General features: G+C 43.1%; 2 protein-coding genes and 1 long non-coding RNA gene across 3 annotated transcripts; 2 read left to right on the forward strand and 1 right to left on the reverse strand.

The window, feature by feature from the left end:
• The first annotated feature begins 261 nt into the window (after positions 1-261).
• On the forward strand, positions 262-16,408 carry CLEC3B (C-type lectin domain family 3 member B). The gene is made up of 3 exons (XM_006276144.3): positions 262-517; positions 12,600-12,698; positions 14,140-16,408. Exons 1-3 carry the CDS (start codon positions 415-417, stop codon positions 14,538-14,540), a joined length of 603 nt encoding a protein of 200 aa, XP_006276206.1. The 5' UTR covers positions 262-414; the 3' UTR covers positions 14,541-16,408.
• A 27,624-nt stretch (positions 16,409-44,032) lies between these two features.
• Positions 44,033-90,925, reverse strand: CDCP1 (CUB domain containing protein 1). Its single transcript, XM_014602612.3, has 9 exons — positions 90,767-90,925; positions 71,950-72,156; positions 67,594-67,950; positions 63,103-63,471; positions 53,923-54,150; positions 53,267-53,647; positions 52,505-52,870; positions 49,172-49,253; positions 44,033-47,582 (listed from the first exon to the last, which is right to left on the reverse strand). The coding sequence occupies exons 1-9, from the start codon at positions 90,828-90,830 to the stop codon at positions 47,096-47,098; spliced, it is 2,541 nt and encodes an 846-aa protein (XP_014458098.2). The 5' UTR covers positions 90,831-90,925; the 3' UTR covers positions 44,033-47,095.
• LOC132250887 (uncharacterized) lies at positions 82,326-97,084 on the forward strand. The gene is made up of 5 exons (XR_009462564.1): positions 82,326-82,492; positions 83,688-85,790; positions 87,152-87,225; positions 95,331-95,525; positions 96,663-97,084. It is a non-coding gene; the product is annotated as an uncharacterized LOC132250887 (long non-coding RNA).
• The last annotated feature ends 47,095 nt before the right edge of the window (positions 97,085-144,179 follow it).

A 144,179-nucleotide genomic window follows, 5' to 3' on the forward strand; every position in this document is an offset into this window, starting at 1 on the left:
CCCATTTATGTCTTGTATCCACAACTTGTTCTGCACCCTAATCTTGCATTAGCATCAGTGGAAGGCAGGATCATTCCCTTGACTTTTCCACAGTAAAGTATTAAGGAAGCAATGCACATCTGTATGTTTAATGAGGTTAATCTGCCTTGCAATAGGATATATTTTGAAAAAATCCTAAGAAATAAAAGCATTGCCCTGTTTTTCTTTATTCATTTGAGCTTTTGCCAAGCCCCGGGTACTGAATCTGTCCCAGCATTCAGTGAAATTCCTTCTCCCTCTCACTGCTGGAATGCTAAGGACCAAGGCTGGAAGGATTCCTTGGACAGACATTTCTGATTAAAGGCTACATTAAGAAGTCTGAGTCAGGGCAGCTCAACGCCACTGCAACTCCACTCCGTGGTGAGCAGCAGCAGAATGGTGCTCCGTGGAGCCTGCCTGCTCCTATGCCTCTTTTGCCTCACACAGGTTACCATCCAGCAGACCCCCAAAGTCAAGCAAAAGCCAACAGCCAAGAAAGGTAAGAAGCCACATCCTATCCAGCTGGAAACACTGTAAGCGGTGATCTGCTCACTCCTAAAGGAAAAATCCTACAGGATTTTATAGGGGTGAAGTTGATGGGGTTCTATACATGCTGAATTGCATTTTATGGAACTTATTTTAAATTCGGGTAAAATTTAATAGACCATTTCCTTGCTGTAGGATTCCTTTGAATCATCCCCTAGAGAATGATGCAGCATATAATAAAGGCAATTGCTTGTTAAAAAAAAATCCACCCAAAAGATTATTATCTTCTATTAAATTCTATAGAACCATTTATTCCAAAATTCATGTAGCAAATGATTACAACCTCTCTCGAATCCTCTTCCAAAATATTTCCTCCATTAAAATATCAATTTTGATGACCTTCAGTCTACCCAGTTCCAAATTAGGAGGAAAATGAATGCCAGATAATGGAGAGTTTATACAGATTTGTAGGCAGAGAGGCAGAGATTTATCCTGGGAAATGAATACAGAATGCATTAAATAGCAGCAGGTATCTCCACATTTTTAAACCAGTTGCCTCAAGCGTGTGCTATGATATGCTATGCTATACATGTTAGATAGATCTACATTGTAAAAGTTATTAGAAAATAACATATAGCAAAAATAAATGTGTTGCTTTTTTCTTCCTGTTCAGTCTCTTTTTCTGCATAATACAATAATTTAGGGACTAATTCAGGCGAGTAACTGATGATGGTTGTAATGGGCTCATTCTCCAACACATATAAACTGTGATCCTTTCAGAATAGCTATCTGACTGAATTCTTTTTTAACTCTGGGATTTCTATTTTGGAACAAACTTAAGGACAGCATTTAAAGAATTCACCTAGCCAGTCTTCTTCCTCCCCCCACTCGTTCTTTTTTTGCAGATAGCTGTGTTAAAATGAGAATTTTCTCAGCTTTTGGTACTGCTTAACCTTTCAGTGAAGTCCCTTTAGATGTGTTTATTTAAAACAAAAAACTGTATACTGCAGCAAGGATCGTTAGTACTATACACTCTATTCTCCACCACTGGTGTACCCACACCTTGTACCAACAGGGGCGTGTGTGCTTCTTGGAGGCATTTGTTTTACTCATAGCACTTGAATCCCTTTCCTTGTAACTGTTCAGTGACAATTGGGCTGGAGGAAAAAATAGAAAGCCTCAAGGCTCCTGTTGATAGAAAAGTGGATTTTCAACTGAATTAAAACCTAACTGAATGAAAAGCCTAATTGTCCCCTATGTGCCTCACAAGCATCCCTGTACCAGTAAGCAAAGGGTGGAGGCAGGACTCCTTCAGCTCTCTGCCCTTCTCCAGACAATCCCTGTTCAGTTGATTGCAAAAGTCCACTGGCCTCTCTTACCACAACTAGCAACAGATCCAGCAAAACCAAGCAGAGGAGTCCTAGGTAGTGATGGGCAAAGAGCAGGGCAGGGGGGAGTTAGGTTGGTGGCTGAACAAAAAAAAAAAAAAAAAAGGTTTGGGTCAAACTGAACACATTTGTTTCTCTCTCTGCTTTATTTAACCCTTGCTTAATTGTAGATCCATTGCTAAATGAAAAAAAATTCAAAACTTTTTTTTTTAAAAATGTCAACGTTTTAATTTTTTTAATTGTTTTTCTCATTTATTCCAGACAAAACCATTAACTGAGTTTGACTGGAATTTGTGAACAGTTTCAGTCTCCTTGAAATGGCATATTGTGGGAAACTTACTTTTTGGCCAAAAAAGTCCACCTCTGGTGTCAGGAGCACTGTGCCTTTTCATTCCTCTGTGATTGTCTAGCACTGCGATGTTCTTGCATTCACGTTACAGCCACAGGAATTGCTGACATTCAAGAATTTGGGTCTTTCCTGTCAAAGTTTCATGTCCAGTGTAGTGCCATTGGACAGAGGAAACATTGTCCATCTGTTTAATTACAGAACTGATTACATGAAGATCTGGTTTCTCCTCCGGACTACACCACAAACTTTTTGCATAACCCTAGGCAAATCTCTCAACCTCTTCAGCTAGGTACAGACATTTGAAAAGCCTGAGGTGGAATCGATCTAGGTTACGCAGTTTTCTTAAGCGGCGTAGTTTAGATTGGTTGTAAACAGTACACACATTTGCCCTCTGTTGGGGTAGGAGGGTGGGAGGTGGGAAGCAAATAGACTGGGTTCCACCATTCTTAAACCAGTCTGTGAGCACCAAACTTCTCTTCTGTTTCAGATATAGACTGGTTTCTGATCACTTATACCAGCAAAAGTGGAATGTCTGTGTCTCACCTTCTTGCTCTGAGTCCCCATCTAAAACATAAAAATAATGCTGCTTACCTACCCCAACAGGGATTACATTTGACTAAGTAATTAACATTTAGAAAGTGCTTTTTTAAGAGTGAGAGGCCTTGAATCATGAGAGAAGGTGGGCTCTTGAAGTGCAAGGTTTGCATCCAGCTGCAAGCGTCTCTCTAATTCTGTACATGCATATTTTGCTTACACATTATCCCTGGTCTATAAATGAAAAGGTTTCTCCCCATCAGTTGTGTAGCTGAGGAGAGTGGTTCACTAAATGCCTCAAAAAGTTCACAGATATTTATGCAAATGTGTTAAGTTTCCTTCTCTCATCTAGTGAGTATTCCTGGGATAATTTTCTTGGTAGGAATATTTACAAAAATAGCTCCTTTCAAGGGAAACATTGATACAAAGTGTTTTTTTTAATTTAAATAATAGAGCAGTCCTACCACAAATCTGCAGAATAAAAGCATATCATGCCCAATCAAAGATAAGCAACACACATCAACCATCAAATATCATAGCTCATAAATAAGATACATATTACAAATTTAGTAAATATATCTGAATAAATAAATTAGAGAAAGCAATGGGATGATTGTGGTAAATTTGTAGACACCAAGTACAATATCTGCAAATCTGTAATGACTACGTACAAGACCTGTGAAATTGCTAAGTTATGACCCAGTTTTTTTTTTCTCCGATTTCTTTTTCATCTTGTTTGTGATAGAGTTTGATATGGATCCTTGTGGCTTGCTACAAAGAAGGACCTAATTCCAGCTCCCACAGAAAGCACTGGCAACATTCCCATTGAGGGAACAAAAGCAGGCTGTAATAGATTTGGTCATAGGCTAAGGAAATGAGACTTCACTAAACAACAGCATGGACAAAAAAAATATCACAGCAAAAAGGGGAAAAATCATTTCAGTTAATATAAATGAAATGCATTTTTATGTTGAGATGCAACATAAGTACTGCATTGAAAATAAGCTAAATGAGAGGAAAAAATACATCCATTGTTGTTTTTAGGGAGTGTTATTCATTTGCTATTGGTGTAGCAGCTGTCATCTCCAAGCTGCCAGAAAGTATGCACACCCATGAGTTTTTGGCTGCTGCATGTGGCTCCACCAGTGCAGATACACTGCCACAGTGTGAAGTCTGTTTTGGGAGGGAATCAGCTGCTGAATGGTCCATGACAGCTGGGTGAAGATGTAGGAGTCTCTATACACGCCTTCAGCCAGCCAGCAGCAGCAATCTTACTCTACTGGGGAGAGGTAGAGTAACTCTGCCTGCAAAAAGGAGGGTTCTGCAACTGCAGTAGAGCTTTGGTTGCAATCTTTGTAGTACAGAATAGGCCTAAATTATGTTGGTAACCCCATGTATTCCAGAAAGACTAACTAACTGTCTGAAGACGGATTGCCCACACTGGGTTGTATTAACAGGGAAACTGAGGGAAGGGATTCTACTGCTTTGTGTGGCACCTAGAGTCCGGTGTCCAGTTTTGAGCCCCAGACTTCAAGAAGAACATGGACAGATTTGGAAAGAGTCCAGTGCAGAGCCACAAAACTGTTTAGAGGTTAGGGAAGTGTGACTTATGTGAAAATCCTGGAAGAACTAGAGTTACTTAGCCTGGAGAAGAAAAGACTGAGGGGGGATTTGATAACAGTCTTCTAATACCTGAAGGCTGATTATAAAAAAAAAAATGGGGTTACCCTTTTTTTCCTGTAGTGGTAGGGGACAGGACTAGAGCAATGGCCTCAAACTTCAGCAAAGGAAATTTAGGTTGGAGATTAGGAATAATTATCTGACTAAGAGTAGTAAAGCATTGGAATAGGCTACCTGGAGAAATTGTGAAATATCCATCCCTGGAATTTTTCAAGAGCCAGTTAGATAGGCACTTGGCTAGGGATGCTTTAGTCAGGGTTGCCTTGAGAAGGAAGCTAGACTAGGGCTGAAAAGCACCGTACAAGATTATCTACTTTCCTATGATCCTAAATAAGGAAGAGAGTGTCATATCAATGCTTGTTCTTCCTAGACTCAATTATTGAAGCCCTCACAGTATATTTCTTTGTCTTAAGAAAATTTGTACAACTTTTAGAATTACGATACTGGGTTTTTGTGATCAATTTTGTGACAATGATCCTGGATTTCATTATTAACATGATCTATTTCTGACATATTTGGACTCCTGTAATAGAGTGGGCATAACATTTTTTCCAGACAATATATAATTCAACAGTGGAACTCATTGTCATAGGAAGTCATGGTGGTTAAGTTCTTACCAAGAGGCTAAACAGAGATGGTACATTTACATGGATATTAAGACACCAGTTTTTATCATTGTTATTAAAAGATAGGGAATATTAAAAATCATTCTTCAGAGGCTATGTAAGCTCCTAACTAATAGCCATCAGGATGACAACTTGTGAGGGTGAGGAAATATGCCACACCTGGTGACCATAAGTTTCTTTTATCAACTTTTGGTGCTTCTGGTTTTGATGCAGTATGGTAACTCACATGTGGCTACAACAGGGCTGATTTAAGAAAGTCAGGGTTGGACATTTCTGAACATGAGACATCCTAGGGGGTTATAAGATTACTCCTGGCCAGAGGCAAGCTATAAAAATACAGAAGACAGAGCAGCACACAATCAGGGAAAACATTTATTTTCCAACGTGTATAAAGTTTTCTCTGCTTCCAGGTAAGAAAAAAGACTCTTTCCTGTGAGATGGAGAGTCCTGGTTTCCAATCCCTGCTTTAACAACTAATTAATGATCATGTAATGTAAAATGCATAAGTAGTCCTTGGTGCAGGGTCTGGAACCCAGGACTACCTTTTCCCAGATGACTGACTGCCCTACTCACTAGACTACAGAGCCATGGTAATGCTTGTGCACCATGTCTGTGGACCAACACAATTATTCCCTGCAAAATGGAATGCTTCAACATGAGACACTGTGGCGGGACACTGTGTGTGCCTGCCACTTTAAGGGCAAGAAGACAGCAGCCAGCAGGTGCCTGATGAGGGCAGCCATTTTAGATTCAGGGCTGCCCATATAAACAGGGCATTTTGCTGTTAGGAGCTGAGGCAACAACACTGCCTGGCTACAAGGCTGCTGGTAACATCTGGAGATAAGAGAGGAGCTGTAGGGGATGGTTTGGAGGCTCCTGGTCCTGGGCATGACCTAAAACTGCACCCTGCTGGGAGTGGGTGGCCTGGTGGGGCTCTCAGTGGCATGGGAGCCCCCAGGAAATGCCAGGCCAGTTACCACCCAGGTGAAAGGCGGGTCAAGGCACCTTAACCCCTAGCCCCCACAACCGGGTGGGTTACCCCCTTTGTAGGGTCTGGAAGGTGGACCCCCAGAGAAAGAGAGAGAGTCGGGCCATAGACTCACGCCTGTCTGGACATCCCCTGACTGGCCCATGTTGGGGCCAGGACCGGAAGGGTCAAAGGGCCGGGGGCCACCGTGAGGGATGCCCAGAGCCGAGGGCCTGGGGTTCCAACTGGCCTGGAGGTGGGCCAGGGCTAGTAGCCGAAGGTCCTGGGGGGACTGTGCCTGTAAGGGGAAAGCAGTTCAGGGAGCTATTCTGCCCGGGATGAAGGCAGAATAGGCTGCCTGAAGAGAGGAATCCAGGCGGGGTTCAACTAGTAGGATTCTGGGGCCCAGTGTGGGGCCGGTGATATTGAGAACATCTGGATGCCATCTGTGAGGCTCGGGCTGCGGTGTAGGGGAGGAACGGAGCCGCAGATAGTGCCCCCTGGCATTGGGGCAGGAAGTGAGCAGCTTTCCCCTTAATTCACATCAATGAATTAATTGCCAACAAGGCATGATGGGTGAGAAGGCCCAGAAACAGGTGGGGAGGCCACAGGGAAATCGGCCCGAGAAAGGCCCCCTGTTACAGAGACCAATGCAAGAAATATCAACGGACAAATTCACAGATGGTACACATCAGCTCTGCCTAACAGGGCACATCTACACGAGCCATTTATTGTATAAGCCAATTAACTGCGCAGTAAATGCCTTGGTGTCTACATGTGTGGCCCTATTAGGGCACACAAAACTAAACTCGGCAGCAGGGTAGTCTTGTAAAATATAAGTACTACACTGTTGTGGACAGTTTTTGTGTGCAGCAGCGCATGTGTAGATGCTGCCCTGGTTGGCTGGGGCACAGGGTGCCTCAGTGCAGGACCCCCACGCTAAAGGCACATTGTGCCCCAGCCAACTGCTCCACAACACATGGAGGCTGGCTGCTCCCTGCGTCTCCATGTGCCCCAGCGGTGGCTTACGTGGAGATGGGGGAGCAGCCCTTGACTGGCTGCTTCCCCATCTCCCTGTGCCACTCTGCAGCTGGCTGGGGCTCGGTGTGCCTCAGCCAGCCCCCCCCCCCCCCGCAGCACATGGAGCCCAGTCAGAGCAGCCCTGGGCTGGCAAGTTGCCCCGCTGGATCCCCTGCCAACCTGGACTGCTCTGACTGGGCTCCACGTGGTGCACACCAGTAAACTCTGGAGCAATATTGTACTGAGCCACAGAACTGCCAGCAGGAATGCCAGCTATATTTATGGCAGGCTTTGGGTGGTATACACTCAGAATGTCAGGTATCTAGGTTGTAGCCATATTGATCTAGAGGAAAAGGCAATCGGGACTCAGAGAGATGATGTCTTTTGTTAGATCAACAAGATTTTTGCAAAAAACCAAAATTCTTTAATTGCAAGCTTTCAGGCACCAACACCCTTCGCCAGGCATTGGAGAAAAGATTGTAAAAGCTCTCCTGGATAGACATGAAAGTTCATATTTCATAGGATTTCACAGAGGAGTCAATAGATGGAAAACTCCTCTGGGCAGTGTGATGGCTGTATGTGTTGTAGGGCTTGCTACCATTGCCCTGAGCTTGTCTGCCTACAGGCGGCAACAGGGTGGACCTCGGCTTTGGATCACCTGGTCTGCCAGGAAGTTGGTCTTATGTTTTCTCTCCTGCCATAACTTTGATGAAATATATTCCCAGGAGGCACTGCCTGTGGTGATCCTGCCTGGTCTCGATCCCTGTTTCCTCTGTGGGGCTCCAAACCTCCCCTTTACCCCAGCCTAGCCTCTCCAGATGGTACTCACAAACTCCTTCTGCAGCCAAGTCGCAGTGCTGCCTGTTGTGGTCTTATTTGGCCCTCTACCCCAGGGTGACCTTTTGTCTCAATTAGGTACACCCTTCCAGGGCTGGTACTCAAATATCAAAAGAAAAGGCAAAAAAAACCCAAAGAAAACCCCAGCTGCACTCGGCCTTCTTGTCAGTCTCAATCCATGTCCCCTTTACCTGGGATCAGGTTCTCAAAATCCAAATTGCAATGATTGAGAAAATCCCTTAGTCCAGTCTTTGTTATGCGCCAGCCTGCCCTGCACCCCTATGAACATTCAGTTTCCTTGGGGTCTCCCCCATGTGCAGGACGCCTCTACCTGTAAGTGTAGTTTTCCCAGAGGCCCTCCTCTGGATCCTCTGTTGAAAACTCTGCTCCGGAGATTATCACATGCCTTGTGAATTCCCTCGCTCTGGATCCTCAACTGCAGAGATTATCACCAGCCATGTGTGTTCAGGCCTCCGCCTGCCTCTGGCTCAGGCTCTCGCAGTGTTCCTCAGGCACATCCACAGCACTTGCCTGCCAAGATGCTCAGCCGCTCTTCTCTCCCTGTGGCCTGCAGGGACTGACCCCTCTCTGCCCCTCTCCAGGGCCGGAGATACCTCTGGGCAGCCTCCCTCCTCCAATCCTGAGTGATGCTGTGAGTTTTGTCTCACTCCTTCACAGGCAGTCAGTTCATAGCTGGTCTGAAGCCTCTCACCTCCTGTGAGGCTCTGTGATGATGCAAATTACCTGAGCTGTATACTCAGAATAACACCTCAATGTAGAGGATAAAACATCTCAATAGCTGCACACTTACTGAATGAAGCAGAGATCCTGAGGAAAGGATCCTGAAGACGGTTTTCCTAACGCATGTGCATCAAGGGACAGTGTTATGGTTGAACCGGCATGCCGACATTTCCTGATTTTTGAAAGCTTGACTTTGAAACCACAATATTTTTCCCACATTGTTTTAGGGGTGGCATAACAATACAGTGCACTTTCACAGTACTTTTCCATTCAAGGATCTCCAAACTCTTTGCAACCTTAATGAATGAATCCTCACCACACTCTTTGAGCAGGGTTTCCGTCCCATTTTCTGGGATGGTCGGAACTGAGGCATAGTGGATTAAATAATTTGCCAAAAGACCACACCCAAAATTTGAGGCAAAACCACAAATAGGAGACAGAAGTCTTGGACAAGGCCATCTTTCCTCTCTTTATGTTGGCTTTAAGTGAATGGACCTTGCATTGCAAAGGAGGCTTACTTGTAAAAGTAGCTGTTTTAATTAGACATTTCATCACAAAGTGTTTTCATCAAAGGTACAAATTAATAACTAGTGCTTCAGTGTTAATGGAATCCATTAAAGTTAATTGAACAATGATTAAAGATTCTTAGTACTTTCCTCCTGACAGGCTGCTTTTCTTTCCTCTTTATAACATAATTTTCATGATTCACGTTATGGGGCTTCTCAGGCTGCTTTCCCACTAATCTCATTTGGTAACTCAGCTTACTTAAATCACCGTATCTTGCATGTCTCAGACCTGGCTGATTGCTTCCATGTATAGTTTGTCACACCACAGATCCCCATGAAAACAATACATTTATGGGTAAAGAGATATTTTCTTGGGAGAAGCTGGGTACTTACTGTGAATACTAAATCCCTTATTTACATGCAACGTCAATGAGATATAAAGACTCCATTATTCCTAAATAAGAGTAACCATGGTACCAACTAGTAGCTGGTTAAAACAACTGGTTGCTCTAACTCATGGATTGGTGACATTAGTGGTAATGGCACATTTAATTATATACATGTAGCTTCAGTAAAGTGATAGGTGGCTACTGAAATCCCATTAGATAATAGTGACAAAATTATATAAAACTAAAGGCCAAATTGTCTCCACACATGAAACTTCCTGCAGGAAACCATGTAGGAAACCTCATGGAATACCCACCCTGTGGCTTTTTTCATAGATCCATAGATGTTTGGGTCAGAAGGGACCTCAGCAGATCAAGTCTGACCCCCTGCCCTCGGCAGGAAAGAGTGCTAGGGTTAAATGACCCCAGCCAGGTGCATGTTTAGCCTCCTCTTAAAGACCCTCAAGGGAGCAGAGAGCACCACCTTCCTTGGAAGCTCATTCCAGATTCTGGCAACCCTTACCATGAAGAAGTTCTTCCTGATGTCTAACCTAAATCTTTTGTTTGCCAGTTTGTGGTCATTGCTCCTAGTTACTCTGAGGGGTGCCCTGGTAAACATAGCAAGGTAAAATATGCCCTGGTAAACAGAGCAAAGTGAAAAAGAGCAAGGTAAAATATCCTTGCACGGAAAGAGCAGACGCTTGGTTCCCCAAACAGACATCCATTTTTAACAATAAGAGTAACTGCCCATTGGAAGAGACTTCCCAGGCACAGGTTCTCCATTCCTTAAAGCAGGACTCAGTATCCCCCGTAAGGTATGCTGTAGCACAGCTACATGTTTTTGGGTTCAAGACAGGAGGTACTGGGTAAATTCCAGTCTGCAGGTGGTTGCTGATCGCCACTGGCCGCCACTGCTGGCGGCATCTGCGGGTGGTCGCCCACCCGGGTCGGTGCTCACCCCCCCCCCACCCCCAACAGTGCTGCGGTCACCTGCGGGAGCCTCCCCGCTCGCTGCTGCCACGCTGCCGCTGCTGCCTGCAGGAGGTTGCCATGCCTCCCCATCCTCTGGAGGCATGTGTCGTTCATGGTAAATTCTATGGCCCAGGTTATACACAAGTCCTGGTTACTTCTGCGCTTAAAATCTTTTAAACTCCCTGGATCTTCAGGGAGCTGATGAAGTCAAGAGTCACCCAGATAGTTTCACAAAACTATGGCAATCATGCTCTGTAGAGCCAACGCTGCAAAAAAAGCTGCCCCCTCATCTCAGCCACAGGCGCTGCTGGCTTCCAAGTCCCCTCTCAGTAAGATTCACAAAGGAAGGGAATCCTAGTAGGGCTCAAGGGCAAAAAACACATCATGAAAAGCAGCTAATCCTATTCACAAATGTGGCACTCAAGTACTATACAGTTCCCTCAAAGAAGTATTCATTCATGCAATATCACAAATGTGACATTGCTTCCTTCAGCATCCCCCAGCCTCTATTTTCATGCTCTGTCTTTTCAACCAACAAAGATAGAAAGACTGAATTTGGCCTAACATTTCAATTGGGAACAGATGTTAGCAGGTTATAATTCAGAGTAGGGGCAGTTGTGTGGTTTTTTTTCTGGATCCATGTGGTTTCTTCCTGTTCCTTACAAGCATGTTGTCACATTGTGCTGAGTGGGAATTTCAGGGCTCAATATGTCTGTGTTGAAACACAGCACCAGAAAAGTGCTTCATCTGATGCGCGTATCAAATGCAATGGGAAGCAGACCACAAAAGGAAATGCCTGATTTAGTCCATTGGGTACAGGTTTCCCTCACTTTATGCAGGTTCTGTATATGCAAATTTGCATACAACGACCCTTCACACCTACACAATGACTTAGGCATCTCACCCTGTTGTGTTAGACATCTGACCACAGTGAAGCAAGAGTTCAGGACCCCCTGGTTTGATTACTGCTAGCATTATCCTTAGGAAAAAATGCTACTACCCCAGCAGTCTGTCTTTGTCCACTTAGCAACTCAAATCACCAAGAACACATATCCACTCTCTGCACTGCTCACTGATAAGAGAGCCCAGTTAAAGTTCTCATTCTATCATTCAGAGCCCTCCAGGACACTGGTCCTAGTTACCAGTGAGTTCCTTTCTCCACATATAAGCCTGCCCTGTTCACAATGGCTGCACAAATAAAAAACCCAGTCATGACATATTTTAGTAACAGAAATAGCAGCAAATGTTAACTTGCATCAATTGCAATGATTATGTTCTCCAAAATAAAGATTCAGGGCCCAGATCCACAACCAGGGTAAATTGCTATTGCTTTACTTAAATTCAGTAGTGCTATTACTGATTAATACAGCACCTTCTGAGGATCTGACCGTAAATGTTTTTGCTTAGGTTGCCAGTGGTTTCAATGCTACTTTCTTGGTTTGATCTAGGACTTTCACTGAACATTTTAAAGAAGAAGAGTTGGGTCAGCCCTTGGATCTTGTCAAGTTTCTTTTGATAATGCTGTCTTTTGTATTATTCAGATGGAGGTCTAATCCAAAGCTCATTAAAATCAATAGGAAGACATCTTCCATTCTAATGCCAGTGAGCTTTAAAACTCAGTACAAAGCAGACTCCAATTATTTTCCTAATCTGCTTTACTGATACCTTTCACTTTGCCATAAGTAAACAGAGCAGACCTCTGTTCCCTGCCAATACACACCCCCCACCCCCGTGGCCAATAGTCCAGTGGCTAGGGCAGTCACCTGAAAAATGGGACTCCAGGTTCAAGTCTCCCGTTTGTTCAGTTCAAAGAGGCAACATGAACTTGAGTCTTCCACCTCCCAGGTGAATGATCTAACCACTGGGATATTGAGTTAGCTTCTTTTTCTAGCCTAATGAACATATAATTACCTAGAGGGAATGGAACATTTCCAACAGTGGTGTTAGCTGTCTGTAGAATATCTTACAAAACAGGCGTCTCTGAAAGTGTTTTTTGGAAGAGCAGAGAGTTTGATCACACTAATAATCCCAATTGCATTCATTCGATAAATATGAGCTGTTTGTGTTCATCTCTTGGTTTGTTTAACAGATGGTGTGACCCTCAAAATGATTGAAGATCTTAGGGCTCTGATTGACAATCTCTCTCAGGAGGTGGCTTTACTGAAGGAAAAGCAAGCACTTCAGACAGGTAAAAGGCTCATGGATGAAGGCACCGTTATTGCCGTGAGACTAGTGTTGTTTATAATGCGTACAATCTCCCTCTACGAGTTGACAAGTGTTTTCAGAGAGATCCTTGTGCATATGGACTAGAAATTAATCTCTAATGAGCCATTGGTAATTAGATTAGTGGTATCAATGCTACTTTTACAACCCTTCTAGTTAGATGCATTACCTCAGGCTTTTAATGATATTAATTGAACACTATCTGCCTTAATTCTTTATGTCCAACATTGTCTCATTAGATATTTCAATAGCTTTCTAATGACACTAAACCAGACACTCATTTTTCCTTCATGAATCAGTTGGGGAATTGGGGATTTTATTCTACTATTTCCCACGGGTTGTTTTTTTCCTTTTCTCTGTCCTCTCAGACCCATAATGCAGTCATATCCCTGTTGCACATTCTACTGTTATTTATACTGCAGTACTGTCTGGGGACCCTAATCAGGGATTTAAGTACCAATGCGATCAGCATTACGCAGATATCATAGCAAGCTTGGAGATCAGGACTTTCTAAGTATCGTATACTTTTTGTGCAACTTCCACCTGCATTAAGAGAAACTACTTTTTCAGAATATGCAATAGGAATCAAAGAGATTATAATACAATTAAAGAGAATTTTGTCTCTAAAAAAGGATATGGGTTAAATCTATGATTGCTACTATCAGCAATACCACCAGAAAGCAGAATGCTTCAAAATTCTTAACAAGCAGGCAGGGAAGAATTTCCTCTGAAGACCTGAAGTTATGCCAGTGCAAGATTTCTGATCAAAACCTAAGGAAAAGGGAGTCTCCTTTTTATTCTTAGATAACTCAAACAACCAAATTGACTTTGCACTTGTTTTTCAAACCCTTCAGCAGTGAGCACAGGCCAATCATGGAAAATTTCAACTCAAGATGAATTTCTTTGAGAAAGTTTAGGAACATCTTTTAAAAAACGGGACATGCATACTTTTGCTCTCTCCACTAATTTAAGACTAGGAAATGACAAGGGCATGGTTAAATTTCAAAGAGCTATTTTTACTAAATATATGTAGTCAACAGTCTGGGTATACAGGATCAGGCCCCTGAAGCCCTGGGAATAGGGAGAGAGTGTGGGTAGCCCTGGGCTGCCCACACTCTCCCACTGTAAGTGAACAGATGTTGGCTATGAAAAGGTGGCACAAATCATAATTAGGAATCATCACACTCACAAATGTAGGCATTTGTGGCATGACAAAGGGCTAAGATGTCTGTTCACTTGAGTTTTCTGCTGACAGAAATTTGTATCGGGGCATAAAGGCAATGTCTGTTTTCAACCTGAGAGTCTCATAAGAGAATGTGGAATTCAACTGTAGTGTTTGCTCATGATCTCTTCTAGGAATGATTCCTTTTCCGCTCATACCTTTTCCTTTTTTTTTATTCTTTCAGTTTGTTTGAAAGGCACTAAAATTCACCTAAAGTGCTTTCTTGCATTTATTGAGCCCAAGACATATCATGAGGCCAGCGAACACTGCATCTCCCAGGGTGGCACTCTCAGCTCTCCTGAAAATGGGGATGAAAATGATGCACTCTACGAATACATGAGAAAGAGCATCGGGTCGGAAGAGGAAGTCTGGCTTGGCATCAATGACTTAGCAGCTGAGGGCAAATGGGTGGACATGACAGGCAACAGTATTGGCTACAAAAACTGGGAGACCGAGATCACCACCCAGCCAGATGGCGGGAAGTCGGAAAACTGTGCAGCTTTGTCAGCAGTTGCCATTGGCAAGTGGTTTGACAAGAGATGCAAGGATAATTTGCCTTATGTGTGTCAGTTCATGATTGTGTAATAACAGGGCTCCTACTGCTGCCATGTAAATCTGGTTATTCTTTGGCATCAGGAACTTAAAGTTATGTATAGATATGTTCAAATAGATTAACTATTTGCAAACCCCCCCCCCCCCCAAAACCCAAACTCATCATGCATTGGTGATAGATAAGAGAGAGTTAGATCTATGTTACATTTTAAATTGGCTGAAAGCTGTATCCAACTCCATAGCAGCTGCATTGCTCTTCCTAAGGCACAGTTTATAGATATTTTTTTTGCACCAGAAACTTATTAGGGTGGCTTAATTGACTTAATAAAGAATAAATGCAACACTCCTGTTTTGCAAACCATACAACAGATCACTTAAGTCTCATTAAGTTGTTGCTCCAGTTACTTTGCCTGCAATTCCCTTTCCATTATTGCTGATTTTATTAAGCCATCCATAAAACTGGTCAGTTCTTTCTCATTCTGCTCTATGGCTTGATCTTGAGCATGTGCATGAAGTAAGAAGACCCATTAAATCACAAGCCAGTGTACACAAGATCAGGTTTAGTTTCATGATAACGAATGTGGTGTCTGAAACAGTAGGGCCAGTTTTCCTGTTTTACTTTGAGAGTTAAAATTGTGAATACTAGCAGATTACAGGAGTGCTCAAAGGTGGACAGAATGGGACCCTCTTATAGTGTGACATCACTGAATGACTTAGAAAGGAACACGCTGATCTGTTGAAGGGAGGGTGAAATTGTCAGAAGTATCAGGTAGTGGTTGGGGTTCTTTCTTCATTGAAGTCAGTAGTAAAATAGCCATTGATTCCAATAGGAGCAATTTGACCAAAGGCATGTGCTTCTGAAAAATCCAACCCAGGAGCCTAATTTACGCTTAAGCATCTTCTGGGAAGTACTGACTTGTATTTACTAACTCCTTCAATAACAAGTTGCTTGTTTCTACAGACAATTCCAAAGATTCTTGGGAATCGTGGAAAACACTTAAAAATAATAAGAAATATGTAAGATAAATCATAGTATGCTATTATGAAAGCTTGAATAGATAACATAAAAGTTTATTAAATCCCAACAAAATTAGATTCCGCTTCTCTCCAAATAATATGTTTCAGTAATGGATTGTGTTACCCCAGCTGAGAGCTTTTCAGTTGTGTGCTAGTATTTGTTGCTTTGGATTAATAAAGTCTCTGCTTGAGGCCAGGTCCTTAACTTTCCTTTCCTGTGTCCTTGTGGAAAGGTATTTAGCACAATTTGCAGATTTGTTGGAATCTGTCAGGCCACTCTGTGAGTGTTTCTGCTTTGGCCTCAAACTTGCAACCTCTGGGCTGTCAATTGCGTGCCTCAGCACTCATATCACCCCAGCCCCCTCAACTTCTGTAACTCAATATAGATCTGTTTGCTCTGCTGGCTTCACTGAAGTTATGAGTTATACCATACAAGGAGCTGGCCACAGTATTTGTTTGGTGGGAAGAGGATTAAAGAAAGTGCTCAATAAAACCTATTTTTCCTAATTAGCAGCAATGATGGAAAATAATTACAAACATGTCTGACAATTTAACAAGGCTTTGTTTTTCTTAAAGTTTGCTGAATTGTATCAATGTTGTTTTTAAGTTCAGTATGCTAGATAACACACCCAGTTTAGGTTAAGTATTCTCTGCACTATCACATGTCCTTCTTAAGCCTGTGGGAGAAATATTTCAATTCACTGCTTGTTTAAAACCAGTACGATATATGCTTCTTTCAAAATTTATAGCAGGAAGACCAAACTAGAAGAATTTACATACATACACACATACAGAGTGCATACTTCTGAGGCTATTACTATTGCCAAACTCTCTGCTGTTCAAATGACTATAAAATAAAAAAAAAATACAGCTTGCTGAAATAATGATGTCCAATTGATTTTAATGGAATGCTTTCTTCTCCAGCTATTAACATTCCCCTCCAGAGCAGTTCTGAGGACCAGAGGATCAACCACAAAGTGGAGGGGTGTAGGAACTCTGTTACTGTACATGACATATTTTGCAGGATTTTTCCTTACATTTACATACTTTGAACAGAGACAGGCACACATAGAGAAGTCTTTTATGGTTGAATGAATTCCCTTCTTCATAAACTCTTCATAAGAGTTTCATGGTAATAGAAAGGCCAATCAAAAGCAAAATCCATGCCCCCCTGGCCACCCAGGAGTAGTGACAGGGCATCTATTTGCGGCTGCAGTGCCAAGGAAGGAGCACTGGTAGATCTGGGTGGAAGGACTCCTGGAAAGTTGTATTTTCATTCCCACTTGGCAATAATTGTATGCAGACCAGCTTCTCCTCCTTCCACATGGCAAGCAAGTGCAGCAGCAGCTGGAACCAAGAATTCCTCCTCTCACTTCCCCATATAGAAAAGGAACTGCTTCCTTCTCCTCCTGCTCTTCCTCAAGATGAGTTTAATAAAATCAATAATCCACCTAAAAATACTGGTCTGAACACCCATCTAGTAGGTCACACTTGCTGCATTGCTGAAGTACCTCCCAGTACACATTTTGATTGCCTTAGTAAAGGGTTTGCTCCATTGATATTGGGACTCCCACCTTTTTTAAATTCCATATTTACTCAAGTCCAAGATGAGATGTTTTCCCCCATTCAACATGGGGAGAAAGAGCCCCTTGTTTTTTATTTGAGCATCAGCAGAGGAAGGGAGGGGGGAGGATAAGCAGCTGCTGCAGCTCAGACTCTGGCCCTGACTTGGGTTTGAGGTCAAAGTCAGCCTCAGCTGCTATTCCTTCCTCCCCCACCGCCCCTGCCGCCTCTGCTCCCCCTGCCACTACCTCTGCTCCACATCCTGCCACCATTTAGCCTGTGGCTCAGAGCACAAAGCACATGTTGACTTCAGCCCTGCTCAGCAACACAGCAGTGGTGGCTGCTCTGGCCCCAGCCCCAGTTCTGTCACTGGAGCTACTGCAACCACAACCTCTGCTGTATGGCTGAGCAGAGGTCGGAGCCAGCATGTGGTCTGTACCCCAGGCTGGAGCCAGAGCCAGAACAATGACGAAGGGTAAATGGCGGGGGCACGGGGGGCACATGCAGCAGGGGAGAGAGGCATCTGGGTGGGACACAGGTGCTTCCCATCCTTCCTACCCCCCAGCAGGAAGTGGTGGGGGAGCAGGTGCCAGGGGGCACAGGCATTAGTGGGCCAGGCAGTAGGAAAAGCAAGAGGTTGGGAGAGACAGGGCCAAGAGGCAGGGGCCAGGCCACTGACAGGCTGGCAAGAGGCAGTTTCTCCCCACTGCCTGTCCCTCTACTGCTGCCTGCCCTGCTGCAGCAGTGGGGGGGGTAAAGTTAAGATGATCATCCAATAATTAGATTCTGTACATGAAAAATTATAACAAATGTATAATTTTGATACAGAATCTAAAAATTGGGGGTCATCTTGGATTTGGATAAATATAGTACATGTGTTCAATAGGTGGGATGATATTGCACTGATTAGTTTAACTGATATTAATCCTCAAACATCTACATACATGCCTATTCTATCCTGCTTGAGTCCTTGCAAAACTATTGCAAAAGATGGATGGGTCTTCTTCACTATTTTTGCAATTTCAGATTAAGTCTAAGACTAACGCACATTAGAAATGTAGAGGCATTAATAGTTTCTCAGGGACTTTCTGGATGGAATGGGATCACACTTTGGGATTTCAGTTGTTGAGTGCCATTAGATATCTAATAAGCGGGATAGGATCTGGCCTGATTGGTTAGCTTGCTTTATCCCTGGCTAAATGTGTATTATAATAAGTTTTAGTATTTACACTGAAGAACAGATAAGTTAACATACATCTTTTAAAAGGAGCCTGGGAAACTAAACATGGGCAAAAACAGAGATCCAAACAACTTAGAACTTTGGGAATATCTCAACTTTGCTTGAAGCATCTCTGCTGGGAATGCAAAGTTTAAAATCTGCCTTGGGAGAGGATGCCAAAAGAAACTCCCAGTGTGAGGCATAAGGGTTCTAGCTAAAAAAAAAAAAAAATTAAAAAAAAATCTAGAGGCTAACAAGCTGCTCCCAATGGATTTGTAATGACTCACACTAAGACTCATACAGATATAAAGAAGCTATACTTAAGAGAGGTATTGCTGTCTGAAAAAAAAAAAAAGACTTAAAGATATTTTTTCCTCGAGGGTAAATTTACATATTATACTTAGCAGGGGCAACATGTAGGGGGTACATGCGGGTGTATGTGCACCCCCTGTGTGGTGGTGCACCCCCTGCAAAAAGGCGCCGACACCACTGTCAGCAGTGCCTGTGGGCAGTTGCCGCTCACCACCCTGCTGCTGACACCGCCGGCAGCATCTGTGGGCAGTCCACGATTGCTACTCGCCACTGCCGGCGGTGCCTGTGGGTGGTCGCTGACCCCTGGTCGGCATTCACCACCCCACCACCAACAATGCTGGTTGTGTCTACGGAAGCTCCACGCTTGCAGCTGCCAGGCTCCTGCGGCTGCCACCGTGCTGCTGCCACCGTCGCCAGTGCAGCCATGCCCCTGTAGCCACCAGGGTCATGCACCATTCATGATACTGAGACCATACTAAGGGCAATTAAACCAAGAGTGTCTGCATGTTGAAGCTTGTAAACTCATGCTAAGTACCCTCTGTCTCAAAGTTATGCTAGGGTTACCACACTACCTAGCTCTTCTTTGGATAACCTCAATTTGCTCCACTAAGATCAAATCAGCAATTTGTAGTCCTCCAGCAACCCAGGATGCACCACTCCCAGCAACCTCCTGTCCCTCAAGCAGGGACAGAGCCTAAGACTGTGTCCACACAAGCGCGGCCATGTGGTATGCGGACCACAAATATGTCTATGGTGCCACATACTGCCTATTCAGTTGTTCTCCGCGCTGCAAGGGAGCAGCATGGATCATTTTTTTTTTTACTCCTGGCTATCCAGGGGTAAAAAAAAAATCCATGGAAAAAGGACTAGAGTAGTGCACCACCCAAAGCTGGAGCCACACTCCACTGCCAGCCAGGCTCTGTGCAGCAGGATCACCATTGCTGCAGACCTGGGAGAGCCCCAGGACCCCAGGTGAGGCAGCTGCTAGTTGTCTCTGGGGAACCAGATGTTCATGCATGTCAGGGCGCAAGCTAGGTGTCCTGGCTCCTAGCCATACCCCTGCTCACCAGCCCTCTAGAGGAAAGTCAGAGCTGTGCAGGCAAGAATGTTAACATGTGACTGCTCACAGCATGTGCTAATTTTAACTCCACTTAATATCCCACAGATTTAGTATGAGCTACATGTGACATGTAACTTTACCTTGGGTCTAAAGTACCAGACCTGGCTTTGGGTTTTAAAAGCTCTGTTTTCAGCTTTATCATTTTTCTAACCTCTACTTCTTATTGAAAGCACTAAACTTCAAGCTTTCTTTAAAAAAATGCACAGAAGCCCTTTCTGTAGCAGATGGAAAAGCTGGCAGTCTCTGTCACTGGTCTCATGAAAGCAGGAGTGTGGAAATTATTAAAGGCTCCTACCGTTTATTTTGTTGTGCTCCTCCTTTCCCATACTTCCAAGCTTTCCTTTCTCCTTCCCTTCTTTTGAAGGTTCTCATTAGCACAGTCTAGCAAACTTCCACCAGCTTCTCCAAAAGCAACAAAAGGAAAAAGGCACGGTGAAGAAAAACGATAGATGGAAAGTGAGAGAGGATGAGAAGCTGTGATGCATGGCTGGCACTTTCTAACTAAATTTTTTATGGCCAGCCCAGAAATCTGTGCATACAGCAAATACCTCAAGATCACTTAAATAAAGAACCCTGCCTGCATTCACAATTGTTTAATGGGAACTGTCCCAACCATACATGAATTCCATAAGCTAACAGTGGTGACACATCCCCTTTGGGTCTTCCCTAAACTGTGTGCTGGTACTAAGGTAGGAATAGAGCAAATATATGCTAGCTGTCCACCTCAGTTTTAACCAAAGGCATGGTAGCTAACAGAAACAAACTTCTGCTCTTTCCCAGGCCTTGTCTACGCTAAAAAATTTTGAATTTGATGAAAAGATGAAGTGTCTGTGTATAGGATAGGAAAAAGTAACAGGCATGTGTGGATCTAGGATTTTGAAAAGAGAGGTGCAGGTGGTATGGCATAGCATCACACAACACAACATATATTTTTATCCAGAAACTTTACTAATATTGCAAGGCCCAGGGCTATGTTATTCAGTTTAAGACTGAAGCAACGTTTTTTTTTTAATTGCATTATGTATAAAAAACCCCAAATTTATGTTGTTCATTAGTCCTGCAGTCATTAGAATCAAATGGATCTCTCTTTTTTTCAACTTCATAAAACAAACTCAAGCCTTCTTGAGCATCCAGGACTTCACTGAAAGTTATTTACACACTCAAGTTAATGGTTTTGGCTAGTTAAAAACAGGCTGCAGGGCTGTGAAATAGGAGCTACATTACCAGGAGTAGCTAGCAGACAGCAGAACTGCAGAAGAAAGGCTAGCCTGATTAATGGCATGTCAAGACCATTAAAAAGGAGAGAGGGTTGTTAACATCTTCACGATGAAGAGTTTAGAAGGAATCGGGTAGATTCTAATGAACCATGAAGTCAATTGATTTCCTTCTTGATGCCTGAATAGAAATGCTGCTGCCACTGTCAGGCAGCTGATTTTAAAGTTTGGGTACACCAGGAATCAAAGGGGGATGCAAGGGTATCGCTGCAACCCCCTGGATCTGCCTCTGGTTATATAGCTAGATCTTCAAGTGGGTGTGGCTGCATTGACTTCAGGCTTCAACAGAGCTATGCTGATTTACATAAAACTGACCCTCAGAGCCATAAAACACCGCTTCAGCAAGCAATTTAAGCATGTGACTAGCACTGCATAATCCCATGAGTTTAAAGTTACTCAGGTACCTATCTCAGTGAACCCAAGACAAAAATCAATAGCACAATGAAGTCCAGCAGTAGCAAAACTCTTATTGCCTTCAAATGGCCTCCACAAAGTATAGGGAAGCACAAGATAAAGGGGTCTGTATTCAGAAGTTTGAACCATCTCTCTACTCTGAGACTATGAAAATGGTGTTGTGGGACTGCAGTGATTCTGGATCAAATCTGTTGAGCTGAAAAAGGATAGATACCATTTACTTTAAGAGACAATTGTTGCCAATATCTCTCTCGTGCACAATTTCATAGATTCATAGATGTTTGGGGATGGAAGGGACCTCTTGAGATCATCAGGTTCAGCCCCTCTGTGTTTGGGCAGGAAAGACTGCTGGGTCAGATGATCCCAGCAAGGTGAGCACCCAGACGTTTTTTGAAGATATCCAGAGTATATGATTGTACCACCTCGGCAGGGAGGTGGGAATTTATTCCAGACTCTACACACTGAAATTGTAAAGACGTTTTTCCTTATGTTTAATCTAAACAATCTTTATGGCCATTACTCCTAGTCTTCCCCTGGGCAGCCCTGGTGAACAGACTCTCTCCCAGTCCCTGACGTACACCCCTTATATACTTATAGGCTGCCACCAAGTCCCTTCTGAGTCTTCTCTTCTTCAGGCTGAACAGACCCAAGTCTCTTAGCTCAGGAGGAAGGTCTCACTTGACCTTACCCAATGTTTTGAACAACACATGCCGCCTCTGTCTGTACTGGAAAAAGTGAACTAAAACAGGCAACTGAAGAAACAGGGAAAGGAATATTTTCTAAGGATAAAGAGTAGATGGAGAAATTGGGCCAACTGGGGTCTAATGTCTGCTCTGATAGCCTTCAGCAAGGCACAACTTCTGGATACCTCACTTCTCCATCTGTGACATGAAAAGAGAACTTCCCTACTACTAAGATACTATAAAGATTGCTAGTAAAAATCTTGTGAGGGCCTTCAAATGGAAGGCACTTTTGAAATGCCGAGTGTTGTTATGATTCTAAGATTTGCTTCTGCTCCAAATCCTCTACAAGTTACAATAGCTGAGCTCCCTGCAGGATTTCCTCCTTTTGTACATAAAATTACACAGAAATTCTGGGTTTACAGCTCAGCAATGAGCCTTTGTGCATCAAGTTCTAGGCAAGAAGCAACTCTCATGCCTGGTTCACTTTGGTTTGCTAATCCTCCCAAAGGAAATTAACATCTGACACGGATATTGAGAAGAGAAGTACATTAAGGATTGTGAGAGATTCAGATGCTGCAGTAAGGTAGACCTGCTTAAACACCATTCCCTTGATAGGAGGTGTGGAAGGGGCACTGTAGGAAGCAGCATTTTGTGAAAATAAAAAAAACCTCCCTTTGAGAGATGAAAGGAAGGAAAGGCATGCAGAAAACAGCTGTGGATAATTGTTATTCTTGTTTAAAAGAACAATCACAATCCCCTTCCTAATTATAGCTCCTTATCTTAGGCATTCCTTTCTAGCATTTAACAGCAGGATCCAAACAATGTGGCAATAGCTCTGTCAAACCTAAACATAAATAAACTGTAGATACTTGCAGTAAAGGTCTGAGACATCAGAGTTAGGGGCCATTGTGACACATCCAGTTTCCCAGTGTACCTTCAGTTCTAATATATGTTTCATTAGGACTTCATCCACGTTAGCAGTGGACAAGAGGACTAATTTTGATTCTGCCATTTGAAGCATAATAGGACCATAGAGAATTAGTGTTCGAAAGAACCTCAGGAAATCATCTAGTCCAACCCCCTGCTCAAAGCAGGACCATCCCCAACTAGATCATCCCAGCCAAGGCTTTATCTAGCCAGCTCTTAAAAACCTCCAAGGATAGAGATTTCACAGCCTGTCTGGGTAACTAGTTCTACTGTTTTACTACCCTTCTTGCAAGAAAGCTTTTCCTAATATCCAACCTAAACTTTTCTTGTTCTCTTGTAAAACCACTGCTCCTTGTTCTGTCACCTGCCACCACTAGAAACAGTCTAGCTTCATCCTCTTTGGAACCACTCTTCAGGCAGTTGAAAGGCTGCTACTTAATAGGGTGTCCACCTGTCCTTAATTGGGTGGGACAGTCCCACAATGAGACTGTCAAGTCTCAGTCTTGGGCTGCATGACTCCAGGACAGCATTTGTCTATAGGGATTCATAGTGTCTATAGGGATTGGGAAACAGTGGGTTTCCCCTTGCAGGCTGGCAGCATTCCAGCCTGCAAGGAGCTCCCAGGAGCAGGACACAGGGCACATGCACACCCATACACATGGACATGATTGGGGAACACAGCTGAGAAGTGTTGAAAGCAGCTCCCTGCAGGTAAGTCTACGGGGAGGAAGGGGTAGTGGGGGGAGGGAAGGTGGTGCAGATCGAGGGAGGGAGTGGGGAAGGGGCTGGGGGCATTTCCCAGCCAGGGCGGTACATGGGGCTGGGGTAGATAGTGGGATGGAGCCATGGGTGGTGAATCCAGGGGACACGTGCCCCTCCCTCCCCCCAGATTTGTGCATGGGGGGTGGATGCAGACTGCCTGCTGCAAGCTGGGGGCTCCCTGCCCTGTTGTCCTGACCCTGAGGGACCCCCCTGCTGGCCGTACTGCTATGGCAAGGTGCCCCCCAACCTGTTTGGCAGCAGCAGGGGTAGTGGCAGCTTGGAGTTGCACCCCCTGCTGCTTCTGGGCAGGCAGAGGTTACATAGCCAGTGTGGGGCTCCTGGGGGAAAGGCACAAGGTAGCAGGGCAAAGAGCCCTGAGCCCAAGGTGGGTAGCCTGCATCCGCCCTCACTCTACTCTGCTTAACTCTGGTCTGACCATGGCAGCAGCAGGGGCAGTGGGCAAGGAGGGGGAAGAATATGGGCATGTGTCCTACCTTCCCCTTTTGAAAAGGTGGTCACCCAACTATTAAATCACCTCTCCGTCTTCTCTTCACCAGACTCAATGAACCCAGTTCCTTCAGCCTCTTTTCAGAAGTCATGTTCCTCAAATCCCTAACCATTTTCCTTGCCTTCCACTGGACTTTCTCCAATATGTCTATATCCTTTCTGTAGTGGGGGGCCCAAAACTGAACACAGTACTCTAGATGTAGTAATGGGTGGCAACTTGGGCAGCAGTGACTATGAGATGACTGAGTTCAAGATCCTGAAGAAAGGAAAGATGGAAAGCAGCAGAGTAAGGACCCTGGGACTTCAGAAAACCAGACTTTGACTCACTCAGGGAATTCATGGGCAGGATCCCCTGGGAAGCCAGACAGCAGGGTAGAGCAGTCCAGGAGAGCTGGCTATACTTTAAAGAAGCCTTACCGAGAGTGCAGGAACAAACCACCGATGCACAGGAAGACTAGCAAGTATGGCAGAAGACCAGCTTGGCTTAGCATGGAACTCTTCAGTAAACCAAATCACAAAAAGTATGCTTATAAGAAGTGGAAACTTGGACAAATAACTAGGGAAGAATATAAAAGCATGTCTTGGGCATGCAGGGATGAAGTCAGGAAGGCCAAGTGCAATTGGAGTTGCAGCTAGCAAGGGATGTGAAGGGTAACAAGAAGGGTTTCTACAAGTACGGTAAGTCGGTAGCAAGAGGAGGATCAGGGAAAGTGTAGGTGCCTTACTGAATGGGGGAGGCAACTTTGTGACAGAGAATGCAAGAAAGGCTGAAGTGTTCAATACCTTTTTCACCTCAGTCTTCATAGGCAAGGTCAGCACCCAGACTATTGCACTAGGCAGCACAGTTTGAAAAGGAAGTGAGCAGCCCTCAGTGGTGAAAGAGGGGGAAAGCTGGATGTGTACAAGTCCATGGGGCTGGACGGGATGCACCTGAGGGTGCTGAGGGAGTTGGCTGGTGTAATCGCAGAGCCATTGGCCATCATTTGGGGCAAAGCATCCACACTTGAAGACAGGAGGGCGATCCAGGCTGATCTGGACAGGCTCAGCAAATGGGTGGACGAGAACCTGATGGTGTTTAACACTGAAAAATGCAAGGTTCTCCACCTTGGGAGGAAAAACCTGCAGCATCCTTATAGGCTCGGCAGTGCCATGTTGGCTAGCACTATGGAAGAAAGAGACTTGGGGGTCATCATTGACCACAAGATGAACATGACCCTGCAATGCGATGCTGCGGCTAGTAAAGCAACCAAAACGCTGGATTGCATCCATAGATGCTTCTCAAGCAAATCCTGAGACATCATTCTCCCATTGTACTCAGCCTTGGTGAGGCCGCAGCTGGAGTACTGCGTCCAGTTTTGGGCTCCACAATTCAAAAAGGATGTGGAGAAGCTTGAGAGAGTCCAGAGAAGAGCCCACGCGCATGATCAGAGGTCACGAAAACAGACCTTACGATGACAGGCCAAGAGCTATGGGGCTCTTTAGCCTGGAAAAGCACAGTCTCAGGGGTGATCCGATTGCCACCTATAAGTTTATCAGGGGTGACCATCAGTATCTGGGGGAACGTTTGTTCACCAGAGAGCCCCAAGGGATGACGAGGTCTAACGGTTATAAACTACTGCAAGACCGTTTCAGGCTGGACATAAGGAAGAATTTCTTTACTGTCTGAGCCCCGAAGGTCTGGAACAGCCTGCCACCGGAAGTGGTTCAAGCACCTTGTCGCAGGGCACATCAGTGCCTGGCTCCTAAGGAGTGAAAACTGCCAGGGAGAGAGCCCTGGCAGAACATAATGGGCACTGCTGCAGGTTGCTGGGGCAACTAATGGGAGTCAGCTGGCCAGAAGGGGGCAGGGCCGGGCCCTTATAAAGCCCAGGGCTGAGGCCAGGCTGGGAGTTCCCTGCCAACAGCCAGAGAGGCAGGAGCTCCTGGGGGAGAGATGTGAGAAGCAACCGCAGGTACTGCTTGAGCGTCAGCTCCAAGATGTTGGAGCAGTGTGGTTGTAGCCAGACGTCTTATAGTTATGTTTCAGCCTAGGAGCTTGTGCTTTGTTTTGTTCATTGAACCGGTGGTTTGGGTGAGGCTATTAGGGGTTGGAGGAGGCCTCATAGGGGGGCTCACGATAGAGTGAGGACCCCGGCGCCAGCGAGGGCGCAACCTACTTATAGGGACCCATAGCAGTGTGCGGGGACCCCGGCGCCCAGGAGGGCACAGCGTACAGGGTGTATAGACCCCAGCCCTAGGGAAGGGCATTCCTGAAGCCCCAGCATGGGCGGGGCAAGCTCCCAAGAAGGGGGCCATTTTGTAAGCCCAAGCGGGGCACAGCCAGACGCCAGTGAGGGCGCAGTTTATAGGGGCATAGACCCTGGCCCCAGAGAGGGGCGATTGAGCCCAAGTGTGGGCATAGGGAGCCCCAGAAAGGGGGCAGCATAGTGAGTCCCCGAAAGGGGGCAGAAGAGAGATGACAGCAATTACATCTGCGAGGCTTGGGCTGTGGTATTAGGGGAGGTTGGAGCCGCAGAGTGCCCCCCGGCATTGGAGCATTATAATGGGCAGCCTCCCGCTAATTAATTAATTAACATCAAAGACGTGGCAGGCAAGAAAGTGGGCAGTCACCGCAGGAGCAGGTGAGCAGGCCGCAACTTGGCTCGGAAGCGATGCCTGTTACACACCTACATTGAACACCTTCAAGAGTAAATTGGATGCTTATCTTGCTGGGATCCTATGACCCCAGCTGACTTCCTGCCTTTTGGGCCGGGGGCTGGACTTGATGATCTTCCGAGGTCCCTTCCGGCCCTAAAGTCTATGAAATCTATGAAATCATCTTTGAAAACTCATGGTTATCAGGAGAGGTCCCATATGATTGGACAAGGGCAAACATAGTGCCCATATTTAAGAAAGAGGAAAAGGAGGATCTAGGGAACTACAGACCAGTCAGTCTCACATCAGTCTCTGGAAAAATCATGAAGCAGATCCTCAGGGAATCTATTTCTAAGCACTTGGAGGAGAAAAAGGTGATTAGGAACAGTCAGCATGGATTCACCAAGGGCAAATCATGCCTGACCAACATTATTGCCTTCTATGATGAGATGATTGGCTCTGTGGATGCGGGGAGACCAGTGTGTGTGGAGTACCTTGATTTTTTCAAGGCTTTTGATACGGTCTCCCGCAACATTCTCTCAGGCAAGCTAAGGAAGTACAGGATGGATGAATGGACTGTAAAATGGATAGAAAACTGGCTGGAGCATTGGGATCAGAAAGTAGTGATCAATGGCTCAATGTCTAGTTGGCAGCTGGTATCAAGTGGAATGCACCAGGGGTCAGTCCTGGGGCTGGTTTTGTTCAATGTCTTCGTCAATGATCTGAATGATGGCATAGAGTGCAACCTCAGCAAGTTTGCAGATGACACCAAGCTGGGGGGAATAGTAGATATGCTGGAGGGTAGGGCTAGGATTCAGAATGACTTAGACAAATTGGAGGATTGGGCCAAAAAGAATCTTATGAGGTTCAACAAGGATAAATGCAAAATCCTATCTTAAGACAAAACAATCTCATGCACCAGTACGGGCTGGGGGCTTACTAACTGGGCAGCAACTCTGCAGAAAAGGACCTGGGGGTTGCATGGGACAAAAAGCTGAAGATGAGCCAGCAGTGTGCCCTTGTTGCCAAGGTTTACGGTATCCTGGGCTGCATTGGTAGGTGTGTTGCGAGTAGGTCAAGGGAAGTGATTATTCCCCTCTACTCAGCACTGAGGCCACTTCTGGAGTACTGTGTCCAGTTTTGGGCCCCCCAACTACAGAAGGGAAGTGGACAAATTGGAGTCCAGCAGAGGCTGAAAAAAATGGTGAGGAGGCTGGTGGACATGACTTATGAGGAAAGACTGAGGGAACTGGGCTTATTTAGCCTAGAGAAGAGGAGACTGAAAAAGGGATTTAATAACAACCTTCAGCTACCTGAAGGGGGTTCAAAAGAGGATGGAGCTAGACTGCTCTTAGTGGTGGCAGATGACAGAACAAGGAGCAATGGTCTCAAGTTGAAGCAAGGAAAATTTAGGTTAGATATTAGAAAGAATTTTCTCACTACGGAGGGTACTAAAAAACTGGAAGAGGTTACTCAGAGAGGTGGTGGAAGCTCCACTCTTGGAGGTTTTCAAAACCCAGCTAGACAAAGCTTTGGCTGGGATGATCTAGTTGGGGCTGGTCCTGCTTTGAGCAGGGGGTTGGACTAGATGACCTCCTGAGAACCCTTCCAAACCTAGTTTTCTATGATTCTATGTAGGCTTACAAGTGGTGAATAGAGGGGAATAATCACTTTGCTCGACATGCTGGCAATACACCTAATAATGCAGCTCAGTAGCCTTTAGTTCTCTTTAGAACAAGGGCACACTGTTGGATCATCTTCAGCTTATTGTGCACTGTAACCCCCAGGTCCTTTTCTGCAGAGCTGCTATTTAGCTAGTCACTAGGGCTGTGTGAAATTTCATTGGACGTTTCATTTCAATGCTGTTTTGACTTGTTTCGAGTTCATAACAGAGAGCTTTGAAACAGCCTCAAAATGAAACAAGGCTGGTTCACTTCTGCGCCCTTAGTACGGTTTCTTTTAAGTACAACCAGATCTCCTGAACTCCTTTCCCCCCTCAGACTGGCCTCCTAGGGGCAAGGTTCCCTCTAAGGTGCATGCGTGTGCGACCATGCACAAGTGAAAGTCTGGCCACGCACAAACTTTTTTAGGCCACACACCTGCTGGGATAGGAGCTCAGCTGTGGCATGGGACAGTTACAGAAGGTAAGCTCCTCCCTGAGGTGAGGCGGAGGTGGGGGCCTGGCGCGGGCTAAGCCAGCTCCAGGGAACTGCTTTGCTCCCCCGCTTCACCTCGGGGAGTGAGGAAGCACATGGTGTCAGGGCTGGGGAGCGGAGCAGTTCCCCGGAGCCAGCGGAGCCTCACTCGGGGCAGGCTCCTCCCTGAGGTGAGGCAAGGCAGGGATGGAGGCTGGGGCTCGGGGCTGGTACAGGCTCCACCGGCTCCGGAGAACTGCTCCGCTCCCCAGCCCTGACAGAGCCCGCGGAGCAGTTCCCCAGGCTCTATAAATTATCTGTCTTTGCATCTCAGCCAGGAGCTGACATCACCTTTTTAAAAGCCCAACTACTTGGCAACACACCACACTAGTAGCTAATAATAGGTGAAAAGAAGTTGTCTTCAAAGGCTTGCATCTCCTATAAGTTTTAATAGAAAAAATGTAACCTAAGCAACATATGACTGTTCAAATATATTTGGGGAGCCATCTTAGCTTGAGACTGAAATAATAAAATACAAAAATTTCTGAAAAAGTTGCTAGTTGCAGATTTTAAAAGCTGCAACAAGGTGAGGCCTGAGCCATTGACTATTGAACAAATCTCTAACTTCCTAGACAAGAAGTCTAATAATGAGGTTATTATATTAAAGGTGCCTATCACTCATTTTCTCCTTCTCCCATGTTTTGAAAGAAAAGAGTGAGCCAGTTACCCATGCAGGAGGGGATGAATTAGGTGTCTAAGCCAAAACTGGGCTGCAAATCCCAGTCTCACATAGGTGTCTAAAGTCAGAGCTTCAAGAAGACCTCTAAAAGCATCCTATTTTGAGGAGAGAAGTGGGATTTCTGACACTATCTTCATGATTTCTTACTGGCTAATTTAGTAATTTAGATTTCTTCCTGCATATAATGTTGTTTGTTGCAAGTCCTAGGTACCTAACTCTCCCCACTTAAAGTACATGGCATCTAGGCACGTAGTTTGGATTTGTGAATTCCACTTCTGGAGACACGCATTTAGTGTTAAGATGCTGCAAAGCTCAGCATCACCCTGCCGAAGTTCCTTTGTGAACTTTGTTCAACAGAGTGAGACTCATACCATAAGGAAAACCCAGGTCTCAGCTTTTCCACTCCAGTGCTTTAACTTCTAGACAGTGCTTCCTTTAATGCTTCCTTTCAAGTGTGAACATAAGACAAAATGACAAGCTCAGTTCCTCAGTTCAGCCCAAAAAAGGGGGTTGATTTCTGAACTATAGAAATTGTGCTTAGTCAAAATAATAAAAGGATAAAGGTAAGAATGAAAGTTCAAGTATTATAAGCAGAGTTGATGAATTAAGTACCTTCTATCCATAAAACAAAATCAGAATGACTGCACAGTCAGGATGATGTTGCTCAGACATTACCTAAGTGTGGCTGAGTATTTTGAGTCTAGGTTTGGTTCAGGGGCTAAAGAGGACAATTCTCACCTTTGGGCATGAACAGGTACAAATACAACCTTTTGGCTGCTCTTAATTCAACATGGGACAAAGCATATAATGCCTGGTTGGAACAGTGCTCAAGGCTGGAGAATTTCAGATGCAGATGAGCCAGGCTCTGTGGCTTAGCTCTGCCTATAAGTTTAAAAAATGTTATTGAGCTGATCAACAGCTGTGGCAGGCAGCACCATTGAGACCCACCCAAACTGGTTTGGGCTGTTGCACTTGATTCTATAATATGTCTGTCCAGAAAGCCAAAACCCAAGGATATACTTAAAGCACTGTCAGCTTTTAGGAAATATTCCAGTAATAATACTGCTGCTTATAAAACACAGTTAAACAATTAATTTGTTTCAATAGCTAGACTTGGAATGGCTTTTGTGGGTGGGGGACACCGCCTCCAATATGTAACTGGCACAGTGTTTTCTTAATGGCTTATAAACAGAATCCTTTTGGAAAAGCTATACTTAATGCAGCAAACAACACTTGTAAAAATTAAAGACTGAAGTAGGCAAAAAAAAGGATCAATTGTAGTACGTAAATGGAGTACTGAGCGTACCAAAGTAAGGAAGCATACTTGAAAGCATGAACTAGAAAATTTAAAAAAGGTATCCAAAAAGCAGAGGGTGGATTAGACAGGGAGCATAGGGCAGGAAGCAGAAAGGAGATCAGCAGAATGGGCAGGGGAAGGGGATCAGAGTGGCACTCAGGGAGGATGCAAGGCTAATTTATAGTATGCTTCCCAAAAACATTGGCCCCTACTTGCCCCGGCTCAAGTTCTGGTTGTGAAAAGTCAGCCCAGGTGTGTACGTTCATGGATCCAGGATGATGCTTTCTGAACAGCCTCCGACTGTTTCTCTCCCACTCTGCTTCTGCATTAACACTTTCTTATTCTATTAGCTCCTCATCATTAGGGGATGAGCTAATGAAATCTCTTCTGGGTGGCTGGAGGCCTGAGCCCCTCACCCACAGCTTTCTTGAAACAAGATGGCCTTCTTCCAATCTTTGGAAATATAGGTAGCAGCTGCATGCACAGAATAGAGTGGTATTCTGTGTCTGGAAGGGCAGGAAACACTCCCACTCATGTAGGCATATCCTTCCTTAACCACATGGACACTAATACCCCATGGGTCCCTGTTAGGTAATTACAAGATGCTCTTGGTGTCCTTCCTTCCTCTCTCTCGTTCCTCATTACTGAAGGCCTGAAAGACCAGGTCCTTTTAGCTTACAAGACCTAAAATAAAATTTCTTTACTCTTTGTCCCTCTCAGTACATAAGCATCTCCAATACGAAATTCAGTAGATTTAGGCAGCGTGACAAAGTTCTGTAGAAACTTTCCTGGTGTACATTATCCTTTTGTGGGAACTGTGTCATCATGAGCCCTGTTTATGTGGTCAATTTGTAGCTGTTCTTCAGCTGCATTTCTATGCACAAAGTGAGTTGAAATGTTTATTTCAACTTTGAGCATATGGATGCAGCACTGGTCTTTAAGGTAAGAGAAAAAAGGCATTATGAATTGCAAAGCTCAAGTTACCCTTTGTAAAGAAGTTTAACTTCCCTTAAAATGAATCCTCCCAGAGGCAAAAGAAAAAGTAAAACAAAAAGGTAAGCAATTTGTTTTCCTCGCTGTCCCTCTACCTGTTTCGTACTTCAGCTCCCGAATGAGTCAGGGCTGCTTGTATACCAACTATTCTTACCAAAGTTGCAGAGAAGTCCAGCTTGTTTTAGCCATTTCTGGTGTCAGCTCCTATGAAAAGACATTTAAGACAAGTCCCACATATGTGGAAAACGTCCTAACCAGCCACCACAAGTCACCACTGGACGTCGCTGTTGCCTCATACAGCCAGATCTCTACAACATAGCAAGTGGAGAGAAATGAATTTCAGTTACCTCTGGAGCCATAGGGAGGATCTGTTTCAGCTTCATTCCTGAGCAATCTGCTGATCTGATTTCCTTCTTCTTTTTTTTGATGATATGACCACTCTCATGCCCTGTGGACACAAGAAGCAGCCATATCAACCCAGCATGAACATTCAGACAGCCCAGCTACAAAACCTACTCACCAGTCTTCTACCATGGCAGCAACCAAATGACACTAATGACACTGTACACATCTGCCAGAAATATTACACACCCAGTAACATTTAGAAATGCCAGTTTAAAGGCAGATGCTCAGGTAAGGACAGGACACTGAGCAGGGAAGCACTGGGATACAAGCCCTCAGTAATGGAGTTCAATGTGTGTGCAGTTAACAGGTCAGAAGGCTGGCAGTACAGCTTGTGTATTCTCTCCCCCAGTACATAAGGTTGGAGTATTAACTGATACAGTTGTGCGTCTTTAGGTCTGAAACCTTCACAGGTTAAAAAAATCATAAGTAATTAAATAAAAAATATACAGTAAAAGACCAAAGGCAAACTTGAGCACTCAAAAGTCAGGAAATGAAAAAATTAAGGTTGCCCAGTAACATTAATTTGAACCCCTGTGCATATGCATTGTGCTGTTAGGTTAGCAGCACTGCTAACTTCATGGCTGTCTTAGTGTGCCTGCTGTAAGTACAATATAGATAGTATTATTGTTACCCTACTGTCACAAGAAGAGACAGGTTGAATATCAACAGCACATACCTTTATCCATCACATGAAAAATTCACCCTCCACCAGTCAACCTTTTCTGAACAATTGCTTAACTGAAAAGATGTGCTCTGTGCTGCCCTCTGAATGTCACAAACTGTGGTGGGTTAAGTTGCAGAAGGGAACTCACTGGTCAGCAAGGAGCTCCCTCTGGATAATAGGGCTACAGCCCTCAGAGATCAGCTCAAGGGCCTGTCACAATAGCAACAGCTTATCTCAGACAAAGGGCCCCCTGCACTAAGGACAAAAGCGGGGCTATACATCTTATGGATGTAGCTGTCCAAATGCCAGTCCTTAACACACAGAAAGATACTCATTAAAAAAACAGCTCATTTAAATCCAATCATTGGGGTTCATTGTAAAGATGTGATATGATGGAAAGCAGGTGGCAACTGAGGTCCACGGACCACAAACTTCAGAACAGATGCTACCCCAAACAGCCAGTGGTTCTCCCACCCACATTTACAGACGTTTTGCCAAGCAAGGATACTTAGGGAAGGTGCTTATATCACAATTAAAGGCTGCTTTGCAGAGGTGCCAAGCACCCTGAACTCCAGGAGAAGACAGTGAGATCCATGAGTGTGAGCGCCATCTGGAAGTGATGCAAACAGAGGTCCCCCTCTCTCCTCTTTACACAAGATTACTGGATTATTTTCAGGAAGCATAACCTCTACTTCATGAGGCTACAAAAATCTCCTTAGAGAGCATGAGCATGAGGGCTCTCTGATGGTCTGCATTGAAGCACTCAAAGTGGCTGCTCGTTGGACTTCTCTCCATGTCAAGATGAAGCACCATGAAAACAACTCATAGCAGAGACAGGCAGACTACACACTGCAGAGACATTCCAGTTACATGAGCTATCCAGGGGCTGCCCTGATCCAGCTAGCACACACAGTGCTGATCATCACTGAAAGGTACAGCATATACTCACCCTTGTGCCTATTCATGAGCATCAGCAAGCAAGAAAAAATGACTGGGAAGCAGGCAAGACTTCAAGCTAATTGGCCTCCACCTCTTCCACTAAAGCAAAGCAGAGGCACATTAGAATTAGATTACTATTCTGCCTACTTCCTGTTTGGGAGAGCAGTGAGCAGGGGCTGGGTCAGAAACAGCTCAGTGGTGTCTGACCTGTGCATAGGACACTCGCATGAAAAAAGGCAGACTTCTGCTGAGATTTAGAATACTGGGGCATGTGGGTGGGGCAAAAAATTATTTCTATGAAAAGAGAAATGATCTGAATTTTAAAAGAAATCTGCATTGGATTTGAGCCACAGCTATTGGGCTCCAATTTGAAAAAAAAAAAAAAAAGAAAATAAATCACACCCCAAACCATGACCACTTGTCACATTCAGTTGCTGATCTCAGATGGCCCTTTCTTTTTGAAATATCCCTTTTTGGAAGTTGGCTCTGGAAATGTAGTGATTAGGCAGTAGAGATAGCACAATCAGAATTGCGTGGGAAAAAAAAAATCAGCCCTGGCAGTGCCTTGTCTTTCAAAGCGGTGTGTTTTCAAAATTTGAACTCCATTCGGTCATTTCACACTAGTCAGCTGCATCCATCTAAAGAATGAACAAGCTCACACTTAGTTTATCCCTTAAAAGTAAACCAATATAATAGTCTATATAGTATACAACTTTCTTAATGTTATATAGATACAATCTGATGGGCTAGGACCCATCTAACATCCTCTGAAATCCATGCAATTCTTTTCATTGACCTGTGGGAACTGGACTGTGCTTTCAGGGAAAAATTCCCCCCAGGCAGAGTGCCAGTACAAATCCCCATAAAATAGGAATTAAGTAGGATTTCAGAGAATTTGAACCAGTCTTTTGCAGGAGGACAAATTCTGTCCATAATAAATTGATGTTAAAAGTGATATCCTGTCCACAATTTATAATACGGGGACCACTAGAATCATCCTCTTCCAAACCTGGGTGGAGCAAGCCGGAAACAGTATCATGGGTTTGTCCTTGGGTGGCAGTAAGCCTAGAGATCTGAGTGGGTATGATAAGTGGTTTACAGCTGGTCTGTTAATTTGACCAGGCTCTTCCCAACCTTCAATTAGAGTCTGATAAGGGATTGCATGGTGATCTTCTAGAAACTTTGAGGGTCAATACTGGCCCATTGGTCTAAAAAGTTAGGGAACTACTGCCTTCATCCATCACCATTGGATCTCCTTCCCCAGGTTTGAAATGAGAGGATATTTTTTCCTATTATAAAATGCCAATGAAGCAATGACAGAGTTTGTGAAGTTGCTCTTGGAGAGAAAGAGGCTACAGGTAAAAGCATGATTCAGACAGCCATTCATGAGCTTGCACTATTGTTCTTCGCATCTCCATCTGATTTAGCGTCTAATTGGGTATTACTCATATACAGGTCACTCAATAAAAAAAGGTTAGCATTTCTGGAAGAATGCAAGTATGTCAGAGCTACACTAATGCCTCCATAAAGAATTCTGCAGGCAGTTGAAATCGGTGTCAAGTTATTACTTAAAGTATCATCATCTTATTTGAGTTCTGAGTTACATTTGCCTCAACAATTTCATCCCTAGTTCTCTAGTAAACCTACTGTCGAATGTGTCAGCTGACTCCCTTGTCTAACCCTTCAAATAGGAAGAGGAAATTGAATCAGAGAAGAAATTTTAAGTCAAGTTTCCAGTAAAGCAAGCAGATACAAGCATGACTGTGGTAAGAAGCATGTCATAGTCAGAACGTAAAAGAATTAGCTTGTACAAAAGGTAAGATTTTACCTCACTATAGCTTGTCAAGCTGGGTAAGACTAGCAGAGAATTGTTTATATACTTAAAAATGTGGTTTTAGGCTGACCCCAAATTATTTGAATATTCAGGTAGAATTCACTGAACAGGTTTGGCTGAAATTTTCTCTTTAGGACTAGACACAAAATACTAAGACAAAGGAGGTAGAGATTGCTGTTTTACCCAGTAGCCCAGTAAAAGCAGCCACCTGGGGTGTGGGAAATCCATGTGGACTATCACTTCCCACCTGAGAGGATTTGAACACATATCATGCAGCTCCAAGGCAATTACCTGTAGCCTGATCATTACCTTTTCTAGGGTGGACTGCTTTCAATATCTTCTATTGATTCTGTTTCACTTTCTATCAAAAACATTACTATTACTGACATTGACCAGGACAGACCCTTCCTGCTATTTTGACATGGACCCATTTATAATTACCCTTTGCTTGTGGTTATTGAGGTAGCTGTCTATCTACCTTATAGTAGCTTTGTCTAGCCCACATTTCTCCAGTTATTTTATGAGAAGGTCGTGTGGGACTTTGTCAAAACCCTAATGATTCACTGAATATGAAAATATTTTTAAAACTGGAACAAATGCAACAGGAAAGACTGAGGAAGACATACTCCAATATAACCTATAGTTCAGTTATTAAGACTAGGATGTTGGAGACCATGAGTGTCTTTATACCTCCTCTGGGAATGGAAGCAGGGGTTTAATTAGAGTGGCTCTCAGGAGCCTCTTTACGGAGCAGCCGTAAAGCACGTGTATAGGTGCCCCATGTCCAGATCCATCTGCTTCCTGATTCAGAGCAGATTTTACCAACATATCCCTTACCTCTTATATTCTATGGGTACTTCCCTTTTATAAGCATTTATGTTTTCTCTACATACTTTCACCTGAGAATTTGAAGACTTGTTACCAACTTGGAGCCTTAGGCCAGTGCAGGAAGATACACAGCCATGAGATAAAGACAGGCCCACTACTACTGCCATTTCTGCCAGACTATCCCACTGATAACTTGGTTAGGCCTCTGGTCTTTCCTCAGTTTCTCTACAGGCCAAAAATCCATGCAGGCTAGAGTAGAGAACGTCTTAACATGCCTTCTCACCTTTTCTCCAGTGTGAGATGGGGTCACTACTGTGCTTGATAAATGTGATTGTGTGTTTTGTCCAAATGGGGCAACAAAAAATCCAAGGGCAGTTTTGCCACCCAATAGTATGTGAGGGAAGATGCTATTCCCCCTATTTAGTGCTGAGGGACTGGCCAGCTGTATGAAAGCATGCCCTCATATATCCACTTAAGGTCTTCCTTAATCCCATCCATCTGGCTCCAACTGCACTAAGAACAAAGGGAACACTTGGGATCCTCTATGCACTGATTCATTAAAGCTGCACAGTCTTGTTACAGAGGCTCACCTCCCCCTGTCTAGTTATTTATATTTCAGCAAGAACTCCGTAGCCTTCTCTTCTCATATCCACTTATACTCAGTGACCTCCATATTGGTCTGGTATATACTCTGCCACAGCAATTTAGATGGATGCAGTGATGATCACTGGCTGATATTCAATAAACAGTCCAGTAATTTTCTTTGCAAGCTTCTTGTGCACAAAAAAGACTTTCCAGCAGTGAGATGGATACAGCTTCGCTACTAACTCTTCAATGCAATTAATGTTTATCCTGCATCCTCAGAAATCACTGCCTGTACAGAAAACGAGTCATCAAGTATCAACAGCTTCAAAGCTAGAGGGTTGTGGATTTTCAGTGAGAGGAAATGCCAACTGTCCAAACTCAGATTGTGAAGTATAACACAAAGAGAAGAGAATAAACATATCCCTGAGTTATCATACCAGGTTGAACCACCAGAACCCAACAAAGGAGACATTGCAGTAAATAAAACCCAATCCCATTATACCATCCCTCAACCAAAGAGCTGTTGGCATCAGAAGGACCCTCCTGAGGCCGAGAGTGAAAGCCGATACGTTCAAATAGGTTAGAAGATGCAGGAGAAACTTTATTCACTTAAGCAGACCCTGCAGGATTCAGAATTGGAGCATGGTAAGTGGAAAGTCCCAAGGAGGTATTATTCATATGGAACATGAGTCAACCAAGTTACAACTCTTCTGATTCCAAGCTGTCTGCATGAATAGACTGTGGACTCCATTATACATAAAGTCCAGTCCAGGGGACCCACTAAGACTGGGAGAGTAAATAGAACCTTAGGCATGCTCCATAAATGCACTGAAATCTTGAATGAATCTACATTACCTAGCGTAATCATGGTGACAAGTCCTCCTACTACTACTGCATCTCTAGTAGGCCTAAATGAATCAGATACAGAATCAACCAGTTTTACAAGGCACCCCAGTTAGGTTTATGGGTAGATCTAGGATTTTGAAAAAGGAGGTGCATCGTCATAGATAAAACAACACATTTTTATCCAGGAAAAAATAAACTAGAAGCTTTACTAATATGCTTGGGGCATACAGCTGTATTATTCCATTTGAGATTGAATCAAAAACAAATATAATTTCATTGGAATTAGTTTAAAAAAGACAAAATCTTCAGGGCTGTGAAATGGGAGCTTCATTGGCAGGAGCAGCTAACAGAGCAGAATCAGAGCAAAGGATGGCTTGATTGGTGGAACATCAAGACCATTACGAAGAACAGAGGGTTATTAACACCTGTGGAATGAAGGGTTTAGAAGGGATCAGGTAGCGTATAATGAGACATGAGGTCAAGTGACTCCCTTAGCAACGCCCGACTAGTAATGCTGCTGCTACTGCCAGGCAGATGGTTTTAAACTTTGGTTGGACCAGGAATGAAGTGGGGGTGGGAGGGAAGGATGCAAGTGCACCAGTGTACCCACCTTGGATCTGCCCCTGGTTAGATTACTCACTTCTGTCTGGGGTAAATTGGTATTTTTATCTACATGAAAGGCTCACCAACATTTTCATATGTCATAGCTGTTTATTTATGTCACTACAATCTCAGGTGATAAGCAATACCCAATTTCCAACAATGCTTTATTTCAAACCATAACCCATGAAAACCTAAATTAAATATGCACAACTTTGGGGTGGAAAATATATTTGATCACGTTAGACACCAAAAATAAACCTTGCAAAAAATTCTCCTGCCTACTTCCCTTCATGCTTTTGATGGACAAGGAAAAAAAATCATTAGATTTTATCATCAATGCTTGGAAAATAAGTATGTGACTGGGTGGATAACTTTGTGACAGTTTTGCTAGGTTGATTTAAGGCATTTCAAATTTTGCCTTCCATTAACTTGAAGAATAGAAAATTGAAGATGAAATGCAATGGTTTTTGCCTTCTTAATTTTTGAAGTTCTTTCAAGAGGATAAATTAGATACAAAATGCTCACTAATGGAGCAATCGCACTAACAGATTTCATTGTATCTTGCATATTTTAAAAGCAGTTTGCCACTTTTTAAAAGAAAAACAAATCTCATTAGTTTGAGAAAATGAATGAAAGGGAAAAGAACAAATCTTTTCAAGCTCTTGAATAGGTAAAAGCAGTAAGCTGAAAAAGTAATTACCAAATATCTAAACAGGTTTGATTTGACAGACAGTGGAGCTAAATTGCCTCTCAATTTACATCAGAAATGAAAACCTATCAAGATTCAAGCTCCTAGGTTTGCAATAAACTTAATGAGGTGATTATTTCTATATAAAAAAGATGGAACTTTTCTCCCCCAACTTTTTATTTTTCAAACTATCAGAGGTTGGTTAATTTTTTTTTAAGAAGCAGAAAACTTCAAAGTTTCTAACTATCCACAGCTATTTTACATGATCATGCACTAATGGAAACAGCAACTCTTTAAAGTTTAAAAGTAATATGCATTCAAACCCAGAAGAACAAGTGTACATTTTGTTTGGAACGAAATTGTGTTCATCATCTTGAGCTGTTTAGCAATCGTTTTTCTCCAGAAAGAAATTGAGTATTTGACTTGCACTAAACTGCAGATTACAGAAGAAGGTATATGCATAATTGTTTTAAAATGTGATCCAACAAACATATATAACAGTGTTTTAAAAGTCTGTGCACATTACTTTAGTTGTCCTCTTAAAGAAATTGTTTGTTAACATAAAACATTATGTGGTGATAAACCAAAATCTCTGAAACAACTTGGGTATAGGTTTGTAATTCATAATCCAAGACTTTAAGTGTTTGTAATTCAGGTCTTGGGACACCATTAGGCTCTAACGTTCTAAAAGCAATTTGACCACATCCATGCCATATCCTACTGCCTTAAATTAGTCAGGAATCTATCTGTATAGGATGAAGGTCTCCAACCTTAAAGATGATAAAAGTATGGATCCCTCCCAGTGCTGCTGAACCCATCATGTCAGTTATTTGGCAGTATGGAAAGTTTCAGGTGATGGTACATCCATAGTCCCCTGGGAAACAGTATTAACAGTGAACCCAAACTTGCACTCACTAAAGTCAGAGAGATACCTGAAATACAATGGCACAAAGCTACCATATATTCCTTCCTGCCTAGGAAACACTTACCCAAAAATGAACAGGACCCAGCTGAATAATTCCATGGTCTCCAGCTCCACAAGCAATTGGGACTGTGTCACCTATGATCTAGAATTAAAGGAATCCAGAGATCAGCAACCCTCTCAAAAAATAAAAATAAAAACAAAATACATCTGTCGGGACCCAGGGCAGCCGGCCAGCAGCTCTCCCTGACTCCCACCCGGGCAGATAAGGGTCCGGGGCCTTAGAAGGCCGTCAGGCAGGTACTTGTGACGCTTGGAGTGGAATTAATTAGGCAGACGCTTATTGGTTGCAAAGCAAGATTATTTACTCACGCCGTCAAGGTGGCGAATAGCGAAGGTCAGAGATACTTGGTTAGTTACAGCTTAAGGTTCGTAGGTCATAGGTCGGTCTGCATAAGAGTTCGTCAGTCGGGCAGATAAATAGAGAAAAAAGTCGGGCCAGCAGGTCGTTGATTTACGTCTGATTAGGTCGAGACGGAGGAGACTGACAAGTGATCAATTTGTCAGTTATTCTCACGCATACGTTGAGAGGTTTTTCAGGTGTACGCGTGGAGGTCTCCCGTTCTTCGCTGAGGTGAAGACGGGTTTTATTTGTGTAATAGCCAATTGCTTTTCGCCACATCATAAATTTAATTAGAATCGCCAATTATCTAGCGGTCTTCGCTAGGGTGTTATCTCACAGGGTTACTCCCTGTTTTCTCTGACCAGTTATAATGATTTATGTACAGCACAGAAGGCTAAGTTTCATTTCTAGTAGTGTCGCAGTTATAAATTTCTTTTTGACATGCGCAGCAAAAAAGTGGTTACTATCATTATTGTTAACCCTGAGTTAACCTAGTGTAGAAAAAAACTGTTTTGAATGGTTTTACTTGTTTGTGACATGGACACTACTTAATTTGGTTGTGACAACATCAAAAACAACAGTAACAAGTGTGATAGTCCAGCTGTTATTATAAACGTAATGAAGAGTGCATTTGTCTGGAGCCCTGGTTCTTCACACCAGCTGGGACTGTAGCAAAATCCCTGCCTGAAACAAAGGAAAATTCTCATCTAATATCGAGTGGACCAAGGGTTGAGCGACTAAGGGCTTTGCAGCTCGGATTTGCCCACACTACAAAACCTAGTTGAGGTTAGCTAATAAACCCTGACCTAAACTTAGACTGGTGCCACCATTGTCTTCCTTAGGTGCGGATGCATTGCTTTGCTACCTGTTTAAGGCTCCCTCTACATGTTACAGGTATTGCACAATTAATTGGTTATAATTGCACAATTACCTTGAGACCAGCTATAAAGTATAGAGCAAAGTATCTATCATGCCATAAAAAGCTTCAACCAGCTATAAAGTTAGACCTTGAAAATGTGTACCTTTATAGTTGGTTGCTATCCAGTTTTTATTTGCACGTATAGCAGGGTCTCCCCTGTGGCTGGGAGCTCCATCAGCTGAGGGGCTCTAGCCGCAGGGGTGCACCATGCCCACAGCCAGGGCTGGGAGTCCCACAAGTGAGGGGACTCTGTCTCAGAGGCTGCAGATGCTGGGTCCACCCAGAATTTCTCCCTGCTGGCATGTCACTCCCACGTGCCACAAGCTCCCACTTGTGGCATGGCAGGAAGCATGATTAGGTGGATTACATATTAGATCCCACTGCACCTTTCTCTGCATGTCTAGAGGGGCCCTAAGTTGCAGTAAGACACCCAGTAGGAGAAAACTTTTGGCCCAACCATAACCACCTATTCCATATACTGTTTGACCTATTCCATACTTTTGAACCATTTTTCTACTGCAAGATGCTACTATAGTTGTACCCTCTACCAGTTTCCCAATTCTTTATTTTTAAAAATTAGAGACAGCAACAAGAAGATTCCAAACACATCTGGTGCGACACAGGCAGGCTGGGAAATGTAGGAAGCAGAATTGTGCTGTGGCAACTGGAGTTTCAGGAGCAACTATTCGTGTGGAACAGCCCTACAGCTCCCTTCACCAATCCACAATTGGGATGACTCATGGTAGTGCCATCAATTCCATTCAGAATTAGGCATTTCCTATACTTCACTATTCACCTCTCTGTTCCACTCTTCCAGATCATGCTGGCCACAGGCACCTGAGAGAGCAGATATGTTTGAAGGATAGAAACGGTTTTGTACAGGATTTCAGAGTTTGGCTTTATTCTCCATCGCAGCAAAAACAGAAAGTTTAGTTTTCTTCCATGTAAAAATTTCAAAACAGATAAGTCGTTGTTTCAAGTAAAATCAAAACATTTAATCTAGATTGACTTCACAGGTTTTGCATAATACAGATTATGTTTTGAAACAAATAATTACAAATAAAAACTAAATAAAAATGCTTGGTTCCCAAGATGTACAAGTGGGATATTTTGATATTGCTAGAACTCTTCCCACCCCCATATGGGAATGTTATTTGGGGGGGGGGAACAAAACAAAACTTACCCCAATTTTGTAAAACATTTTGAATTTAGCAGAATGGTACCTAATGACAGACAATGTTTCTATTTAAGCTTCTCTGCCCAGATGCATCATGGAATATTCTCTCCGCTGCTAACACTGGTTGCTGGTGTTCTGATGGCAGGAGCAGCCTGACATTCCTCTTTCCTTCAGTTCTTCTTTCAACTCCATGTGTAAAACTTGAATTGCATAGGGCTTACTAACTGAATGGAGGACTGAAGTGTTGCAAATCCAGGGAAAGAGGCTTCCTTGTTGGAATAGGGGAACTTCTGTTGACTGACAAGCCAATAGAATGAGGCTCACTTTGATAGGATCTTGTGACCCCAAGCAACTCAAGGGATCACCAAATGTATCCCAGGCTCTCCTGTGTTCTGAGCAAAATTGAATGCTGCACCCCCCCCCCCCCAACTCCCTTCCCTCAACCCACCACTGTATCTTTGGAAGTCAGCATAGAGGAATCATAGGGCTGAAGCTGTTTACATTGAAGGAAGGAATCTTACAGCCACACAACCATCCTGGTGCATTTTCTTTGCAAAAATGAGGAACAATTGCATATCTGCCCAGAAATCAACATTTTCTTTTTTGATAGACACCACAGGTTCAGAAGCATCACAGGCTGGTAGTAACCAGGGCCTGTGAGGTACAGCAATTTTACTCCAGCTCCAGAATCTACATTTTAATTCATAAGAAATGTAACATTTCAGAGGAGATCTATCCAGTCAGCCCTTACCAATTCAGCATCTCTCATATACTTGGAGTGTGTCTCATTATCAGTTGAGGCCCATCATCGGAGTGATGTGGGAAGCTTTGATTGCCACTGCTCATCCACAGCAGAACTGCAGCTTATTTCCAGGGATTTTTAACTGTTTTTTTCCTCATGTGCATGACATTTACTTCAAACTAAAACAAGAAAGCAGCTATGAATACAAATATCATGCACTTTATTTTTTTTAAAGTTGCATATGTATTTTAATAAGGACCAGTTTGGGATCAAATATGTGAAGTGAGGTGTATTTTTGTGCTATTCTCACAAAAGCAGCTGCATTGTAACTCAGGGCCTCTGTCAATTTGGGCTAAATAATTACAAACACCCCGCCAAGAAAATGGATCATTTATTCAGTCGCATATAAAAATTAAAAAACATAATACAGAAGAATATAGACTATGAACACATATCGAAACACTTTTTTTTACAAAAGGAATTTAATGGGGTACAAGGGTAAAAGAAAAATGTGATATGTACAGTCAACAAATAAGTTAGCAGGGTTCCAAAGCAATACACTCTTATTCTATGAGAGTCTCTCTTTGCTATATGGCTGTCAAATATAAAAATACTCAGAGCTGATCTAATCTTGTCTCTGTAAAGAATGCTCCCAACAACAGTAGTTTTGCCAGCATGAAGTATGAAGACTGGACTTATGTGCTAGCTGATGTGATATTTTTTTCCCCTTAGGAAAGGGAACTTGTCCCAGAAATCAACATCTATTATCTTGCAGGAAACCGCTGTTGAGTGCAACTTATATGCACTATTAGCTGTGTTAGTGTACTCTGAAGTGTCAAATTCATTCCTGTGTGATTTGCTGATGTGAAGACAGCTGATGCCAGAAATTAGCAGAACTGCAGCTGTATGCTAAGTTCTGAAGTACCCAGATGATCATTCAAGAATGATCAAAGACATTCTGAAGTTTTCATCATTTAGCTCCACCCTAGCTACTTTGCAAATTAAATTTACCAAAGGAAAAAAAAAAAATGCACTGGTAACTCATCCAGGCTCAAAATGTAATTCTCTTTATTATATTTTTTAACTGAAATTTAAACCTACCAAATAATAAAAAAATCAGGGCAATGTTTTTATTCCCAGTCTTTATATGCAGCAAAATAAATTAAGTGAAAATAAATAAACCTCAGTTTAAGAAAGAAGTTTAAACACATTTCAACATTAATTTTGTACCAAAAATTTAGTTAAAATGTTAAATAAAAACCAGATGGCTCACTGGCAAAAAGCTGGAAAGAAAAAATTGGCCTATACTGCATACTTTGCAGTTTGTTACCCAAAGTACAAACTACAGGATCTTGCCTAATAAATTGCAAAGATTTACAGGCAGGTGATGATATGGCTTTGCATATTTGTATATTAAAAAAAAAATCATTCAACATTTCCCCCCAGCAAAAAAGGAGACAGATCAAGTAATGTTGTCCAGGTGGAGACAGAATTATTAAACTGCACTGATAAAAAAAGATGGTAGAAATCCAGTTGTCTGACAAAAATAACCATAGCTATTTTGGGAATTAAAGACCAAAGAGGAAATTTTCAAATGGCATTAAAATACCCTGGTGTCTCAATATACAAGTAGAGAGGGATATAAACAAGCACATTTCTCCATTGACAGTGCTAAAGATGAGCAGAACATCTTTAGTACATAAATAAAGACACACTCAGCTGACGTTTCTCACAATCTGTTACTTGCAATTTTGCAGGGAAATTACTTCATGTATGGCATTTGTATGAAAGTGCTACTGGTTCAAGTAGAATGAATGGCTACTGGTAATTAGGATGCAAAAACATTTAAAACAAATGGTGGAATCTTTGTCTAATTAAAGTCCTCATCCAATGAGACCAGGACTTCAGCCTGAGACTATTATGATTGCTTATTGCATAAAAGTTACTGTCAGCAAGTTATAACATTTATTCTATTAATTATGCCATACTTCTAATATTGCTATACCAGTGATAGCTCATGGCAGACATGTAGAACTAGATCTTCAAATTGTCAAGTCCAGAGCCATGTGCAAAAGGGCACAAGCAACCAAAGTAACTGTATAGGCAGACAAGTTAGGCACTTTTATGTGTTAATGGGTAAACTTCTGACTGTGTGAAAATACCTGACTCTCGCGTGGAATTTTGAAAGCTGCATATGTAAATTAAGAAGGCAGTTGCAGGTTTGTTTTGTGAATCCTTAATTCTATAAATCTGGCTATGGTTTTAAATTGTATATCCACTAAAGTGCAGGCTGACCAAGGTTTTTCAAATTCAATTCTATTAATTTTGTAGTGTGAGGCTGTCAAAAGCAACACCTAAAATGGCTTTTGAACACAAGTTCCATTGGAAGTTAACAAGAGCTATGCTCCTATGCCACTTAAACGCTTTTGAAAATCCCAACCTAAAGTTGTAATAAATATCTAGATAATCTCTGCAGGTTCACCTATACCTGTGCACCCAACATGACTACATGTTCTAAGTGGAACACATTTTTTCACTTTATCTACGGAAGTCAAAAAAGTAAACAACTCTTGCAAGTCAAACACAAAGACTTGCCCCATGATTATTTCTTCATAGCATCCTCTGTTAGTAGTAGGACTAAGAACATGACAGATAGGAAGATAAAAATTCCATTGACTTCTGAGTGGGAGTTTTTATGCTCTCAAAAATTACTGGTTTTGCAAAAAGTAAGGCAAATAGGTGATCTCCACTGTTGACGTACACAATATTACCAAAATGGTTTACCACTTACTGGAAGATGAGAAAATTATACCCCTGGTTCTGGACCACAAGAGCAGAAACCCACAATAATGTCCATGGGCAAACCACAGGGTAGCTGCATATGCTGCTTTTCAGTTACTTATACAAATAAGCTGCTTTGGCTAATTTGGGAGACAGAGGTGAAGGAAATGCCATACATTATGCCCTCCTAGGCTCAGACATTAGGGAAATGAGCCAACTTTCAATAAGAACATCCCAATACTTCAGAGCTGCTTGAGTCAGTGGTGTGGGCCACAATCTTCCAACATCAAAGACATTCAGGAAGCATTTTTTGTCTCCTAGTTCCATTTCTCAGCAAAAATCATTTCCTGTGCTTCTAATAATCCATCTCTTATAATAATCCATGGCTTTACAGGAAAAGAAAAGGTATATCTTTGCTGTTTCCAAAAGAGGAGCACCTACATTCATGAATAGCATACACTATTGCTAGGTTTGCTAAACGTTCATTCAAAATTGAAAACAATCAGTTGAGGTTTTAAAATATATATATCCCATGTCAAAACATGCTGAAAAGTCTCCTCTTCTGTTTTTCCTCCCTCTATAGCATACAAGAGAGCACTTCCTTTCATAGAGTTTTCTTCTCCCATTTCCACACTAGTCGCATGTTTTTGTACATGTTATTCCATAGACCCTTCCTGTTCCTTATTTTCCAGCAAGGACATGCTCATGTCTCCATTACTCTTTGAATTTGTGTCTCCATTACTTTGGGAGTCCTCTGGCTTATGGTGTGCAAAAGTGTAGATTTCAGTGTCTGTCAGTGTCAAGGACGGAAGGTCCTGTGCATCAGACACCTTAGCCTCTTTCCTGAAAGACAGAGGAGGTGGGGTAGGTGGTACATCACCAATGGGTCCATCAAAAGGCCGGTACACATCTACTTCTGGATCAACTGATCCCTTGGATTCCTTCAGCAAGTGTCCATAGACCATGGCTTCATCAATGACTGCGTAAACATGGGAGTTGTTGTCTTCCCTCCTCTTTCTGAAAAAGGCCTGTTTTCCAGGCATTCGAGTATTAATGTTGGCATTGTACACCCCCACATTGGCAGTGTACACCCCCACATTGGCATTGTACACCCCCACTGCAGGATTCTGGTTTTTCTTCTTCCTGATATAAAGGCAAGATTAGTGCATGAGAAACACTACGAATAGTACACTGCTTGTGCATTTAAACTCTACATTGGGAATCATTTGTTGCTAGCCAAATCATATAGATTGTAGGCTCTGTACTCTCAATATTAAATACTAGAAGTACCATAACTCAGCCTCTCTTAGAAGTCACTGTATACACAGCAGCAGAGAACAATATCTTGTGTATAACAGAGCATCAAATAGCATTAGACATGATATTTAGTTCTATTAGAGTTTTAGTAATCCCAATGGCATCCATCTTGAGGTTTGTAATGGAAATGCTAGTAGTCCACAGTGAATTTGATCCTACAGCATGTGAGGCCCATTTCACTCAGACATCAATGGCAGTTAAAGACTTATCAAGCCATTACAAAATCTGGCCTAATGTTTGAGATAAGCAAACAGCAGGGATCTAGTTGACAAGTTAAAAAAATTATTTTCCTTGCAAATGCGGGTAGACCCCTAGGCACAAAGTTTCCTTGGGGAGGGTTTTTTGAAGTTGTGTGTCCTTCAAGCCTAAAATTCCAAGTATTTTCTCAACAGGGCAGAGGAGCATTTGCAGGTAGCAAGGGAGTTTAGAGGAATAAAACTTTGCTATAAAAAGGTAAAATGCCCTGAACTTTATGCCCAAGGTCAAACTAATGAAGAAGCCCACAAATTATCTAGTTTTGCTTCAAGTGAAAAGCTTTTGCACAACTGTAGTCATTGTGCAGCACAACTTCTTGACAGTTTCACCAAATTTAGGACACGCATCTCTGAACACTGAATGTGCATGTGCTACTTCCCTGACTCTAATAAGAATGCTCGTTTGAATGAAGTTATGAGTATTTTCGCTACCCAAAGAGCTCAAATTTTAGCTAAAAATGCTCAGCCGGGTTCTGCCAAACCAAAGAGAATTTGCTATGGAGCTGGCATAGAAGCTAGCTGGATGTTGCTGAATCTGGCTCCTGTACATTCCACCTTCTTCTCACTGCATATTGAAGATGCCTCCAGTTTGTTTTGCCTGTAGGCAACAGCCCTCTATAACTATGCAGTAACCTAACAGTACTGACTCATCAGAATGTAACTTCCTTAAATCCAGGATTAGGAAATCAATTCTGTTCTTGCACGCTATTCAAAGTAGTGATGCACAAACCAATCCAATTATTTCATAATTTATATGATGTATCAGAAGCAAAACAGGGAAGCTTGTTTGAAAAATGACTGTATAGAATTTTCAGAGAGAACAGCTAAATTAACTTGACCACTTCTAATGAAATTCAGCTGATACTTATTTTTGGTGAAATCGCACAAAAAACTGAGACCAATGCTACTGAAAAAGCACCTTGTAAGAAGTTATTTACAACGATACATTGCAACAGCATTAGTACAGGAGTCTCTCTCCATCTCCCTCTGTTTTTTTGTTTGACAATCTGTTGTACTTGCCTGCCCTCCATGTCCCACTGTTTATCCCAGACCCCCCTCATGGATCAACTATCTATCTAATGCAAGAAATAAGGATTGGACCCATACAAAAAACTCTTTTTTAAAATGTGTCTAACACAGTATCTCAAGTAAGGAACATACTTCTTCCTAATGCAGCAGATGATGAATCCAATGGCTATGAGTAGTCCAGCCCCCACCACTGCAGCAATTATCACCACCAAATCTATAAAAAGAAAGGAGAGAGAGAAATAAAACAAATCAGTGAGGTGAGACAGTCTCCTTCTCCTGAAAACCAGCTGCCAGATGGAGTCATTTCACTGCTACCCAATGTGCTAGCTCTGGGTAGAGAAGTGATAGCTCCTTTGCTGCTAAACTTGCCTTGTACATGTCACATACTTCCCCCATCCAATCATCCAGAGGCATGAAGAAGGGGCAAGAGTTAAGGTGGAAAGGAGCTAAGTTGCCACCTAAAATGGAAGCAGCATAGCAATGGCTGTGTGGGTAGGCTAATTACCTTCTGGGTAAGCTGAGTGGCACTGATGTTTAGCTGTGCAAATTAGTCCATCACTGGTGTGGGGTAGGCAAGAGTGTTTGGTGAAAGCTGTACCACCAGAAACAGCAAGCTTACCAGATGGACATAGCTTAAGGTTAGCAGTCTGTGAGAATAGTCTATTTTAATTAAAAACAAGCAAGCAAATTAAAGACTCTTAAATGAGTCTCTTCTAGAGTGAAGGACAATGTATTACCTGAACAATGTGGCAACTAGCTGTAAAAGTAAGAGGACACTAATTTTTTTTTCACAATGTATTTAAAGATATATTTAAAAGCCAGCATGCCCAGAAGGCACAAGAAAGTTAAGCAGCATTTTCTACTCCTAAGGTCACAGACCTGTTTAATGACCGAGGACCTGATCAAGCAACGTTGTTATCGCAGCAGCCCTTACTTACATGATAATCTATTAAGTACAGTAGAACAGCTCACAGGACTATGATCTAGCTTGGCTATTCTGCTTGAGCATACTGCTTTGGACACTTCAAGCTCTGCCCATCCTAATGTCTCCTTAAAATATGTAGAAAACTTTTTTATTCAATATGTTGAAAACCTCATTTCTAGCTTGGAGAGTATTTTAACAGTAACAGTTATAGTACCTTGCATGTCTTTCATCTAGAACAGGGGTTTTAAACCTTTTTTAATGTGTACCCCCAGCAGTCAGACATGTGGGGGTGCATGCACAGCTGGACACGAGTGGAGCAGGGAAAGGGGTTTGGTGCGTTGCCGGATGTGGAACGGGGGAGGGTGGCAGTAGCCACACACAGAGCAGCGACAGCATAGGGTGGTGGGTGGCAGCAGCAGCTTCCACATGCTGTCATGTGACAGTGACCACAAAATGATAGAGTGCAAGATCCTATGGGGAAGAAGGAAGGAAAGCAGCAGAATAAAGGCACTGGACTTTAGGAAAGCAGACTTCAGCAAACTCAGGAAACTGGTGGGTAGGACCCCCTAGGAGGCAAGTCTGAGAGGATAAAGACTCAAGGAAAGTTGGCTGTACTTTAAGGAAGCCCTCTTATGGGCACAGGAACGAATTATCCCAGGCAATGGAAGAATGGGAAATGCAGTAGGAGACCACCCCTGCCTAGGTAGCAGCATCGTCAAAGAAAAAATTGGTCACAGTATTATAGAAGAGTATAAGAATATTGCACAGGCATGGTAGGAGCAAACTAGGAAGGCAAATTTGAGATACAGCTGGCAAGGAACATAAAAGGCAATAAAAAGGGATCCTAAAAGAATGTCAAAAGTAGAAGGCAGACAAGAGATACTAGAAGTTCCTTACAGAAAGGAGGCAGCAATCTAGTTACGGATGATGCATAGAAGGTTGAAGTATTTAATGCCTTTTTTTTACATCAGGCTTCACAGATAGAGGCAGCTACCAGAAGTTAGTAGCAAAGGCAGGGAAGAAGACAAACAGCCTAAAGTAATGGCAGAACAGGTTAGGGATTACTTAGAGGACTAGATGCTTTCAAGTCATTTCCTGATCTGGCTGTACAAGAAATTGTCCCCTGGCTCACAAACATGGTGAACATCTTATTTTAATTTATGAAGAATTAAGTTAAAGGGAAAATTAGGGTACCCAGAACAAAAAAAATCTAGACAATTTTTGATGGATTAAGAGACAAGCAAACAAAAAAAGAACCCCCTTCAGAATTATTTGTCTATGGTTATCAAGGGTTTCTGAGATACCTGTGGTTCAGAGTGCAGGGATCTTATGACTAATATTACTTCCAATTTGTAAATTTGTATCGGTTAACACTAAACAACAACTTCCTCACTCTTTACACCGATGTTCCTTAAAAAGACAGCTCACACATTATGTACAATTAAAAATGTGCCCTTGTTATTTATAAGGTACTAAGGCTCACAGTTGTAAAAGACCTAGCATAAGAAGGTAAGTTTACATCTAAAATAGTAAAGTCCCACTCCTGTAACCAGATGCATGTATAGGTAAGAATCTATCTTCTGAATCGGGGCTTAAGCAGACAGCCTACAGCTAAACTGGAGTTGGGGCGGAGGTAGGCAGGATGGATGGGAATACCAATAAAATGAGGGATACAATGAAATTTTAAACCATTCCTAAGCAATTGTTTATGTTATTCTTTTTTAAACCTTTGCTAACTTTGCTTAACACATTTAGTAATTATGTACCAAGCGTAAGTAGTGAAAGTTTAAACAGCTGTAAGATGCAGAAGATTTAACACATCTGCATGGTGGATTCTGTACTTTAGGCCTGAATCTCTGATGTCCCATAGCAAAGACCTGTATAGAGACCCAAAGCTAGTGCATTCAAATTGCAAGGTTCAGACTTTGAGTCCAATACTTCAAATATCTTTCTGCAACTCTGCTATGGACAGACCTTTTACCCATCTTCCCCTAAGAGAACAACCTCTTTTGTTTTCCTAAGAGAACAAAAGCTCTTTTGCTTTTAAATGTCTAATATCAACTAATATTTTGCTTTTAAATATCTAATATCAACTACATATCTAATAATTGTAAAATGCAGTCATAAATTCTGTCCAATATAATGTCAGAAATACAGATTAGTCTGTAAACATGTTGGAACTTATTCATCAGGTAAATTCTCCAATTCAGTTAATGTACAAACATTGTCTTATAATTCTTCTGCTTCATTTGACCATTACACCCCAAGACCATATACCTACTCAACATACAAGCAAGAATGTAAAAAGATGAAGGGAACCTTGGACTGAGTTAAGGGAGCTGAGGCCATATGCTGCAAATCGGAAGATCTGCAGTGTTGTGGAGCTGCTGGAAAGCAGTAGAGTATAAAATCTTGGTAAACCAAAAATAGCATATGAGTACTTCAATGTAATATCTCTGTATTCAGACTGAAGTGTGTTATTGCTTCCTGGTACAGAAGGAGGAGAGGGGAAGAAATCAAACCAACCTGTAGGAACTCACCTGTCTTCCTCTGCATAAAAGTCACCCTAAACTGCAGGCTTAACAGCTTCTTATCCACTGGTTTACAGTTAGAGATGTTTACCCAGAAGTGATGGTACATGTCTAGGGGCTCAGGCAGTGGCTCATCTTCACGGCGCACAATTTCTTCAGCCCTTGGTTTCTGCTCCTTTATGTTCACATAGGCACGCCCTGTCTCACAAGCAATACCCATTCGGTCCTTGGAGAATGTGAGGTGGGCAGCTTGCTTTCTGGGGACCGTAATATTCCAGGAGACAGTGACATGAGGAGGTAGACCATCATACCAGTTAGGGGTCTGTAAGTAGACCTTATCTTCTGGGTCTGGGGTCACAGTGAAAATGCATTCCTCTGTAGTAAAGCAAAAGATAGAGAACATATACAGCGTGGCTAGTGCTCTCAGCTTTCTCTTTATGCATATTACATGACTTGGCCGCTCTTTGCTAAAATGAAACATGTGTCACTAACAGCCAGCAACTAACAACGGGAAGTGAGACTGCTTTTTACCAATAAATGCATATCAGTTATTGTATCTGTATATTTCATTCACCACATCTTCCCAGGAGCTCCCTAACCACAACCCTGAGACCAAAGTTTTCATTCAGACTTACAGAGGGAAAAGTTCCTCAGTGATTCAAAAGCTCTACCCAAGTAATGATTATCAGGATCAGGGCCTGGGAATTTTAACTCATTACTACTTATTAAAGGATGTGGGAAATGAGGTGAGAGAATAGATTACTTTCTTACCTTTAATAAATGGCACAAAAGACATTTTCAGATCCTGATTAACAGACTCATTGAGGAATCTTTTGCCAAATGTTCTGAAGGTGATGGTGATATTGTCTCTCATCTGAATCTTTTCAATCGCTCCCCCAGGACAGAAAACCCCAAGGTTTAACTCCTTCCTCTGAGTTGTACTGACGATACCATAACTATAGCTTGCATTGCACTTCAGCTCTGAGACATGTTGCTGTAGCTTCAAGGATGGAGATACTATTTCCACATTGATCTCTTCTGGAGCCAACAGCTTCCAAACAAACTTATCAAGTCGGATTGGCAGCTGGGCAATGGATGTAGGAACAGTGAGGGCGTACGATTTCCTATGGCAGAATCTGATATCCCAACAGGCTGTAGTCAAAGACACAAATTACAGATAAATTCTTTACAGAGAATAAGAAACTATGGAAACGAAGTTTCCCCATGAAGCACAGTAGTTAATTTTGCATACACACACACACCTCTCTTGTTTTCAAGGCAATCTGCATTTAAAGTACAAATAAAAAATAGGATTTAAAAGTGTGAGTCTTTAGTTGAACACTGGGGGAGATGAGATTACATAAAACTCTTCTTAAGGTATGCTAATCCTGTTCTTCAAGTAACAAGACAAGACAATTTTGTCATACCTATGGTTTTTTCAGCTGTGATCTTCAGACGCTGCAAGTCATTGCACAGGAAGGAAATTCTGTGTACAGTGCCAGACGTTAAAGTCAGATTATGGTCACAGGTTCTAGGATCTTTACAAATCAAGCATACGGGCTCAAAAGCCAAACGGCCCTCACTGGGCATTAAATTTGGAAGGATAGTCATAGTGAGATTCCTCTCTTTGCTTAAGTCAATGAAGTAGGTTACATCTGAAATGAAAAAATGATACAAAATAAATCAAAACACAGCTGTGATAGATGTGGCTATCTTAAAACTTCCTTTTGCTTATCTCCCTCCAAGTAAAACAACTATTGGAATTACCTTTACATCAGCTAAAAAAAACAAAACCCTTTATTTATTTTACTCTATTTTACGAAATACAAATCTAGACATTAGATACTAAATTGCTAAATCCAGATAACACATTGCTGTTCTAGTTTATGGAGTAAACAAGCCTATTTGAACAGAGTTCAAGTCCATTTACATCTTTTCAATCCCACAGGGTTAAAATTATGTTAGCTCCTTCTGATCAGGTTAGATAGTAATATAAACAGCTCACTAACAATATACAGGGCCTAGTGAATTTAAATCTATCAAAGTGGCCTAATAAATTTTCTACAAAGCAGTGTGAATGTCACCACAAAGAACAGTGGACAGAATACTAGACTGAGGCAGGTAATCCTGGTTCTGTGGTCAATTCCGAGAGATTTCTTGCATGATCTGTCTCTCTCTGCATTCCTTTGGGTAAAATGGGGATCCTGATTTCTCACTTATATACAGAGGGCTGACATCTGTGGATGAAAGCTGCTAACTACAGAGTACCATTACTGTATAGCCAATTAGATAAATTGAGTTCTCTCTGTCACTCAGCATAAATGATAATCATACTGTTAGAGGCAAGGATGTTTTAGGGTGATCTCTTTTACTGGATGTACGGTATGGGTGGGATAGAGTTAAATAAGCTTTTGAAAGCAAGACACATTGTTCCAATTTTTACAAAGGACTGGAAGCTCTTTTCTGTGATTAACTGTTTGGGATGTGCTTTTATTTTAACCTCTAAAAAAGACAAGCACAAATCCAGAATAATAAGAACATGGGAGACAGCTGCAGTATTTTATTACACTTATCAGACCCTCTGTTTAATCCATAGTTAGTATGTTGCTTGCTAACTGATAACTAGGGTCAAACCAGTCTGGAGTGGTTTTGCACCTGGCCAGGAACCAGACAGAGTTAATGGCTTCAGATAAGCAGTTAACTTAAAAAAAGGAATAGAGACTTTTATTGTTTATCCCAGCTATTCTCTGATCACCAGACTGGTTGGTAAAAAGGTGGGTGGGGAGGAACCAAACAGGGAAAATGAAACAAAATTTAGAGGAGTTCAAAAGTCTAAGCCCTGAAATGGAGGGGAAGCAGAACTGCAGAAAACACAGACAGAACTTGAGCCCCAGAACCAGCTGGAAGGGTTCACCTGGAATAAGTGAGTTCTACTTGAGTAACAAGGAACTCAAGGAAATGCTAAATTTTAGGCAAGCAGAGTATCTAGCCCTTCTATGACTTAGCCATTTTTATTTCCTGCTTTCTCTGTTCCTATAGATAACTGAATGATGTTTTGTTTTGAAAAAGCGGTCTGTTTGGTAATCACTGCATTTGCCTACTTGATCCCAGCTCCTGAAGGAAAGACCCTCAGGCAGATGTTAGAATTAACCTGTTAACTGTGTCACAAATATTAACTCTTCCACATGTTCAAGGAACTAATGGTGCAACAAAACATGAACCCAGCCACATATTCTACAGAAGATGAGCAACATTTTTGTGGCTGGTTTCCATCTTGTCATAAATTGAACATGTAGCAAGGTAACCAGAGCCAGCTCATAACTTCAGTGTGGTCCTGGGCTGGGAACAACAATCAAATAAATGACTGTCAGCCCCAGCCCTGTGCAGTCCCAAGGCTGGGGGCTATAATGGCTGGTCCCAGCCCTGGGACCACATGGGAGTCTTGAATGTCCCAGGGGCCGTGTCACCAAAACAACTTGTGCCTTTTCGAAAGCATGGTTAGTAAACAGACCACTGCAGCTTGGGAACCCAGTCTGAAAGTGTGGCAACTCATAGGATGCATTTGCCAAATCTGACAAATAACAAGGATGCCCAAAGAGGATAAAAAAGTTGTTTTAAAGTACAGCTAATTTAGAAAAGTCATAGTAAATGGCCATCCATTAAAAATGGAAAGCTTTTCCTTTCCCCAACAACACTCCTTAAAATATTCCGTTTTTTGTGGGGTTTTTTATCAGCTCTATCAGTCCCATACCAGCCATCTGATATGGTAAAAAATCTGAGAACTAAGGACTTTTCATCTACTGTAAGGCTGCCTTCACTTCAGACTCACAAGTAATTTCTAAGTTTGTTGAAAAATGAGCCGAAAAAAGTTGTCTGGCTTCCCAGAGTCCATCAAGCTCAGCTAAATAAATACCCAAGAAGGTCCCAAAGGGGGCAAAACAGCCATATATGGTAAATTTGCAAGCCTATTTAAAGGTCATCACAATTGTGTAGTTTAAAAAAGGGCTTCTATTTTTCTAATCCACTTCTTTACATCTGACATTTAAAAAACACACAACGCTGTGAGTGACTAGCCATAATTAGAGACTTACAATTATCACTCACTTCTATAAACCTTAGAGATCTGAAAGAACTGGAATTTCTACTCTGCACAAACTTTTGCATTACTGAGTACTTTTGTTCCAAATTAAAACAAAAAAACTGGCAATTCAAAGTTTTGCCACAATGCAGAATTTTTAGAAGTGTTCTCTTTTGAAAGAGCTGAAATGGTATTTTTTTGCGGAATTCCAGACAGAGCAGATAGAAAGCCTGCCTGCCAGCCTCCTGGGAGCCTGGGAACCAAGCAACAGGAAAGTGGCCCAGCCCAGCCTGCTTACTTGCTTTCCACAGATAGTTTTGAAGGAACCAACGCATTCCCGTGAAACACTGCCATTGTGTAGATCAGCATTTTCAAGCTGAAAATTGTTCTATCAGAATGTTTTCAACAAATGGTAGTAAAACCCATTAGCTTCACCAGTCTTCAATCAATCAAAAAGTGTGCAAATGAAAAAAAAAAGGTGGCTACAAAATAAATTTCTTTCCATCTCCTCCAAATCATAACCAGAATTCCCCCCCTACCCCCCACCACTTCTTCCCCTAAAATCTCTGCTGCGTGCGTACAGAAAGGCTGAATCTGCGGCCTATTTGGACAATTTTGGATCCAGAGTAGATAGCAGTCCTAGAATCTGTGGGCCCTCTCAGAGAACGTCCTGCTTGCAATTTCTGTCTCAATGTAGTACCAAATCGGGGGATATTGCTTCAGTTGGAAATGGCTATTTTTCCCTGGGATACAACAGTAAGCACAAAAGATAACAGAAGAACTTATCTAAGGGCTTGGGGCCACTTCAGTGTGCAGATACCACTGTATTTTTAACTGCATTTGAAGTCTACAAATCAGTCCCATACAAATAGAATTTTATGTTAACAAAGCAATTTCCATATGGCTTAAGTGGTGGGAGAAAAATGTAGTTGGAGCCTTTGAAGGAGGTTTTATATATCTGTGATGGGGTCCATGGATCTCATTCAAGACTGGGAAAGAAAAGGGTAATTGGACAACTGGCCACTACGCAGTCAAAATATGGATTTAAAAAAATATATCCAGGAGCACTCAGGGGTCATTTTGGCTGGCAGCTACTCTGGTGGAAGCAGGCCAGCTCAAGATCCAGAGAGACTAATGGCAGTGAAGGCCACATACCATAGGACTGCAGGAGAAACCTAATGAAGTTACAGGACAGCCAAAGAGCTTAGTCCTAGAGAGACTGCTAAAGGACTATATTTGGTAAGGCATTTTTAAGCTAAATGCCGAGCAGGAGAGCATGTCTCTGGCCTGAGGGGGGAAGTGGGTGGGGAGAAAAAGGAGCAAATCCCTGACAAAACTACATGCATATAAAACTAAAGATCACTTGTGAAATCTATGAAGATCCACTAATCTTATTTAACTTGTATCTGAATTTAAATAAAGTAAATATAAGCAGGTTTTCTAGGTTATCTTGTCTGCTGGACAATAAATATATTAAAATTCCACTTTGCAGTCCAGTAAAAGATGGATAGAGACAAAGTTGATTAACTAAGTATAATGCTTTTACTCTGTCTGGATTCCAAGATGCATTGTACATTAAATGTAAGCAAATGTGATTTGTTAAATACAAATTTCCTCTGGGGCCTTAGTAGAATTCACCACTCATAAGTGGAGCCAGACCAGACAGTAAAACAACATCTACAAATAGACAAGACACTTTTGACCTGCTGCAGTCTCTACCCTGATGCGTCACTTCTAGGTACAGCTCCCTGCTGAGATGGCTCTCTGGGACTCTAATTAGCTCCAAAGTGACAATTTTTAAATCTGGACTCTTATTCACTAGGAATTGTTCTTAACTCACCGATTCACTTCAGACAGAAAAATGTCATGTTATTTTCCCAATTTCTGCCAACACAAAGTTGAAACCCTATCAAGGTTGCATAACTTTATAGCCTCTAATCACCTAATTCTGAGTTGCTGTAGGTTATGAGTAAATTGTCAGCTCTTTACAAAAGAGACATTTGCATACCTTTCCAATTCATATCCTTCCCATGCACTCCCAGTTGCACACTGCAAGCCCAGTGAAAGCCAATGAGATGGCCTTGACAGCAGCTAAACAGAGATGCCCCATAAAAAGGTCTAAGTCTAGTCCAGGGGTGGGCAAAATGTGGCCCGCCAGGCTATTCTATCCAGCCCGCAAGGCCCCTAAAAATTTTAGAAAATTAATATTTATCTGCCCCCGGCTGCCTGTCATGTGGCCCTCAATGACTTGCTAAAATGCAGTAAGCGGCCCTCCGCCCAAAATAATTGCTCGCCCCTGGTCTAGCCCCTCAATGTTTTCTTCAAGCTATCTAATATCACTTCTGCCTTGTCTAGATTGAGCTTCACTGCCAACTTTTTCTCAACCCTATTCCTACCTTGACAAACCATCATGTAAATCAGAAGCCCTGTGCAAACTGGATCAGGTAAAAAGCCAATGTATTAGTGGAGGAGAACCTACTGCTAAAACTACAGGTAACACTCTTCATTATCTCCAAAAGGGACTTTACATACACAATGAGCAACCTAGATAATGACAGAGCTCTGCTACCCTGCTTGGAAAATTTGGAAATAACTACTGTCTAGAAGTTTTCCAAGTAAGCATCAAGCATTTGGGGGATAGTGACCTCTCTCAATATCCAACCCTATACTTTATATCTACACAAAGCTACAAAAAGTTAAAATGAGACTAGGGACCTAGTTTGGAGATCATGAAGTGCAGCTCTCCAAAAGCCAATGCCCATTTCCATAAACACATTCTGCTATCACAAAGGCAGCTTTCGCATCACATGAAAGAAATAGAAAATTCTTCACAGTAACTACAATCTCTGTTAAGTACGTGCAAAGTTTCATGGACCCACTCCTCACAGCAAAGAACTGTATCTTATTGTCTGAGCTGTACTCTACATGATCAAGCTGTATTCTGCCTGACCAGGAAAATTTGTTGAAGGGGAATGACCACCACAACTTCATGGATGCTACAATGAAAACTTAACAAGGTTTATCAATCTTCACCATAGTATAGGTCTTCAAAAATTTTTCTACTACAATCATTTGGACTTCAGACACAAAATTCACACCAAAAACTGTCTTCTCTACAAGCTTCAGCTATCATAGGTCATCCTAAGGATACATGAGAATGTCAGGGAAGGACATGTAGGAGACACATAGGTAATCCAGTAAAACAGATTAGTGTCCTACAAGGCCTAAAAGAATGGTCCATGGTCAATATTTTCCCTCCTAGACCTCTGAAACTTCACGAGGAATGGCCAGTGAAGTACCTTTGCCTCATAAGTAAGAATAAAAACTAGACATAGGCTCAGTCTGAAAAAGGTTCAAAGACCATGATGAAAATTTCCTCTAAGTGAAACTGGAGAACTGAATTATGTTAATTTCTACCGATAAAGACTAAGCCATCAGGAGAGTACTGCTGCTTTCATGAAATCTTGAGGCAATCAAACAGTCATCTACATGACTACTTAAATCATTCAGGGTAAAGCATGCAGATTTTCACACCCACAGACACAAGAACTTCAGCCAGTTGAAAAAGAAACAGAGAGCAAAAAAACAACAGGTAGTTGATATACTACCACATGGATACTGCTAATTTGAGACTTCCAAACAAGACCACCATATTCCATATTCACAAAGGAGGAAAGCTTCTATTGTCCAAGGTTGAACAAAACAGAATGACTAATTCACCTCTCCAGCTCCCCCTTGACTCATGCTGAGCCAGTCAACATCTGAAGGCAAACATACAGGCAAATACACACCCCTCCAACACCTTGTCAGGCCTCAAAAGTGTGTGTCAAGTCAGAGGCCTCAGATATTTACAAACGTTGACAAGGTTTATCAGCTTCAGTTCTTGCATTCATTCATTGATGGATTAAACCACACAGAGCTGCTTGTAACTTATTCTAAAAGAGAGGTCAAGGTTACTAATCCAAAAAAGCCTCCTGATTCTTAATATGCCTCTGCCATTTTCAGAAACAAATAGTTATAATGCAACAATAACAATTAAAATTCCATTCAATTAAGTGCCAGTCACAAAATTACAAAAGCAAGAAACTAAGTACCATATATTTCCAATGGACTGCAGTGTCAGCTTATTACATTTTATTTTAGGCAATATAATATGTTGTCTGTAATTAACTATACAGAAATTTGGTCAAGATAGAATTGTCAGTGTACCTACAAATTTAACTAAATGTTCTGTGTTAAATTTTCAAAACTGTTTTAATATTTGGACAGAGTCCAAAACTCAGTGCTTTAGAAAATCCCACCTGGTGGTCCCTCCAAAAGCACTACATTTCACAAACCAAACCTTCTTTGCCAAAAAGTTTGACAAGCTTGTCCCTTCTTGCACGGTTGCCTATGAAGTCAGTTTTCCCCTCTGAAGTCAGTCACTGTGAAAAAGCCATGGGCCACATGCTCCTTTGTGATAAGGTTCAATTAATGGTGTACTTGGAGTTCAGAATATTGACTATAAAAAGTAAAGCCCATTGAAAATATTGCCTGTATAACAAATATATAGGCAACATATGATGACTCAAAGCCCAGATTGTAGCAACACTAGATTAAAACATTTTGATCTTTTGGACACTGAAAAGAGATGACTATTAACTCCAGTCAGGGCTTGGGGGTGAGGGATATAAAACCTAGTGCCTAACCACCTCTCTCAATTGAGTGACAAATGACAAGGAACAGCAAGATCCCTACATGTTCAAATACTTCTATTAGGGTTAGAGAACAAGGTTCATGTAGAAGTCATATGGTTTTTTCCACTAATGGAAGGTACTCTGACGGCACAGTGATGGGAATAGCAAAGATCTGAACCGTAGCGGGGAGGGGAAGGGGAACAACACCCCCACTCTCCCCAACATAAAAACCAAAAACCTGTAATAATACTGAATATTACTAAAAAAAGAAATGCAAAAGGCAAGGATTCATTGGGGTGATCTCTTATCATCCCAACTATGCAGTTGATGCAGAGTTAGACAAGCTTTTAAACGCAAGACATTCTACTTGCACTTGAAAGCTTATCTAACTCTATCCCAACTATGAAGTTGGTTCAATAAAAGATGTCACCCTAAGAAGCCCTTACCTCTCTCATAATTACAGGGCCATCATGGCTACAACATCACTCTTACACTACTAAAAAAGAAATAATGCTTAAATCACACATTTACTTTCCCACCATTCTTACTAATGATTTGCATATGAACAGACCTTGATCTGTGAGGCCAAAGTGAAATTAATAATGTAGTAGTGAGTTCCAATTTCTGGCTCCCATCTATTACCAACATGCAGCAGGAAAAGAAAGCCCACTAAGCGTCAGATTCCATTCCACCTATTAGGCATCCAGTCATCCTATTCTACCCAAGACTCTGAAAAACCATTAAAGCACCTACTTTGTAACCTCCTTTCTCTCAGCCTTAAGACTAAATCACCAAATAGCAGTGAGTAGAAAGACAGCCCCTCCACCTTCCCCTACTACCACTCTTTATGCTAGCCATTTTACGGGGACTTGAAAAAACGAGAAATAAGAACATACTTAGGGCTCAGTCTATACTGACAGCAACGTGCCATGACTGGGATGTTCCCAACACACAGTCTATGTATTCCCCATTGTGCACTCCAAGCCCAGTGGAAATCAGTAAGGCGTGCTTGACAGCAGCTACACAGAGATGCTCCAAAGCCTTTTCACCAGTGTATTTCCAAGTTTGGAATATGCAAGCAAGAACTGGTTGGTGGGAGGTACACAGGGCCATCCCAGTTGCAGTACATGGCTGCCATTGTGCAGTCATGCCCTTAGGTGCCCAAACTGGTGGGAAAAGGATCTGACCCCTAAATGTTTGACTCATACGCATGAAAATAAAACTCTAGGTATATACCTAACCTTGATTACTATACTGAAACATACAAAGCATAGTGAGTGGCCTGAACCAAACCTCAGTCAAAGAAAAACCTTCTACTGGCTTTAGTGACAACTGAATCAGAACCCTTGAGAGAGGATGTTCTGTTTGAAAAGTTGCTTACTTATCACAGAGTGCAAGATGTGACACTCTAAATTTAAAAAATTTTAAAACACGGATTTGAAAACACACGCTGAAATGTGGCACACATGTGCGTGCATGTGCGTGTATATATAAAGACAGAATGATCTCTGTTAGCTTCAGTTCCAATTTTCCATGAGAGACGGTATACTACCCTTTACCCCTTCTTGCAGGTTATGGAATATGGTTCACCTTGCTGCAATGAAACCTCCTGACACCTAGCACAGAAACAGAAACCTCGCAAGGTTGCTAAGCAACCTGCTTACTGAAACTCAGAAAGGGTCCAAAGTTCAAAGATTCCTACAGCAGCCAGTCAAAAAACAGTATTCGCCTCTAAATGTGCTGGTTGCGACTCAGGGCTGATATTTTTAAACCAAAAGCAGGAAAGAGTTTATGTAAGAAACAGGGGGTGGAAATCAGCATAGAGAGAGGAAAATGGTCAAATAGCTACTTACTCTCTTCATTTTGAGGATGTTGAACAATGACCTGAAACAGCAAACGGAGGATCCCAGGGTTCTGTGCATCTTGATCGCAGCCCTGTAGCGACAGGTGGAAATCACCAGCAATATTGGCGGGCTGTGTGTCACTCAGTTTAAACACCTCTGGGTTACTGATCGAACCAGGTAAGTAATACTCCACCCTTTCCTCTTTCCTCTCACAGTTGGAGAGGCTATAGTTGTGGAAGAAAACACTTGCTCTGAGGTTAGACGGGACAACAAACTGCCATGTCATCAGTTCATCTTCTGGGAATCCCAGAGGGTAGTTTGGAGACATCAGAGTTGCAGAAGACGCTCCTTTAAAAGTAGATTCAATAATGCACAATCCTGTTATGGGAAAAGGACAGATAGGCAGCAGGTTGAAGAAAACAGAGTAACATGTAAAGTAATAGACAACAATATTTTTATTTGAAAGTACTATTTAACATCTCAGCAACAGGCTAAACTATAAAAGAAAACAAAAAGTGCATATTTAAGTTGGTAACATTGCCCTCTGTTGGCTGATCCAAAGAACAAGGATAAAGAATCAATGCTTTCCAGCTGGAAGCAGGTTCTTAGCCTCTTTAGACCCCAGGTGCCCCTTGGAAAATACCAGCTTGTTGTTTTCCCTCATCTTTTCACAATAGAAAAAATAAAAGCGCAATTCTTCTGTTGCTAAGAATTCAGATACACCAATCAGTCAGACTGTTTTTAACACTATGAATTCCTATTTGAAATCTCTCTGGGTTCATTTTGTGACTCATGTTTCAACCCCTAGCCAAGGCACTTCACAATACCCTTGAAAGGATCACCCTGGTTGAGAATCATCATCAATGCCTGTAATAAACAGGCTAGCATTTTTTGGAGACGAAGGATTCCAGTTCTTGTCTTGGCTCTTTTTGGGAGGAAGTGCATGATTTGTACAGCATGTGCTGCTTAACAAGGTGAGAGGAGAGTCAAAATAGTTGAAGAACTTAAGTATAGCTTTTAAAGCAGTATGGATGTCTTAAATCTCAGAATTTAAGATATTTAACAAGGGTATCCAAGGCAAAAGTCTCAAATATGTGTTTGGTAAATGTGATATATTTTATTAGACCAACTGAGTAGTTGGAAAAAAGTTCTTAGCAAGCTTTCAGGCACAGTGACCCTTCATCAGGCATAGGGAGTCACTGCTGGTCTGAGACTCTGACCAATACGGCTACAACCAAAAACCCAGCAAATGTGTTTGTGCATTTGTATTGTGTTCATGCAAGCCTCAAATACAGGATGGTGTTTGAATCTTGGCTATGGGGGTCATATAACACCCTTTACATATGGATTAAATCACCTCCTGGATAACAGGTATAGAAAGCCTGCCAGAGAATGGTGATATTCTAGGCCACAGGTTCTCAAACTGTGGTACTCATGCCCCTGGGGGTATGCAAGACACCTCTGGGGGGGAGGGAAGGGGGTACATGGGAGAAATTATGTAATGGTGGATTTAGTTTTCATAATAATAGTAATAATAATAATAGACATTTAAAGGATTCAGATATAAAACATATACTGGCAGGGGGACGCAGGCAGCTGGTAAATCTGGAAGGAAGTATGCAATAAGAACAAGTTTGGGAACCTCTGTTCTAGACTCATTGAGGATGTTCTCCTTGTCCTGGATGTCAACACCTTGTCCTTTCTACAGCTTCCATGTGTAGTGCTGCACCAGTGATTCTAGCCAGTGTAGATGCACACACAAGGTGTGCTTTTGAAGAACTGACAAAGACCATGACATTCAGAGAAAGAGTGGGAACTCCCCCTTGAAAATAGTGGTCAGGAGCTGGATGAGTAACACACAAAGTGTGTCATGCTTTGTTTGTACAAGTTTTACATTACTGAACAGGATAAAGCAAGATACTGTACAATGTTTGTGGAAACAAGACCAGGCAGACTTGTGCGCCTCCCAGGCATTCTTCTCCCAATTTCCTGAACTGAAATTTAAACCCAAGGAATTTAGCAACTTAGGATATTTTTTAAACACCGCAAACCACAGCCAATGAACAACTGCCCATTCTGATTAGCTTGCTATTCATGGATCATTATTCTTAATAAATACTTCTTTTTTTTAAGCCTCAGAAAGGTTGGCCTAAAGAACAGATTGGATAATATTGTTAATATTCAAAATGGAGACTTGTAAAGTTTTACAAATGATAAAGTGAATGGAAGTCAATGAAATGAAGAGAACAATTCATCTTACAAAAATAAAATAAAAGGATAGCTAGGAGAGGGGGAAGGGAGGATGTTAGGGGTATAATTGCAAAACTACAAGTTGAAAACAATGGTCAATGGAGAAAAGGAGTACAGCTGAAATGTTCTAGAAACATTTAGATGGTTGTATGGCAGCATGGATAAAAATCAGCAATTTTTTTAAATAAAAAAAATCAGATTTTGTTTATTTAAATCAGATTTTTTTATTTAATCGTATTATTTGAATTTTTGTTAAGATGCTTGTCACAACCCGAGGGTGTGATTTTTGTTTGTGTGCGCTTTGGCACTGCTAAATTATTTCCCACCACTCGTAGCTTTCTTTGCAGGGTGCATTTCTTAGTTGCAAAAAGAGAAATGCACGGTGCAAGGAGTTCCCGCCATTCATATTCAAATTTGTGTCCCATTATTGGCCAGTTCTAAATTATTTCCACGTGGTGGCTAGTGATTGGCTTGCTAGCCGTATAAGAGGCTTGAGTGGTTTCCGCCCAAGTTGGAGAACTCCGAGGAGAACCCCGCAAGGGAGGACTCCACAACCACCAGAAGGAGGAGGAGAACTTCACATCTCATGAAGATCTCTAAGCCCTGCGGAGCCTATCGAACCCAGCATGTATATCAAGAAGGCTATAGGGGTCTGATCAGCCTCTTGCCTCTCCCCGTCGCTGCCTGATCCCTCGACGTACTCTTCCCTGCGCGCAAGTTCCACGGAGCCTAGCAAACTTCGTGTGAGTGTATTCAGAGCTCTTTGCTTCGAGTTACTTTCTTCGGTTGACACGACGGGCTCGTGGTTTAGAGCTCTCAACCAGATTGGGCTAGATGGTTCACGGGAAGGAACTCTAGTCCGCCTCTCTTCTTTTCTGTCTGTAACTGCAACTCAAGCAAGTTTTCCTGCCTGCACCGCGACCATCTTCAGTGTAAGTAAAATAATCTTAAATCAACCACTAAGCTTCCGTGCCTAATTCTAGCGTGCCGCCTGCCTTCCCCGACCCGGCGTGTCTGGGCTGCTGGCCACAGCCCGCTGCGCGAAAACCCCCCGAGGGCCTCGGACCGCTCCCGGCCCGCACAATGCTTTTAAACAAAATTAACCTATATAAAGATAGTTTTATATTTAAGGTATGTTAAAACATATTCCATATCATCACGGAATAGGGATTATCACTTCTAATTATATACTATTTGAGGCAATATATTCATGTAACCTTTTTAGAAAAGTTTTATAAATAGGTCACAACAGGCCATGGACTGTATTAGGGGCCCAGTCTTAGGGAGTTCCCAGGGGCTCCTCCATAGATTACTAAAGAGTAAAGAAAAACATTCTACCAAATGGGACTCAGTGTGCAGTCTAAGCCTCTCCGTGATGCTTAGTTTCAGTTCTCAAACTAGATTTGTGTCTCTAGAGATAACATCCTTGTTAACAGCAGTATATAGAGATGAGAGACAGCAGACTTGATTACTTACTCATCAGCCCTATTGTCTCTGCAAGTTTGTGTACACAGAGTCAAGCCCTCACTTCTCTCTAAGCAAAGTTTCAAGAAGTTAAGTGAATAGAGGATTGTTGGGGGTAGAGTAGATCTGGACAAAGAGGAGGAGTCTGGAGATAAATGCAAGGACGGAAGGGCAGTAGAAACAAAAGAGAAACATTTTGAGCAGAGTATTCCAGAAGTCTTGAGGGATAAGCCTCTGAGTATAGCCTCCCCATTGATTTAAGATCTAGTGAGAGAATGGTATGGTAGAAGGGAAAACCTATCATGGCAGCAGGCTTGCCAGGCTGTAAAAGAGATCCTGCTTGGGAATATTTTAATAAAGTTCCTCCATCTGTGGGTAAGACAGGCCTGCATGCAAAATGCAAACAGTGCAACAAAGAAATGCGAGGCCTGGTTGCCTGAATGGAACAACATCATGAGAAGTGCTCCTTCTCAGGACGAAGTTGCTTTGAAGATGATGAATGGAACAATGATTAAATTAAATTAAGATTTCCTGACCAGTGATTTAAATCCATTCGATTTAAATCAAACCCACCCTGTTGTACGATGGCCTAGGATGTGGGAATGTAGATAAAACAGGAAACTGCAACTGATAAAACCAAAAAGGTAATGTAGATTTAGTGACTTTTTCCTATTTCAGGTTACACAAGAACAAAAAAATAAAGTAAAAACACGCATGCATCTCTCTCAAGCTTCAATACAATTGCTGATTACAACTGGAATTATGTAAACAGTATACTGTACCTACTTTTTATGGAAGACCTGTTTGCTATGTTGAAGCCAGAGGTGGTGAGACTTGCATCCCATGGTATCTGTAAAGACATGACAATTCCTCCCTGCACCTTGACCCGAGACACTGAGCCATTTCTGCAAAAGGTTCCAATGTTGACAGTGGTGGTGTCAATACAATTACTGATATTGTAAGTGACTAAATCTGGACAAGTCTCTGTTGGTCCAATTTGCCTTAACCATGGAGTAGAGAATTTCAGCTGCAGTCCAACCTTTTTACTGGCTTTCACATTCCAAATGAAGGTCTTGTTAAGGCGAGGAAGCCCCGATGGCGAAAGGTGAACATCTCCAAAGGGGCATGAGCCCGTTATGCAATCTAAAGTACATAAGCAGAAAACAGCTAATACATACAAGGTTGATCAGTAGGGATCTTGCTGTTTTTCCTTTCTTTTCCTTTTTATCTAGTTATCTGTAATGCACTTCCACACCAAAATTAAAGTATGCAAGATCCTGTCTCTAATTTAACAGCTAGCAAATGCGAACCAGAAACCTTTTTAAGACAAGAAACTATATGTTTAATATGCTGCTTTTCAGTCCTTCAGAAAGAGCTGAAACAGAATCAACAATCTTGAGTGTTCAAAAAACTCCAAGAGTCAAGCTGCATCTCTCCTTTCCTCCCTTCTTTTCCCCCTTACCCCCCAAACGTCTGCATAGATTTAAACCAAGAAATTTTGAAAACCGAATATACTTGGGATTCTTTTTATTGGCCTTCCAGTTTTGAAGTTTTTTAAGGTTCATATTTTCAAGCATCTCACAACTTTGAGTGCTAGGAAAACTCTCTGAATGAACGTGAAGAATGGTGACTCCTACAACTGAGGCTTTTAACACCAAGCACAGCAAGACTCACATAAAAGCTATGAGAGTCAATACAATTGCTAGTGCTAGAAGCATTGGCCTCTAAACTCACAGATTACACAGATAGATGTATGTGGTCCCTGGCACAGGTTACATTTACTGAAAAATTAAAATGTTAATTATGCTATAAAAAGCAATATACCACATGCTCATTAAATTTAAGATGCCAATAAACTGGCTAACCAGCCAAAAAGATATTCAACAAAATCTGTGGGACATCTTTGTGGCTGGTTTATACCATCAATTGAATGCGTGGAATACCCCATCATTCCAATGCTGACAATCCACTGATTGTCAATAAGGACCTGGGCAGCTTCCAGTATTGGAACCTGCCTGGGGGGCTGCCCTAGTCTTGATCTCCTAATCTCGGATTGTTGGCACTGGGATGCAGGCTCATCAGGAGGCAGATTTTCTGCCTTGGTCTGTAGTTCCTGCAGGATTACAGGGCAAAGTGTTTTAAGGTGCTGGGCCCCTGTAAACTTCATGGGTTTACAAGGGCTTAGCTGCAGGGCTGGGCAAAATGTGGCCCTGGAGCCAGATGCAGCCCGCCAGGCCATTGTATCTGGCCCGCGCTCCCCCCCCCCCAAAATTAAGAAAATTAAAATTTGTCTGCCCCTGGCTACTTGTCATGTGGCCCTCGATGGCTTGCCAAAACTCAGTAAGTGGCCCTTGGTCTGAAATAATTGCCCGTTCCTGGCTTAGCAGGATTGCCACCTTACCTTGCAGCCTCCTTCAGCAGTACACACTGGTTTTAAAGGGCCCAGGGCACTGAGAGTCTGGGATTGAGGAGAGGCTCCCTAATTCCATGTTCGTACCATGTTGGGACCTTTAAAACCCACCACATGCAACCCAGATGCATATGCAGGTTTCAGACCTCCTGGCACACGGGAACCCTACAATTGGGGAGCCCTACACAGCAGCACTTGCAGTACACTGGGGCCTTTGAAAACCAAAGATGCAGTTGTACTGCAGTACAACTGCATCTTTAGTTTTCAGATGTCCAGGCATACCAGGACTTCAGGACTGGGGTGAGGCTCCCCAATTCCAGGGTTCCATTGTGCAAGCCCATGGGTTTGCAGCCAATTGATCCCCAATGCTAATAATCATGTCTCTTGCAATTGTTGGGATTTGGAAACAGATACCATAGCACCATTAAATGAACACCTGCCAATACCCTAGAAGGGCACTGCATTTCAGAAAGTCCCCAATATGGGCTGGTGTCAAGCCACAGCTTCAAAACTGGGGCCTTGGACAGACAAGCACACCTGCTCATCCTGGCCTACCACCCTACAGCTGATCACCCAGGCTGGTCAAGGCTGCCCTGAAGCCTCCAGCAGGGCCTAGCCCTTTGCGCACACACTGGCACTAGAATCAGCTGATCCTCCAGCTTCCCCTTATAAACCCCTGACCCAGAACAAGAAGTATCTGAGCAACAGGCCTCAACGTGTTCCCTTTGGCTTGTGTTCCAACTCTACTCTCTACTTGATCTCCTGGCTTCTTGACCCAACTTGCTCTCTGACTGCCCAATCTCTTGGCTCCCTGTCTTGGCCTGTTCCTAGACCCTGTTCTGGCTCTCCTGGCTCCCTGACTCAGCTCTTCCCTGGAATCTGCTCATTCTTTCTGACTCCAGTTGGCACCTCAATTCCCAAGTGGCCCCAAACCTGGGCACCCAGGACCTGGTGTGACAGTTGTTTATGCTACTTGCACTACACTGAAGTAATGTAATGTAATGGCTCAAAAATCCATTTGTCCGCTATCAGAAAACACCTGGGAAACCCATGACAGAGCATGTGTGTCAGTCCTCCTAAGTGCTGGTCCCCACAGAAGTTGGTAGCCTATTAGTCCAAACAATAACCCTAGTTTTTGAAGTGGAAGAAGTCTGTATTTTTTTTCTTTTTAGTATGCTTTTCCAAAAGCCTAAGAAATAACCCACAAAAATGATGTTAAAATCATTAAAGTTGTGAAGTCTAGCACACAAAAGAATTAAAAGTTACCTGTACACCCTTAATTCATCTGCTTTTTGCCCATACACTGTGATACACTTTGTAATTATATAATCACATGTAAAACAGTAGTCATCTTTGATCTTTCTGTGCCTTGACTTACCACACCCATAACAAAGGTGCTCTTAAAATAAATTCATTAACACTTGTGAACCACTTGGCTAATAATTCCAATGAACAGAACAGAAAAAAGCTGGTGAAGAAATTAATAATTCTGTCTTCTGAGAAGACAGTTTGAATATCATTTTAGCATAGAACAAAGATAAATAAAAAAGTTTTAAGAGTTTCTCATTAAATTGAACACAATTTACCTTCTCTGAAATGAGGCAGGGATACTAGAAAATAAATAATATGTGATCAGATCATTTGAGACTGTAGAAACAGTACATGTTTGCAAGGTGATAAATTAAGAGTTGTACTGGCAACCTGAAACATGCCTCTTCTTATCTCCCAAATCCTCAACTTTACAACCATAATAATGTATTATATGTACATTACCCCAAGGACTGAAAGAGCAATATTTAATACTAGACTGGTAGCAGTGTTGAATACTGCTAACAGTTTAGGATTAGTTATGATTTGCCAGTGCTAGAAACTGCCATGTACTTTTGGACCATGAGGGAAAGAATCCTGCCCCCCTTTGTCACTACAAGGTTCTGAGAAGCTCATGTATGCTCCATAGATAGCTACAAGTCTGTTGCAATAAGAATTACTATTGTATATGATGCTATTTCAATAGCTGAATTAAGTGTGTGCACATCAAGTAGCAGGCTAATGAGGTAGTTAGCAGTGTTAGACTGAAATTAGGCAGAAGGCAGGGCAGGGTGACATCTTGGAGACTGGTTGAGAGAGGTATAAGCTTTCATAGGTGACAGCCCAATTTGTCAATTGCTATACCTAGTTATAGGGTATTAACTGAAATTGCTGCAGTCTTAATAGCACTGGCCTTTATTTATTCAAGGGTACAAGCCAACATATCCTTATGAAAGTTAAACATTATAAACAAACGTCAGAGTGATTGCTCCCAAATAATTCCACATTGTATAGTCACACAGTGCAACCTATACTAAACCAGAGCTGTTACTGCAGACCCCAGCTGAAATCAAAAGATGATTTCCAGATGCATCATTTCCCATGATGGACTTTTAAAATTGTTTAAATAAAAAAAAGAAATTGTGCATAATTTATCTTAACTCTTTCTGAAATGCTTTTAAACTTTAGAAGTGAACTATTATTTTACACTGTGGGCTAGAATTATACAGAACTCTGTGTACGCATTCTGTAGTTTCTACACTTCTAGTTTTCAATTCCAAAGGTTTTCTCCCCAACTCAGTCCTTGGTAGATAGTTCAACAGTATTAAAGCAGAGATATACTTATGCACCATTAGGAACTGGACACTTGTGAACTATCAGAAGACTAAAAATTGTAAAATGTCAAAATTTAAAGCAAGTCTTACCTATATTCCTCTGGATTTCCATGACAAAATATTTTTCTGGTGTTGAACAGTCAAAACGAAATTGTTTTTTTTGCCCAGACATTATCTTGAGTTCAGTTACACAGGAAGTATGTAAGATACACATTTTACAAGGTTGTAGAGTAGAAGACCTGGGTTTAATTGTAATAGTGATGTTGTCCATAGAAGGAATGGAGATTTCAAGAGACCCTAAAGAGAAAAGTAAAACATGCTTCATATTATTAAGCTGTATGAATACCAACTAAAGGTCGGCATGTCCCCAAGGATACTAAATTTTTAAATAGTAAAAATGTTCTTTAAAATTTGAAATGTAGAGTCAACATATAAACAGACAGACAAATGAACAAAACAGGTGCAGGAAATCTGCCCAAAACAGTGGTCAAATTTGTTGGCAAGAAGAGAAACGGACCAAGTGAAGCATATCCCGCATTATCCTGCTTCTGTTCACTTTTACTGCTGTCATATTATTCTGTGTACAGTGAAGACACAGATGTTGGCCACCGATTGGACAATCGCTATTGTCCGTATTTTGGCTTTGGATCTATTATCTCTACCACACAATACACTACCAGTTTCCATGTTTGCAGGCAAACCTGAAGTTATGACTGAAATCAAGTATCACATTAGGCTGACAAATGAGAAAGTGAGCCTTAATTTGAATAACTGCACATAGCAGTCTTGCTAAGAGGCATATCTTCTGCAGCATGAGTACCTTCATAACCCAGAACCTCCACTTTTATTGACTAGACATGTTTCAAGGGTACTTGCTCAGTGCTAAAAAAAAAACTTAATGGGAAAGAGTATCATAACCTAATATACATTCATTAAGTCTTAGAATCCAGGGTATTCTTAAGGGAAACTTTACCCACAATGCAATTTAAATTTACTTAAGGAAATGCATCCTCTCCTATGCCCTCCTACAAAGTAGATGTGTGGATAGGGAATATCCCCTTACTTCCTCCAAGCAAGATGGCTGGCTGATGGATTTACAGAAAGGCAGCTTTCTCCTCTCCCACCCTTTACCAATTTTGCACTACATTGCTTGGGGACTGGGGCAGAACTAGCCCTGCCACGAGGTTATAACACTAAGTGGTCAGCTAGCCTGTTCCCACTCTAGCTCTGCTGAACCACTGCCCTGCATCTTGCTGGCTGCTATACCTTGATGCTTTGGTGGAACCACCAAGTACAAAGGAGGTGTCCTGAGCCTTAGAGCAGGGTTCCCTTGGGTCATTTGGCTCCACCCTTTTTATACTTGTCTGGGCCCTGACCCTCTTGGTCCAAGCTTACTTCATCTAGCTGCTACCTTCAGCCTTAGGTTCTCTTAGTCAGGCCTTGGTTTCCTGGTGCCCACGGCATGGCTGGGAATTAAGCTTCATGCCTGGGGGTCTGAGCCCTCACACCACTCCCAGTCCTCCAGTCAAACAGAAACAAAATGCAAGCAACCACTTCAAACTAAAATACCCCCGCTCCAGGCAGTTACAAACAAACCCAACATGAACTGATATCCTTTATCCCTTCTGGATCCTGTGGCTTTGTCAAAAGAGAAAGGGGGGGGAAAAAAAACCCTTTTGGTCCTTACCAAACAGGGTCCCCCTTACTAGTTTTGGGCACTACTACGGTGCACCTGGGAGTCCTGCCTCCTCCCTAGTCAGGGTTAGAGGGCCCCTCCAACCTGAGGACAAGTCTACTCCCCTAATCCCATCACCTTCCGGTCAGCATAGCCCAGGGGCGGGCAAAATGCGGCCTGCTGGCTGGATACAGCCTGCCAGGCCATTCTATCCAGCCCATGGGGTACCTAAAAAATTTAGAAAATTAATATGCATCTGCCCCTCACTGCCTGGCATATGGCCCTCGATGGCTTGCCAAAACTCAATAAACAGCCCTCCGCCCAAAATAATTGCCCGCCACTGGCATAGCTTATTATCTGGTCTAAGCACAGGGACTGCTCATTAGTCTCAGCTCTGCCATATGCCTGCCCTTTGGCTCCAAACCCCTCAACATGCAGCCACTCCCCTGGGCAGAGGAGCAGCTGTTGCATGGACTTTACCCCTTCCCCTCTCCCTCTGCTACTTGGGGCTTCTCCTTGAAGGCCCTTGCCACTGCCTTTTCCCTGGGCAACAGAGACCCTGTTCTTAAAAGGCCCTTGTCAGTCCTGCTAGCCCTGAAGCATTCCTTCAGTACCAGGGCAAGGGTTCACTGTTTTAGGGATCCATTCAGGGAGCCCCCATATTCTTAGTCCCTTCTCTCTCTTCTGCTGAATCTTACTCATCTCTTAGGGAATATAACAGAAGAATGAACAGTCTGCCAGAAGAAACTGGGACTATCAGCAAAGGTTCAATCTCTAAGCATTGTAAGAGGCTGGGCACAGTTCTAGTGCCGCAACACTGAGTCCTACGAGATCTGAGGCTACGTGAGCCAGTGTCAACCAATAAGCCAAAACAAACCCCTAGACGAACTACAAACACATTCCAGTTCAAAAGATTAAAAAAAGCTAGTGTGGTAGTTAACATTTGCACAGCACAGCAGGAATGACTGATAAAAACAGATAGTGCATGTACAATGTTATTCATGAATGCAGGAAAGGCATGTCCAATGCATGGTGCAAAAGAAAAGGTGTTGATAACATTTTCCGTTAAGAGCTGGATTTGATAAGAACCACTTGTGACTCAGAAGCCATGGTCCAAGTAACACTGCCCTACTACATGGCTATCTGATTTCTAAGCAGCTGGGGGCCATGCAGCATGCACCCCATGCCACAACTGGGCCAGACTAGCAAGGGCAATGGGTTACAGGGGCCGCACACCACTTGCCTCCCTCCCCCACTGCACTGTGTGCTTTGGTGACTGTTCCCCGCTGCACCAGGTTTCCCCACTGCACTGAATGCCTCTGCCCCTCAAAGAAGTCCTTTCAAATCAATATGATTGCTATTTACAATATAAATACATTAATGTAGCTATATTACTCATCTATAATTGATTGAGTACAAAATTCTGGGTTATTTTTAGAGAAAATAGGGTATCAGGCCTTGGTTCAGGAACCAATCCCCAATTTATAACATTGTTTCCTATGGGAAAATTGGTTCCAAGTTGCAACGTTTCAACTTAAGACCTGGTTTTCAAGAACCAATTGTGTCCCAAGTCTGAGGACTGCCTGTACATAAATACAAAATGGGGAAGTGCTGACTAGGCTGCAGTACCACAGAAAAGAATCTGGGGATTGTATTGGGTTACCAGCTGAATAAAGCAACAATGTAACATTACAAAAAAGTAATATTGAGATTTACTAATAGAAGTGTTGTATTCTATAGCTATGTTCACAGGATGTGATTCTTCCTGTGTTCAGCACAGGCAATGCCTCCGCTGAAGTACTTAATCCAAGTTTTGGGCATTGCACTTCAAGACAGACAAATTGGAGCAAATTCAGAACAGCAACAAAAATGACAAGTCTAAAAAAACATGACATATGGAGAAGGGTTGGAAGAACCGAGTTTCTGTAATCTCGAGAAAAGCACACTTAAGATATTTAATAACAGGCTACAAATACATAAAGGGCCCTTATAAAGATGATGGTGATCAATTGTTCTCCATTGAAGACAAATGTCCACTGAAGATAAAACAAGTAGTAACGAGCTTAAATTGCAACAAGGAAGCTTTAGGTTAGCTATTAGGTTGGATCACCTAATTATGAAGGTGATCAAGCATTAGAGCACATTAGCTTGAGAGGTTATAGCTTTAAGGGGTAGATTCGAAACATTTGTCTGGGGTGGTCTGGACGATGACGATCCTCCCCTAAGCAGGACTAGATGGTCTATCACATTTTTTTTTGGTCGTATTTTTCCCATGAGAGCATAACCGATGTGGGTATAAGAGGCAGAACATTGCAATTTTTCAGTGATCTCCCATTCAGAATAACTTAGCATATGGCAATAACTTGTATGAATTTAGCATTCAGTAAAGCACTATTTATACTGTTACCTGAGCAAGTGACTATTTATACCGTTACCTGAGCAAGTGAAACTTGCATGGATGTCCATGAGGATTAAGCTAGGACTGAATATTGCCCCTGGCATGTTGGGTTGGATGCAGTCTCCTGTTATTTGTTCCCATTGCTCCCGTTTACCACATCTCCTTGCTCCATTTAATCAGTGGGGAAACCACATGGACAGCGTTGCCAACTCTGAAACTGTTATTATGGTTTTAGTGCCATACAGAGTCTTTCTTAAAGCTCTAGGTCCTGGAGTTATATGAACGCACTAGAATCTCAGTTTTCATTAAAAAATTAGCTTGCAGAAATGAGCCTGAAAACATGAAATCTAAAAGCCCAAAAGCCCCTATCAGGAATTCCAAGTATATTATTTTTAAAGACTCCTGAGTTTTAAGCCAATCTCATGGTTTTATGGGGCTTGACGTTCACTGAATTCCTTCTGCACAAACTCCAAAAGCTAAATGAGCACCATTTTGTTTCTTGTAGCACTGCTAGCCCTAAGCTTAAGGATAATGAATCTAGCCCCCTAACAAATAAGAATTTCCTTGTTTTCTTAAAAAAGAAAGAAGAGATTTTTAAAAATGGTTTATTTTTTAGTGGAATGTTTCTGAGCCTTTAGGTCATATTTCCAAGCTTTCCTTTACAGCCAAAGGTATGAAGACTCTCATTTTTAAAATAGCAAATTAAGCTGAGACTACTTAATCCCTCCAGAATCTGGGAAATTAATGGAAACACAATACTGCAAAACTTCATATAAAATGTTCGAAGTGAGGAATAAGTGCCCCTACAGAGCAGTTCCCAGAATGGAATGGTGAGAAGTCATCCCTAGGCCAATCTATAATTTAGTTATCCATGTTGTTTTGGATATGCCATTCACTTGATGCACAAAATATATTTTTGCAATGACAGCCATTTTTCTTTACATGGCAGTCACGCACAGAGGGCATTAACAAGGCCCAGTACTTACGAATTATGCTTATAAAAAACTTCTCCCTTGCTTGGAGAAATTTCTCCCTTTATGCTGACCATTTACATAAATAAAAGAGCCTCTTCTCATTCTTTCTTCTTATTACCTCCTCGTGACACTGGTCCACACAAATAGCTTTTAGCTCTCCTTTGATCGGCTCTAGAAATCTTGAAGTAGGATGCTTATATTTCTAACAAACAAGGGCTGAACACAGGTAGTCTTCATAGCCATCAAATCTAAGATGATTAGTACTGGCTGTTTATGTATAGCAAAGTCTATCCCTATTCACCCATTGCCACATAATTTAAAATGCTCTCCTGAATTGAGGTACAAGGTACAAGCCTCCATTACCTTGGATACAAATCTATTAAAATAACAGTCTCAGAAACAGAGGCAGACTAGTACCCAAACCATCCTAGGACTTGAGACCTGGGTGTAAATCCCTACACCCTGCCACAGACTTCCTTTCTGACCTGGAGCAAGTCACTTATGCTACATCAATTTGAATTTCACTTTCAAATTTGGGTTCACCACTGACACTAAGGATCGTAGGAGAGTAGGGCTGAAAGTGACCTCATGAGGTGATTTAGTTCAGCCTGCTGCTCATGGCAGGAGCATCCCTGGCTAAAACCATCCACACCAGGTATCAGTCTAATCTGCTCTTGTGGAATCTTCTTTCCTGGAAATTTTCAACTTCTCTAGGTAGCCTATCCCAACGCTTGCTCACCCTCGAAGTAAAAAAGTTCCTCCTAATTTCCAACATAAATTTCCTCTACTGTAGCTTGAGGCCATTGCTTCTAGTCCTGTCCCCTACCACCTCAGAGAACAGTCTACCTCCATCCTCTCTATAATTGCCTTTCAGGTATTCAAAGACTGTTATCAGATCCCACATAACAGATCCCACCCTTCACTCTCTAATCTCAATCAGACTAGTTCCTTCAGCCTTTTCTCAGAAGTCTTGCTTCCCAGGCCTCTATACTGGTGGGAACCAAATAAATAGTGCAGAAACAGCTGTCTTATTTTTGCTATGGTCAGTTACTTAGTAATTCATACAGACATACACTAAGCCAGGTCATACCATAAACATGCAACTTGCCAAGACAAAAATCCTGTAAAGAAAATCATTTTAGACATGAAATAAGATAATAGGAAATTAACAGAATGCCTTTAGTTGCAGAAGTTAGTATAATTTTATGTATCAAAGAAAAATCGTCCTTAGAATAGTTAACATCTCTAAAAAGAAACACACACAAGTACATCTAGTGATCCCAAATTCAGACAATTGACTGAATGGCTTGGAAAATATACCAGAGTAGACAGACAAAAGTCTTCAAAATAATCTCTACTGTGGCATTTTGTAAGCACCACAGCTTCTTCATGACTCAGACTGATCTGGCCTTGCCTGCATTTCTCCCCGATTGCCTCCTTATTAGGATTACAAATAATTGTACACATTTCTTGTAAGGAAGAGATTTCAACATATAACTGCTGCTATGCTGCTCAGTATGATGACACACAGGATATTCAACAAAGCAAAAAATAGTATTACTGAAACAGAAGTCTGGATGACAGACAAATCTGCATCTGCCCAATACATAAAATCTTTTGCTGGAAGACATCTGTTGGTGGAATCATGCAATCCTGACCTTGTGCTGTGGCAAGACTGACTTCAAATATTTACTAAACAATCTGACAAAAATGTTCAATCTAGTCTTTTTTTAAGTGATAACAATTCTGTAACCTTTCCTCCACTGTCCTAGTTAATTCTAAAGTTTCTTTGCTGACACTGGCTCATGTTCTTATTCTGACCTGGGCTCCTCGATAGTAACTGATGGCTGAAATATCCCTCTCTCTCTCAGTAATATCCTCCTTCAGTACAAGCACACTCAGCCAGCCAGGTAAGTCTTTTCTCAATGGTCTTATTTCCCCAAACCTATTAATTGCTCTCACTCCACAATTTATCTTCTTATACTATGTAATTAGTTTTCAGCCTACTACAGTAACACCGTAACTACAAGCAACTGTAAACACACTGGGATTATCTCCCAATAACACCTCCATTTGACAATTTTTTGCAGCAAACAAAAAAATTAAACTTCAGTTTGGAACATCCACAAATTATTCTTTTCTTTGAGAAAAGGAAGACTTGCAATATTTTTGTTTTAGATAAATGAAACACTTCATTTTCAGTTCAAAACTGTTTAATAAAAGCAAAGCAATAGACATGAAGGGAAAGATGGGCATTATTCACAAAAACGGGGAGAAAAGATAAGGGAAATGCAGCAACAGAGAGGGTGGTTTTCCTAATTCATCCACCTCAGCCTTTGCTCAACAGTTCTGGATTTATGCACTCTCTATTTGAGACCCAGGTTCAAGTCTCTGGTCCGTCCAATGGAATTTGAAACGACATTTCCCTGCAGAGCACTCTATCTCCCATAGGGATTTTGTGGCAAGTTGTTCATCATAACTCCTGGTGAGGCTCTTTTAAAGCAGAAGGTAGGACAGGATGGCACATTAAAGACTAACTCTCTGAATGAGTTAGTCTATAAGGTGCCACTCCGCCCTCCCGTCTGCCTAACTTCGGACAACTAACTACCTCTCTCTAGTTGTGAAAACTCTTTTAGTTTGCATATAGTTTAAATATTCACATGGCCAGAGGGGTAAGAGATAAGCATGCATGATACTAAACCCTAATGATGTGTGAAGTTATGAAGAAACATCTGGGTTACAGCCTCTTCTCCAAAGTACAGGTACTTTACACAAAGTGAATCAACATCAACAGACCAAGAGCGACTTCCCTGAGAAGTGAGAAATGTGTTTTCAAATTCTTTCAAACAAAGCAGGAATTTAAACTTGGGTCTCCCACGACCTGGATAAGTGAACTAGCCACTAGGCCAGTTTCTCAATTTTTTTAGGCACCCTGCAGCACCTTTAGAAAAATCTCAAGGCACCCTAGGGTGCCACAGCATCCTGGGTGAGAATCACTGCACTAGGTTATTAGATAAAGAGAAGGAAGCAGAACTCCCTCCTTGCTTCATCTGTCGCAGGGGTGGGCAAGATATGGCCCACGAGGCCATTCTATCCGGCCCGTGGGGCCCCTAAGAAATTTAGAAAATTAATATTGATCTGTCCTTGGTTCACGGGGCGGGTGAGGGGCCACTTTTTCCGCACTCAGCACCAGCTTGTAACCCACCCCCGCTGTCAGTCTGTGCCCCACGCCAGCTCTGGGCTTGCCTGTTGGAGCTGTGCTGCTGTGGCAGCAGCTGCAGCCCCACCACCCCACTTGCTGCACCAGGCAGTGGTTGCTGCTGCTGCTGCCGCCCACCTGGAGCTCGCGTGGTGGGCAGCCCAGAGGTGGTGGTGGCAAAACACTGGCTGGCTGCCTGTGCCTGCTCAGGACAGCTCTGCACAGGCTGCGAGCAGCTGCAGCAGGGAACGCTGGCCACGGGGCGGGCGAGGGGTTGCTTTTCCCCCTGAGCTCAGCACCAACTCATTACCTGCCGGTGAACATGGGCCAGGGCAGTGCACTGCCCCCTGCCTGTACCGTGGGACTGGGGGGCACTGGGAGTGAGCGGGAGCATGGGGCCTGCGCTGGTGTCCTGGGGCCAGTGCCAGCAGGGCCCAGAGCAGGGCGGCAGGAGTACAGGGGTCCCAGCCAGCAGGGGCTCTGTGGAGCCAGGCCAACTCCCACCTCTCCCTGCTGGTGCAGCCCAGCCCAGCTCCACAGACCCCTGCCAGCCTGCACCCTGCTCTGGGCCCCACCAGTGCTGGCCCTGGGACATTGGTCCCAAGACATTGGGACATTGACAAGGCGGTGACCAGGGGCAGGGCACCTGTCAAGGGATGCGGCCCTTGACAGCTTGCCAAAACTGGGTAAGTGGCTCTCCGCCTGAAATAATTGCCCGCCCCTGACCTATCGCCTCAAAATTTAATTTTTTTTGGACAAGATTATTTGACAAACTCCACCTGAATGTATATATAACTTCAGTTAAACCAGTCATATTTTTTGCAAAAACAAACAAACAAACAAAAAAACCAAACCAAAATCCAGTCCTCCCTTCCCCAACCCAAATACTAGCCTTACTAAATAGCCCACATTCTCTTAAAAGGACTTTTTCATTTGACCTTATTTAATTAACTTCACATTTGCCTTGCTGAAGTTCATTTTAATCAAGTTCTCCAATTTAGCAGTACCATAATCCCATCTCCAAAGAAGCTACACTACGTCCTAAATTTCACCTGCAAACTGTAATTTTCATTACATCCTTCCAGCCATTGGCAAAGTTAGCCAGGTAACCACTTTGCTCTGCTTACACTCCATTTCACCTGCAAAGCATGGTATTAGCAGCTATTTGAACCTAATAGGTCATGAGAAAGTTTAAATTTAGACTCAGAACTGAACTAGACCTCAAATTAAGGAAGCACTACACAGGGCTTCAAACACCTTTGGCCCAGTCGTTAGTAGTTAAAACAATTTTTTTTTTGCCAAGAAACAAAGTACTTATTCCTATCACTTTTTCAAAGCCTGCTGCCTGTTGTTTACACTTAACATCTAAGCTCTGCCTTTATTTCTGGCGGGGTGTCAATTCCTGTTCTTTTGGTTGGCCTTTTATAGTTCCCGTCTGATCTTCACAATGCATTTGCTATAGCTATTCATCCTTCAGGATAGAAAGGCAGCTGGCTGCCTTAAGAAGGTCATTCTGAGAATTAAGGCCTACATTCTGCAAAGTTTTGGTTCAGCCAGACTAGTCATACTTAAAACTTAAGCAGGCTTTGCAGGACTGAGATCTAGAGTAGTTACGTTTTGTAAAGCGCTTTAAAAAGTAAAGAACACTACAAGTTTTCATTTTAATTACATATTTTTCAGACCTTGTTTTGAAATACATTTTTAATAAACCTCCTGAAAAAAGTATTTTAAGGCACAACTGGGCAATTAAGCTTGACAAATCCATTAGAGAATAGAGTGCAAAAGCAGCCAATGTTCTCCTTTTACTCCAAGCAAACACTAACTGTTGTTACATGCATGTACAACGGTGGTTCTCAACCTTTTTGGACTTGAGGCACCCTTGATACACTCAAAGCACCCCGTGGACAAAATGTCAGCTCTCAGCTGTTCCTTTTTTTGATTACAGAAAAAATTAGAGCAGTTTTCCTGTTGCAAAGAACCCAGAAGGCCCACTACTAGGGATCTCTATTTGAAATATTTGGATTTATCTTGTGAATCATATTTGTAAACAGTGAAAGGGCCTGGGGTGCCATTTGGAAAGAACATGTGGCACCCTGGTTGAGAATCACTGGAGTAAAGGTAAAAAGTGGCAATTTATACAACATGCTAGCTCCATGCTGCCTGCTAGCTGGGCACAGCAGGCAGAACATGAAGAGAAGCAGCAAGCAAGCTGTGGCAGGACACTGTTTGTGCCTGCCACTTTAAGGGCCTGGAGCTGGCAGCCTCCAGGGGCCTGATGAGGGCAGCCATTTTGGAGTCAAGGGCTGTCTATATAAACAGGGCAGTTTGGCTGCTGGAGGCCAGGTAACAGCATTGCCTGGCCGGAGGGCTGCTGAGATCATCTAGAGGTAAGGGAGGAGCTGGAGGGGATGGTAAAGAGGCTCCTGGTCATGGGCATGACCTAAAACTGCACCCTGCCGGGAGTGGGTGGCCTGGTGGGGCTCTCAGTGGCATGGGAGCCCCCAGGAAATGCCAGGCCAGTTACCACCCCGGTGAAAGGTGGGTCGGGGCACCTTAACCCCTAGGCCCCAACACCGGGTGGGTAACCCCTGTGTTTGTATAAAGGGTCCAAAGGGCAGACCCTGGGAGAGAGTGAGGGGCTAGAGACCTGACCCGAACGAGAGAGTCCCCTCGACTGGCCCATGCTGGGGACAGGACCAGGATGGTCAAAAGGGCCAGGGGTCCACCGTGAGGGACACCCAAGAGCCGGGGGCCTGGGGTCCTGACTGGCCTGGAGGTGGGCCAGGGCTGGTAGCCGAAGGTCCCGAGGGGACCACACCCGAGAGGGGAAAATAGTTTCGGGGGGGGGCTAGGTAGCCTGAATGAAGGCGGAGAGGCCATCTGAGTGGAGGGATCATGGAAGGGTCCTGTTAGGACAATTCTGGGGCCCAGCATAGGGGCCGGTGATTATGTGAACACCAAGATGCCATCTGTGAGGCTTGGGCTGCGGTATAGGGAAAGAAAGGAGCTGCAGAGAACACCCCCTGGCATCGGGGCACCAAAATGGCTAGCCTCCCGCTTAACTGACATCAATTAATGAATCAATTAACATCAAGGTGTGGCGGGTGAGAAGGCAGGCGGTTGGCCCAAGAACAGGTGGGCAGGCCACAGAGATCAGCTGAGTAGGCCCCCTGTTACACAAGCATAGCAACAGAAAAGGAAATGCCAAACTGACTCAAAGAAAGAAAAGCTAAACTTGTTTACTCTGCTATGTATCACCTGTACAAACATCACAACCACTACCATATCACTCTGTCTCACAGTACTCCTGACCAAACAAGCACTTTCTTCTCACTCAATATATCCCTCACCCAGAGTCTGATAAGGAACAGTTGGCATCTCACAGGCAACTCAGATCTGGGATATCAATGTTAGTAACCAGGTTCTTCTTTTCCATGCACAATCCTGCTACCCTGTCCTGCTATTTGCTTGTGAAATTAAGTATTTTATCATATCTGCCAGAGCCTTGACCTTTCTAGCTGGTGAAAGTCAATAAAGAAATGCTGAGTCTTTCATTGGCTAATTATCATCATTTGTTTACAGGGATGTGGAAAGGGCCCAAGCGATTTTCAAAGAAGCTATTGTGATTCTGTTGCTCAAGAAGCCCCCTTATCTACTGATGATTCCCTGAGATTGGTCAGCAACTTCTGATAACAGCAGTTCTTTGACTTGCTTGCAGATCCTAGTAGAAGTAGATAAAGCATCTCAAGTGACCCTGTTATCTGGCTGTACTCTCAAAAGGGAGTCACTGTGGGGAAGTGTCCCTCTTGTCCAAGAGTGCTCTTCTACAGTGTAACACAGGAGTCAGTATTGTCACCTCTCCCATTCCACGTGTACAGGGGTCACTACCAGCAGAGAGATCAGTGGAAGTGCTCCAGTAGAAGTTCTCAAGACTGAAGGAGCTGTTGGTCAGGATCAGTCATTGGCTTTACAACATTGGGTTACACATTCATCACACCCAAGATTAATTATTTCAGGCCTGCTGCTTGTACTGTCATTCCCCTCCACCCTTGTTTTCTGGATAGATTTTATTTGCTTAGTTCCTATTCACTGGTGGCTTCAAAATGAGATAAACAGCCCTTTATATCATATTATTTGTTCTATTAAACTAAACATCGGAGATATCCAGGGGTCAAACAAAACTGCGCCAAAAAAGGCAGAACAGTACACACAGGGGCAGTGCACACTGCCCAAAACCGGAGTCTCACCATCCAGAGCCACACTCGAGCTGCCAGCCATGTTGAGCGGCAGGATTGCCACTACTGCAGCCCCAGGAGGCCCCCAGGTAAGATGGCTGGGGCCAGCACAGTTTCCCCAATTTCCCCTACCCCACCTGAAGTAACTTGCCACTCACCAAAGACGTACTGCATAGGCGTTCCCAGAGGACAACTAGCAGTGGCACAAGGTGTCTCACTGTTACTTGTCCTCAGGGAACCAAATGTCTGCATGGATGCAACCCAGGAGAACAATTAAGATAACTCTGGTCTCCACAGGCATTCTTGAAATTATCAGGAGATTGTATATAAGTTTCTGAACCCTTCTTCGATAGCTGGAACCCTCTTGTTGCATCCAATTTCCAACTGCTCCAACAGAAGAGTCCAAATTTCCCTTTTATTCATCATAATCTCATGTTACAAAAATCAAGAAATTGCCCAATATTATTCTGCTACGTCATCTTAGAAAACATACAGCTAAAAGAATGTACATCTATAGCTGCAGAAAATCTAAAATGTAGGGCAAGATTCTTACCTACTGACCCTACCCCCTTACACAGACAGACCTGGGAATGGGAAGAGGTGTTACAATTTTAGTGCTGCTGAGATTCCAGAAAGACCAAGGAAGCTGCTGTAATATAGGCTCTTCCTACACTTGAAAGGGTTAGCCATTATAACTGTACCAGCAAACCTCCCCTAATGGAGACTGCTTATGCCAGCAAAAGGATTCCTTTTGCTAGTATAACTGCTATGCCAGCAAAAGTGCTGGACAGTCACAATGTTACCCAAAAGGAGAAAAAAAACCACCCTATCATATCCACTTACTCACCACTGCTAAGATTGGCAGAGGGGGGAAGAGTACTTGAGCATTAGATCAAGTTTTAGGCAAGTCTCTGGGGCTATCTAGGTCATGCCAGGGACATCTCTGACAGCAGACAGGATTGCAGTAGTTTTAAAACTACCTTCCTCACACCCCATTCCCAGGCTGAAAAGTCTGTGTCATTCTTCGTTTTCCACTGATTTGTCAGTCTCCAGTAGAGACGGATAGGCAGCAATACAAGCTACAGTGTACAAGTCAGAACATGAACATGTGCAATTCCAGGCATGCTGGTTCCTTTCAAACTTAAGTTGTCTCATTTCCCAGTAACCTGCGGAAGTAAGGTTGATAGCTGGCATTTTGCTGTTTGCTGAAATGCACGGCCATTTCCAGAAGCAGTTGTTTACTTTTTTATATTCCTTCTTTAATTCACTCTCCCCTTCAGCATTATTTTTATAGATATTGCAGTAATTTAAATCATTAACATTCAAACATACACCCAACAGGTATTCTGGTTGTGACCTACATCTGCCAGCAACCAAGTGAAAGATTTTCCATCAGATGCAAAATTTCTTCTAACAAACCACCGTGCAGATTCAAGTTTGACACTGACCTGTATGTATTCATCTTAGCTGTCATGTAATAGCAATCACTTACCCCTTATAGACTAGTTCAATTCCACACCAGTGTTGCTGAACCTCTTCAGCCCCACAGACTGACCATGCACCAGTGCGATCTGGTGCATGGGGCTAAATCATCCAGACCATGGGGCTTCCCATGGGTGCAAAAATTTGGTGGCAGAAAAGCAGTGGCAGTATTAACTGCCAAGGCTCTTGGAGCAATTAATACTACTACCAGTCCCTGACAGCCACATGTCTGGACTTTTGGGGAGCTCCACTGGCCAGATGACACAGCTCTATTGGCCAAATGACTCTGTGGGCTGATTTGGTTCACAGGCTAGAGGTTGAACAGGATTGCCATAGACAAAAAATAATTTTAGTACTGTTCGAAGCATCTGATTTTTCTAGTCTAACATGACTACACATGAATGAGAATAGAGGAATCAGACACTTCAGAAACTCCTCTTTTAAAGTCAAGCCAGGAAGTAGGAAGGGGAGAATTTATTTCCCGATAGTATCTTTATCATTTTGTTTGTATTAAAAAAGTTACCATTCTTACCCCCTGATGGAAAGCAGCCTATATTTACTAGGCTAACAGATCTTACTTTGTGCTATAGCTTTATAAAGTATAGGATAATTTGACAGTTAGTGAAATTAAATTGGTGAACCAAACATAATTTAGCTCACTGTGATTCTCAGCAAAACATGGTCCCTCTCACTACTTCCAAACAGAAACATTTCCTTCACAAACCAATGTAAAACTGTTTAATGGCTAACACTTGGGTTTCTTACAACTACAATTCTAAAGTCAAAAAACAAGACATTAGATAAGAGCCAGTCTTGATACATTACTTTTAAATGCTGCCTTACTACTATTATACTGTACACATAAGTTTACATAAGAAGTGCCCAACTTGGACTCAGTAGCCTGTCTCCAATAGTGGCTAGCAGTAGATGCTTTAAAAGACGAGTATATGAATAGGACAGGTCTAGAGTAATCTATCCCTTATCATACCTTCCCTGGTATCACCATCATTGTTTAGTAATATCAGAAAAAACATCCCCAATTGTTCTATCTAATAGCTCTCAATGGACTTGTCCTTCATATAATTCTTACTCTATTGTAAATTGTAAGAATAAGGAATTCTCCAGCTTTAAGCTGCATAGACCCACTGCCTCCTTCAATAATTTGACCATTTGAAACTAGAATTGTGAATGCAATACCTCTTATATGAAGTTAAAGGACAAGAATATATTATTTAGCAACCATTCCAAGCATGGGAATATCATGGCTATAGAAAATGGTTATTGCTTCAGTCATGACGTGAAGGAATTAAATCATGTTCATGATTTCAGGTATGGTCACACAAATTGAAGTTTACTTCTGCTGTCACAGGCAAAATACTACTAGAGACCTACATATATAAAAGGTTAGTGCATTACTGCTTGTGCGCTTTCATAAAAGTTCCTCCTGCCTTCACTTCCCCTTTTTATCTTCCAAATCACTTCCACATTTTTGCAACCGCTACATTTTTGGTAAGAAATAATAAAGCAAGGGGAAAAATTCCTGGTGATGTGTTAATATCAGTAGAGAGAAAAAGAAAAGGATTAAGGCATGTAATAACTAAACTATTTGCTCAACACACCCTAAATTCAGCGTATGAAGAACCTAAAAAGAACCTCACACAGCATATACCCTATTTGTGCTCTTAAAAAGGAAGAGTTCAACCAAGCAAAGAAAATGATCATTCAAACTAAAAACAGTTCAGTTCCCTGTGACTTTAAGACAAGCAAAACTAAAACTGTTTGTATATGCTGTCACTGATAAGCAAGGACAACAGTGAAAAGCAGCCTCCTAGCTAACAGCTTCCTTTCTGAAGGAAAATGCTCTATATAAATGTCTTATATCAGATTCAAAGATACAACTCAAATCAGTTAACTTCTTTTTCTGAAGTTTAATTGGGCCAGGGGGAAAATAATGTCAATGTTATTTTTAAAATTTCACTTCTATGAAGTGAACTTGAGCTCTAGAAGTATTAATACAAGAGTCACAGAGCAGTGTTTGACTGTTTTAATCTCATTTTCTATGCTTTTGAATGACACAAAAATATGCTTAAATTTATTATTAGTGTTTCACAATAGATGCTACTGAGTTTGGACTCAAGAAGTTAGGGCACTAAGTCACAATACAGGCTTATATGCATACCTACAGTAGTAGGTACTTGTAACTGTAGGTTTCTACCTGTAATTCATTCATTCATACTTTTCCCTGGTATTTATTCTGGATGTAAAATTGCATCTGCAAAACACCAATGCTGGTTTGAAAACAAATTAGACCATGTTTACAAACAAGCAGTAGAGGATCCTAATAGTAAAACAAAGACATGATGAATAGGGAGGCCTTTCTGCATGTTATATATTGGAGAACAGGAGAGTTTTCTGAAGGTGATAAAGAAGTAGTAATTCTAAATAATGGCAGCATCCAGATCTGCGGGTTCCAAAGGGACCTCCTTAAAAACCAAGAAGTTTTCTGTGATCCTTGCTTCAACTTTCAGTTTAGGTTTATAGAACAATCTTGCTAATGGAAACAGTCAGACTGCAACACGGTTTGGGTATTCCCAGAATATTAAATGCAAAAACTGGCAATTCCCTTGGCAACTCCCCTCCCTCCTCAATGAGTAAGTCTTAGATCCTCTTCTCACTGCAGCTTGAAGTGCATGGAGGAGTGAACATCCATGGCAGAGGAGAGATGCTAAAGTGGAGGGGATGCTTAGTGGGGTGTTCTAATGGAATAGTACAAAGCATTTTTGAGATATGCAGTTCTTTGTATGAACAGTACCACACAAAGTGTTCTTTTGGATAGTCACACATAAGGAAATTTTATTTAAGTGGCACTCACATGAAGCAAAGGAAAGAACCGACCAGAATAGTCTTTATACTTTCTATCCAGGGATCTTTCTAGTCAGGAACCAATTGTATTTTAAGTCCAAGGACTGCCTGTAGTCAACAAGCTTAATCACACTTCTAGCTGGTTATTTAGTCAATATTTAGCTATGCTTTTATGTGGCTCAAAGCCATGATGATTCTGAATAATACAGCCTATCCCAATTCATAATAAAAAAGTGTTTCCTTTAAGAAAAAAAAAAGTTTGAGTTTCCAGTCATCCTGTACAGACACAGTGTTTTTTTCATGTTCAGACTTTACCACTGTCTTGCAGAGAAGACTCACTTCTAAAGAACCCTTATCAAACCAGATTGACTGAAAACTGCTTAGGCTTCTGGATGTGCCTTCTCACATTTCATGCTATGCCTGTGCTCTGCTTACTCCACTCTTAGCAGCAGACAGGCTGTGCTTCTGAACTACATGAAAATCCCACTCTTACCCACTGCATCAGAAACCTGATTTTTTTTCTGTGGTGTAGGAGAGAAACGAATAAAGCCTGTGGATACAGATTTGCGCTAGGTATATGTCAGAAACAGCATAACAGATGCATAATACTTTAGGGCACAAGACTGCAACCCTTATTCATGTGAGCAATTCCATTTCTTGTCCTGCTTCCGGGCCACAAGGACTTCTATGAGACTACCTAGGAAAGTAATCCTAGCTCTACAGAGTAATGGTTGCATACTCAGATAATTTCTTTCTTCTGATATGCTTTAAAAATTGTAAGTGCCAGAAATTTTTAGATGATAACAATAATCGTAGTATCAGAGAGAAGTAGGGCTGGAAGGGACCTCCAGAGGCCACCTAGTACTGAGGCAGGATCATCCCTATCCAAACCATCCTGTACAAATCATAATCTAAATTCTATGTAAGACTACCTTCAACCCGGATATAAACATAGACCTAGCACCTCGACCTGCCACAGGTAAAGCAGAGGAACAGTGACAATAGTAACACTGCTTAATCTCGTCTTTTTCCAATACAATATTGTTGAAACCACACCCAAGAATCCCAGACCTGAATCTGAAGAGTACAAAGAGCTGCCCTTGCTCCCCATAAAACCAGGAATCACTTTAAACAGAAATAAGCTACCGTCACTCAGCTGGCTACATGCCAGCATTCACGTATTGTGCTTGCAGTGGGGCCTTGCACAAGTTTACACACTCAAGGGAAACACGCTTCTTCCTTTCGGGGGGCTTACAAAAGCTATAAGGAGGAATACAAACATTAGTGTAAACCTGGAAGTGGTAAAAGATGACCACTTTAGCACACAGCAACCCTTCTTTTTAAAAAAAATAAGTACATTTTTATATCGATTATATTTTAAATTTATACCCATCTCTCTAGAGAGAGAGATCTATATCGAGAGAGAGAAAGAGAGACTGGGCAGTATTACTATACATACACACACGCGCGTGCGCGCGCACGCACATACACGCACACTGGGCAGTATTACTATAGACACGAATACACGTGCACAATATATATAAGATGTGTGTGTGTATACACACACTCATATTTGAATTATATTTTAAGTTCTATAGAATTTAATTCTATATTTTATATAGAATTTAAAGTGTAGTTAAAATATAATGAATGTATAAATACAAATTATACATATGTATAAACACACACACAAATAAGAAGATACATATGTAGGCATTAGAGAGAGAGCGAGAGAGCGAGCATTATATATGTATATATATAGAGAGAGAGTAGGGGCTTCCACGTGGAGTGGTCCCGTTGGGTTCAGTATCGCAGGTGTCCCGAGAAGCAGGGGAAGCTGCAGAGGACCCCGGACGGGAGTCTCCGTCGCATCCCGCGCTCCTGGCCGACACGACCGGCGCGAGGCGGGCGCAAGGGGCCGCCGGGGAAGGGACGCCGGGCAAGAGCCGGGCCGGGGGGGGGTCGGCTCTCGGCTCCCCCCGCATCTCGCCGGCTTCCCTGCCCCGGGGCTCCCGGAGCCGCCCCCGGCACGGGCGAGAAGAGCCGCAGGCGGTGCCCCCTACCCCGCCCACCCGCCCTTACCTGCGGTCCGGAGCAGCTGCGCGGCGGCCAGCAGGAGCGCGGTCAGGCGGGTGGCTGCAGCCATCGCCCCGGCCCCAGCCCCAGCCCGAGGGGCTGCTCTTCCTGCTTCCTGCTCCTGCCTCGCACCTGGGTCGGGCCGGGCGCCAGGCGGCTCCTCCCTGCGGGCAGCTCCTCCCCCCGCGCCGCCCGGCCCCGGCCCCCACTCTCACCTACGGGGCGGTGCTGGTGCTGGGCCTGGGGCCTCTCCCAGGGTCTGCCCCGGCCCCAGCTCTGTCCCGCCCGGGGGAGTGCTGAGGGGAGAGGTGTGGGAGCCTGGGCTGCCTCAGGCGGGCAGAGGAGGTTGCCCTTGGTTCCTTCGTCCCAGTTCCTCACACAATATCGTTTTCCGTTTTGGTTAGTAAAGAGACATTTCTGAATGAAATGCACACTTTGGCGCATTTGCTTCGTTAGACATTGTGTAAAGATTAGCTTGGAAATAGGAACCAGGATCTGGGAGTAAGGCACCAACTTCAGCCTCATGGTCGCAAGTTGTGGAAGACCTCACTGAAGCTCTGCTTTCACATAGTCTCCCACTCTCAAAAAGTGATTCCATAAAGTGTCCAATTCCCTCCTTTTTACACAGAGTTCAATATTGAACAATATAGAACAAAAAGAGTTTGATATTGTACAGGCTGATTACTTCTGGGAGTCCCTTCCAGCCCCCTTCTCTGGGACAGTAGATGCCATGAGGATGTTTCATGGCCCTGTAACCTCCTCCCACCCAGCTTTGTGGTGAGGGGGGATTAAAGTCCCTCCCCCCTTCTCCCCATGGGGTGCAGACAGTGTGGTGCACCATGACACCTAACACACCACAGGCTTTTCCTCCACTTAAAGAAACTTTATTAATAGCGCAGGGCCCAAGGCTATGCAATTCAGTTTAAGATTGAAGCAAAGAAGAAATATAAATTCATAGATGCTAAGGTCGGAAGGGACCTCAACAGATCATTAAGTCCAACCCCCTGCCCTGGGCAGAAAAGAGTGCTGAGTGCAACTTTATTGCAATGTGCGTTAATTATGAATATATATATACACAATAATAAAACATAATCTTATGCATATAAAAAACCCAAACTAGGTGAAAAATAATCAGTTGCTTCATTAGCCCAGCAGTCTTTAGAATTAAATGATCTCTCTCAGATTCCTAAAACAATCTCATTTCCTTTTATGACCAGGTGACTTATCACCTGGACAAGGGAGAAGAGATTGATGTCATATATCTTGACTTCAAAAAAGTCTTTGATCTGGTATCCCATGATCACCTCTTGGCGAAACTGGCCAACTGTGGCCTTGGGTCCACCACGATCCACTGGCTGGGAAATTGGCTCCATGGTTGGACCCAGAGGGTGGTAATTGACGGAAGTCAATCACCGTGGTGCTCTGTGACCAGTTGAGGTCCCCCAAGGCTCTGTCCTTGGACCCATATTGTTCAACATCTTCATTAATGATGTGGACATTGGAGTCAGAAGCAGACTGGCCAACTTCACCGATGACACCAAACTTTGGGGCAAAGCATCCACACCTGAGGACAGGCCGGCAATCCAGGCTGACCTGGTCAGGCTCAGCAAATGGGCAGATGAGAACCTGATGGTGTTTAACACTGAAAAATGCAAGGTTCTCCACCTTGGGAGGAAAAACCTGCAGCATCCTTATAGGCTCAGCAGTGCTATGCTGGTTAGCACTACAGATGAAAGAGACTTGGGGGTCATCATTGACCACAAGATGAACATGAGCCTGCAATGCGATGCTGCGGCTAGTAAAGCGACCAAAACTCTGGCTTGCATCCATAGATGCTTCTCAAGTAAATTCTGGGACGTCATTCTCCCGTTGTAGTCGGCCTTGGTGAAGCTGCAGCTGGAGTACTGCATCCAGTTTTGGGCCCCACAATTCAACAAGAATGTGGAGAAGCTTGAGGGAGTCCAGAGAAGAGCCACGCGCATGACCAGAGGTCAGGAAAACAGACCTTAAGATGACAGGCTGAAATCTATGAGACTTTTTAGCCTGAAAAAGCGCAGGCTCAGGGGTGAGCCGATGGCCACCTATAAGTTTATCAGGGGTGACCACCAGTATCTGGGGGAACGTTTGTTCACCAGAGAGCCCCAAAGGATGACGAGGTCAAACGGTTATAAACTACTGCAAGACTGTTTCAGGCTGGACAAAAGGAAGAATTTCTTTACTGTCTGAGCCCCCAGGGCCTGGAATAGCCTGCCATTGGAGGTGGTTCAAGCACCTACATTGAACACCTTCAAGAGTAAATTGGATGTTTATCTTGCTGGAATCCTACGCCCCCAGCTGACTTCCTGACCTTTGGGCGGGGGGCTGGACTTGATGATCTTCCGAGGTCCCTTCCAGCCCTAATGTCTATGAAATCTATGAAACAAAGTCTAGCCACCTTGAGTATCTTGACGGTGCCTCCAGTGTGTCTTTGAAAGTTATTTCCACACCTTAGTTACTGGTTTTAGCTAGAGTTAAAAACTGCCTGTAGGTCTGGGAAATAGGAGCTACATTACCAAGAACAGCTAGCAGGCAGTGGCATTGCAGAAGAAAGGATAGCTTGGTTAGGGGAATGCCAAGACCATTTAAAAGGAGAGAGGGTCTTTAACCCCTATGGAATGAAGAGTTTAGAAGGAATCAGATAGATTCTAATAAGCCATGAAATTGATTGACTCCCTCCCTCCCTGGTGCCTCAATAGAAGTGTTGCTACCACTGCCAGGCAGTTGGTTTTAATGTTTGGGATGGACAAAAAAGAAAAGAAAAAGAAAAAAAGAGGTGCAGCTGCAGAATTGCACCACCCCTGGATCTGCCCCTGGGTACAAATATACAAGTTCCAGGAATCCTGGATTTGAAAAGAAAAAGACAAAAGGTCAGACAGACAATCACGTGGCAGTGAGGAAAGGCTTCTGTTGTTAGAAAGGAGTGTGAAGGGCTACGGATATGCTAACCTAAGAGGAAAAATGGGTATAATGGTACTAGACTGACATATGGGACATTATCCCTAGGTGATCCAGAGCAAATCTCAGCAAGGATGGGAAGGGAAGTTTCAGTGTTCTGTGAGAATGGCAAGATAAGTATGTGTAGATTTTCTGGTTATATCTAAAACTTAGAAGAAAATGATGCAAGAAATCTGGATGGAAGGAATGAGAGAGGCAGGAAAGACAGATTCTATGTCCATGTGAGCTGATCTGCTGAAGCCAGCCAACATGACAGCTAGAATCTCACTCCCCAGCCCAGTTGCAAGTATTCCAATTAAATGCTTGCAATAGTAATTACTGTGTGGATATAGACATTCATAAGTATTGTAACTGCTATCTAATGTATAGTATTTTAGAATGTTATAGTCTTGCTATAGTATTTTAGAGCATTTGTATAAAGTAACTGTACAATTGCTATTGACTTTTGGATTTAGCAAAGGCTGGATTGCTGGCTATGAAAGCTTGAAACAGTGTCTCTTGCACAAAAATGCAAGACGGTGGCTGGGGTAAGACTGGGTTGTGGTAACAACTCAAGCCTTCCACAAGGAATATCACACTCTTCTAATGGCTTGCAACCCATTAGGTGCAAGAGATAGGAGCTCGTGGTACCCAATATCTGACCCATGCCATAAAATAATAAAAGTGATGGTTAAAATTGTTGGCAGAGACCTGACACACTCATCAGATGTGTATTTCAAAGTTAAGAAAGTCAGCAAGATAGGCTGAGCCAGTGTAACTAAAGGAGACAAGGAAACTACATATACATTTAAATTGAACTAGCAAGTAAAGACAAAAGACTAAATATTTATTTCAAGCAAAACCTGTAAAAGGTGCATTGAATACAGGAAAGATGTCCTGTACGTGACATCTTCACATTTCTCAAGACAGGCATCCAATGTCTAAGGTATTACTAACATCTCAATCATTCAGTACATGTCCAGGGTTTTGTAAATAGATCATAACCGGTACAAGCTATTGCAAGTTTGCCCCACATAAACAAATACCCAGAGACAGGTCTGGTAGCCAATGCCTCTTGGTATCATGTGATGGACCTTAAGGGGTCAAACAGTTAATTGCCATGCTAGTGAATAGCTACAAGAAACACAAGTTTTCACATCTAGACAAATTCAAAAACAGAAGCCAGGCAATTTAACAATTGTAATATGATGGTCACTAGGGCTGTGCAAAATTTCACCATCCGTTTCATTCTGACACTGTTTCGACCAATTTTGAGGTAAAAAATAGCAAAATTGTAATGAAACAAAGGCCATCGAAATAGCCTTGAAACAAAATGAGGCTGGCTGAAACATTTCAACTATAGGCTGGGGATGGGAAGTCAGCCCAACTGGGCTGCCTCCCTATCCCCAGCAAAACTTGAAACCGTGTCAAAACAGCCTTTCTGTTTCGAAAGAACAGAACGGAACAGCTGTTTCGACTTGAAATGAAGTTTGAGACTAAACACCATTCCCTCAAACTGTTGAAACAGAAGGCAAAACAGAATGGTGCCGTTTCGCACAGCCCTAATAGTCACCCTTTTCCTCCCTGTTTTGTTCAGACTTTAAAATCGACCAACCATCAAGGGAAAATGCTTTGACGCTATACAATTAAATAGCATAAAAAGCAAGACAGAACTGCCAACAAATTGTGCAGTCCAGGAAAGATCAAGAAGTCATAGGTCACACAGCTTAACCAGCAAAGGATCCTGCCCACCGAAGGCTGCAAGACTGGACCAGCTTCCCTGCCTGCATTGGTGAGAAAACACTAGTGCAGCTAAATATGTACTGAAACGTTCTGTAATAGCTCATTTATATTGGGAAAGAGTCTTTTTCTGTTTTGTAGCTTTTTGGTAGTTATTAAAGCAAGCCTTTCTGCTATTAATCGACTGAGCAGTGTGTCAATTCTTAAACCACTGTTTAAAAACCCATTTTTAAGTGCAACAAATTGCTGACTAGGGTCATTTGAATTCCAAGAAGTAGGGGGTTTTGTTTTGTTTTGTTTTTAAATTAAAAACCTGGAAATTAAACACAATAATAAAAGGTCAAAGTGACTTCAGTGAAATGTTGCTTGCTTATACTAGCAATGAATTCAGCTCCAAGTCAGAGAAGTCAAGCCTTCAGAGATCAGAACACTCCAAGTTAATGTTATTGTAATGGTAACTCAGCCACATTATCCAGGTTACCCATGTAAATCTGAAGCCTGCTTTCCTGATGCTCCCAGGGTTCCTGCTGAAACAAAACTTCCATTGACATCTGTAGAGAATATAGAATTAGGTTTGTGCACTCTTTTGTATTAATTTTTCCTACCATAAATGCAAACTAGTACATTGCAAATGCAAATCTTTGCTCACACAGGACACAGTTATACAAAGGATGATGGATCAGGCTGTGCCTAGTTCATGTCCCAAACATATGTTTATTGAAGTACACGGCACAGCTCTCATTGAGTTAGTTAGGCATGAGAATGAGCCTTCCATTTTTAAAGAGGTACATAAAAATAAACCAAATATGTTGCTTTTGCCATGTTAACATGACAGTAGAAGCCATAGGGTAGATAAAGAAATATTCCAGTCAGCTAGGGCCTCTTCCTAGGTCAGGGGTGGGCAAAATGTGGCCCACCAGGCTGTTCTATCCAGCCCGTGAGACCCCTAAAAAATTTAGAGAATATTCATCTGCCCTGGCTGCCTGTCATGTGGCCCTCAATGGCTTGCCAAAACTCAGTAAGCAGCCCTCCACCCAAAATAATTGCTCACTCCTGTCCTAGGAGATGTGACCAAGTTAATGGAGTAGGACCATATCCACTTTGTGCCCAAGTAGAATGACATCTGAATTTAAGAACTGTGGGATTCGCTGTAGCTGATGCGACTGAGAACAATGCTGCATCTTTTCAGGAATGGATCTGCACTGACAACTCAGAGACCAAAGATGCCTTGGTGACTCCTGTGTTGGCCTGAGATACGGCAGGAACCAAACAACAACCAGTCCTTCCACACAGCAACCGCCATGCAGTCTCATTGTAATGTGCTTATTAGTATAATATCTGCTGTTGAATTCATGTGCACACACCCACTCGCATGTGTTCTTATGTTTATGCCACAATACAGATCCATAGAGTTCTCCTGTGTGTATATTGTTTGCCCCACATAAAACGTCTTTTCTGACTTTTGAGAATTTAAATGGCTTTGGCCAAGTAGCAAGGATCATTTTGAACCAAGGAAAAAAGGAGATGCTTCCCTAGTGGCTAGGGAAGTAAGGCGATTCTGTACTGGACATTAGTGGTCATTGATGGGTGTGATACTCCTCAGCCTCTCTCTTCCTGGGCTTGGACTGAGTGAATAAGACATTAAACTTGCCATCATACAGTCAGGTATGTCAGGGGGTAGGGAAGTTCAAGTTGGTATAGATTTCCTCAATATTACTACTCTCATTGTGACTATGTGGCTTGTTTTGCCTAGTGTGCACATTAGGCTAGTTTTTCTTATGAAAGAAGAAATTTGCCATAGTCATTGTAAGAGCCTACACATGAAAATGTACATTTTGTAACACCCCACCACCACCATCACAGCTGTGAAGTGCCAATAGATTTAGAGCCATCCCAACCACTCTTGTGACTCAGGCCAAGTAGACAGTCAAAGAGCCCGAGTGTAAACCAATTCAATCTATACAGCTTAAACTAATAAGCAAGTGAACACACACTCACTAGAGCATGCCTCCCTGCTGTGGTAGAACAGACTATTTGAATCTGGATGGGGAATCAGAGACAGAAGTTTATTAAACTGATTTAACCTAAGTCAGTTAAACTTGGATGGATGTGGTATCAGACTTACCTTGAACTGGTTTTGGCCATTTTGAAAGCAGTTTCTCTACACTGAACTTCTGTTGCATTATAGTTTTGAACAGTTTCTCATTGCTTATACTGGTTTATGTGAAATTTCTGTCCCTAGCTTCAGAATCGGGGGGAAACTATCATTTGAAGGGTCAATGCTAGATATAGAATGGTGACAGAAATTGAGAGCTCACTCTGCCAGCTAAAGAATAAAGTGAGAGTAGGGGTTCAGGAAGGTTTGAACTAACTCCCTTAAACTCTGGCACCCCTGGCCCAGGCAAGGCTGCACACAATCAACTCAACCCCATAGTGTCCCTGGCCTAGGCAAGGCTGCTTTCACTTTGTGCCAGCCTCTGGCCCTTTAACTGGGCTCAACCTCCTGAGCCCTTAACTTTTCAAGTCAGCAGGGGTAGAGCACAATACCCACCTGCAAGGTGGCCTGTACCACTCCAGCTCCTAGCCAGACTGCACCCCACACCTCTATGTTTTCAGGACACCCATTGTAATTCTCAATGGGTAGTCAATACAAGCCTCTGAAGTCCAGGATTGTCCCAGCTAAACTGAGACTATTTATACAATCACCCTACCAATAAACCCCTTCTGGGCCTCCTACCCTTTAGCTGCTGGCTCTCTTACAGCTCCTCAAGCACAAGTACCTGGGCTTCAAGCCAGCAGAAGCTCCACTTGCAGAAAAAAACTAGGGCCAAACTAAGCCCCTCTAACTCAGGAGCCAGGATTTTAATGAGCTAGGGCTCCCACCTCTCTGATCACATGGCTCAACCCTCAGCTTGCTCTCAGGTGTTGCACCTTAAGCCCTGAGCCATGTCCATTGTCTTCTCCCCTGCTGCTCTTTAACCCCATGTTTCCCTGGCCACATGTTCTTTTGCAGCTAGCCTTTGCCCAGTTACCTACTTAACTGTAGCCCTTTGGTGCTGGTTCCCTGCCTTTTAAGTAGCAGGAATAAGGGGTCCCTGCTACACCCGTTCCTGGTAAGAAGCCTGATTAAAGCCTCTGCCTTCCCTTGGAATGCATTTGTAGCATGCTATAATCATAATTCATTTAGTTACAGGTATGCAAGAACAATAGTGTCTGATGCAAGCATGGTATTCCTTCTAAAGGCTCCAATAATAGCTTAGTGTCTATCCATGAAATACCAAGAGTTTATTTCTTTATAGCTGACATTGCATATAATTATAAATATGATGTAAAGTTAGAATATCTCTGTTTGAAATGTTCTTTTCACTTCTATTCCTAGAGATCTCACTTCTCTGCTATTGTCCTGATGCCAAAGTCAAATGGAAGTTCTAAGAATTTGCATAATTGAATCAAACTAATTTAAGTGAAGTTGCACACTCACTCTGTATGATACATTAGGTCTGCAAATGCAAATTCAGAGTTTTGTGCTACGTTTTACTTGTATGAGTCAGGTACATTATGTGGTATGTACATTAACCAATTCCTCCATTGTGGGCTCAGCTTGAAAGAGAAGGTAGCAAGAACAGTGATTTCTGTGAAGTATGTGTACAACTGTATCTAGTCTGGAGAAAACTGGTTCTATGCCAGCGCCACTGTGTTTGTATTCCACTGAGGGGGAATGGTATAAATCAGTGGTTCTTAGATTCAGTGGACCCTTGTTAGACTCAAAGCACACCTCAGAGAATGCTAGTTTTTAGCTTTCACTCGTGTTCTGACTACAGAAAAATAATGGAGCAATTCTTCTGTTGCAAAGAACTCAGAAAGCCCACAGCCAATCAGAATGTTTCCAATAATAAAGCTTCCTATTTGAAATATCAGGGTTTATCTGTGAATCATATGAGGTGTTTGCATAGCTAAGAGTGCTACAATTGAACGGTACCCTTAAAAGGATCTCACAGTGCCCTAGTTAAGAATCACTGCTATAGATTATGCCCTCAGAGCAGTAGCAGTGTCAACAAGTGGAAACAAAAAGCCCACCCACTCACTTTATGCTGTTTCAGTCTACTGTCCTCTGTTACCAGAGTGCTGGTAAGAAAATCTATGAAATTGGCAGATGAGGTAGTTAGCCCTGTGAGTCTGGCAGAAGGCAGAGGAGAGGTACACCTTTTGCATCTCTGATTTGGGCAGTCTATAAAGTGCCCAAATTGTTCATATTGGCAGAGGACTGAAGGTGCTGTGCTGCTAGACAAAGCAGTCCCTGAGCCTGGTAGGCACAGATTGTTAAATGCTACCTGAACTATAGAAGCCAAGCTTTTCTCTGTGATATTGGTATCTCTTACAGGACCAGCTATATAGCTGGGAGAGCTGTTCAGGCATCAGGTCCTGCCCCCCTCAGCTCAAGTTTGTCTCCTCCATACTTGTGGCAGATTACTGACCAACAGCAAGTCATTCATATTCGAAAGCCCTGTGTATTCAGAATGAACAAACATGATTTTTTTCATGGAAAAAATGAGTTCCTAGAAGCCATGCATGGAAGTAGGAACTTCTTCAACATGCTTTCTAATGTAAATTGATCACTTTCTAGTCTCTCTTGGAGAACGTTAGCAATTTAGCATGTAAAGTTAAGCTGGCACCTTCTAACTGCCAGACCTGTCCAGGGGTAGATCCAGGGAGTGTAGCTGGTGTGCCTGCCCTCCACCTGCCTCCACCCCCTGCCCCACACACACACTTTGACTGTGTGGCACTGTCATATTGAGCTGAGACCACCAGCTCATCAAGTGGTTCCTGCCAGAGCCTCTGCTTTTGTATGGTCCTGGAAGCCAGTGGCTGAGCACTGCATTTCTCAGCTACCCTTGCTTACCTCCTGCCAAAGAGAAGTGTGGCTGCACCCGCTCCCCACCTCATGGGTGACTGGTGCCTCTTGAGTCAGGGGGACACCAGTCAGTGAGCAGAGGGGGGGTCCCCCAGCAGCCGATCACGCTGACTGGGGGGTTCCCCGCCCCCGATCTCACTCACTGAAAAGTAGCTGCACCGCTTCCAGAAATCCCACAGCCACTTTTGGAAGTGGTGCGGGTGCTTTTGCTGGCAGCTCCACTCCCCGGCCAGTGCCAGCAGGGGGGGCACTAGTGCTCCTGCCTGCCCTCCTGCCTGTTGGCTAAATGGGGAGCACAGCTGGACAGGGGGTGCGCACTCTGTGCTGCCCCAGTGATGGGGGAGGAAGAGGGCCTGGGGCAGGGGATGTCCAGCCAGGTCGGGGTGCAGGATTGAGCTGTGTGTGGGGATGGGGGGCAGCTCTCACCACTACTCCTACCCCTGCGAGGGCATGGGGTGCATGTACCCCCAAATTTGTGCGTGGTGGGGTGGGCTGTGGCCAGGGAGGCACTGGGCTCCTCCCAATGGGGGCTGGGCTATGCTGTGATCAATATGGGGGGCAGTGGCACTGGGAAGGGAGTTGGGTGAATTCTGGAGTGGCTGCAGCCTCCACAGTGAGGGAGGAAATGCGGCAGGGGCAGGGGCAAGCACTGCACAGCCAAGCAGAGCCCGGGGCTGAGCCATGCACACCCTAGGAGGGCCTGGGGGGGCACGTGCCCCCGGATCTGCACATGGGGTGGGGTGGGGTGGCATGGGGCAGGCTGGAGCTGGGGCAGCGCTGGTCTCTTCCCGGTGGGGGATTGGGTCAGGCTACACTCGGGGTGGGTGGCAGCGGCAGCCCTGGGAGCAGGGCTATGGGGGGGGCTGTAGCCACCCCAGAATTTGTTGTAGCCCCTCTCAACCCCCATCCCAGGGCCGCTGCCACCCACCCTGAGCACAGCACAGCCCAGCCCCGCACCAGGAAGAGCCCGGTGCCACCCCACCCCACACACAGATCCAGGGGCATGTGTCCCCCATGCCCTCCTAGGGTGCACATAGCACCCATACTGGGAGGGAGGGCCAAACAGGGGGAGAGCTTGCACATGGCGGCCACCGCTGTCACCACCACCCACTGCCAGCTATTGGTGGAGGGTGGTGGCCCAGCAGCCAATCAGGAGAGCAAGCTGGGGTGGGGGGCAGGGAGGTGCCGCGATATGCTGTGTGGGGTCGGTGAAACCCGGCATGCCCCTCCTCTTCCCCCAGGTAAGAAGCAAACACATCTGGGGAGATGCCGCCACTGCACCCTGGGACATGCTCTGTCCCCACCCGTCCGTAGCCCCAAAGCCCTTTCTAAGTACCCTGCGGATACGTATACCCACAGTTAACAATCCCTGTATTAAATGGTTACAGTTACAAGCATGTAAGTCTTCCTCCACATTTAAGTCTTGTGTGAGCCTTTCCATACTGGAATCAGAAGGCATTAGAAGGAATCCGGTAGCTTTTAATGAGCCTTAAAATCTTTCCCATCTGTTTTGTCACAAATGCTGTGGTGCGCAGCAGTGCTTCACTGTAGTAGACACTTGCTCTTGCCACAGACGAGGCAGAGAGCACTCCTGTCTATTGTGGCCTTGTGGGCGGGTGGTTACACAGCTAGCTGCATCCTCTTTCTTACACCAGCTGTACATTCTTTACCCTCTTTAACCACGTATCATATCATTGGCTCAAAACTGACTCAGAGGGGAGAATTCATCCTGATGAATCAATACTACTTCCAGCAGAGCCTAAGATGTTCCTGAGAAATCTCCCACTAACGCACTGACCAAGTCTGACACTGTGAAATATTTGGTTTTTTCTACAAGGAATGGCTTTTATTGTTTGAATTGCTTTCTGCCCTGGGAAGATATCTAAGAGGCACTCCCCAAATATTTTGGCATGAGTTCTTACCCCAAACACAACAGCTAAAATAAATTGGCCTGCATCAGCAATATGCAACATGTTTACTTTGTGTGCAAAAAACGGAGTGCTACTTCTGGCCAACTTAAAGATCTGGGAACTTAAAGGATTTGTTTGCAATTCATTGTGCAGATCCCTAAACTGTTATAGTGCCTTGCAGTGTGAGTCACTGTATAATGTTTTTGAGAACACAGAGAACTTTACTGATAGTAATTCTTACAACATCTCTGTATCCTATTTCTTTCTGTGTGATACTCAATTTCCTTGGTTAAATTCACCATTGGTGTCAATCAGCTGATTCAAAATTGATGGAACTGTGCCTGTAATAACAAATTTGGACTTTAGGTTAAATTAGTCTTTGGATTAATTCTGTGTATTTTTTGTACTTTCACTTATACCACTTATTTTCCCTATGTGCTTTTTCTCTTAAAATATTTTATCCATATTTTATACAGTGCACATATGGCAGATAAGAGCATTTAATACAATATTAATGCAAACGTATCAATCAAATGAGGAGTTTTGCATATCTCAAAACATTGCATCAGTGCTGAAATCTTGCAGTTTACCACCACAAAGCTCAAGGAAAATTCTTTGCCACTTTCTTTGCAAACTTACAGTTATGAAGCAAAGATGATGATTCAATAGGTTGCAGTCTGAGTCAGTGCTAAATCACATTGCTGGTACAGTGTTCAGTAGGAAGTGAGAGAAATATGTTGCTGTAGGTATCTTTTTCATAAAAAATAAAACAAGATTTGACCACTTCTGGTCATCAAAAATCCCATGGCACTTGTATCAAGTGGTTGGGATAATGCTACTTTTATCTAAATGCATTTTTATTTAATATTTTTTTCTCTATAGTTTTAGCAGAATAAGTTATTCTTTTTTCATTTTAATTTTTTGGGTAGCATTTAATAGTATTAAATATGGCCACATCATACTTTAGGAGTAGCTTCAATTCAGTGACTAGTAAAACAACATTCAGGTTGAGTTTATCAAATGTTTTGGGACTTTTAGGATAAAAAATATTATACGGAAGTCATTATCATCAAGCAGTCAAAAGTAAAGGGTTTAGTGTAATGTACATGTGAATTGTTAGATGTAGCTCTGAAACTTAGTTCAACGTTTTAAGAATTCTCTGGAATTGGCATAGAACATTTCTAACACTGATAGTACAATGGCAATAGAAAGCTATTATCAGGTATAGTGGCACACAAGAGTACTTAGTTACTATGGAAGTATATAAAAGGCTAACAGTGCTCAAAGAGAAGAAAAAGTCAAATCATGTCAAAAGTTCAAGAGTCTGCAGAAATTTAAGGCCAAACCTTGCAAAATGATGAATGCCCTCAGCTCTCATTATTTCAGGGGCCATGAAGGGCAGTCCGCTCTTTAAAGACAGTTTTTGGCATTGTATAGGAGCCCCTTAAAGAATAACACTCTATAATATTTAGTCTGAAATGTGTGTACCTCTTTCATAAATATAATGTTCACTTCTATATCACTATTTTAAAGGAGTTTTTTTACTCAGTATAAGTTATTGAATGCAAACGTTGATTAAAATAGAAACCTTGTGCAAATGCACAATGATGAGTCTAGGTTTTGAAATGGAAAATTGGCTGGTAACATGGTTGTACTGATGTGGATGGATAAAATCATTTACAGACTTACATGGAAGAGCAGATATCACTTAGGTTAAAGTCACTCCTTGTGCAGCTACACAGACTTTAATAAAAATAGAAATCAAGGATGTTATAGACCCTATGTTTTTATTTTTCCCTGAAGTCAATACAATTTGATTATACAAATATGAAGGCTTCACTTTTGAAAAGTCACACATATTCCTTAGTTTATTGATCACACTTGTCATATAAATTCTGGTACACTGTGGCATTTTTTTCCCAAAATATCAGTACATTTCCTATTTAAAGTCATTTTCCTAACATCCTTCTTACATTATTTTCTATTTTTCAGTCTGAAAACCAAAGCAAGGTAGACTTTCTTAAATAAATGTAACATATTACTAATAATTCTTAGCACTTTTCTAAAGCCTCGTGAGCAAACAAGAATGGGAGGAATTTGGGCCGAGAATGTCAAGATTTATTCTTCAAAAAGTCTATCTGAAACTCAGTTCCTTAGTTTATATTAGGCAGGTCTCAGTGGAATCTATTGGTTGCTCATCACTTCTGAAAATCTGCCTCTCATTTCGAATAAACCTTGACTAGCTCAACCAGAGCAAAGTCCTGAATTGCTCCTCTCCCAACTTAGGCTTGTATCTACTCTGATTGCTAGCCCCTGATGCTTAATTGTGGGTATTGCTAAGAAACTGTGGTAATCAGTAACTGATATTGCTCTGTTCAAAGTTTTCCAAAATACTGTGTTGACTTGGCTATTAGCTTATCCAATCAGTACTACGTTGACCTTTTTCCATCTTTTTGAAAACGAAGAAATAAAGGGAAGAAGAAAGGGAGGGAGAAACTGAAAAGATTTCTGAAAGTCTGTTTGTGTGCAACCTAGTCTATTAATATCACCAGTCTGCAATGTAAAGGCAGCACTTCAAGGCAGAACTCTGAGTAACTCTGTGATGTTGTTCATTATACTTTCAAGTTGCTGCCTGCTAGCGTCTGTGGATCATATGGACTTCTTTATACATATCTTGTTATCCAGCTTTGCTGGGAAACACAGCTGTTAACTTTGCTTGAGAATGCCTTGCTGGAAAGGCAAATATTATTGTGATTTTGTTGTTGTTGATATATTCTAAGGGTGTCTCTTTCCTGAAAAGGAAGGCAGGCAGAGGGTATCCCACTGTCAAAAAAAGGACAAATCTCATTCTCAGAATCTCTGCTTGACTTGAGTGCAGTTGTATTTTTGTAATTGGGAAGAGAATTTGTCCCTTTGCCTTCCTTAGCTGAGGAAATTGTTAAACACTCACCTACATCAACTTTCTTTTCTATAAAATTGAAGGTAGATCTTTTCATTCAAAATGCATTTTAATTTTTTTACTAAATATTCTCCCCATTACCCCCACCCCCAACTTCCATCCTCTTATTTTTGCCACTGCTGACTTTCCTCTATGCCATAACTTGTACTTTGTCAGAAACTAACATTTCTAGAAAAAAAGGTTTGAAGTATAGCTGTAAGGCTTGGTTAAACATGCCCACACATGTTTTCTTCTTTTGATACAATCATTTCCCTCATCTGACAATAAATGCACTTCATTCAGGAAAACTAAGCTGTGTTCCTCCTCAGTTACAAGTTTGTTGCTACATGTAACATTGGGCAGTAAGTGTCACTGTTGAGCAGCAGTACAAAGCTTTTGTAAACCCACTTTTGTGAAGTACCAATACTTTAAGATCTATGGAGGAAGAATGCAATAGAAGTGCCAAATAATATTATTTACAATTAAATGCTTTTGACTCTTCATACCATGCTTAACTGCAGAGGAGAAAGTTTACTCTGCTAATGAGAGATGAAGACTGATTCATTTTAATGGCATGTTCATTACATAAGAAGAATCAGAACTCGTGGTAGAGGTGATATCTTTTATTAGGCCAACTAGATTTTTGCAAAAAAAAACTTTAATTAATTTCTTTAATTAAATTATTTATTTATTTTATTTTTTCTGCAAAAATCTAGTTGGTCTAATAAAAGATATCACCTCTATCATGAGTTCTAATTCCTTTTGCCTCTAGATCAATAGGGCTACAACCTAGATACACATTACATAAAAGCAAATTCCTTGCCAAGAAAAAAATAATTTTATGGTTAATACAGTAAGCTATAAGTTTATTTATTGCTTTAAGCTGACCCAATAAGAAGTAAGGGGTTGACAAGAATGAAGTTCTTGTAGAATAGTGTGTGACAGGGGACCTCCCAGGGCCGAACTCTGTGGCCCGCCCGCCTGTCACCGTGACAGCAGGCCTACTCAGGGCCGAGCTCTTCGTGGCCCGCCCGCCTGTCTCTGGGCAACCGCCCGCTCATCTCGCCCGCCACGCCTTTGATGATAATTAGTTCAATTAAGATGATAATTAAGCGGGAGGCTGCCCTTCGACTGCCCCGATGCCCAGGGGCGCTCTGCGGCTCCGACCTCCCCTAATACCGCAGCCCAAGCCTTGCAGATGGCATCATGGTGTTCTTCCTCACCGGCCCCACACTGGGCCCCAGAATCTTCCATGCAAGACCTCACTATGATCTTCGCTACACAGGTGGCCACTCTGCCATCAACTGGGCTACCTCACCCCCCCCGAAGCTATCTTCCCCTCTCGGGTGTGGTTCCCCCGGAACCTTCGGCTACCAGCCCTGGCCCACCTCAAGGCCAGTCGGGACCCCAGGCCCCCGGCTCTTGGGCGTCCCTCGCGGTGGGCCCCCGGCCCTTTTGACCCTCACTGGTCCTGGCCCTAGCATGGGCCAGTCGAGGGTACTATCCCCTTTGGGCTGCTACCGCAGGACCCAGCCCCCTCGAGGCCTATCATTGTGCTGGCCTTACCAGGCTCGATGTACCGCCCCTCTCGGGCTCCTCATCAGTGGCCCCCTTCCCACCGGGGCCTCTCACTACCGCCCCCTCGCACCGGGGCTACGCAACCCACTGGTTGCAAGTGGCAGGCACACACCGTGCACTGCCATATAGTGATTCTCAAACCATGGCCAGGAAATCATGGTAACATTTTACTAGCTCTTCCTCTTTGCTTCTAGCTGACTGAACAATGGTCATTCTGTTTCCCAGCCACTTCTACATTTTCAAAATTTGATTTCATTCCATATAGGAACAAGTTAAAAGAAGATGGGTGGCCTGATGGTTAAGGCACACCTGTGGAGCCAGGTAGACACTAGGTGCTAGTCCCTGCACTGCCTAAGTTAGAGTGATCTGGGAAGAAAAGCTCTGAATCAGTTGGAGCAGGATCCAGCTTTTGGATCTATCAGACCAGGGGCAGGCAATTATTTCAGGTGGAGGGCCACTTACTGAGTTTTGGCAAGCCATCGGGGGCCATAAGACAGGCAGCCAGGGGCAGATAAATATTAATTTTCTAAAATTTTTAGGGGCCCTGAGGGCCAGATAGAATGGACTGGCAGGCGGCATCCAGCCCCTGGGCTGCATTTTGCCCACCCCTGTATCAGACCAATGTTCTAATCACAATCTATAGGGCCTCTCTCAAAAAAAAATTCCCTGATGAAAATTTGGTTAAACTGATACATCTCCACAGCTTGTATTGGATTTGACAAAATTAAATATTTTGTCAATACACTAACAAAGTACTAATCACCTCATTTGATGTTAATTCTGAAACCTAATGATGATAGTTTAAATATCAGTAGTGTTAACAATTTCACTGCTTATCAAAGTATGTGTGAAAGAAGGATACATTGTAGCAGGGCACTAAGATGTGCCTGCTCCTTTAAGGCTGAAGCAGCCGGGCGAGGGAGCTCTGCAGGCTAAGTTGTGGTAACAGCCTAAGGGGGTAATTGGGCAGCGCCTGCAAGCGTTGCATGACCCGAAGAAGGCAGGGTTTGGGGGCATATAAGTCCAGGGCTGGAGTTTGAAAGAAGACTCTTTCTCTGGCAACTGCCAGGGAAGAGAGAGTCCGGGCTCCTGCATGAGGAAGCTACCTGAGACTTGGTGCTGCAAGACTTTCGGAGCCTCCCAGGTATTTAGGCTAGGGAGCATGCTGTACTAAGGGTGAACGTTTGTCCTCTTAAAGGGACATAGCAGGGTTGTCTCTGATAATGTTTAAGTTATAGCCTAGGGGCCTATGCTTGTGTTTATGTCTGTACCGGAGGACCAGGGTGAGGCTATAAGGGGAGGTTTGGAGGCCTCATTAGTGCCTGGAGAAAGAGGCACATGATTTGGGTAAAGCCTAGTGTCAGGAGGGCAGAGAGCGCTAGCGCCAGGAGGAGTGCAGAAGTGAAAGATAGTAGTATAATACCTGTGAGGCTTGGGACATGATATAGGGGCAGTTGAAGTCATGTATTATGCCCTTGGTTCTAGGGCATAAAAGGGGCAGCCTCCTGCCTAGAAACAACTTATTAATTACATCAAAAGGTGTGGCAGGAAAAACAGGTGGGTGGACTGCCCTGGACAAGTGAGCGGGCTGATATAGTAATCAGCCTTGGGACAACCCCCTGTCACATACATGTATTAGGAAGATACATAAAAACTGCTCAGGTGGCATCTCCTTGTCATCAATAATGGACAATGTTTGGGCTATGGACAGAACTTAAAAGATAACCAGTGTTTTAGAATCTGAACACTATGTATAACAAAGTTTTCCTGGCAGTATCAGAACTTCAGTCTAGTTACTAAAAGGAGTTGATTTTTTTTTTCCTGTCTTGAAAAAAATGCACACGTTGGCATGCATAAAGGAGTGAATAAACACACTTCAGCAACCAGGTAAGACCTATGGGCAGAGACGATCTGAGCAGAGTGCGGGGCCTGGGGCCAATTAGCGTGTGTGGGGCCCTGCCCCCAGCTACAAGGAAGCAGGCAGCAGATTTGGCGGCGGAGGGGCGGCGAGCAGCCAGATGCGCCAGATTAAGCAGCAGATTCAGGGGGGGAGGGGCTAAGCAGCCAGACACGAAGCCGATGGCAGTGCATAGTGCTGTGCCACTCTGCCCAGCTCTGCAGGGCCCCGCAAAGTGCAGGGCCGGGGGCGGTTGCCCTGATTTGCACCCCCTAGGGACAGCCCTGCCTATGGGATCAGCATTTCCTCTCATCTGCTCCTCAGAACTAAAACAGGCGGCACAAGAAGTTAGGGGGTTGGTTGCCAGTATAGTAAGGGCCATGAATGACTGGTGCCTCCTGAGACTGGGGGGCACCATGGTGACCAGCGGCAAGAAGGGACCACCCACGGATGCTGGCAGCAGTGTCGGCAGCGGTGGGGGTGGCAAGTGGCAAGCAAGGATCACCTGCAGATGCAGGTGGTGGTGTTGGTGGTGAGGGGGGGCAAGTGGCAAGTGGCGACTGCCCCCAGAAGCCAGCAGTGGCTTCAGCAGTGGCCAATCTCGGGGGGGGGGGGGGCATGTGTCCCTCTGTGCCCCCCCTATGTGTCACCTATGGTAAGAGCCATCTTTACAAACCTCTGGTCAGCAAGGGACTTTACCCTGCCTTCCTTTGTAGTCTGCAAACAGCCACAGAAACCCATTTCGGTCAGCAGCTTTGTTGTCTGCTAACCTATGTGACTCCTCTGGAGAAATGGGAATTTCAGAGTTTGTAATGCAAGCTAATGCTGCTTTAATCAAGGTTAACATTCAGAATCTTTCCCTGCAGTTCTTCTGCAGTGCTTTATTGAGGATATGCTACCTAGAGCAGCAACTTTGCTCATACTTTCCTTATATTACTTATTGTTGGGAAAATGGTGAAAGGCAACTATATGGCAGGATCATTGATAATACTATTAAGTGCTTAATGGAATTTCAAAACAAAACAGAACCATAAATCAGAAAATTATTGATATCAGGGTGGAGGGAGCCCTTTCAATTTTTTCTACCTCTATCAATATATGTAAATAACCAAGTAAATTAATCGAATAAGAACCCAATGTTGTTCTTTCCAGCAGAGCTACTGAAGTTCCATTTCCAAATTTTTCATAGATAATGAGGATGATTAAATCAATAACTATACCCAGCTCAGGGACATACTTCCACCATCACCCTGGAGAAATTTCTGCTAAAATAATATCCCAGTAATCCAATGATGAGAGAGTCACAATTAAATTTTTTCTTTGCCCTAATCAGACAGAGTTCACTTAACTGATTTTTCAAGCTGATAGTTATTGCAGTGCTTCATTTTTTTAAATACAGTGATTAAAACAACAGAGAGTATAATGAATTATTACTCACATTGAGAGAGAAAGGTGGGGGGATTTGGACAGGCCAGTCTAACCTCAACAATATTTTATTCGATTTTGTCTTTTACTGTAAGGCACTCTGAGCCTTTTTGGGGGGAAGGGTGCATTATAATTCTAATAAATAAATACACTGAAAAAAGTAATTTATAGACTTGTTCTGTGTGGTTCATGTCAGCACATGTGTAACATAAGAAAGCATTTGCTATATTAACCTAAATAAAACTGAGTTTTAGCCAGCTGTGTGTAACTGATACAGCTGTCCGAGAAGTATTCAACCTGGTATTCTGTACTTGGAGATCTTGAGTAGTAGTCATAGTAGAATATTTTACTGGGTTTCCATACATATTTAGTCTGACCTTTGCTCTCCAAAATGTTGGGATTAAATGGCTGTTGCATAATTTTGCTATTAGTACCATACATGGTGCCTGGATGCTTCAACCAAGGAGGCCCTTGCTTTAGGCACTGTACAGACAAGGGGTAACAGACCTACACTGATAGTTTATAAGAGTTTGTAGTCTAATTAGAAGGGAGAAAATGAGTGGGAAGGGCAACGGGTGGTACCAAGGGAGGAAAAGAGTTGCTTGTGATTGCATTGAAAGACAGCGCTGAATAGAACTGAGTCTCCTGATCTCCAGGGTGGGGCTGGATGCATTAGATGCTCTTACCTTCTACCAGAGAGATGTTTCAAAGCAAGGGTGACCAACCTGGTGACCACAAGAATAAGTGGCACAAGCAACCTCTGTGTGGCACATGGCAGATCAGGGAAGGGACAGTAACAAGTATGGGAAAGGTTAATTCCCTATGTTCCCCAACCTCTATTCTGAGTACAGGGGACACCACTTTGTTCTGTGTGGCCTCTGCTTTTGCTTTTGCAGGATACTCCAAGTACAGTAATGCACTTTCCTTCTTCCTTGGAGGAAGTGGCACATAGGGGGGTGGGAAATCTGCATGCTGTTCAGTATGGCCCAATTTCAGCCTGAGAGACTCACATGAACAAGAGAAATGGATAGATTATTCAGGGGAAACCACAACAGTCAGCATACAGAGTGTACTAACAAATGACAATATGTGATCTAAGTTGATAGGGCAACCCACATGCTTGAAGTTAAGCCTGTACCTAAGTGCTTTGCTAGGCAAAGGTCACAGTGATTAGTTTCTTGGAGGATGGAGTTCAGTAATACCAATTTAACAAAGCATCTATGCATGAACTTAAATCCATTCTATTCAGGACACAATACAAGCATTGTTTATTTTAAGGATGTGCTTAAATCCCACCAACTAGGATTTAAGAATTTGTTTAAATGCCACCCTGAATGGGGATGATATTGCTTGATCCTAGAACCCATGCTTGTTTTGACTAGAAGTTACTCTAGCATGAAGATTAGTAAGAATAGTTGCAATTAATATTAATAGTGGGCCCAGGTCTTGCATGACACAGTACATATTCACCATGAATAGTGGCTGAAGAGCTGGGAATCGCAGTTTAAAAAAATTAGTCACAATTAATCACAATTTTAATCACACAGCTAGAAACTCAAAATTATACGAAGTTATGTAGGTACTTTGTATGGTGGGGGGGTCGGTGTGGGGTGTGTTTTGGGGGGGAATTTGTGAAGGTGTGGGGGGTTGTGGGGGTGTGGGTGGAACCTGGGGGGGTGGTCCCTGCATGCTCTGGCAGGATGTGGGGTACTGTGGGTCAGGAGTAAGGGGCAGCAGCAAGGCTGGGGGTGCTCTGGCTTGGGAGTGAGAGGCAGACACACAGAATACACATTCAGTGCCCAGCAGGTAATTCTGTGGAGGGGGAGGGGCAGAGGAAGAGGGAAGAGGTGGGGAGGCAGATCAAAGTCCCCATGGTGAGGGAGGGAGTGGGGCAGGGGCAGGGACTGGGATGAATGGGGCTTCGGGGCCAGATCAGGCTGTGGGACAGAGCTATGGGAAGCTCGCTCAGGGGTGTGGCGGGTAACATGGCTCCCTGCCACTGTGCGCACCCATGGAGAAGGCATGGGGGGCACGTGCCTCCCAGATTTGTGCGCGGAGTAGAGATGGGCTGCCTGCTGTGGGCTGGGGTTCTGCACCCTGGTGCCCTTGCCCTGGGAGCTGTGCACTGGCTGCACCGCGTTCCCTACCCACCTGGCGGTGGGAGGCACAACACAGCATCACGCAGCTCCCAAGGCAAAGGCAGCAGGGTGCAGAGCCCCAGCCCATGCAGCCCACCTCTGCCCTGCACACAAATCCAGGGGGTATATGCCCCCCCATGCCTTCCCAGGGGTGCACATAGTGGTGCCTTGATCTGCACCCCCACATCCCTTCTCTCCCTCTCCCTCCACAGACTTACCGACATGGTGCTGCTCTACACAAGGCTGGGCTGCATTCCTGGCCATGTGCAGGTTGTGGCTGCTCATGTGCGTCTGTCTGTGAGTTTGTGTGTTCCTGCTACAGCACTGCTACTGCTGCCCTACTGGGCAGCCCGGAGGCGGTGCAGTGGGACCACATGTGTGATTAACACGTTAAAAAATTAATGCAAGAACCAATTAACAAGTTAATCACATGTGTTAACTGCAATTAAATGACAACCCTAATATATAGGTATCAGTTGAACACAATGGTTTATTGACATATTTACAGTTTTAAAGTCATTGGGAAGCCTATCAGTGCCTCAATCACTATAATAAAATAAATTCTAAATACCTATACATTTTGGCATTTGATTTTGGGTTTATCATGGAAAATCAGAGCTCCCCCTGCCCCCTTTTGCTCACCAGGACATGGGTCCAGCTGTACCTGTCCCCCCTCCCACTTTGTGGCACTGAGCAGCTCTGATATGCCAGTGCCCTGCCCTTGCCATTACCCCTCACGACTCCAAACCCACAGCCCCCCAGCCCCACTGGTGCCCCTCACTCCCCAGCCCTGCCAGAGGGGGACCCCAAATGCCAGTACTACAGGGCCAGGGACCCGGGTCCACAGCCCCCTGCCTCCTGCAGCAGCATCTGAGCCCTGGCTGCCACCCACAGGAGTGCAGAGCCCAGTTCCTCCTTCCCCACTGGCAGCACAGCTCGAGCAGAGCCCATGGGGAGGCAGATGTGGGCTGCCTGCTGTGGGCTTGGGGCTCCTTGTCCAGCTGCCCTCCCCCTGGGGTCTCCGCAGCCTACTGGGCAGGACCCAGTGTGGCAGGGCAGAGCAGACCTGGGCAGGGAAGTTAGTTGCCACTGCTGGAAGTTCCACACTGCCATGGCAAGGAGCTGCCTGCCCGCCTGGCAGTGACAAGGGGCACGACCCCATGCCATTACCCCCGCTGCTGCCAGCCAGGCAGGCAGCACCTTACCATGGCGGTGCAGGGCTTGTGGCAGCAGCACCAAGTTTCCCTGCCCTGCTGCGCCAGGCCCCACCTGCTGGGGTGCAGACAGCCCACGTGCACAGCAGGCAGTCCCCATCCACCTCCACCTGCGCACAAGTCTGGAAGCATGTGCCCCCCATTCCCGCCCTGGGAGTGCATGCAATGGCAAGGAGCCAGCCCCCCTCCCTCCCTCCCTCCCTCCCTAGATGGGCTGTCTGTGGCTCCATCCCACTCCCTGCCTGGGCCATGCGGCTACACATTTCAGCTCCGGGCACTAAGCCTCACACACCACCTGGGCTGGGCAGCAGCCCCAGCCCTGCCCAACTACTTCCTTCCCTCCCTCCCTCACTATGGGGTCCTCAATTCCCCCTCCCCCCAACCCACCACCGTAATTACCTGTGGGAGATGCTCTCCAGGCTGCCTGGCAGCCATGTGCATGTGTATGTGGAAACATTCACATGATGTTCCTTGCTGACTGCCCTTCTCCTGCTCCCCCCCAGCCCCTTGCAGGCTAGAATTCTGCCAGCCTGCAAGCAGAAACCCACCGTTTCCCAAATTTTTCTCCTCTAAAGGAGAAAACCCATGTTTTTCTCCTGAAAGTGAGAAAACCCTCATTTTACTGCATTTTTTTCATGGCAAACAGAAAACCTGGGATCCCTACTAATCAATCACTTTCAGCTTTATAAGTTGATGGCATGTACTGTGCAATTATTTGGTCAAAAAACAGAATTCACCTGTTCTTAAATATGTTCATGGTTATTGAACAGATCCTTGAAAAGGTTAGGTTTATTTGGATCTGGATTCTGGTTAGATTTTGAATACCTGCAAAAATCCATGTTGCTTTGTTTGTACCTGGTGCTTTGGTACAAACTTGTTTCTTCAAATCACATAGACAAATCAATTTAAGTTTGAGCCTTTTTTTAAGGAAATAAAACATTTTTGTCGAGGTCAAGGTTTATAAATATTGTTTATATCTTTTATTTGACTGGACAGGTATGTTTATACAGTGAGCATAGGGACATTTCTGCAATTTATTAAATGATTTTATACTAGAAAATGCAGTAGACTTAAGTTACCTTTGAATTGATTATGTTGTATAAGTCTCTCCATTGTGATATCTGTTAGGAATATTGTACGCCTCTTCCTGATGATGGGATTTAGATACTGTTCGGTGCATGCATGGGGCCTGATCCTGTAGCTTTTATTAATAGAGTTAATCCTTCCTTACTAGAGGCTAGAGCCTTTTGGAGTTTACTTATTTGAATACAGGTTACCCAAGCATGTACATAAGAGAAAAGGAACTGAACACTAAAGGTGCTTAATTAAATGGATAGCTTGCAATTTTCCTGTGAAGCTAGGTGTGATTAATATGTCATGATTATAGGAGATAATGGTTTTAGTAGCATAACAGACTAATTGTTGCCTCCCCTATCCTTCCCTTGTCTTTTGTCTATACATACTATCTCCTTTTAACATGCATTTTAAAGGTCACCAGTAGACGAATACACATATATTATTTCCCTTTTCTCTCTAATATATATAGAAAATATTTTCTCCTTGGTTGTAGCCTTGATAGAAAGCCAGTTCACCTACATAATGTCATATTTTTAGAAACAGTCACATAAAAAGAATTAGCTGCTTTAACAGCCCAGTTCAAGCATACGCTTGGTCTTTCCTACCTTGATTCACAACTGCCATGGGTGGATTTTAACTTCCCCGTTTCCTGTTATCTTTTGAATCCAACCACACTCTTCTAAAATAAATACCATCTCAGCTGTCATAAAGGTCATGTAAACGATTAAAGATACTACTGTAGTTGCATAGGATTTTGTGGTGATGTGTAATATAGGTAAAGTTAAGGCAGGTTGTCTAGGAGACCAGAGCTAAAGTTCTCATTCCAATTGCAAAAGTGTCAAGACTTCCTTGAAGTATTATCTCTGAATATAGCAAAGATGTGAGCATCTACTACTGGAACTATTTAGAGCAATGCAAAATGCATCAAAAGAGTGAGAATCCCCATAAGAACACACTTTATTTGTTTATAAAGTCTGAGACATTCAGAGCCAGCTACAGACTTTACTAACGTTCAAGGTTATTCTGATCTCCTACTGCAAGCTCAGTGCAGGTGGCTCATTCCTGTTGCCTTCACAGACGCCCTTATTAGGGAGTTTAGGAAACTGTCTTCACAGAGCTCCTTGCAGGACCAGGGCTGTAAAAAAATGGATAATGGGCCAAGAAGATCACATCTGGAAATGAATGAATAATTCCTCCAAATCAGAAGGAGTCTGGCATGCTGGTTCAGGTCTGTTAGGGTGGGTCTCAGTATAACAAAGCTTCTTTAGATATAGGACCAACAAAAGGGCCAACAGCCAAACAGCTAGGACATAGTAGAAGCTAGCACTGGTTTTCTCATACTTGGCAAGTTTTTTCACTGGGTTCTAAAGGAGTTATATATTCAGCATCCATCAGCTGCCAGTGAGATTTGGGTTTCTAACTCCTCCAACGCATATTGAAAATCTCAGCCCAGTAATATAACCCCCTCACATCCTCCTGTTACCTACTTTATTGGTTAGTTTCAAGACACTGGAGCCCAAGCATTTGCAAATGCCCCAAAGTAAATGTGGTGTACTTACTGATGCAGCCCAGCTTGAATGGGCTCAGAAAATCTTCATTTCAATTGGTGGAGCCCATCCACCAATCAGGTAAGGGCTGGGTGGGGCCAGCCCCACCTCTTACAAGGAAAGGGGGAGCCTCCAGGACCTGACTGAAGCCTGTGTTTTGGAGGTCCGGCAAGCCTTCGGAGGCAGAGCCTCCAGAGTGAATAAAAGGACCTGTGTGCCCAGCATGCTGCAGATGCACTGGGGTTCAAAGAAGCAGGCAGGGCTAAGAAGAGCTGGGGAGAGCTGCCTAGTGGGTGGAAGAGGTAGCCCAGAAGAGCCCTGGAAGACTCCCTTGGTGGGACCGGAGCAGCAAGTGGCTTCGGCTATAGCCTTAGTGGTGCACAGTGATGCACGGGGCAGTCCCTGGACACTCGGTGCATATAGTGGTGCATGGGGCTGCCAGATGCTGGGAGCTGCATGTGGAGGCTCAAGTCTGCTACCCTTGGCATGTGGCTGAGGGCTCAGTGCACACAGCAGTGCACGGCATCCCAAACCCTGGGAGCAGCGCCAGGCCGCTCAGGTTTGCTACCCCACCCTGGCGTGAAGCCAGGCACCTGGGAGGCACCAGTGTGGTGTGGCAGAGGTCTCACAGAGCCTAGGTTTCGGGACCCACATGAGGCAGCCTGAGCCAATGGAGGGCATAAGGCAGGGCCCTGAGTGGCCTCAGCAAGACACCCTGCAGGCCCGGGAGCCCCTCCCAGTCTGCTTCCCTGGCTTTATGAGTACCCAGGGAATGGGTCCCCACAGGAGAGGAAGCCATGGCGGGGTGGGCATCAGGGGCTGTGGAGGTACTGGGACCCGCCCCCTACTCCCTCTAGGAGCAGTGCCAGGGTTTGGCAATGGCACCCTAAGGGAATGCTCGATGATCTCGGCCATGTGGGTACCTGAAAGGGGGTGGAGGGAAGGGACTGGCATCTCATATTTTTGTAAATAGTTTTATATATATATTATTTATCCTTTAACGTGATCTGGGTTTTGTCATCTATTTGAGGTTGATCTGTATCTACTTGTTGTTCTTGTTTTGTCTGAATTTACCTGTTGATACCTGTTGTTTATCTGCCTTTGTACTTGCCTGTTGCCGACAGCTGCTTACCTGCATAGGAACCCTTGCTCTTTGAGGTGGAGGGGACCCCTGGGGCCTTTGATTGTAGAGTATAATGATATTTAGTGAACTGAATATTGTATATATTTACCCTTTTTCTCTCATGAGTTTGTAAATATTGTTACCTGTATATAAATAAACCTCTGTGTAGTTAAGCAGTGGGGTCCTGGCCCGACTCTACAGGGAACAGAGGGGAAACTGTGTGTGGTTGACAGTTCCCTCTCACAGCACCTCTGCCTGCTGACAACCCCCTTCAACCCTCTGGGTACACCCGGGCTACATACAGAAGAGGCAAGGATTTGTATGGGTGACATCTTTTATTGGACCAACTGCATATTGGGCTCATGCAGGTGGTCCAATAAAAGATAACATAACAAAAATTCTTGGCTCGCACATAATTGCTGGGCCATCATGGCTACAGCATCACTATCAAAGTAAGGAAAGCTCTTTTCTGATATTTTTTTAAATCTGAAACACTAAGTGAATGGGTTAATTTTATTCTGGTATTTTACTCACCATTTTACTCTGGTGAGGTAATGGATCATGGCTTGCCCTCAGCTAATGGCTGCTACACTGAGGAAAATTGTTCAAAATGTGAAGATAATTACTGCTACTAAAGTAATTATGGTCCATGAGTTTAGGGCATTAGTTTGACACTTAAAAAATCTGGGGTTCTGTGTGTTCTGCCACTGACTTCCTACATGATTCGGGGCGAGTCATCTACTTATGCTCTGCCCTATTTTCCCAACAATAAAATGGGGAACATAGCATTTCCCTACTTCAAAAGGGTGTTGTGAGTATAAATGCATCAGAAATACTGGCAAACAAAACTCTTGGGTTAAAGGTGGTATCTCTTATTAGGCCAACTAAATACTAGCAAAAAAAATTCCTTTCTTTGCAAGCTTTCGGGTCCAAATACCCTTCTTCAGGCTGAGGAGAATTCAAAGATTGTAAAGGTGCTCCCAGGTAGAAAAGAAACTTCAGTTTGCACAGGGGATGTAGAAGGTGGAAGTTTTTTCCCCTGGGTTACTCAGAGTCCTTTTGTGAGAGAGGTGCTCTTCAATATGTTGATTAAACAGGCTTCATCCCTGGAGGTGCCCACTGTCAGTCAGGGAGGTGAAAAATTCCTCTTTTTTGCCCTTGCTATTTAACCTTTGAATATTTAAGTTTAACCTTTGCTATTTAACCTATGAATTATATTATTGGAAGCATGCAAGACACTAATTTTTATCCCCCAAAATTACTAGCAACCCCTTTCCCTATTTTAATGTACATGGATGACACCATCATACTGTCAAGAACCCCCATTGGATTACAGAGAGCAATTACAACTTCTGAGCATCTTTGTGGACAAGATAACTTAAAGATAAATCCAAAGTAATGTTTTGGAGAAGCTGTTTGATGAAATGCCCATGGAACATGGCGAGAATCAAACTTGAAGTTGTTAAAACCTATAGGCACATGGGTGTGATGTTTACAGCTTTTTTATCATGGAAACATAACATTCAGTCAGTTAAAACTGAGGCAGCCCAACCAGCAGTGGCTATAAAGAGATTTTATGAGACCTCAGCAGGACAATCAGTCCAATGTCCCATATTAGCATATAAAGCCAAAGTTGCATCTCAGATCCTGTATGGCACTGAAATAGGGGGCTATGCTGCCAGTAATGATGTAGACGTACCTCAGAATAAGTTTCTCAGGGCTCATGTGGGTTTTCCTCCTTCAACTCCTGCATCCTTCTTGAGATTAGAGACAGGAGTTAGATTCCATTTTAACTAATTTATACTATTATTTTTAGAATAGCAGAAAGCTGGTTTAAAATCACATCTCTTCTACCATCTCACTTGCTCAAATTGAGCTATATAGAAGACATCAATAATTCCCCTTCTCTTCAATCTCCTTGGCTAGCTTTTCTTTCCTGCACTTTTGCATTTTCTGGGATGGGACACTATGTCAAAGACAACGAAAGACTCTTCTCCCTCATAGAAAAGGTCCAGGTTTTCCAGAGGTTACGAGATATTGCCAGGCAGAATGATTTTGCAGTGGCCAAGGCTACTTGCATCACCCCTCTATATAGTCTTTGGAAACTAGATTAAGGGGAGGGGGGGAGGAGAAAGGTATTTACAGCTGGATCTCAACAATAAATGGCAAATCTCTTTGACTAGACTCAGGACCAAACAGATGCCTACAGCTGTTTTGGCTGCACATAGACTTTCCATTCCAAGGGTTAAAAGATGTTGCTCAGCTTGTCTAGGAGTTTTGGAAGACACTATACATTATGTCTTAGAATGTCCTCTATATAACAACACAAAGAAAAAGTATTTATCACCATTCTTGCAGAAACTGACATACTTCTCAAATAGAGAGAAATTAATATGGCTCCTCCAGCAAACAGATCCCCATTTAGTAAACCGTCTTGCCATTTTTGCTTATAAGGCTGAGGCAATCAGAGCTTAACATTCTTTACTGTTGATATTGTAGCAAAAGCCCCAGTGTTTTGTTTTCTTTTAAAATGCATTCTCTCCCCTTCCCCAACCGTTTCTGACTACCCATAAAAGTGGTAGTGAAGACCGACTCCTTGGGAACGCCATCTCCATCTGGACCAGACCAGCTCCACGTCACACTGCCTATCAACCCCAGAGGCCCTGCCAGCGACCCCCTCTGGACAACACCAAGCTGAAGAAGACCCCAACCGGCCATCGAGGACCCACTTTCAGCCTGGGATAGGTAGATATCATCTGCATATTTCCTTCTATCTCCTCTCAGACTTCGGCCCCTGCACCAAGCCTCTTTAACCCCTGCTGCCATTGTCTGTGTGTGTGTCTGTGCAAAGGAACCAATAAAATATTGTGTCACCATCTCCCCTGTTCAATAAAACCACTGTCATTTGTAACCCTGAGTTGGGTTGTGGTTTACTGAGCCCAGGTCCCTTCCCTATCTTAAATTCCAGTCTCCGACTCCAGCCTCCACCCCCCCTGCAGCCCCACCCCCAGTTTTCCTCTCCCACGTACCTCTCGGCTCCCCTATAGCCTCCTTGCTCTGGCTCCAGCCTCAGGGCTTCTCCCTGGCATTGCTCGTTTGCTCTGCTGGCTTTCTGCTTTCAATTAAGACCAATTAAGCTTGAGTTACCCCAACTTCCTTCCAGTCTGGCACCAGCAGCTTTCATCTCAGCCTCCATCAGCAGTAACCTAAAGTAACCCCAAGCCTCAGCTCCTCAGCCCAGCTCTCTCTAGTCTACTGGTTCTAATCCTGGTCCCGGCAACTTTCACCCCCTACACTTTCACTCTCTCTCTTACCTTAACCTTCCCCAGGTATCCCAAGTACACCAAGCACATACATACACACACACACCACAACACCCAAGTTAGGAGCTCACCTGTGTGTGTATATGTAGGTGAGTGGTATGTATGTGAACTGATATACCTGTATGTCACTATATGCATGATATACGAATTAGTGATATGTGTATTGGGTGTGCAGGTATTGGTAATTGATTCTGGTCTAATTTCTTTTGGTCTGTATAGTGTGTGTAGGCGCTTGAATTGGTGATAGGTGTACATTTGCCTAGGCTCAAATTTTGGATGTGTATGTGCCTGAATTGGTAGTGTGTGTGTGCACACCTGGTGGGAGTGCATGCACTTGCAGTATGTGTATGTGTCTAGTGTGTGTGTATGCACCTAAATGATTTTTGAGTGTGTGCATGTGCAATTGTACACCATGCCCTCCTGCCTAACAGTGCAATATTGAGATCCTGAGAGTTAGCCTGACCCCACAGGGCAACAATATGACCGATTAAACTTTATCACAGTATTTGTTTTTTACTGTGTTAATTGTGGACCTATACACAACATTTTTATAGATTCATGATCTGATTTATCACCATATTTGTACTTGATTATATTAATTCTAGGAGTAGGAATAATGCTTTAATAAAGGCTGGCCCTATTTTATTATTATATTTGCATTTCTGTTATTTTTGTTTAAATTTCTATTATGGTTGTATGTTTGTTATGTTGTTTTCAGGAGCATGGGTTTCAGCCAGAATCCTTAATAAATTCAATTGAATTCCTCTTTCTTAGTTAGCAATGAAGTTTACATTTCCAAATGGCTAAAATATGATATCTTCAATGTTTCAGGGATATATGCTGTAGCCATGTTGGTCTAAGAATATAGACAAACAAAACTCTTGGGTTAGAAGTGATATCTTTTATTAGACCTACTAAATAGTAGCAAAAGATACTGAAATACTGAAGCACTCCACTACTATAATAGAGACCATATAAGCAATAGATCCCGTTTTGTCTGGTGTTTTCAAAACCAGCTAGATAACATGGCCTCTTTGTTCTTTGTTAGGAGGTAGGACTCTCAAAAGGATCCCATCAGAAGAAACAGTCTGCCACCTCCTCAGGAGAGAAGAGGCAGCTAGGTAACATGTCTGTCAAAGGCATTCTTATGGAAGGCAGAAACACAGAAAAGGAAATGACTAGAAGCTGTTCACAGTGAGATGGGAAAATGTTTGGGGACCTGTTTTATTACGTCTGTTAAGCAAATGACCAATAAAATAATTATACAATGGCACTTCTCCCAGAAGGACAATGAGCCACTGAATCCTCAAACATATATTTTAGAAAATTAAAATTCAGATTAAGAACCCTATACCTCAATGGTGTTCAGGAATCATTATTAGAAAAATCCATTTTTGCCAGCAGATACTGTATATTTGCAACATAATGTGATGGGCAAGTTTGTCTTTACCCTGAAATAAAATAGTTTTCTGTAGTATACTGTTAACAATAATTTAGATTATTAAATAGTATTAGCTTTGTAGCTAAATACTAGGCATGACCTGTGGCCTAGCAATGTTGCTGACCACAAGACAGAATGATCTCTAAGCCAGCCATTTTCTTATGTCAAGTGCCTTAACCATTTTGTTAGAAAAAAGCAGAAATTAAGTCTGTGTACTGGATACCAGCTGCAGCTAGGAGTGAGATAAGATAAGGGGGGCCCAGAGGGAAGAAGATGGTACAACAAAATACAGAAAAACAGATTAAAATGTGTAAGATAACACTAACTTTTTCCTCTGGAAAAATACTGAGATTTATAATGCACCATGTAAGGAGATGATTACCATAAGTATTGCATATTCAATAACCTTGTAGTTTCTTTGTTAAAAAATGTATATAAGACAGCCTCACCCTTAAGTCGAGGCCATTTTACCTCTTTGCTGTTTTATGGTCTTTACTTGAGTAAATAAACTGCAGTTACCCCTTCACCCGTGTTGTCTGGTCTCTAAGCCTGCTAGACAACGAACACCAGGGAGTTTTCTCCCACGACAATAATTACTGTCACAATTGTGTGTCTTCTGGATGTGGGGAGCTCTGGCAACTTATGTGCCATTGTTTGATATATGTCACTAGAGGCTGGCTTCCAAAGGCAGCCAGTGTTTCTGGAGAAGAGATTCTCAATTTTTTTAGAGAATTGGAATCCTAAGATTTCAAAGCTAGACTTTGCTGAAAATTTCTTTCATTTTGAGACTTTTCAAATCCTTAGGAGAAATGGAGTCCAGGAGAATAATTATTTAATATATATCAAATATGTTGGACAAGGAAAGAACACTGGCTACAGCAAGAAAACTTAAGTGACTCATGTCTGTATAAAAAAAAAAATCTCAAAATATTTTTGTTTCATCATCCAAATCTCTGCATGCAGGCTCAGCAGAGCGCACTAATCCCTCCCAAATGAGAATGTAGTGATCGAACCTGCTATATTCTTCCCAGTAATGCAAGATGGAAAAAGAAAATATATTTTCTTGGATGCTGGTCAGCAGGAAAGTTGCATGGTAAAAACCATTTGAATCTCCTCCCTAGTTAGGCAAGACACATTCAGCTCTTCCATCTGATGGAAATATTGTGAAAATTGAAAGATGAATTTTGCCCATTTGTTCTGTGGTATGAGCATCTACTCTCTACCTGATTTTTATTCTCGTTGATTGCGTTTTAACTTTTTCCTCTGTGTTTTAGGGCAAATTGCTGTATTTACTAGACTTGTGCAAAGCAATAAGTATTTGATTCAGATTTGGATTTGGCCGATTTGGAAGGACAGTGATTCGATTTGGTAATTTGAATCACTCTCCCAATTTGATTCGGCTGATTAGGATCCAGAGATTTGGCATTGATTTGAAGGTTTGGCCATAGATTATACAGGCAGCAGTCCACGATGCTGGACACAGCTGCCTCCAGCTGATAAGTCTGTTGTGGTGGGCGGAGGGAGGAGGGTGTCGGGACCCAGGGCAGCCAGCCAGCAGCTCTCCCTGACTCCCACCCAGGCAGATAAGGGTCCGGGGCCTTAGAAGGCCATCAGGCAGGTATTTGTGACGCTTGGAGTGGAATTAATTAGGCGGACGCTTATCGGTTGCAAAGCAAGATTATTTACTCACGCCGTTAAGGTGGTGAATAGCGGAGGTCAGAGATACTTGGTTAGTTACAGCTTAAGGTTCGTAGGTCGTATGTCGGTCTGTATAAGAGTTTGTCGGTCGGGCAGATAAATGGAGAAAAAAGTCGGGCCGGCAGGTTGTTGATTTACGTCTGATTAGGTTGAGACGGGGGAGACTGACAAGTGATCAATTTTTCAGTTATTCTCACGCATACGTTCAGAGGTTTTTAAGGTGTGTGTGCGGAGGTCTCCTGTTCTTCACGGAAGTGAAGACGGGTTTTATTTGTATAATAGCCAATTGCTTTTCGCCACGTCATAAATTTAATTAGAATCGCCAATTGTATAGTGGTCTTCGCTAGGGTGTTATCATAGGGTTACTCCTTGTTTTCTTTGACCAATTATAATGACTTATATACAGCACAGAAGGCTAAGTTCTATCTCTGTTAGTGGCGCAGCAATAAATTTCTTTTTGACATGCGCAGCAAAAAACTGTTACTATCATTATTGTTAACCTAGTGTAGAAAAAAACTGTTTTGAATGGTTTTATTTGTTTGTGACATGGGCACTACTTAATTTGGTTGTGACAGAGGGAAGGGATAGGAGTGGGGCAGATCAACATCCCCACAGCAAGGGAGGGATTGGGCCTGGGGCTGGCACCAGTTGCCCAGCTGGGGCAGGGGGAGCGGGACTCAGGGAAGGGGGCTCCCATCACTGTGTGCCACTGGTCCAGGAGCTGCTCTTCTAGTGGCTCCTCTGGTGGCTCTCACTGCCAGTTCAGGAGGGCATGGAAGCAGACATGTGCCCCTGGATCTGAGCACGGTGGGCTGGGCCAGGCTGTGCTTCAGATGGGCTGTGGAAGGCCCTGGGAGCGGGGACTATGCCCTCCTGCCACTCACCCAGCCGGGGCAGGGAGGTGCTGGATAGTGCCACTGCACTGCTGCAGACAAGTGGTACACAGTGGCAGAAGCTGCTCCAGCCTCCCTGTGCCTCCTGGACAAGCTGTGGCTTTGCCCCAGCTGAGCAAGCAGCAGCAGGGCATGGGGGTGGGCATGTGCACCCAGATCAGGGTGGGGCCAGTGGCAGGGGCTATGAGGATTTTTTAGGGTGACTGCAGCCCCCTGCTCCATTGCGCTCTGTGGGGCAGGCAGAGCCAGGGCTGTGCTCCAGGCTGCGGCTGGGCCTAGCCACCTGGAGTGCAGCCCTGGCTTCACCCGCCCTGTGGAGTGCAGCCCGGTGGCGGGCAGCCAGGGCTAACCTCCCGGAGCGCAGCCCGGCCCAGCCTGCTCCACTCAGATTTGGAGCCACATGCTCACTCCCATGCCCTCCTGGACCAGCGACAAGAGCCACCGGAGGAGCTACCAGAAGAGCAGCTCCTGGACCGGCAGAACATGGCAGGACGCAGTGGCAGGAAACCCCATCCCTGAGTCCCGTGCCCCTCCACTCTGGCTGGGCAGCTTGTCCCAGCCCCAGCCACAACCCCAATCCCTCCCTTGCTGTGGGGCTGTTGATCTGTCCCCCCCCCCAACCACTTCTTCCCTCCCCCACTCTGCCCACCACAACAGACTTACCAGCTGGAGGCAGCTGTGTCCAGCATTGAGGACTGCTGCCTGTTTAGTCTTTGGCCGAATCTCCAAATCGATTCAGAGGCTTCCAAATCTATTCAGACCTTTTAATGGGTCTCCCGATTCATTTTGGATTTGGAGAATCGGGCCGAATCTCCTCAAAACCAAATCAGATACCGAAGCTTCACACAGCCTTAGTATTTACTCTAATTCATCCTGCTCAGAGATCCCACCAAGATCTATGCACCACATAAGCCCACTGTGAGCTGTTTGCCCAGTACTGGATTTTCCCCTCATTGAAGTGAATTGATCCTAGATCCTCAAAGACATGGAGGTATCCAACTCCCATTGATTTGTAGGTGTTTACCCCAAGGAAAGTCTGCATAGTTAGTCCTGTAGCAAAAATTTTAAAAATATTTTTAGAGACAGACTGGAAAGCTAAAATGAAACTTGAGTTAATCTCAGATATAGGTAGTTAATACCTCTATTAATTAGGCAGTAAAGGCATTCAACACAACATTATCTATTATATATTACCATAATACTATAATATAAAAATGGTCCACATAATACTATATTAATATTAATTAACATGGTCATTTATGAATAATGTAGTTGTTATACTATTACTGTATATTTCATTGATTTATATAGCAATGTATTCAAGTATTAATATTAATTAAGTTTAATTGCTATATACTATAATTAAAGGAGAGATGCATATAATTCAGAAAACAATAAAATCCCAATTTGTTGTACTTGCAAATGCACCTAAATCTCTCATTTTGTCTCCCAGCTTTATTTACATGGCTATTATAGAGACATTGTAAACAATGGTCATTTTGGTTGTTGCTTTTCCCCCCCTTTGTGGGATAGAAAATTATCAGAATTTACTAGAAGCAAGCAAATAATTAACAGTGAAAATATATTAAATGAATTTAGCCCCTGTTTCTGCTCATGGAATACCTGCAAGCAGTCACATATTTCCTGCACTTTCTGTATAAAGCATACATATTATTGTTTTTTTAAATACTCTTTGTGTTGACTGTTAATTCTGTATATAAATATTAAAAATACAAATTGCTGTCTTATGATTGGCCAAATAAACCACATGATGCCATTTCTGTCCCAGCTGAATAATAATGTAAATACTAAAGCAAATCTAAAATGTGTTTTCTATGAACAGTCATGCATACAAACTTTGAAAACTCCCTCTTGTGCACATTTGTTTTTTGTAAAACTGGATTGCCCACGTATTTGCAAAAATGAAGACAGAGTTGCGAGAGTATGACTAGAGTGAATGCATTTAAAATTCAAATGTGTGTTTGGGTTTTTTGTGTTATCCCCCCTCAGCTCTAAATGAAATGGGTTAGGGCAGATCTCTACATTATACTGCTGTATAAGATGTCTAGTTTATCTTAACCCCATAAACTGAAACATCTTTGTTGTAGTCTTGCCCACTCCCAGAAGATTAACACTACCTTGCTGTCGCTCAGGAGCAGTCATGTTTTCCTGGGCTGTGTTCTTTCAGGGCCTGATCCAACCCGTCACTTGCCTTTGGTGGCAGCTGGATCTGCTTTTAAGTTTCTGAATAATGTGATGCTTTGTCTTAGGCACCAGAATGACTTGAGCTACAACTTCTATTATCCACCTAGGGAGAAGCTGACATAAATTATCAGGTTCTTATTATTTTAAAATCTTTTTCTCAGCATTATATTGCACTATGGTGGCAGAGTAGTTAAAATGTCTTACCATGGCTCCAGAGTTATGAGTTCTAGCCTTGTTCTAGATTTGTGATGAAGGCTTCCCTCAGTTAGCACACAGCTGGAAATAGGTAATTTGGTCTGAGCAGTCAGAAGTGGCTAGATGCAAATGATAGCCCCTCACTCACTTGTGTGATGTTGGCTATGGGCTGGCCTGCCTTAAGTACGCTGCTGTTATGGGTCTTCCAGCCTCAGGCTGTCCATGACTAACTGGACTTCACAAAGCTGAATCTTATGTCAAACAGCTGTTGGCAATGTCATAGCAACACTGGTACCCTGACACCAATGTGTGGAAATCTCCTAAATCTTCCCAGATGAAGTACTTAACGTAACTAGTTCAAAAGCAGGATTTCCAACATGATTACGAGGTTGTTATGTACTTAGTGACACTATTTACACCAGGAAAAACTCCTGGATCTCCTGGGCTGTTTTAGTACAAAATCATTCTTTCAGTATAGAAAAGCCTTTGATCTCTCTGTATACAATTAATTTGCTTAGCTCCCTCTTAAAAACAGCCACATGTAAGTGAGTCTTTCAGGAACTGATACATTTTGTTCAAAACAAAATACTTTGGCTATTGGTAAGGACTACATTTTTTAAATAGTAGGTGCAGGAGAGCATGTTACCCATATGATTCCTAAAGCAGGAGCCACTGCCTGCCCTGCAGTCATCAGTAGTTTCCCTTCATCGTACTGTTTAAAAGGACTTCCCTCAAGGATCCAGATGACTGAATTTTCAGTTCCAGGTCTCTTAGAATTGAGATCTCAAATATTCAGCTAACTACAGTGCTGCCATCGTGCCATTTTAGAATTACTGTGCATTGTATTTAGTCATAGCAGTTGTGACAACAGTGGTCCTTCTTTTTCATAAATATAATGGGGATAGATCAAGGATAACAAGTACCATCAAAATATCTGAAATACCAAGACTTTTTCTTGTCACCAGTAGACTTTTTTTAAAATTATTAACTCACTTACAACAGCTCTGAAAGACCCAACTTTCAATCAGAGCCCACAAAGAGAATTAGAAGTTTCCACTGCTCTGGAAAGCCTGAAATCTAAATAAACAAGATAGATCAAGGAAGCATCATCATTTTCATTTTAGAGACAGGGAAATGAGGCACATTTGAATGGAGAGTCCCTTGGATCCTGGTCCAAAGTTTTAGGTATAAGACTACCATTCTTCACAACCTCTGAAGTCTAATTAATAAATATAGTCCTTTTTTTTTATTTCTTTTCCCGCACCCCCACCCCAGTCTAGAACAGTTTTGTTAACTTTCATTCTCAGGAGCTCCTTATCCTGAACCAGTTATTATGTGCCTGCTTGGTCTTTGTTTTCCTTTCTATTATAAATATACATAAATATCCGTCTGATAAAATGTTTTCCCTTTGTTTCCGCATCCTCCAGCTATTATTCACTAACCTCTCTCTAACTTGGTCTCATAAACAGTATCTCACTTTGTTCAGTCCAATTTAATTGCTGTGTCTCCAGAGACTAATCCTGGTAGATAAAAAAAAAAGACTTGCAGGCAAAATATTGACTGTGCTGCTTATTATCTGCTTTTTAAGTCTGACTCTTCAGTTCTGCCTTTTGCATTTTTTTTGTTTATTTTTATGCTGTTTAGCATGGCTCCAAAGCTTTGTCATGAGGCCCTAAAAGATTGTTTAGCTAAATAAACCAAATGAAATTTCTGTGATAATATTCAGGTGTCATTTCAATGCCCTGCTTTCTCATGAGCTCCGGTGAAGCCTCGAGAATGGTTCCACTGGAGCCCAAGGTTTGGGTAACTGTCACTTACTCAAGGTTGCAAAAAGGAGGGAGGATTTGACCTAACACATCAAATTATTCCATATATACAAGCAAGTGCTTAATGTTGAACTACATAATAACGTTGAAAAATGCTTCTTACTATTCCACATAATCAGCATTTTCTTGATTTTCTTGAAGGTGAGCATTTGAAAGGCTGGAGAAAATTGGAAATGCACAGGTGAGCTGAAACTGTCCTTGTTCTTTTCATTATTTGCCCAATAAAGCTGGCTAAACAATTACAAATATCCACAAATTGTTTGAAAAGGGGAAAAAAAGGAGTTCCTCCCAATTATAAATCTTAGGCAATCTAGTTATGGAACATAAATAATACTGTCTGATTTAATAGATTTGTTATATGGTGCATATGACAATACTGGTATCAATTATAAGTCTGTAAACTATAGACAAAAATGCAAAAAGCAGGATTCATGTGGTAATATCTATTATTGGACCAACTATATAATTGGGAGATCTATCACATAAGCTTTCAAGCACCAAATGTCTTTCCCTAGGATTTTGAGGATGCTTTTTCATATCACTTCCAAGTGTATCATTGGTCCAATAAAAGATATTAACAAACAAATCCTGCTTGTCACGTATTTCCTAGACCATCATAGCTCTAACACTACAACATGCCTAAAATATATTCATACAAATTATTTGGCCAAGAATTGAGAGCAATGAATTCAGACACAAAAAATTATAGCCTGCTTCAGGATAATATGTAAATGATAAAAAGGTCCAGCTTCATCAAAAATTGGTACAAAGAATGATTTGATCAGTTTTAAGTAAACATATACCTAGAAATCTGTGTTTAAGATAAGTAAACTTTCAAACTTCAAAAAAAATTACACAAGTAATTGTTGCTATTACATTGAACCTGAATGAATAATAGTGATAACAACAGTAATAGATCTGTGGCTTTGGGAAAACTGGTTATATTCAGAATTTCACTCAGGAAAATTCCAATTGGGATTGATTTGGTTGAAACCATCTTCTTCAGTTTAAAAAAAATATTCATCAAGTCATCTTGTAGGCAAACACAATCTCCCTCTACCAGCTTTTCAGATATAAGGATTTGCACTGATAAGGAGTCTCCATGCCTGCAGCTTGTACTGCATTTTCCAATGTAAGATTTTGAAAAATGTTGCATGCAGGTAGGGATTTGCATATATCAAAGCCACCCACAGGAGGGTTCATCTGTAGTCAGAATTAGAAGCAGAACATGATGTCCCTTTTTTAAGAGGGTACTTAAAATGAGGGGAGCAATTACAGTACAGACTTAGCAAGTCTCAAGGTAATGATTTTCAAGGAAGCTTTTAGCAGCATAGATTTTTCCATAATTGTAACGCACCTTTCCGCTTTTTAATTGGGCTTGATAATTTCCCATTATGCAGTGATCTGCTTGTTCTGATAAACAAAGCATTCACTCATGTTAATGTTTATTGTAAAGTGAGAAGAAAATGATGCCCCAGTCTAAAACACAGGCTGGAGGTGGGTGTTGACTACAGTGTGAGTATAGCCATCATCACATCAGGGTAAGTCCAATTGCCTGATTAGAGAACAGGCAATCTGTATCTGTAGCACCCTGGGAAATGAGCAGGGCCTATACTGCATGCTGGGAACCACAGGCCTATTATTTCTGCTTTTAATTCTTATTCCAGTAATATGCTCTGTGTATTTCCCTCATCTGAGGGACAGAGGCAGGGGGGAGAAAAATAATGCAGGTTAAAATGTGAACACAAGATCTGAAGCAGTCAGTCAAGCTGTACCTTAACTGTGAATTTACCAAGCCCAATCTCCCAGGGAGAAATCTTGCGTTATTCTTAGGGAGCTGGTATAGTGAAGAAAAGGGGGTTGCAGCAGGATCAATGGGGAAGAAAGCGGAAGAAGGAGTGGCAGGCTGGGTGGGGCAGGAGAAGTAATTATTGGAGAGAAGCATTGACTTCAGGGAGAGCACAGCTGCCACTAAGCATCTCTCAGGATCAGGTCTCTGGTCATGGTATAGAAGCAGACCAGCTTCAAGTTGAGGGCTGAAAAGACCTCTGGAACATGCCTAACCTAGAGCCTGGTGGTTAGGGCACTCAACTGAAAACAGATGCAGGTTCAAACCTTCACTGGATAAGGAAAGCCTATGCCCTGGGTCTTCTGCTTCTTAGGAGAGTGCTATCTAGGTTATTGGGCTAAAAGTTAGAAAGGCCTTCCTCTTCCCTTCTTCTTTGTTGCCGCTCTCCCCTCCCCCCCCCCCATGCATATAGGGTGAAACAAAATCCCAAAGTAAACATAAGCACCAAAAAATGGCAGTTATGTGGCTACATACATGCCACTTACACATGTGACAGGTAAATATGATCTAGCCCTTAGTCTCTCTGTGCCCCAGTACCCCTTGTGCAAAATGTAGATAATATTACTTCCCTACCTCACAAGGGTGTGGTGAGGATAAACACATTCAAGATTATGAGACGCTCTGTGACAGTAGCCATTTAATCACCTCTAATAGGTAAAATATCTGTGATCTTGCAGTTGTTGGCATTGGTACAAAGTTATTTAACAATGCAGGCAATTGTGAAGATGACTTTTTAGTGAGGAAGACCTGATCATTCCAGATAGAACTTACTTCTTTCAGTCCTACTTTCAGCCACTGATATCAACAGCAGATACATTGTTATTACTAATCAGAACAGGTTTGATCCATGACCAGAGACCTGATCCTGGGAGATGCTTAGAGGCATCTGTTCTCCCTGAAGTCAATGCTTCTCTGCAGTAATTACTTCTCTTGCCCCTTCTTCATCCATCTACTTCTCCATTGCTCCTGCTGTAACCCCCCATGCTTTTCTCCACTATGCCAGCTCCCTAAAAACAATGTAAGATTTTTTTCCTAGGAGACTGGGCTTGGTAAATTCACAATTAAGGTACAGCTTGCATCCTATCACTAGATCTTTCTTACAGGCTTTTCTCCTCTATGAGATTCCCTTAGATCAGGTCAGAGGCATGTTGATGGGGCACCATGGGTGAAGCCTGTAGTGCACTGTCTACTGCAAATCATGCCTGTTCTGTGGGCACCTCAGCGGTCTCAGGATATAAAAGTTAATGTACCAGGATCTTTCATTTTCAGTAAATTAAACAAGCAAAATAAAATAAATTAATCATATTTTTATTAGGAAAATAATTGAATGTGCATCACATGTTTCAAAAGCCTTGTTTAGATGCAGGGTCTCCCCACTCATGGATTTTGTGAGTGCTTAAAGCTAGATAACTACTGAGACAAAGGTAAGGCACTCTGTAGAATGCTATAGGAGGCACACTGCCTCCAAAGAGCAGTTTTGAGGGAGATATTGTAGCAGGAAAATGAGATTGCAGAGCATTTCTGACATGAAATGAGGGGAAAATAAAACAAGGAAAAGGAAACAGAAAAGGCTGGGAGGTGTCTGGCAAATGCACACATGTATAAGCAAAGATTTCAAACCATCAAGAAATGAACCATTAAGAGTAGCTTAAAACAAGTAAAAGGAAGCATTACCAAACATTTCTGGAAATGAAAGGAGCAAATGTTTAGCTATTATCACACGCAAGCTCCCTGCTATGTAATTCTTTGTGATGCCAAAAATGAGACTTGGAACTTGGACAGATGTAAACACTTTCGGCACCTGAACATTGTCCTGTATATTTTAGCACATCTGTATTAGCTCTACTGCCTATAAATTCTCCCCCAGGAAGGCTCACCCTCACTTTTTCAGGCTCTGGGTAGGTGACATATTTACACTGCTGTATTCATCATATATCTTCATATCATATATATCATCATATTTGCACACATACATATATAGAGAGCAGCAGATTATTTTGGTCCACACCAAAATAATCACAGCATCAAAGTTCTTATTACCAATTTACTCACTTGCTTAATAGTTGTTTTCCAAGGCCTTTTTTCCAGGGTTGGGAGGTAAGACAAGGTAAGAAGAAACAACTCATAGAAGACTCTCAGGCAGCAAGAACAATTTTAAGTATAAATCAATATGTATTATAGAGCCAGAGTAAGGATCTTATTTAGTCACAGTCATTTTATAGTTTTAATCAGAAAAAAAACTGTAATTGTTCAAACTAACAAACAAAACTATGTAGAAGGAAGCATGCACTGTACTTTTTTTTTGTTTTTTGCCACAACAGCTCACTGATTCTTACTGGCTATGTGCAGATGTTCCATTTCTCCTGGGACTGGCCACTCTGGGAGAAAACTCAGGAACAAACTCAAGTGAAATGGCTCAAGGGAAAATATCTTTCAGAGCCGTGCTTCTGTGTCATCCCCCCCCCCATGCATCCAGGGATACAGTAGGCCTTATTACACTTTGCCCTTTAAGCTTCTCAGATGTTGCTTGGTGTTATTGTTAGATTGAGTTTAGAGTAGTTACACATTCAGTCTAAAAACCTGCTCTGACTGTCCCTGATCTGTACAGCTGTGACTTGGCACTAGAAGGCTGGGAAGCAGGGCCCTGACTAGGAGCTACAGCCATGGGTGACTGGTGCCACCTTACTCAGGGGGGGCACGTGCCCCCCCAGCAACCAGTCAGCGACCGGAGGGGGAGTCCCCACAGCCGATCTCACCGGCCAGGGGAGGTCCCTGGCCACAGCACTTCCAAAAGCGACTGTAGCACTCCCACTCCCCGGCTGGCCCCCCCCGCCCATCACCTAAGCAGGGAGTGCACCTTGCCAGGGGGTGCACCAGCGCTCTCAGGGTGTACACGAGCACCCATGTGCACACCCTACCCATCACCACTGGTTACAGCTGTGAGTTGTCCACGCAGAACAGAAGGGTGGGAGGAGGGGACATTGCATCCTGGGTTGCTGGAGGACTGAAACTAGGATGGCTTATTTCAGGGGAGTGGCCACACATTTGTGGAACACAAGCTGGTAACACCAATCAGAGATAAACCTGTCCTGGAGTAGTGCAACTTTAAGCTGTCTAAAGTGTGTTTAAAACTAGTTTAACATGTTAATACGTAGGCAATCCAAGAGTTAAGAGCTCCCCAAGCTGCCTAAAATTAATGTGTAACAAAGTCCAGTGTATCAGTCATAGCCATTCAGGGATCAGAACAGCAGCCCTGAGTACTTTGGGCTAGAAAAGCTCACCAAAGCACTTATGAGGCATCTTCTGCTCCCAGCTTTTTTCCACAGTCAGCCCCATACCATTGTAGACCCAACTGACCCGGGGTCCACTCAGGCCACAGTGGAACTGGCTGACTTGCCCCATCGCACCAGGACCCAGCTGACTCCAGCCCCTCCAGCCCCGACTGCAGTACTTGGTGCTGAGAAGTACAGCTTCCTGCCCATCCACAGCTGAGATGGAACATGACACGGGGAATTCAGGGCTGGAGGACTCTGAGTATGGGACAGACACAGATCCCCTGCCTCCCATCACTGAATCAACAGATCTCCTCCCCGTCTCTTTTCACCGTCCTGACTAACTCCATACCCACATCAGTGACCTGGCAAATTCTCTCACTGATTCAGCAGCCCTCCTATCCCCCTTCACTGACCTAACAGACCCCTGCACTGCCCCCCGCACTGCAGCAAGTTGGTACTCTAGGTCCTCCTGGCAGGCCAGTGTCAGCACCACAGGCTCTTTGCTGCTCAGCTCAAATTCCTGTTCAGTACTTTCCAGGTATATTTTTCTTCCAGGAGAACAAACCGAGGAAAAGTCTGTCAGATCAGTTGAATGTGTACACAGCCCCTGTTATAACTTCCAACAGGAATTCAGCCACTTATGGATTCTGGGGTTAGCTAGATTCTGGTTTTCCCCACTGTTTGAGTGCCCGGCAGTTGAAGAATTTAACATTGAGTCATTCATCTGTAGTGTAAGTATCAACAGTAATTTTGTGGCTAAAACTGAAGACTTGAGGCCAAGAGAATCTTAGTTCATTATTTCTAGTTATACCAATGATTCCTCTTTGTTCCAGGACTAGTCACTTAACTGCTCTAAGTCTCAGTTTCTTTATCTTTACATTAGGAATAAAAGTATTTATGTACCTCACATGAAAAATATCAGATTTAATACACAAATATCTATACAGTGCTTTGAGATCCTGAAATGGACAGTAAGAGAATAGTATTATAATTAAAGTAATAGATGCCCACCTTATGATTGCCTTGGACATAGTCTTATTTCTCCCAGGTAAACAGTTTTGTAAAAAGGAAGGTGATCAATAAAAACTTAATAGGAAACTAACTGAAAATTTCATATTTCTCATATACTTTTATGATAGTCATTGAGCATGGACTTGTTGCCATAGAAACTAGCTTAACAAAAAGTATTATGTAGGCTATTTCCACAATACAGATTCCTGCAGGAACCACATACTGTACCACTAAGATGTGTTAGGAAAAAATGGAAAGTATGTAACTTGTCTTGATCTTTGTGGATCAAACACATGCATACTGAAATCCTAAGTCCACTAATGAGATGTTTCCCTATTTTAATTTAGCCAGGACTTCCATTATCCCCAGTTCATCTCTTCTGAACCAGTCAACAAAAATTCAAGATGAATTTGGACCACAGCTCTGCAGGAAACAATGGAATTGTATAGTAAAAAGAACCTGAACTTACTTCTAAGAGTTTATTTTATATTACTTTTCTATAGACAGTACTGGAACAGGAGAGCAATAATTTGGCTACTCAAGAAACATCAAAAAGAGCAGATGTACAAAGGAGAGAGTAGGAGGTACAAAATACAAGCAGAGCAGATAATGGCTGGATAAGATGCATTTTGATAATGTAGCTATTGATATAGCTTTATATTTCTTTGTTTGCTAGAACACTAACCAAGGTTTCAATAAGGCACTGATAAAATATACCTGATAGTTTCTTTTAATGAAGTTGGGGGACAGGATGACCCTGAAAAAATGGACATTCTTCTCTTTGCTGAATCCAGACTATAAAATGCTATCCAGCTCAGCCAGCCACCCACCACCCACGCAAGATCAGCATTGGAGCCTGCATCCACTGAATCAACTGTAAGTACCAGCAGCCACCAGGGGCCTCCAATCTATCTACCCATCGAGCTGTCAGGGAGGTCACTGAATCCATTCACAACCCACTGAGGCAAGGTGAGACTTCCATCCCCCTGTTCCACCCATCCACCCTTGGTCTTGGCCCCTCAATCCACTTGGCTTCCTGAACAAGCCTGGCAGCAACTGGACCAAGGAGGAGGTAGTAGATTTCAATGCCACAGTGGGTGAGGTTGCAAATCAGTAGGTGCTCTGGTCAAGCCATGTAAACTAGGGAGGCTGTGAACAAATCACAAAGGAAATGGCAGCGCAGGGACATGACTGTGTCTGGACCAGTGCTAATCCAAGTGCAAGGCAGAGGCAGTGGTTCATGAGGACATGGGAAGTCAACCATGCATCGGGCATGTGCAGGGTCACATGTGCCTCTAACAAGAAACTGTCCTGTCTCTATTTGGTGAATAGGCAGACAAGGTTCTTTGGGTAAATTCGATATCTTATATTAGACCAACTCATATGGTTGGAAAAATTCTTCTTAGTAAGCTTCTGGGCACAAATACCCTTCGTCAGGCTGAGGAAGCATCTGCAGATGGTCTGTGCTCTTCCTGGCTGGAGTGGTGAAACAGCCAGAGGCCAGTAGCTATGCAAGAAAGCCAGTCAGTTGAGGTGGTCAGTAGGTGAGAGACAGGTGTGGGGGTGGGAAGTAGCTGCAGTCAAAGAATAAGAGACAAAAGGGGGTGGGGAGGGAAGGAAAATAGGTGGTAAAAAGTGGACGGTTTACCTGGGGAGCCAGATGTTAGGCAGGTTATAATGTGTCATAAATCCAATGTCCATATTTAGTCCATGGGTTTTTGTATCCAGTAGATTGATGAAGTGAAGTTCATAGGCTTGCATGTGAAAGGTATTTTGTAAATTCCGTTTGAGGATTATAACTGAGAGATTGGAGAGAGAGTGGTTTTCTTGTGAGAAATGTGCCCCTATATTTGATGAATGACATTCATGTCCTACAGACCCTTACTAGAAAGATATGTCCAAACCTTGTCCATTTTTTAACCCTAAACCTAGGTCTCTGTCCTCCAGCATCTTGACCCTAAATAGACTGACCACAGGAGTTATCTTAGAGCCTGCCCACTCCTGGAAGCCCTCCCACCCCCAACCTTAGGTGGGAGACCTCAGGGTCTAGTGTGCTATGAGCCTCAACTGCCCTACCTACCTGCAGGAGTCCTACCATTCCCACCCAGAAAGACAGCTACATAACTTTGCCCATTCTTTCTCCCCAACACTAACCCTGGCTCCAGCAGCCTCAAACTGAGTCCTAGGCAGAAAACCCTGAGAAGGTAGAATACAACACAACCCACTAAAGCAAGAGCAACCTTCTCACCTTAGACTCTGACACCACCATTAGCAGCCTTCTCATCTCAACCCTATGTCGGGGCACCCAGGGTCCACTAACTTAGAATTAGCATAGACTGCCTAACTTATATGTACCCTAAAAATAGCTCCTAGAAATCTGGCTACATCCTTCTTACTATTAGCATGGGCCAGCCTTCCTTCAGAGGGTCAAGATGGCAAACCTATCCCCCAATTCTGGGCCTTGCTTCAGTCCTAGAGGTTTGATTGTTGATAAGTATGAGTGCCTGGGTTTTTCCAGAATCTGTTTGGGACACCTAGCATTGCCCAAGGCCTGACCTACTTCTTTACAAGGCTGCCAGCCCAAAAAGAGTTGGAGCCAAAGGAAGGCTTGTAGGACTGCATCTGTTGCTTACTGGGCTGCTTGTGGGCTCCCAAGTCTCAGGTGGTAGTTTCAGAAATCTGGCTGCTTTGCCCAGGGGTCTTCTTGGAAATGGCTGACTTTTTTTTTAAATTTTGAGGTGGCTGTAAACCCCTCAGGTCCTACCACATAAGATGTCTGAGAGAGGAGGTTTTGGAGCCTCTGTGCTCCAGTATCTCCCTGGGCTTTGTACTCTTCTGAGGAAAGGAAAAAAGTTCAGGGCTGCCTTGTCTGCTTCTGGGTAGACAGAGGCTGTAGGAGCTGCATATTTTTTCCCATTTTGGGGCAGCTGTGACCCCATGGGACATTCAACATAAGTCTGAGAGAGGAAGGTTTACTGCCTTAATGCTCCACAGCTTTGGGCCTGTACTTCTGGGAGGGGAAATGACTTGAGTTCAAGCCTGCCTACTTCCATTTCTTGTTGGGAAAGGGGCCTGCTCTGCAGGTGCTGAGGGTTTTTATTCCTAAAATCAAATATAGCTTGGGTGGTCTCCTGAGCTCACCTGACTAGTGGCACAGCTCTGGGGTGCCAAGTTGCAGGGTTTAGCTCTCCCATTACTAACCCAACATGTGGGGGTCCATGGTCCATCCCACTTACCAACAGCATGGATTGCCCCATCTACCTGTGCCCAAAATATAGCTCTCAGCAGTCTGTCCACAGCCCACTTACCATTAGCACAGACTGCTTTTCTTTTGGGCACTTGGAGTGGTGGTACAACCCCCGTATTATGGACTTTGCTTCAATACAAGCAATAGGACTGTTGATATGTGTGCATGTCTGGGTCTGGCCAAAATCTGGTCAATACACTGACCAGTGCCCTAAGGCCTGGCAAATTTTCCCTGCAAGGGGTGGAGCAGGAGTAAAACCCCAAAGGCCTGTAGCCACAGCCCAGTGGCCAGCTTGCTCGTTTCCCAAGCCCAACATTGTGGGTACAAGATCCCTGGATGCCTTACTGAGGGGTCCTTTTAGCAGCTTCTGCCCCTGCCCATTTTGTTTTTTTTAATTTGCAGCGTCCATGAACCCCTCAGGCTATACAACATGTAAAGTCCAAGAGAGGAAGGTGCATTGCCTCATATTCTGTTGTTCAATGCCTGGAGTTTGTGCCTAGAAGGGGAAAGCAAGTGAATTCCAGGCTGCCTGTGTCTGTTTCTAACTAGGCAGTGGGCCTGATCTTCTGTATAGCTTTATTATTTATTTGGTTGGGTTTTTTTAATTTTGCAGTAGCCACAGCATATTGGGCCATACAACATAAGGAGTTCAAGAGGGGAAGGCTTCCTGGGAAAGAGCCACTTCATAGATCCTCCCTGAGCAAGAGTGGTTCAGGATGGGTAGGATAATAACCGTCTCTGTGCTGTTGGTGCAGAACAGCTCTTAGTTGGCCTTGGAATGAGTCTCAGGAGTGACCTTCCATCTGTTGTTTGTGGATTACTTGTAAAATGCCTTATGATAATCTGTGACACCTGTATCAATAGCTCTAGCATGCTTATTTAAGATTCCACTTGTAAGTGGAATCTTAAAAGATAACTATATTACACTTATAGTCACAGGACAACTATCATTTTATCCCAGCCTTTGGGGCTAGATGTGACAGGCTAGCACATGTAGGTGCATTGGGCCATGCAATGCATATTGACAAAGAGAAAATGTGAATATACATGGGAAACAAGCAGCAGGTAGAGAAAGGAATTACAGGACATGGCTCTAATTCCAGCCAAGGAAAGAACCATCACTATGAAGAGATCTGAAGACAAGTGTACATATACTAGGGTAATTAAACTGATCTTGGGAAGTTCCACGTAGGCTGTATGTACTTAGCTGGTGATGATGCATTATATCACTGTGCTTTAATATGAGATTCAATTGATAAACATTTTCATTACAGATCTGCAATCTAAATTACCAGTGAGTCATTATCTTTCACCTGACAGGCTAGTCTTTGATAGCTTATTATTACTTAGTGTGATTACAACATAAATCTTACCGCTAAGAATGCGGGTCTGTGTCTCCGTAGAACAAACATAAATGGATCATCTAGATGTTTGTGTGGTTATATGCCTCTTTGCTCTCTTGATGTATATTCTTTACAACCACTGTTGTACCTCTCACAGATACGACATTTTGAGAGTTGTCTTCATTTTAGTAACATTTTTAGTTACCAACATTTAGTTGCAATCACTCTTAATTTAGAAATGTAACTGCATCAGAAATAATTATGGGGCTGAAAGCATAGAAAAGGTCATTTCACTAAAGGAAGTTTGAAGTGATGGGATATGTTCCTATGGGGATAATTTATTTGAATCCCTCATTCGAGGTCTCTGACACATTGCCTTATGTACTGGGAACTTGCCATGTCAAAAGTTGTGACTAGTTCATGTTCTTTAGAAAAGGCAAAGTCTGCCTGCATGGTTAGAAAGTAGCTGTTATAAAGGTGGAAGAAACCATACCATGCCGTCTCTTAGTAAACAGACACCCCCTTTTGGAATCAAGGGTGAATTTAAGAGATGGTTGCTCTATATAGGCCTTGGAACATGGCCTCCTTCTGTAAACAGGCTGCTTCAGTGATGTGAATGTGACAGGAGTTAAAAAAATATAAGGACTGTCTCCCACATAACTCATAGGTGTGTTGATGATCACATACCTCACTTCCGATCACTGATACATCTGAACAATGCTGTCCCATTGTCCGTATCAACAGATGGTTTAGTATGCTCAACAATTAAGTGCTATTAGTCACTTCCTTTCCAACTTATTTATCTCCACATTCAGGGAGACGGAGAGAAACATTTCAAAGATATTCCTAAGAAAAAATCATGCATCAACAGATATCACTCAAAACAATCCATGTTATTGTTTGGAATGCAAAAGATGAGGTATGGGTAGCTAATGAAGATGAAAACACATCACCACTGCTAAGAGCAAAGTGAAAATAATAGCCACATGGAAAACATTTAAGGATGCTTTAAGGATGTTACTTCCCAGTGGTCTGTCGGTTGCTCTAGGGTGCATAATATTGTTTTGAGTGTTCTGAAGCTTCTGGAGCAAAAAGTTGTTGCCTCTAGTTTTTTGATTAATCATCCATATCTCCTGACCCATAAAGTTGTATGGTTTCAATCCTTGTGCTAGAAATTCATCTTGGAAGACACATGCCATGAAATATTGTTCTTATGATACAATTCATAAACCATGGCAGAGAAGTGAATACTGTCATAGGAATAAGAATAACATAGTTTCATAGTTGTAGGGTCAGAAGGGACCTAAGTAGATCATTATGTCTGACCCCCTGCCCTTTGACAGGAGTGAATACTGGGCTAATATGACCCCAGCTACATAATTATCAAGCGTCCTCTTAAAGACCCCCAAAGTAGGAGCGAGCACCACTTCCCTTGGAAGTTGGTTCCAGATCCTAGCCACCCTGACTGTGAAGTAGTGCCTCCTGATGTCCAGCCTGAACCTACTCTCAAACAGCTCATGGCCGTTATTCCTTGTTACTCCGGGAGGTGCTCGGGGGAACAGGGTTTCACCCATCCCTACTGGTCCCCCCCGGGTGAGTTTATAGATGGCCACCAGGTCCCCTCTCAGCCTTCTCTTGTGAAGGCTGAACAGCTTCAGGTCTCGTAGCCTCTCCTCATAGGGTCCGATCTGCTGTCCCCGGATAATGTGAGTGCCCCTCTTCTGGACCCTCTCAATGCTGTTCACATCCCTCCTGAAGTGCAGCGTCCAGAACTGGATGCAGTACTCCAACTGCGGTCTGACCAGTGTTGCATAGAGGGGGAGGATCACCTCCTTGGACCTGCTTGAGATGCATCTGTGGATGCATGACAAAGTGCGGTTGGCCTTACTGACCGCGTCCTCACATTGGCGGCCCATGTTCATTTTGGAATCAGTAATGACTCCAAGATCCCTTTCTGTCACTGTGCTTATGAGAAGGGAGTCGCATAAGGTGGCTTTGTTATAATGGGCTCTACCTCCAAACCATGGCTGTGGTACCCCCTAGTGTTAGCACTCAGTTCATTCTCCCCTCCCGTGTTGCCACCCTGCTCCCCTGCCTGCCACACTTTGATGGGAAATGAATGCAAGATTTAGGCTACCCTCAGAATACCAGAGTAAACCTTAGATGATGCACTCTGCAGGCTGCCTCATTTTCACCTGATCTCTGTACTCAACTTCTTGAGCAAGGCACTGCTCTTTACGGCTGGTCTCAGTCAATTCACTCTCCTGGTCTCTCTCTCTGTGGTTCACTCTCTGGGGCATGCACCTCACTGGTTGCCTTTTGAGAGCTTCCCTCTTCCTCTAGCCCCATTTTGACTAATGAATCTTTTCCTGGGACTTCTGATCCATCCCAGAACTGCAGTTCTGCCTACTGACCAGTCACTCTTGTCTCTAGCCCTTTCTTTAGATTGACTGTCTTTGGTATGGGCTCTCTCACTAGCCCATTTATTTAGTCTGTTGGGCTTGCTCACCCCTCAGCTCAGTTCATGGAGCCTCTTGTGAGCCCCACCTAATTTTACTGGTCCTCTTTTCCTCTTTTCCACAATTCACCAGGCCCCTGGTCAGCCTTACTTCCCTTCTTCCAGGCTCTCCTGTGCTCCCCTTCATGAGCCCTCACAACTGGTAGACTCATCTCAGGCCCCAAAATGGCAAACTGGCACCCACTCTTCTCCCCTGCAGCAGTTGCCTATACCTCATAACTCAAATAATCATGACAAAAAAGGATCCAAACAAAAATAGTTAAATTCTTCTGTGTGTCTGTCTCACAGACGATTCCCAACCCACTATCATTTAGCTCCCTCCAGCTCTCCAGGCTACCTATGTTTGCCTGTGTACCACTCTTCAGCAGCCTGTGTTCCCAGGAGCTCTTCTCCTTTTAGAGTCCAGAGCTAGACTGCCTTTCCTGGCTCAGGAGCGAAGCTTATAGTACCCTGGGTTCCACTCCTTCCAATCAGATGATGGTCTCCAGTCAGGCGCAGGGATAGCCCACTAATCAGCCTGCTCCTCTCTGCTGCAGCCTGCTCAGCTGCACTGGTTTCCCTTGCTTTATGTAGGTTCTGTATGCGTGAATTCGCTCTTAGGAGTTGCCCTTAGGAGTTGCTTGCAACCTTGTAGCCCCTGTCATAGTCTTTCCTCAGTTGCTGACCTTTTTGCAGCTAGCCCTAAATCTACTCCCTGCATTAGACTGCAGCTTTATAATACTTCTTTCTCTTTCTTAAAGTAACAGGAGTTAGGGGCCTCTGTTACAATGGAACAGTTGACTAGAGCATCAGAGTTCAATCCCAGGGTCTAGCGGGCTACAGATTCTACCTGTGTAGATTAAAAATATCTCTGAACACAGGCACTGAGAAAGCCCAACGTCTTAATCCTTCTACAGAGATACTAAGAGTATGTCCACTGGGAAAGCAATGGCACTGTCTCTCTTATACTATAATGAGGTTTCATTAGAAAAGTATCACAACTCAGTTCTCTGGAAACTATTCTTTGTCCTCTACCCCATGCAGAATATACTTGGACACCAACTATGTCAGTGACATGTGCTATCAGGGTAATAGCTATAAACTTCACAAACATTTTGCTAGGTACTGATTGACACATGCTACACTTAATATATGGAATGAGCAGATGTTTATCCAAAGAGGGGAGATGACAATAACACTTGCAGAGCCTGAAGCAAGACCTTCAGCTTGCATACTTATGTTTTTGATGTTTGTGTTTGCACACAATAGTACTCTTTCAGTAACCTTTTAAAGTGTCAGTCAGGGAACAATTCTGTCTGTAAATATTGTTGCCATTTATGGCTTTTGTATAATTAATCACAGGGATCTGGTTTGTATTAAAAATGCCTCAATCAATTATTCGTATGTATTCTTTTAATATACCTGTCTCACGCATTTTTGCATTTGTTCTCAGCAGTTGTTGATATGCAGATGGTAATTGGATTACAACTTTGACCTTTAAAACAAGTTATGTGCATATTTTGGTAATGTTTTGTAGATGCCATTTTTCAGGGATGATACATATAAATGCTGTTTCATTAAAAATATTACTGATTACAAGTGACATAGAGTGTCAATATCCATGCGTATAGACCATGACAAACTAAACTGCTGAATTGAAATGCATGGCATTTGACTCTAATCATCCAGGCCCTACAACACGTCTGAATTACAAATGAGAGTTGCATTCACAGCCTAGTTGGAGCTCCGTTCTGGCCAAAAGACAGAAAAGTGGATCTTTTTGTAAAAAGAACAGTGGTAGGTTCTTCTAATACTGGGTAAAAATACAGAAACGCAATGAAAAAATCAATGACATGATTTTATATTGATTTCTAAATTTCACAAGAACTTTGTAAATACCCTATTCTCACTATCACTTTGTGCACTACATGTTGTGGTGTTGAATCAAACAGCAATCAGTAAAAAACTGAGTAGAGAATATTTTCTGAAGAAAACTTGAAGCCTGAAAAATCAAGACTGGATTCCTTAATCTGGCAATGTGAACAAAAATACACTTTGGCCATTGTATTTGTACCCCCATGAATTATACAGCAGTGTAAGATGCCAACTAATGCAAAAACATTCTTCTTCCCAACATTATAGAT

The sequence above is a fragment of the Alligator mississippiensis genome, chromosome 5 (assembly GCF_030867095.1).
Source record: "Alligator mississippiensis isolate rAllMis1 chromosome 5, rAllMis1, whole genome shotgun sequence".
NCBI lineage: Eukaryota > Metazoa > Chordata > Crocodylia > Alligatoridae > Alligator > Alligator mississippiensis.

What these genes read in the sequence shown, in the direction of transcription:
- CDCP1 (XM_014602612.3), bottom strand. Translation starts at nt 90,830, where the DNA reads ATGGCTGCAGCCACCCGCCTGACCGCGCTCCTGCTGGCCGCCGCGCAG. An exon ending in AAACAGGTCTTCCATAAAAA is followed by an intron (nt 63,472 to 67,593) that starts GTAGGTACAGTA and finishes TTCCCATAACAG; the next exon opens with GATTGTGCATTATTGAATCT. An exon ending in ATCTGCTGCATTAGGAAGAA is followed by an intron (nt 47,583 to 49,171) that starts GTATGTTCCTTA and finishes CCTTTATATCAG; the next exon opens with GAAGAAGAAAAACCAGAATC.
- CLEC3B (XM_006276144.3), top strand. Translation starts at nt 415, where the DNA reads ATGGTGCTCCGTGGAGCCTGCCTGCTCCTATGCCTCTTTTGCCTCACA. An exon ending in AAAGCCAACAGCCAAGAAAG is followed by an intron (nt 518 to 12,599) that starts GTAAGAAGCCAC and finishes TTTGTTTAACAG; the next exon opens with ATGGTGTGACCCTCAAAATG. An exon ending in AAAGCAAGCACTTCAGACAG is followed by an intron (nt 12,699 to 14,139) that starts GTAAAAGGCTCA and finishes TTATTCTTTCAG; the next exon opens with TTTGTTTGAAAGGCACTAAA.